Here is a 144,179-nt window from a genome sequence, read left to right as displayed (position 1 = left end):
TTGGATCATTTTTAAAAAACACAGCAAGCAAGGGTTACTCCAAGCGGAGTCTCCCTTTTTTTCCAAAAATTGTGCCCCACACACACCAACCCATTCAGTGGCAGCACTTGTGCCCTAGTTGTACACTTCACAGCTAGATTTGCATCAAGCACATTCAAAAATACGCCATACTTAACCGTCCCCAGGATGACACCGGGGTAGGTAGCAAACTCTTTCCTGATCCCAACTCTGTTCATCTTGGATCATTTTTAAAAAACACAGCAAGCAAGGGTTACTCCAAGCGGAGTCTCCCTTTTTTTCCAAAAATTGTGCCCCACACACACCAACCCATTCAGTGGCAGCACTTGTGCCCTAGTTGTACACTTCACAGCTAAATTTGCATCAAGCACATTCCAAATCCACAAGCATTTACTCTCCCCAGGATGACACAGGGGTAGTAAATTCCTGGTGGATCCATGACTTGTTCATTTTGATGAACGTTAGTCTGTCCACATTGTCACTGGACAGACGCGTGCGCTTATCTGTCAGCACACACCCAGCAGCACTGAAGACACGTTCAGAGACAACGCTGGCAACTGGACACGACAAAATCTCCAAGGCGTAACTGGAGAGCTCTGGCCATTTTTCTAGATTTGAAGCCCAAAATGAGCAAGGCTCCATTTGCAAAGTCATGGCATCGATGTTCATTTGGAGATACTCCTGTATCATCCTCTCCAGCCGTTGACTATGTGTCAGACTTGTTGTCTCTGGTGGCCTTGCAAAGGAGGGTCTAAAAAAATTATGAAAAGATTCCATAAAATTGCTGTTACCAGCACCAGATACAGTCCTACTGGTACGGGTAGACTGTTGAAGATGACGAGACCGTCCCATGTTTGTCAAGTTACAACTGGGAGATTCACTCCCTGCACCTGCACGGTTGTTTGGTGGAAAAGTCGAGCTAAGATCGAGTAACAGCTTCTGCTGATACTCCTGCATACGTGCGTCCCTTTCTATGGCTGGAATTATGTCACAAAATTTGGACTTGTACCGAGGATCTAATAGTGTGGCAAGCCAGTAGTCATCATCACTTCTAATTTTGACAATACGAGGGTCATGTTGGAGGTAGTGCAACAAGAAGGCACTCATGTGTCTTGCGCAGCCATGCGGACCAAGTCCACGCTGTGTTTGTGGCATAGAGGTGCTAACCGTTCTTTCTTCCTCTGACATCTCCCCCCAACCTCTTTCAACTGAAATTTGACCAAGGTCTCCCTCATCCGCTGAGTCTTCCATGTCCATGGACAGTTCGTCCTCCATTTCTTCATGTTCTCCTGCACCTTCCTCAACATTTCGCCTGCTACCATGCGCCCTTGTTGATCCCTGTCCCCCATGGTCCCATGCCTGCCGCGTTGGTGATGATGAACGTCTGGACCTTGGTGATGTTGTTGTGTCTTGCGCATATGAATCCTCCTGGAGTTCCTCCCCTTCCTGTTGTCCCACCCCCTGACTCCGAATAGTGTTTAGCGTGTGCTCCAGCATGTAAATGACTGGAATTGTCATGCTGATAATGGCATTGTCAGCGCTAAACATATTCGTCGCCATGTCGAAACTGTGCAGAAGGGTGCATAGGTCCTTGATCTGAGACCACTCCATCAGGGTGATCTGCCCCACCTCTGCATCTCGTTGGCCCAGGCTATACGTCATGATGTATTGCACCAGGGCTCGGCGGTGCTGCCACAGTCGCTGTAACATGTGGAGAGTCGAATTCCAGCGTGTCGCCACATCGCATTTCAGGCGATGAACCGGCAGGCCGAAAGACTTCTGGAGCGATGCAAGTCGCTCAGCTGTGGCGGTTGAACGGCGGAAGTGAGCAGACAGTTTTCGTGCCCTGGTCAGAAGGTCATCTAGGCCGGGATAGTGTGTTAAAAATTGCTGGACAACAAGGTTCAACACGTGAGCCATACAAGGCACGTGTGTCACCTTGCCCAGGCGAAGTGCCGCACCCAGGTTTGCAGCATTGTCGCACACGGCCTTACCAGGCTGCAGGTTGAGTGGAGACAACCATTTATTAAACTCGGACCGCAGAGCTGACCACAACTCCTCAGCTGTGTGACTCCTATTACCAAGACATGTCAAGCTAAAGACCGCCTGATGCCGTTGCGCTCTGCTGCCAGCATAGTAATGAGGGGTGCGTGATTCCTTCTGCGCAGTGCGAACGCTGGTGGCCTGACCAGGCAAGCTTGGGGCGGAGGTGGAGGACACAGATGAGGTGGAGGAGGCAGAAGCAGTGGCGGAACTTGGACAGACAGAGGATTGACACACAAGTCGTGGGGACGGCAAGACCCTTCACCATCTATCACCATAGTTACCCAGTGCCCAGTCAGCGACATGTAACATCCCTGTCCATGCTTACTGGTCCAAGTATCGGTGGTGAAATGCACCCGTTCACACACAGAGTTTCTCAAGGAAGCGGTGATGTTGTGTGCGACATGCTGGTGTAGCGCGGGCACACCTTTCTTAGAGAAGTAGTGGTGACTAGGCATCTGGTACTGGGGCACAGCGACAGACATAAGGTCTCTAAAATCCTGTGTGTCCACTAGGCGGAAAGGCAGCATTTCGGTATCCAAGAGCTTACAGAGGGATAGAGTCAACCTCTTAGCTTTGTCATGGGTCGCAGGAAATGGCCTTTTATTTGACCACATCTGAGGGACAGAGATCTGGCTGCTGTGTGTAGACGGTGTTGAGTAGGGTGTCCCTGGAAAAATGCAGGTTTGTGAGGAAAGTGCAGGCGGAGACATGATGTTGCCTTCATCCAACGTTGGTGCTATCGATGTCTGAGAGAGCTGTACACACGCACTTGTTTCCCCTTCCAAACCAACTGACGACCTACCAAGCAAACTGCCTGTTGCGGTTACAGTGGTGGAAGTTGTGCATGGAAAACCAGGCGTGACAGCTGTCCCCACAGTCCTAGAAGATGAAGAGCGCGCGGATGCACTTGAAGGGGTAGGCCGTGAATGGTTCGCTCCGCTAGGCCGCATTGCAGCACGGTGAACTTCCCACTGGGACCTATGATATTTATTCATGTGACGATTCATGGAAGAAGTTGTCAAACTGCTGAGGTTTTGACCTCTACTAACAGAATCACGACAAATTTTACACATCACATAATTTGGGCGATCTTTTTCTATGTCAAAAAAGGACCAGGCTAGGCAAGGCTTAGAGGGTGTTACGAACCGGCGCCGCCATAGCCGCAAGCAGCCTGCTGCGGTTCCTGTTGCGCCCAGGCGCCGGCTGCCGTTCTTGGCCGTGCCCCGGGTCGTCCAGTTGGCTGTTCCTTCCACCACGTCTAAGTGTGGAGAGGCGGCTAGTGCGCATGCGTGCGCCGATTTGCCCCAGCCGGAGTTTAAGCCCGGTGTTTTGCCTAGTGAGCATGCTCAGCCTGTTTGTGTTATGTCTGAGACTGGGTCCTTGGTTCAGGCTACTGAGCATGCTCCCACAATTAACCCTAACAGCCTCTTTGCACAGGTACTTGGACTTCGTGCTGTGTCTAGGTGCTGGGATGTGCCTACTGAGCATGCTCAAACTGATAGTCTGCTTTCTGAGCCTGTTGCTCAGGCTACTGGGCATGCTCAGGCACTTAGTGCATCAGAGGCTAGGTCCGGTGGGGACCTCACTGGGCATGTCCGTGAGGTGGCAGGCCCTGATGGGGCAGAGGGTGTCAGGTGTCCTGATGACGTGGACACTCCGGACTGGCTCGCGGAGGCCCGCCCCTATGATCTGGCACCTCAGTATTGGTCGTCAGACGATGACTGGTGAAGTGTTTGGGGCGTGGCTGCCATGAGGTCATCAATGACGTGGCGGTTCCAGATAGGTCGCATGTGACGTCACTGATGACATGGCACTCTGCTATTGGACCTTGGTGGTTCCACCCTGGGTTTGGGGCGGACCCAGGTTATAAAAGGGGCTGGAGACAACATGGAGGTGCGCAGTCTTCACTTTTGCTCAGTCAGAGCACACCTCCATGTTAGAGCCTCATTGCGGCATAAGCCTATGTTGGGAAGCGGTAGGTAGGGTTAGGCGAACGGTGCCTGTCACGCCAAGATTCGTGGCTCGGCACATCAGGGTCAGGCGCCGTGCTTCCCTTCTGCCGTTCCAGTCTTGCTATAGCAGCCCAGTGGCGTTAACTGGGCTGCGGCTGCTGTGCTTCCTGTCCGATTGTGCCCCCTACGCACACGGACAACGCACCTGCTGCGCCACCTGTTCGATTGTGCCTCCTACGCACACGGACAACGCACCTGCTGCGCCACCTGTCCGATTGTGCCCCCTACGCACACGGACAACGCACCTGCTGCGCCACCTGTCCGGTTGTGCCCCCTACGCGCACGGACAGCGTACCCCAGGACCCCTGTGGAGTTAACAGGGTGTTCCTTATCCTCCTCGGCTTCCTGGTCAACGCTACTGGTGTACCCATCTGGCCTGACGTGTCCTACACACACGTGGCCATTCGAGAGGGGGCCAGAAACGCTAATCGGAGGACCGCTCGGCCTGACGTGTCCTACACACGTGGCCGACAGGGCGCTTTCGTGGCGGTCTTCCGGTCAACGCTACCTGGTTACCACCCGGCCTGACGTGTTTCCTGCACACGTGGTTGGTGTAGCGCTAGGTGCACCAAAACGCTAATCGGGTTGTCGTCCGGTCTGACGTGTCCCAACACACGTGACCGGTTCCCAGAGTTCCTGGGTTATCTCAGAGCCATCCAGCTCTATAGTCTCCGCCTAACCCTCAGGTGCCAGCAGCTCCTTTGTCATCTGGAGCACGGTGGGCCCCGACTGGCGATTAGGATATATACCCCTTGGTCCTAATCTGCCGGTCCCCCCGTAACATAGGGCATGCGACCTGCTGAGCCCCCCCGACTAATGCTCAGAGGCAGAGTGGTGGCTGATGATGCAGTTGTAGACGTGCTACCAGTGCTCCGACTCTGTCCAGGAGGGCGCAAGGTAACTTCGTCGTCGGTTGCATCCTCCTCCACCGCCTCTGTTGACCTCCTCGAGTGCCTGACTGGGGGTTGACAGTAGGTGGGATCTAGAACTTCATCATCAATTGTTGTGTTTGCACTCCCCTCCCCCTCAGACCGAGCCTCTTCTTGCCCTGACCGAATATTTAAGTTGTCATCCCAATCTGGTATCTGCGTTTCATCGTCATCAGTATGTTCCTCATTGTCTATAACCACAGGTGTTACAGTTTGTGACAAAGGGTCAACATTATGCTCAGAAACTTGGTCCTCATGGCCTGAATCAGAGTCACAAAGGTTCTGGGCATCACTGCAGACCATTTCCTGGTCTGTACTCACTGAAGCTTGGGAGCAGACCTCTGATTCCCAGGCTATAGTGTGACTGAACAGCTCTGCAGACTCAGTCATCTCAGTTCCACCATTTTTTATATATATCACAGTATGAATTATTTACCTACACTGGTTAACCCGACCTAAGCCGAGGTCCTGGACCCCTGGTGCAGATTGGATTCACCGTGAGGTATGCCCTCTGGAGGGAATACGTGTTATGCAGTTTGTTACATGTCTCCCACTGTTAACACAAATACGATCTTTTGCATATAGGATTAGTCTTTCCATGACCTTTAGAAACTGACGCATTTGTCTCATCGGGAAGGTATGCCCCTCTGGGGAAGAGATAAGTCACAGGTCTCAACATATAATACTCCTAGTGAATACACATATTCTCTTCTCCTATCTAATCTTCCAGAACGACTGAGGTCTCTTCGTTCACATGAACTGATGCCTTGATCCCAACATTGGTCCTCTTAGGTATACCCTCGACACAACCCCCATTATCCCTCTTTTTTGTTATAGTTTTTCATGAGAATGACTGTTCATATTTCGCCTTTCAGTACCCTTTTGGACATCTATAATCGATTCACCAGACGTGTTATGGTGCTCATTCATGTACTCTAGTAGCATCTATCATAGGTATGTCTTGACTTTCAGTCCTCAGACTTTGCACGAATACATTATACTTGATCCCTGAAGGGAGGATTATCGCATTTGTATTTACTGTAATGTGCCCGTGGGTGATTCTTATGTACATTCTTTATGGAACGCTCATAACCTCTATATATATATATGTGTATATACGTGAATATATATATATATATATATGTATATGTACTTTTTCACAAGAATTTGCTTTTTTCTTTTTCTTTTTTGTCCTCTTTTTTCATGTATATGCAATATTTGCTGTTATTATGTAACAATTATGTACAATATGTTGTTTTGACATTGTACCCTTTTCTTTTCCTGTTATCATATATTAGTCCTTGAAGAAAACCCTGAATGGGTAGAAACGTTGGACAAAATACACATTTGTAATAAAGACGTTATTTTGAGCATCATATTGGACTCTTCTTCGCATTTTCCTTCTGTGTGCCGGAGTATATTTTCTGTATCTCAGTTCCACCATACTGTGCAGGGCTGATGGAGACTTCAGAGCTGGGAGAAAGCAAGTTTGATTGGGATGACAACTCAGAGGACTGGTGTTTTTTGGATGCGGTACTTGAGGTGGCTGAGAGGGCACTTGTTGGACCACTTGAGATCCATTCAAGCATTTTCCTTTTTTGGCCATCATCTACCTTTGTTCCTGTTGTTTGTGTCCGTAAAAAAGGGAGCACATCGGATTGTCCACGGTAAGTAGTAGACATCTTACTTTTGCTGGTAGATGGTCTATCTTCAGCAGATGATAATGGAGCTTTGCCACCTTCCCCACGGACAAACCCTTTCTTTCCTTTTCCACCACGCCTCTTCCCCTTTCCACCAGCACCTGTCATTTTGCCACTCATGTTGATTGCGACAAGATTGTGCACTGAAAATGTGGTAGTAAAAATTGAGAGGTGGTGTAGATTGCAGCGGTGGTCTAGCTTTATTAACAGCAGAATAATAAAGAATAAATATCCCTGACAATGCAACTACGGCCCTTAAACTGGCAGCATAAATTGCTAGTATAATGGCTTAGTAACAATGAGTAGGAGTGTGCAATGCAGGCAGACGTGCTGCAAATATCTTTGCACTACTGGGACTATACAGAAGTCCAATAGCCACGTTTAGGATGCCACTAAGTTCACTGAGTGTTTTCTAGTATAATGGCTTAGTTATAATGAGTTTGAGTGTGCAATGCAGCCAGACGTGCTGCAAATATCTTTGCACTACTGGGACTATACAGAAGTCCAATAGCCACGTTTAGGATGCCACTAAGTTCATTCAGTGTTTGCTAGTATAATGGCTTAGTTATAATGAGTTTGAGTGTGCAATGCAGGCAGACGTGCTGCAAATATCTTTGCACTAATGGGACTATACAGAAGTCCAATAGCCACGTTTAGGATGCCACTAAGTTCACTCAGTGTTTGCTAGTATAATGGCTTAGTTATAATGAGTTTGAGTGTGCAATGCAGCCAGACGTGCTGCAAATATCTTTGCACTACTGGGACTATACAGAAGTCCAATAGCCACGTTTAGGATGCCACTAAGTTCACTGAGTGTTTGCTAGTATAATGGCTTAGTTATAATAAGTTTGAGTGTGCAATGCAGCCAGACGTGCTGCAAATATCTTTGTCCTACTGGGACTATACAGAAGTCCAATAGCCACGTTTAGGATGCCACTAAGTTCACTGAGTGTTTGCTAGTATAATGGCTTAGTTATAATAAGTTTGAGTGTGCAATGCAGCCAGACGTGCTGCAAATATCTTTGCACTACTGGGACTATACAGAAGTCCAATAGCCACGTTTAGGATGCCACTAAGTTCACTCAGTGTTTGCTAGTATAATGGCTTAGTTATAATGAGTTTGAGTGTGCAATGCAGCCAGACGTGCTGCAAATATCTTTGCACTACTGGGACTATACAGAAGTCCAATAGCCACGTTTAGGATGCCACTAAGTTCACTCAGTGTTTGCTAGTATAATGGCTTAGTTATAATGAGTTTGAGTGTGCAATGCAGCCAGACGTGCTGCAAATATCTTTGCACTAGTGGGACTATACAGAAGTCCAATAGCCACGTTTAGGATGCCACTAAGTTCACTGAGTGTTTGCTAGTATAATGGCTTAGTTATAATGAGTTGGAGTGTACAAAGGGCAGGAGGGTACAGTGGCAGGGTTGTGGGTCTCTGGGTAGAGGAAAGGAAGCCTGCCTTTCTATCCCTCCTAATGGGGAAATGCAGCGAGGAAATCCCTGACCTTAGCTACACAGACGCTGTCATCTTGTGTAGCTGTTAAACTCTGTTTTCAGGACCTGTCACCTATGGCTCTGACCCTGCCGGTATGAGCCCTTAAAAGGACTGATAGAAAGTGCTATCCCTAAGCTGTCCAGCGCTGTGTATGGAGCGTATACAGCTGTATCGGCGATAGGAGCTGCGCCAGTGATGTCTGACACCAAGGACGCAGAAGAGATAATGGCGTCCGGACGGGCAGATACTCGTTTTTATAATGCAGGGACATTTGACATGGACATCCTATCACACATGCCGTTGCTTCTCTGGCTAAAAGTCCACTTAGCTGTGTGTGTGTCTGGGATTGGCTGACATGCTGGCCCTCCCCACTACACGCGCGCGCTTAGGGAAGGAAGACAAGGAAAAAAAAAAAAATGGCGATCGCCATTATCCAAACAGCAGTGATCTGAATGCGCTGTTCCCGCACACTAAACACTGAAATGTCATAATAGTGTGAGTCACAGAGTGACTTACACTATTACAGCGGAAAGCCAGCTAGGAATTAGCTGGGTTTTTTGCTGCTAGAACCGTTCTCGAACGTATCTAGAACTATCGAGCTTTTGCAAAAAAGCTTGAGTTCTAGTTCGATCTAGAACAGCCCCCAAAATCACTCGAGCCGCGAACTGGAGAACCACGAACCGCGCTCAACTCTAGTAAGCACCCACAAGATATGACGTACCAGTATGTCATATGTTGAAAAGAGTTGAATGTCACATATTAAAAGGCGGCATGGGGGCTCAGTGGTTAGCACTGCTGTTCTGCAATGCTGTGGTTCTGAGTTCAAATCCCATTAAGGACAACGTCTGCAAGGAGTTTATATGTTCACCCTGTGTTTGCGTGGGTTTCCTCCAGGTACTCTGGTTTCCTCCCACACTCCAAAAACATACTGATGGGAAATTTAGATTGTGAGCCCCAATGGAGACGGTGTTGCCAATGTATGTAAAGTGCTGTGGAATTAATAGTGCTATATAAATGAATAAATATTATTTTTATTATTATTTTTAATAATAAAAAGTTTGAAAGGAGGTGGATATAGTCTTAGGAGGCCACAGAGTGTTGTACATGTCTTTTCAGAGCAGTTGGAAGCTTTTTGTGGTAATCGATTTGCTACTAATCAAATTTGTGTCAAAAATGAATTAAACCTGTTGAATTTGAATTTCAAAAGATTCAATCATTTCCAATAATAAGCAATACATTTTGCATAAGAAAAAGAACAAGCATAATAACAATATTGAGTATTGGAAATTAATTCCACCTTTTCTCTTTGAAACATATAAAGAGAGTGCAAACTATGAATCCCATGAGTACATTATGCAAAAAAAGCCTTTTTGCACTTTAATGGAGTCAACAGTTTTACTATTACTAAGAGCCACCAAGACTGTAGAGGAGACTGTCCTACGTGTTATAAATTCCGTATTAATTTGTCTCATGAATATTGGTATTTCAGAAATGGCTGCATGCACTATACTTGATGTTAATTTATGTCTATTCAAGTTTTTATATTTTCCCCTAAAAATGAAAATATGACTACCCTGGGTGTAATCAATATGTGCTCCTAACGTGCATTGAAGCATACTTTCTTTTTACATTGTGCACTTTGAGATTTGCAATTCATATTTCATCTTCACCTTAAAATTCTTCCATTTTTATGGGATTTTCGCCTCCCAAGGACTCTTGCATATTAGATTTTATTAGAGCTCCTTGTCTGAAAATGTAACTCGTGCTTATGAATAAGTGCATTGCTGATTTTGGCATTTTGATGGCCTTTGGAGACAAGCGTTAAATAGTTTTGATATGACTTAAATATCTACATTTTCTGATTATTTTTCTCAAGAATTTTGTACATTTTGTTCACGCTAATTGTTCCCTGGAGTCCTCCTTGGAGGAAATTGCATGACCTTTACTGGAAAGTATCGTCTTTTTAAACCTTGGCTGCCGCAGTGTAACAGATTCTCTTTGTACAATGTCCAGGTCATTTAAAGAAATTAGATTAATATTATAAATTTGAATTGCTCTAAAGAGACAAAATATACACATGAAGCCCATTACAAGGAGTACTTTGAATAAAGCATAAAATGGTTCACAAATTCAGATTTTATGCAGTATAACACAAGCGAAGGATCAAACATTCTCAATTTAATACCACATAGAAACTATCTTCTGTTAAATTCCTGAGAAAGCAGCAAATTTTTAACTTTCTTAGCAAAATGATAGATCAGATTCTTGACATGTAAATAGGACTGTAATCCACTTACTCCAGGGCTTGGAGAGTGCAGCCAATGGAACACATCTGGCCCTCTGGTTGTTCCACTCTGGACTGCAGCAGTGACAGATTGAATACCTCCTGAATGTAGATGGCACAACCCATGTCCCTCCCTCCCAGGCCTCTTCATACGCCATTTTTGGCCAACACCTACTTCCTCTTTTAGCGGCCATTTCATCCTAGTCACTACATAGTTCCTCTTTTGACGCCATTTTAGTCTGGCCGACACCCAGTTCCCTTTTCCAGCCGCCATCTTAGGACCCCAAAGCCACTGCTCTGTTTATTGCTGATGCAGCAGAGGCTGCAGAGGAGGGACATAGGGACCTGAAATACACACTACGTTTTTGGTCATATGTGCAGTTGTACCCCATTGTGTTCTCACTAATTAACCTTAACAAAGGACATTGCTGATAGTCCTGTGGAAACCTTTACCCTTCACTTTTCCATATTTGTTTTTGCTGTACCTAATATACAATTTATTAGACCATATCAAGAGACTGCTCACTCACTATTAGTCCTGGTGGACAGTGAATATTTTTCTGCCTATGGCAGTTGATGCTTAGCCTAGTTTTGAGATATTCTCACTTGTATATTATCCTAATATAGAGGGTGAAGGATCGTGTGGTCCTAAGGGGATTGTGATCATCAGGAGTTGGCATATATTAGGGTTTTTGTTGGCAGCACCCAGTAATCCTTTGTGTCTTAGTTTGCAGGGTCTGACAGGAGATAGGGATACGCTGGAGGCTCGACCCTGACCACCATTAGGTCTACCGTCGAGATGAGGGAGAGTGCAGGGTCCCCAGTTACAGGGTCAGCACAGGAGAGGTAGAGTAGGCACGCTCCACTGCTATTTCTAGTTGTGTAGATGTAGTCAGGGGGTTGCTGCTTACTAGTTTCCAAACACTCTTGTGCTCTTCTTTTTTCTCAGGGTTTTAGGGGATCTTAGTTTTTAGAATTTCAGTGTTCTCCTGACCCCAATTTACACCCAATGCTCTTTCTTACAAACCTAGGTATAGTCCTTTGTATCAGGTCTCCGAGAGCCCATATGCAAACAACTACAGCTGGTAACTCCTGATTACAGAGTGAAGGACCAAGACACCCTCCTTCAAGTGGCAAGATGTCTGGAGATGAATCTAGCAGCTTACAAGATCACCCAACTTACAGATGAGCTGCATTCACAGTCACCGGAAGAGTATCATCACGTCATCTCCAGCCCAGAAGTCATTCTACCTGTTTGCCATGGAGGGAGATAGCAGCCCTTTGAATACTACTCAGCCAGATTGAACACCTACGTCTAAGCACCAGTTGAAGGTCAATGCCCGTATGACATCACTGCTCCCTGACAAAGTCCCCATCTCCCGGTGTGCGGTCCTTTATTCCTGCTAAACTTCTCCCTCTTCCAAGGAGGGAGTGTCCCACCTCTGACACCTTGGTGGAAGAGGTAGTCGACTCTGGCATAGCTGAGGCAGGAAACTCTGGATTCCATACAGTGACGGATACACCTTTGGACCCTGACTTAACTCCTTTGTGGATGGATCAAGATGTGCATCAAGAAGGCGGTTCCACACGGGTATGGTTGTGGTAGCAGAAGACGCTGTGCTGATAGAGCAGTCAGAACCCGCATCCCTGTCTGCAAAAGAAGCAGAGGTATGTGCTCTCACTGAAGCCTGCAAGATGGCAGCCAACATCTACTCTGTATGGAAGACAAGAGACTTCATCACCGCCAATGGAACTGTACGCCGCCATGAGGCCATAGAAGAACTGATGGAAGCTTTGCTATTGCCAGACAGAGTCATGGTGAGCAGGGTTGATGCCTACATTGGAGGAGTCAAGGGAAGCAGTAAGGAGTGCCCTCACTGACAGAACATCCAAAGAAGCCACAAGACCACTTACCACAGAAACAGTCAGTCAATCTGTGCCTTTTGAATGATCCCAATGTGAAGAAGCAAGGAAAGATGGACAATCTTGAGAAAACATTGTTCTGACCCTACAAGAGCAAGTCTCAGAAGAAGACGTGGACTGAGATAGGGTGCAGCTGTGGTCTCCCAGAGGCCATAGGAAGTGGCTAGTGACCTGCTTTTACTGCCAGCCAAATAGATATGACAGGCCTTAGACACAGAACTGACCCTACACACCCAATACCAGCCACAGAATAGAGGGAAGGTTGGGAGGATGGGGCAGTGTAGAAAGCAAGGGCATGAGAGTCTTCCCCTTGCATTGTTCAGTGTCAGACACACCCCAACAGGAGCCCACAAGTTGAGCACCTATGAGATCCTGTTTGGTAGCGCCCCCAGATTAGGGTTATATTTTCCTCTACTCTGACTAAACTTGTTGTTTGTTTTACTAAACATTTGCCTAATATACGTTCTTGAGTTTTCTCCTGCAGATTCCAACCAGATCCAACCATATCTATATCTCTTTCTTTCTCTCTCTCTCTTTCTTCCTTTCTTCTCAATCTTTCTCTCTCTTCCTCTCTTCTCACTCTCTCTGCTCAATCTTTCTCTCTCTCTCTTCCTCTCTTTTCTCTCTCTTTTTCTTTCCCTCTTTCTCTCTTCCTCTCTTCTCAATCTTTCTCTCTCTTCTTCTCTTCTCTTTCTCTTTCTCTCTTTCTTTGTCTCTTTCTCTATCTTTCACTTTCTGACAAAGATCCACGCATCCCACTACAAAAGATGTCGGACCTGAGACCAGGAAATGGCTGTCTTCCCTCTTCTACCCGATACTTTGTGCCAAGAAGATGATATCCAAGCCCGTGGACCACAAGATGACTGTACATCCCACCTTTGATGATGTCCCACCATTACCGCCTGAGGACTGAGGAGCATGAGACTCTGAGTGAAACCAACCCTGATAAATATGAGCTGACTAGAGGACTACCGCCACATTCCCCCTTCTTGAATAACGTGTGCCAGCGTTGAACATAGCCATGAGGACAGTCAAGAGAATACGGTCAGGATCTGGCTTACTATGCATAGTTTGTTGGTGAGGAGATTCATCCACAAGGGATGGGTTATCTCGTATGTAAGTGAGAGAGTAACCATCGGTATTAGGACAGATCAATAGACTCGGGAAAAGTAAGGAAAGACTTTTGGCTATCTCCAAAGGGGGGAATGTTATGGACAAGATTATGAACTATTATGAGTTATATGAAGATATCCAAAAACCAGGATTTAAGATGGTGTTTGAACTGCATTCAGACATCACAGGACTCAGACAGTCTGGACTTTCATGGCACAAGTGAATCATGCTGACATAGCTTAATATAAATGAGGAAAAGCATTATACATTACAGTTTACTGTATATTACAGAATAAGCTATTTTACTTTATCCAATAGGAGACGTATTACGTATTCTTGGCCCCTAGCCAATAATTCCTTTTAAATGATTGTCAACTTCCGTATTAAACCAGTCATGTATCTTCTATGCAGATCCGTGTCATTTCTCTGGCCTGTATGGGAGAGTAGTATGCATGCTACTAAAAAATGACTCATGATTTGGATGCAGACGGGGTTAAGGTAGATGCACCATTAGATTGCATCACTAAATTTATGACCTGCCTTAACAGCACAGAGGCCACCTTTGCCAGAGTGTCCGGAGTTAAGGCCCCATTACACGCAGCGGCATCGCTAAAGGGCTTGTTACACGCTATAATATATCATACGATATGTCGTCGGGGTCACGTCGTAAGTGACGCACATCTGGCATCGTTTGACATATCGTAGCGTGTGACAGCTACGATTGAGTGGGAATGAGCAACAATACTCACCTTATCGTTTCTCGTTGACACGTTGCTCATTTTAAAAAAAAATCGAATGTCCTTCTGCGTGTCGGTTGTTCATTGTTCCCGAGGCAGCACACATCGCTCCGTGTGACACCCCAGGAACGATGGACTGCATCTTACCTGCGTTCCGCCAGCAATGCGGAAGGAAGGAGGTGGGCGGGATGATTACGTCCTGCTCATCTCCGCCCCTCTGCTTCTATTGGCCGGCCGCTGTGTGACGTCGCTGTGAAGCCGAACGTCCCTCCCCTTAAGGAAGTGGATGTTCGCCGCCCACAGTGAGGTCATTTGGAAGGTAAGTACGTTTTGACGGGGGTTTCGACTTTGTGCAACACAGGCAACAAATTACCCGTGCCGCACAAACGATGGGGGCGCACATGCGATCGGATGGGGTCACGGAATTTGTGACGCACATCCGGCCTCGTTAGCGATGTCGCTGCATGTAAATCACCCTTTAGTGTTGGGGGAGCTTGTGTCATTGAAGGGTGAGATTTTTGGCCTACATTTTTACACGTGTTGGTAAAATAATCAACCAAACAGTTCTAATTACAATTCATATATATCATAAAAGGAGATCACTATGAATTACCCTTAAAATGGAGCTGACACGAGAAATTAAAATACATGTGTAGCGCCCCTGAGACACTCAGGGCACTACAAGGAACTGAATCCTCTTAGGGATGCAGGACCTACCTGAAGTACCAGTGTCGATACCAACAAAGTGTGCCGCCCCTGTGCCAGCAGCCGAGCTGCTCGGATCCGGATTCGCGGTGGCTCGAGGGGTCTCCGGACGCAGGGGTCGTGTGGCCACTCAAATGAAGGGGGTATTTACAGGGGATTGTAAACTTCATGACGCCACCCGTGGTATGTGGTAATTGGAGTACCACCGCTGCAGTTGGGAGTACCCAGGGATGATTGAACAGGGTAACCAGGTGTTGTGACCCTCCACGGGTAGGGGGAATACCCCGGGGACTCGGTGATGGTGTGGGGAGAATGCCGTCAGGTGCAAAGGGGTCACTTGTGTACTCATTCAGTCCATTAAGCTGACACCGACAACTGGATAAACCAAAGTTCTGGATACCGCTGCCGCTGAGGGGAGCTAGTTCAGGTCCCATCCCCAATGATGCTGCCTGGTGATCCGTGACCTTCCTCCTGGCACCAAGTTTACTTCTCTGTAGTATGGAACTTGCTGGGTCCCGCTAACCAATATGGCTAAGTGTGGGAGCTTGCTCTCAGGGTTCATGCATGGGATTTTCTGGACCGTTTTCAGTGGAAAGTCCTATCCCCCTCATTGTGCTAGAACCCCGATTTTGGAGCGGGTGGGGAGCGGTTCTTGAAGGCTCCGTTCTCGTCGGGTAAATTGTCAGGTTGCCTGAAGCTACTCCCTGACCTTGGGTCCACGTACCCTGTCGTGCCCTGGTCCCAGCCCGGTGATGGTGCAAGGCCGCCGGCTGTCCTCTTCGACAGTTCCGTGCCCCTTGCCATGATCCCCTGCGACCGCGGGTCCAGCTCCTCTAGGCCCAGACCACCGTCTGCCACCTAGATAGCTTCCTAGGAGCCCTGCTCCTGACCTCCTCTCTCCTTCACTTCCAAACTACAACTCTCTTTGCTGACACTCCTGATCTCCCCTCTCCAACCCCCCCAGGTGGACGACTCTATTCCATTCAAGCCGTCCACTGGTGTGTTTTGTGGGTGTGGTGCAGACTTTACCTAGGGTTTCGATTAGCTGATGTAGGTAACACCATATGGTTGGTGTCGCGGGCGGGGAGGAGGGTGTCAGCACTGCGCTCACCCCTCTGCTCGGGTCCGGCTGCTGCTGCTGCTCAGTGGTGGCTCGAGCGGTGGGCTGGATCCCGGGGGTTCTCGAGCGGCGCTCCTCGCCCGTGAGTGAAAGGGGAATGGGTTTTGGGATATAGTCTATTGTCCGTGACGCCACCCACGGTTATTTGTTGTTTGTTGGGGATCCCGGGAGTGATGGTGTGAAGCAGCAAGTTGTTGTGTTGCCCCTCCGTGGGTAGGGGTTGGTGATCCCGGGGCCCAGTGATGAGGTGGGAGATGCAGGGCTTGGTGGGCGCAGGGACGCGGGGGCAGTGCTGTGCCTTGCAGCACTGTGGTACTCACTCAGCCTGAGACGTTGACACAGTTCTCGGTAAAACACACGTCTGGAAAGACGGTTCCCACGGACGGCTGCACTTGCTTTCCCCAGTAAGTGACGGTGATGTCCCTTTTCCTGCACCTGATGTTGTTGATGGTCTCGATGGGTTCCCACCGGTAACCCGCTCCCCGGCTTCAAGCTGGACCGGAGGAGCTCTACTCTTTGCCCGCAGGCACTGGCCCTTAGAAACTGGTGCCCTGGCGGTGGCGGTGTCTCTACTTTAATGGTTGGACTGTTGCCTTCAATCGGGACTTGGTTGTTGGGAGACAGACGTCCCCTTCACTGACGGATTTGGCAAATTATGGCGACTCCTAGCCTTGCCGGGGTCCGAGAGGCCCCTGCCCTGGTGCTGACTGTTCTTTGCCCACTGCTCCAGACCGCCGGGTCACCACCCATTCGCGGTCCTTCCAGGAACTCCCGAGCAGTCACCCCTGCGGACAATCACCGCCGTCTGCTGACCTTGCTGTCTCAGTCCGGGGCACACACCCGGACCAGCTTCAGGCTTTCTTACTGTCACTTTTTCTCCTTTTCTCCTCTACCACTTCACTTCCTTCACTGCTCTACTTGTTTACTCCTCACTCAAGCCCTGCCTGGGCTAAACTTCCACTTCTTCCACTTCCTCCTCCAAACTCTATCTGCCTGGTTCTTCCCGCCTCCAGAGCTGTGAACTCCTCGGTGGGCGGAGCCAACCGCCTGGCCCACCCCCTGGTGTGAACATCAGCCTCTGGAGGAAGGCAACAAGGATTTTGGGTTAGCTTTGGTGTTCCTAACTGGGGTGTAGGGTGTGGTGGTGTGATGACCTGTGACCCCGGGCTTGCCCAGGACGTCACATTGGGGACCCATAACCAAGAAACTAAGAAGGAGGTGGATATTGCACAGGGGGGCTGATTGTGCAATACCCTGTGATGACCTGATAGTCCAGGGATGTCACATTGCCCCTTTGTTAAACGTAGCTCGTCCTCGAGCTACAGGACATCATAGGTTTTATTATTTTTTTTTTTCAAAACTGCAAAAGTAGAAAAAAAGAACATTTTAATTTACAAGAGTCATACCACATTAGGGAGGCAGGGTACTTAAACGTTACGTAACTCTTAGGTTCATTAATTCAACAGTAGAACGCTACCAGTTAGGTTAGTAGTGGAGGCTCAACCTGCTCCGTTGCAGCCTCTTCCTGCAACAGTCCAGTCCCAATGTTCCAGATCCCATTAACCTGCCACCCAAACAACTTGACCTGCTGGATACCTATTGTGGGTCTGTGACCAGGTTAAGGTCCCAGGTGTTGGAAAAGACGACTCTGGTGGGCACAGGAGGTGCAACTATTTACAATACACTATTTACAATAAATAAAACGAAGTCCATGCACCTGGCGCACACACATAGAATCTTCTTTCCAATCAGGTAACTTTCTCTGCTGATTTAAACCCTGTTGATTAAAACACTGTTGTTTCCTAACATTTCTATATGAAAAATAAACTGTGTAAAACAATAAAAGAAACACAGATACCTAACAATTTAGACTTTTCATGTTACAAGCACCATCAACATTCTTCTCTATACCTCCGTGGGGGCTGACCAAAGTTAACTCGGGTTGACCTTCTCAATTCTAGACCCTTATCCCCCTCTTGTGACATGGCAATGTTTTCTACAAGTTCCTCGCCCTCAGTGATAGGTGTAGCTGGCAGGACTCTACGTGTGCGTGGCAAGGGTACAGGTGCTATTCTAGATGTTGAAGTGGGTGCAGTGTCAGTAAGCCTTCCCTGTTCTTGTTCTTCCACGGGTTGTGGGAGTGTTAACACAGGGACTATTACTGCTCCATTCTGCATAGGCCAATCTTCTGGAAAGTCACCTAGAATGGTACGGATCATTCTCTTCTTTCCTTCCACCACTGGAGGTTGGTGCTGAGGTCCATCTGCTACTCTTAAGGGCTCTGGACATTTTTTTAAATGGTCTCGGGAGACAGTAGCCGTGGTCCTTCCCTGGTCCTTGCTGATTAGGCAAGTCTTCTGGTTCTCGAATTTGGATGGTTGTACTACATATGGCTCATTTTACCATTGATCATCCAATTTGTGCAGCTTTCTCTTCCTTTTCAGCACAACCTCACCTGGTGAGAAAGGGGTTGCTTTTGCCTGTTTGTTAAAGTTCCCCTCCTGCCACTCTCTATTTTGATTCAAACTCTCTTCAACACACTTTTGAATCTGTTTATACTGGATCTGTCGACGTGAGTCCCAATCCGCCCCGGGCAAGTAGGTTTCAGGCAACTCGACCTCCATCTCCAAGTCCACTGGGAGTCTTCCAGGTCTGGCTCTTATCAGGTAAGCTGGGGTGCATTTGGTGGATCCCACCAGAATGTTGTTATAGATGTCCAAAAGGTCCGGTAGCTTTTCAGGCCACTAGTTCTGCTCTTTCAAGGGAAGGGTCTTCATCAGATTGATCACTAGATGGTTCATCTTCTCACACATGCCATTCGTCTGTGCATGATAGGGTGTGGTGCATATCTTCTTGCACCTGTACAAGCTACAGAACTTGTGGAAGATTTCAGCCTCAAACGCCGGACCTTGGTCAGTAAGGACTCGATCGGGATAGCCATGCGGCCTTTAGAAGTGCGCTTGGAACGCCTTTGCCGCTGTGCTGGCAGTCAAATCTTTAACAGGTACCACAACCAGGAACTGAGAGTAGTGGTCTACCATCGTGAGCGCATACATATTCCCACTCCTGCTGAGGGTTAACTTGACATGATCCAGGGCCACAATCTCCAGGGGCTGTTTGGTGACTATCAGCTGGAGTGGTGCTTGCTGACTGGTGCCATCCTGCCTTCTCAAGGCACAGGGACCGCAATTCCTACACCAGACCTCTATGGAGTCTCTCATCCCTATCCAATAGAAGTGACTTCTCAGCAACATCTCCAACTTCTGCCATCCAAAGTGCCCGGTATCATGGTATGCTTCTAGCACCACCGGAACATACGCCCGAGGGATCACGATCTGGTGGATTCTCTCATGGGTCTTGGGGTTGGTCAAGCTTCTGCATAGTTTTCCCTGGTGGAGATAAAGCCGACTTCTGTCCTGCCACAGTTTTCTGGCTTCTTCTGGGGCACCCGGCTCAAGACGGGCACCAACTCTGGCCAACAATGCTTTAACTAATCTGATCACAGGGTCCCCATCCTGGGCCTCTTGCCAACTGTGATGGGGCAACGGATCACAGGTCATCTCTTGCTGATGGGCACATGGTCCTGGCCGTTATGTGTGAGCGGGCCGGTGGAACGTAGGCAATTCGATCTCCTCCAGGTCATCTTCATCCCTCTCATCATCAAACAGATGGGGCATCCTAGACAGTGCATCAGTGTTAGTGTTCTTGCGGCCTGCTCTGTATTTTATGATGAAATCATAGTTTGCCAACCTTGCAACCCAGCATTGTTCCAATGCTCCTAGCTTTGCCGTATCCAAGTGAGTCAATGGGTTATTATCCGTGTACACTGTAAACTTTGCGGCAGCAAGGTATTGCTTAAACCTTTCCGTCGCAGCCCATACAAGTGCCAGGAACTCCAGCTTGAAAGAGCTATAGTTCTCGGGGTTCCTTTCGTGGGCTTTAGTTTCTGGCTAGTGTAGGCCATCCCCTTCTCCTTGCCCTTCTGCACCTGTGACAGGACGGCTCCCAGCCCTACTTTACTTGTATCCGTATACAGTATAAACGGGAGACCGTAGTCGGAATACGCCAGGATTTCATCCCCCATCAGGACGGACGTCATCTGCTCAAAATAATCTTCTTGTTCCTTGCCCCATTGGAACGCAGGGCCAGAGGACTTGCAGTGCATGGGCTGTCCTACCAGAAGGTCTTGCAAGGGGGCCACCATCTGCGTTTACCCCTTGACAAACCTCCAATAGTATCCCATCAGGCCCAGGAACTGCCGCATCTCTCTGACGGTGTTGGGCCTCGGCCAGTTCTGGATAGCTGTGATTTTCTCTGGATTCGGTGCCACACCTTCAGCACTGACCACATGTCCCAGGTACTGTACCTTCAGCTTCAGCAGGTGGCACTTGGATGGCTTGAGCTTCATCTCATAGTTGGACAGTGCCTCAAATACGTCCGCTAGGTGTTCCAGGTGCGCTTCGTACGTCTTGGAGTATACAATGACGTCGTCCAGATACAGCAAGACCGTTTCAAAATTGCAGTGGCCCAGACAGCACTCCATGAGCCTCTGGAACGTCCCCGATGCGTTGCACAGCCCGAATGGCATGCTATTGAATTCACATAGTCCCATCGGGGTAGCAAACGCCGTTTTCTCATGGTCCTCTTCAGCAACAGCCACCTGCCAGTATCTGCTAGTGAGATCAAGGGTAGAGAAGTAAGTAGCAGATTTCAGGGCGGCCAAAGATTCCTCAATGCGGGGCAAGGGTTAAGTATCTTTGAGCGTGATCTTATTGATTTGTCGGTAGTCTACACACATTCTCATGGTACCATCTTTCTTCTTCACCAGTACTAGTGGGGCGGCCCAGGGGCTGCAACTGTCATGGATTACTCCTGCTTTCTTCATACTCCTGAGCATATCTTTGGCACACTGGTAATGGGCAGGGGTATGGGCCTATACCTCTCTTTGATAGGTGGGTGAGTGCCTCTGGGTATGTGATGTTGTAACCCCTTTATCCGCCCAAAATCCAGTGGATGTTTATTAAAGACCTGCTCATACTCCTGGACAACCCTGTAGACCCCTTGTTTATGATGTGCAGGTGTAGAGTCCGGTGCCCACGTGTAACTCCTGACACCACTTTTTTAACGGTCCTTGGGGACTGTCACTGGGGAGCTGACTGGACTGGTTTGGGGAACCTGTTGCGTGTATGGCATCTGCATTGACTACAAACAGCTTGGCAATAGTGGCATACCTGGATAGTGTGATCACTTCTTCCCCACAGTTCAACACTCGCACGGGCACTCTCCCCTTTCGGACATCAACTACCCCCCTAGCCGTAAACACAGTGGGCCAATGCTCTGAAGGCAGGAGTTCTACCACTGCCTGGTAATCCTGTCCATGGGAGCCTACAGCTGCCCTGCACTATATCATCATTTCAATTCACGGGGGCATGATAAGAGATAAGAGGGGCCACATCCATGAACCGCACACTACCTATCTCACCTCCAGAGAGATTTACCTGTTGTCGCTGCAGGAGGGCTCGAATCTCACGTTGCAGGACTCTCTGCCGCCCTGCCCCTGCAGCGCATCCGGTCGGCCATCACACTGCGGGAGCTAGGCGGCGCCAGGCACGTAGGGCAAGGTGATCGGCATGATGGGCGCAACCACCTCAGCCTCCGGTGCTGCTGCCCTTGCGACTGGATCAGTGCCCGCTGCGCCCGCGTTCCCCTGGTCTGGTGGGGGTAATGCTGCGACACTTCCATCATCCGGAGTGGACATCTTTTACCTTCCCCCTCGGTTTTCGCTCACCACTCTCTTTAGTGCTGTGGCCCTCTGGGAACTTACGGTTCCGGCTCACTCTCAGGATGAAGGGCAGGGCTTCTACTTCGCATGCTTTCATGGAGAAGACGGCGTTTTGGCACCAAAAGATGGCGGAAGATGGCGGAATTGGAGGGAAACGGGGATTTTAACTCGCGGTTTCGATTTCCAAGGCGCACGTCACCCAGGTAAGTGGATCCGCTCAAATCCTGTTCATGATGCCAGGAATTTGAGGTGTGCCAGCAGCCAAGCTGCTCAGATCCGGATCCGCAGTGGCTCAAGGGGTCTCCGGACCTGGGGGGTGCGGCCACTCAAATGAAGGGGGTATTTACAGGGGATTGTAAAGTTCGTGATGCCACCCATGGTATGTGGTAATTGGAGTACCACCGCTGCAGTTGGGAGTACCGAGGGATGATGGAACAGGGCAGCCAGGTGTTGTGACCCTCCACGGGTAGGGGGAATACCCCGGGGATTCGGTGATGGTGTAGGGAGAGTGCCGTCAGGTGCAAAGGGGTCACTTGCATACTCACTCAGTCCATTAAGCTGACACCAAGAACTGGATAAACCAAAGTTTTGGATACCGCTGCCGCTGAGGGGAGCTAGTTCAGGTCTCGTCCCCAATGGTGCTGCCTGGTGATCCGTGACCTTCCTCCTGGCACCAAGTTTACTTCTCTGTAGTATGAAACTTGGTGGGTCCCGCTAACCAATATGGCTAAGTGTGGGAGCTTGCTCTCAGGGTTCATGCTTGGGATTTTCTGGACCGTTTTCAGTGGAAAGTCCTATCCCCCTCGTTGCGCTAGTACTCCGATTTTGGAGTGGGTGGAGAGCGGTTCTTGAAGGCTCCGTTATCGTCTGGTAAATTGTCAGATTGCCTGAAGCTACTCACTGACCTTGGGTTCACGTACCCTGTCGTGTCCTGGTCCCAGCCCGGTGATGGTGCAAGCCCACCGGCTGTCCTCCTCGACAGTTCCGTGCCCCTTGCCACATTCCCCAATGACTGGGGTCCAGCTCCTCTAGGCCCAGACCACCGTCTGCCACCTAGATAGCTTCCTAGGAGCCCTGCTCCTGATCTCCTCTCTCCTTCACTTCCACACAACAACTCTCTTCTCCTGACACTCCTGATCTCCCCTCTCCAACCCCCCCAGGTGGGCGACTCTATTCCACTCAAGCCGTCCACTGGTGTGTTTGGTGGGTGTGGTGCAGAGTGTACCTAAGGTTTCGATTAGCTGATGAAGGCAACACCATATAGTTGGGGACCTATAACTAAGAAGGAGGTGTATATTGCACGGGAGGGCAGATTGTGCAATACCCTGTGACGACCTGATAGTCCAGGGGCGTCACAAAAGCACAACTAAAATCCTAGTTCTCCACTCCAAACCAGGCATAGAGGGTTAACTATGTAAGGGGATGGTCGCCATGGAAAGGAATGAGTCCCTGGGATTAGCCAGCCTAGTGAGAGGGGTCAGCAGTCAGTAGAGAGTCTAGAGAAGTGTGGCACACAGGAGAGGTATGCAGATGTGCCTGAGTTGGGTCCGTGCAATGGTGTGGTGCAGAGTGTACCTAGGGATTCGATTAGCTGATGTAGGTAACACCATATAGTTGGGGACCCATAACCAAGAAACCAAGAAGGAGGTGGATATTGCACAGGGGGGCAGATTGTGTAATACCCTGTGATGACCTGATAGTCCAGGGATGTCACATTGCCCCTTTGTTAAACGTAGCTCGTCCTCGAGCTACAAGACATCAGAGGTTTTATTACTTTTTTTTTTCAAAGCTGCAAAAGTAGAAAAAAAGAACATTTTAATTTACAAGAGTCATTCCACATTAGGGAGGCAGGGTACTTAAACGTTACGTAACTCTTAAGTTCATCAATTCAACAGTAGAACGCTACCGGTTAGGTTATTAGTGGAGGCTCAACCTGCTCCGTTGCAGCCTCTTCCTGCAACAGTCCAGTCCCAATGTCCCAGATCCCATTAACCCGCCACCCAAACAATTTGACCTGCTGGATACCTATTGTGGGTCTGTGACCAGGTTAAGGTCCCGAATGTGTTGCAAAGATGACTCTGGTGGGCACAGGAGGTGCAACTATTTACAATACACAAGTCTGTGTTGGTCACAACCAGTTCTATGACCATGGTCCATTTTTACTACTACAAAATATTGGTGCATAAATAAAACGTAGTCCATGTACCTGGTGCACACACTATAAAATCTTCTTTCCAATCAGGTAACTCTGTATTTTATGATGAAATCATAGTTTGCCAACCTTGCAACCCAGCGTTGTTCCAAAGCTCCTAGCTTTGCCGATCCAGGTGAGTCAACGGGTTATTATCCGTGTACACTGTAAACTTTGCGGCAGCAAGGTAGTGCTTAAACCTTTCCATCACAGCCCATACAAGTGCCAGGAACTCCAGCTTGAAAGAGCTATAGTTCTCGGGGTTCATTTTCGTGGGCCTTAGTTTCTGGCTAGTGTAGGCTATCACCTTCTCCTTGCCCTTCTGCACCTGTGACAGGACGGCTCCCAGGCCTACATTACTGGTATCCGTATACAGTATAAATGGGAGACCGTAGTCGGAATATGCCAGGATTTCATCCCCCATCAGGACGGACGTCATCTGCTCAAAAGAATCTTCTTGTTCCTTGCCCCATTGGAACGCAGGGTCAGATGACTTGCCGTGCATGGGCTGTCCTACCAGACGGTCTTGCAAGGGGGCCGCCATCTGCGTTTACCCCTTGACAAACCTCCAATAGTATCCCATCAGGCCCAGGAACTGCCGCACTTCTTTGACTGTGTTGGGCCTCGGCCAGTTCTGGATAGCTGTGATTTTCTCTGGATCTGGTGCCACACCTTCAGCACTGACCACATGTCCCAGGTACTGTACCTTCAGCTTCAGCAGGTGGCACTTGGATGGCTTGAGCTTCATCCCATACTTGGACAGTGCCTCAAATACGTCCGCTAGGTGTTCCAGGTGCGCTTCGTACGTCTTGGAGTATACAATGACGTCGTCCAGATACAGCAAGACCGTTTCAAAATTGCAGTGGTCCAGACAGCACTCCATGAGCCTCTGGAACGTCCCCGATGCGTTGCACAGCCCGAATGGCATGCTATTGAATTCACATAGTCCCATCGGGGTAGCAAATGCCGTTTTCTCACAGTCCTCTTCAGCAACAGCCACCTGCCAGTATCCGCTAGTGAGATCAAGGGTAGAGAAGTAAGTAGCAGATTTCAGGGCGGCCAACGATTCCTCAATGCGGGGCAAGGGTTAAGTATCTTTGTGCATGATCTTATTGATTTGTCGGTAGTCTACACACATTCTCATGGTACCAGCTTTCTTCTTCACCAGTACTAGTGGGGCGGCCCAGGGGCTGCAACTGTCACGGATTACTCCTGCTTCCTTCATACTCCTGAGCATATCTTTGGCACACTGGTAATGGGCATGGGTATGGGCAGGGCCAGATTATAGGCAGGGCAGGCAGGGCTTCAGCCCCGGGGCCCCCACCAAAAGAGCTTCCAAGGGGGCCCCCACCACCAGGGCCATACTTGCCACCCGTCAGCAATTTTTTTTTTTTCCGTCACACCCTCTCCCCCTCCGTAAAGACAGTCTAATAAATCAGCTGTGTTTTCGGGGGAGAGGGGGGCGCACCTACATTTATTTGTATCTGCGTCTCTAAGACGCAAAAACAAACTGCGGGCGCAGGACGCTGATTGACCCCGGAACTACTAGCGCCTGCACCTCCAGTGTCAGAGGTGTGCCTGCTGCCTACCTGCTGCCTGTGATGACCTGATAGTCCAGGGGCGTCACAAAAGCACAACTAAAATGCTAGATCTCCACTCCAAAACAGGCATAGAGGGTTAACTATGTAAGGGGATGGTCGCCATGGAAAGGAACGAGTCCCTGGGATTAGCCAGCCTAGTGGGAGGGGTCAGCAGTCTGTAGAGAGTCTAGAGAAGTGTGGCACACAGGAGAGGTATGCGGATGTGCCTGAGTTGGGTCCGTGCAACGGTGACCGGGGGGCACAGGAGAGAGGTCGCCAGGTCGGGTACCGGAGATACCAATGGGACCGGAGCACGAACGGGGCACAGGGTAGGCGCCAGTTCTACACGGCTTGATAAATACCTGCCCGGTGAGGAAACCTTCACGGACTTCACCGAACCAAATAATCCGGGGGCATCAGCAGTAAACTAGGATCAGGGTTCGGACACTTACCTCCCCACAGGGTCCACACTGCAAGCCGTACAGAGAAGGAAACTGTATCCCAAAAGGGACAGTCGGGCCCCAAACGCTCCACGCTACGGGGATCCAACCAACAGAGAGTGCCAGGGACAGAGCAACCTGTGTCACTTTATTGGCACTGATACTTCAAGGGGCCTGAACCAGCAACCCCTGGGTCCAAGTGAGTAGAGACTGTTAAAGACAACCCGGTGTGGTCTCCAGGTGTCACATGACATTAACTCTATTCACTCCTGTAAATATTCCCATTTTACATAAGAAGCCCCACGGTACAGGACCGTGCAACGGCCACCAGAGTGACATTCCCATTTGTTACCGCCCGGGACCGCGTACCTCCTTCCCTGGGCGCGATACATCTCTTTATTGATTACATATAAAATATCAAGTAAAAGTAATGAAAGAGGAAGGAACACAGTAAAAAGACTTGAGGGACCTGACCATATGCTAAAGTATACATATACTACTATACTATATAGGTACAGTAAATGTACAATTGTAATTACACAATCTCAGAAGCTCACTGTCTGTTGTGCCTATACGATGCCTATAGGATGATCCACCCTGACATATGTTTCACCGTGATTCATCAGGGGGCATCAGGGTAGAGGAGTCGTGATGTTTTAATATACTGCAGGATCCAATGTATGAATGAGGAAGAGATGGTGCGCCTATGCGGGGAGTGTGGCGCTTATGACGCTGCTTGATACCTCCTCTGAAATGAAAGGAGACTTCCGGCCCAGCGTCGGTGGAACGCAGAGTGAGTGTCACCCGCCAGGAAGTGAGAATACACACACTGCATGCCGTTGTGTGCTCAGTGTGACTCTGAGGCATGCCATTGCTGCACAAGCGCACTCTCGCATCAGTTACGGCAGTAACAAGGGCACCCAACATAAATTTCTATAAGATGGGATAGCGGTAATGGGTGACAAACAGGAAAAAATAGTTTATTTGAACATGGACTCCCCCACACAGTGGCAGACATATCATTGCTGAAACTTGTGTAGCCACAATTGGGCCCCAGAGGTCAGGGTGCCACTACCTGCTCCAAAGCAGATGGAATTGTGCATTTTGACAAGCTATTGGACTGCAAAGGGCCTGTATAATGTTCTTGAACAGAGGCCCTTTTCTTTCTGTGTCCACGAGTGCCCCCACATTATCTCTCGTTCACCAATTTATTAAACTCTTCACGACACATGACATACTGGGTACAACATGGTTCATGTGAGGTTAATTCCCGCTGCCTGCCATGGGCAGTCTGTGGCGATCGACGCACATATCCTCCTCTCTGTCTATCATCCCACCCGTTCTCTACGCTCTGCAAATGACTTTCGACTAACATCCACACTAATTCGAACCTCCCACTCCCGAATCCAAGACTTCTTCCGAGCTGCACCAAACCTCTAGAACGCTCTACCCCAAGAAGTTAGGACAAATCACAACTTACTCATCTTCAGACGCTCCCTAAAAACGCATCTTTTTAGGGCGGCCTATCACACTCCCTAGCCAAACTAATTTCACCTAATCCCTCTAGAACTTCTCAGAACATAACCCGACGTCAAACTCCATGGCACCCAAATGCATCTCAAGGCTCTGGCCAACTGGTCCAGGAAGCCATCATCTATCCCCCATGAGCTGGCTGGATTGTCATTTTAAATAAACACATGTACCTTGCCCCTCCCCCCATCTCATTGTAGATTGTAAGCTCTCACGAGCAGGGTTGCCATTTTTCCTTTTAAATATTGTATCCTCTATAACTGTTACTTGTTTGTATATGTTTATGTATATGATATGTATATGTTCCTCCTGAATTGTAAAGCGCTGCGGAATATGTTGGCGCTATAGAAATAAAGATTATTATTATTATTATTTATATTACATATCAGCTGATTTCAACAGCTGACGTGTGCCTGCCAGGCGCGAGTGGAATCACGTTCCACCCGCGCCTATTAACCCCTTACATCTCGCTGTCAAAATCTGACAGCGAGATGTATCAGCGTGCCAATGTAAGCATAACTTACCCAGCCCCATCGGAAGTCACAGGACTTGATCACGTGACTTCCGATGGTTGCCATGGTAGCACAGGGTCATGTGATGACTCCTTTAGCCATCAATCGTCAGTCAGTTGCGTATTATCCTGATGATTGAAGGCAGCGGGGAGCTTGCTCCTGACAACTTAGTGGCAGCGGTGGGATATCTGCATAATCTACCTGGATGTTTCCTGACAGACACATTTTACTCTTTCCCAATGAATTCACATGACTCCCATTTGCTTTTTAATTGAAAATATTTATTTTTGTGTGCTCAATATGTTATGTATTCACTTAGTAGTTTATTTGGAATTTAAAAATATGTTATTCATAGTTGCCAGATGTTATTGCCAGATGTTATGTATTGTTGCCAGATGTTATTGCAGATGTTATTCATAGTTGATAGATGGTATTCATAGTTGCCAGATATTACCAGATGTTATTTATAATTGCCAGGTGTTATGTATTGTTGCCAGATGGTATTCATAGTTGCCAGATGTTATTGCCAGATGGTATTCATAGTTGCCAGATGTTATTGCCAGATGTTATTTATAATTGCCAGGTGTTATGTATTGTTGCCAGATGTTATTCATAGTTGTCAGATGTTATTGCCAGATGGTATTCATAGTTGCCAGATGTTGTTGTGAGATCTTATTCATAGGTGCCAGATGTTATTGTTGATGTTATTCATTGTTGATAGATGGTATTCATAGTTGCCAGATATTGCCAGATGTTATTCATAGTTGCCAGATGTTATTGCCAGATGTTATGTATTGTTGCCAGATGTTATTCAAAGTGTCAGATGTTATTGCCAGATGTTATTCATAGTTGCCAGATGTTATTTATAGTTGCCAGATGGTATTCATAGTTTCCAGATGTTATTGCCAGATGTTATAGTTGCCAGATGTTATTCTTTATTGCCAGCTGTTATTGCCAGATGTTATTCATAGTCCTATGTAGAGCAAAAAGAGCAAACAATAATATTCAAGTTCAATCCATTCTCAAGAGATTGATGAGCTGTCCTCAGGATCTATCCCGAAAGACCATCTGCTATAAGCGTTTCTAGGACCTGATCTACATTTTCTGATGGTAACCACTATACATTGAATTCAGCTGCATATTGGATCACTACTTAATAGGTTTACATTTAGCTGGCACTCATAATGGGGGCCAGGTGTTTGATCCCCACTAAACTGATATGAATGACCTATACTAAGTATAGTTAATCAATATCTTGTGATGTGAAAGGACAGCCCTTTTAAGAAACAGACAAGCTAAATTTTTATGTCATAAATTATTTACTACATAAGTTGACAGAACTACAAGGATGGCTTTTAATGTTGAAACCATTCCTGCATACAATGGCTTAATGGTCAGTCAGAAATACTTCATAATATTATCATTCAAAATGAATCAATATTATCTAGATTAATCATTCTACCAGTATTATAGTCCGCTAAGCAAAAATACCTACAAGAAATTGTGCACCAATACTGATGATTGAAACAGAATTTTTATCATTATAAAAAAGTACCACACAGAAGTAAAAGTGCGCCCCCTGATGGTTCATTTTTCTGCTATTCTTGTCCAACTTTTTAATTCTGTGTGGTATTTTATATAATAATAAAAATTCTTTTTTAATCGTCAGGCAATTTCTTGTTGGTATAATGGCTTAATGGTGCACAATTTAAAGGAAATGCCTTTACAATTATGTGGTCATTGGGACTGCATACACTTTAAAAATATATAGATGTTTTAAAACTGTTCATTTAAAAGGTGTCCTTCCAATATCATAATATGGCCTTTTAATTTTGTACATACATATTTATTTGTTTAGGCCAATGCAGCTTATATTTAAATCTCACGCTTTTGACAAATCCCCCTTCATGGTGCCATCCCATGTCTCAAATGCTATCAGTTAAACATATGTAGTGTTGTCTCATTATTTCCCCATAAGCTATTTGGCCGAGCATGCACTGTGAGCTGGCCTGAAGCACCAAGGAGAAGCCATGTGCTTCAGGCAAATTAACTGTTAGAAGAATAGGATGTTATGTTCAGCGCTGTTAAGGTCTATACATAAAGCAGCTAAAGGAGAATAAAAGACACAAAAAATGCAAGAAAGAAATCTCATGTGGGGCTGGTCTGTACATTAACAATAATTATGCAGATTTGTTTGTAGCTTTGTCTAAAACATTGCCATTGGGGGAATAATGTTTTTATGCCCAAATGCAGACAAACAACAGCAGACATAGAAAGCTGTTTCAGAGTCCATATTGACCACCATGAATTATACTAGCATGTGATAAATTTATAAAAAAAATTATAAAAAAAAGAAATAAATAGTAAAAAAAAGCAAAACTCAAAGCTAAAAGCAGAATATTACGGAATGTAAGACCTGGGGATATAGATGTACAGAAAGAGTCTTTTATACTCACCGATTTAATTTTTGGTATAGCAACACATCAAGGACAAAAGGTATTGTAGCCGAAAAAATAGGTAACACGAGTGTTAAGAAAAACATCCTCCATTTCCAGAGATACCGTGACATTGAGTTCACTCACCTACTGTACAAATGTGTGCAGAAGGCACATGAAATATGGGGTCTGTTGCACTCTTAGTACAGTAGATAAGTAGCACGGGTTATAGTCTGTCCTGAGGTCACTGTCCATATGAATGGAAGTGCCTGGTACTGCAAATTTCACCATTCAAGTGAATAAAACTACCCCTTTCCGATATCCACCATTCATGTACAGCTGTGCCCACCCCATACCCGGCAGATAATGGTTGTGACACCGCCAGAACCTACCTCTTAACGACCCATGGCGTACCCAATACGTCATGGCGAAATCGCAGCCCGGATCCCCAGTGAGTGCGATCGGTTCACACAAACCTTAGATTCCGGAAGGGGGGGGACCTCTGCCTGACCTCAGGAGGGGTGGTGCCTACAGAGGCTGTGATTGGCTGACGAACACCGCTCAGCCAATCACAGCCACTGTAATGTTTCAGCCATTGAAAATGGCTGAAACATTGAAATCCAAACATGATCAGTGCAGCTATAGCACTGATCATTGGCTGGAGATGGGTGATCACTGCTTCACCCACCCCCATCTCTGATTGGAGAGACTAGCCTTGTGACCGATCTCGCCAATCACCGTGGATCTGGGGCCGGAGACCACCCCCCTCAGCTTCACTCCAATGTCTGTGGAAGCTGAAGAGAGCGATCCCTGCAAGTGCCCTGGTAAGCCCTTTCCCCCCCAATTGGCCGCCCCTGCCCCCGATCTGCTGCCACCGCCGCCGATCCATCGCCGATCTCCTCTATCTGCTGCAACCCCCTCCATCTGCCACCGCTCTCCACATCAGCCGCTGCCCCCCTCCGTGAGCTGCTGCCCGCTCTCTCCTTTCCTCATCTGCTGCCCCTCCACCATCTCTCACCCTCCCCGATCTGCTGCCCGCTCTCTCCCATCTCTCACCCTCCCTGATCTGCTGCCCGCTCTCTTCCATCTTTCACCCTCCCCGATCTGCTGCCCGCTCTCTCCCATCTCTCACCCTCCCCAATCTGCTGCCCCCTCCACCATCCCTCACCCTCCCCGATCTGCTGCCCGCTCTCTCACATCTCTCACCTTCCCCGATCTGCTGCCCGCTCTCTCCCATCTCTCACTCTCCCCAATCTGCTGCCCCCTCCACCATCCCTCACCCTCCCCGATCTGCTGCCCGCTTTCTCACATCTCTCACCTTCCCCGATCTGCTGCCCGCTCTCTCCCATCTCATCCTCCCCAATCTGCTGCCAGCTCTCTTCCATCTCTCACCCTCCCCAATCTGCTGCCCCCTCCACCATCTCTCACCCTCCCCGATCTGCTGCCCGCTTTTTCCCATCTCACCCTCCCCGATCTGCTGCCCACTCTCTCTCATCTCTCACCCTCCCCGATCTGCTGCCCCCTCCACCAGCTCTCACCCTCCCCGATCTGCTGCCCGCTCAATCCAATCTCGCACACTCCCCATATCTGCTGCCCCCTCTCTCTCATCTCTCACCCTCCCCGATCTGCTGCCCCCTCTCTCCCATTTTTCACCCTCCCGGATCTGCTGCCTGCTCTCCCTCATCAGTCACTGTCCCCCTCCCCGATCTGCTGCTCCCTCTCTCACCCTCCCCGATCTGCTGCCTGCTCTCTCCCATCCTCTTCATCTGCTGCCACCTACCCCACCTCTCACCCTCCCCGATCTGCTGCCCCCTCCACCCCCTCTCACCCTCCCCAATCTGCTGCCCCCTCACCCCCTCTCACCCTCCCAAATCTGCTGCCCCCTCCACCCCATCTCACCCTCCACGATCTGCAGCGCCCTCCACCCCCCCTGATGTGCTGCCCCCTCCACCCCCTCTCACCCTCCCTGATCTGCTGCCCACTCCATCCCCTCTCACCCTCCCTGATCTGCTCCCCCCTCCACCCCCTCTCACTCTCCCCGTTCTGCTGCCCCCTCCACCACCTCTCACCCAGATTTTCTACCCGCCCTCTCCCATCCTCCGCCGCGCCCTCTCCCATCCTCCGCCGCACCCTCTCTCATCCTCCGCCGCGCCCTCTCTCATCCTCCGCCGCACACTCTCCCATCCTCCATCCATCTTTTTTTCCATCCCACCTAGTCCCCCCCCCCTTTTTGCAGCACATCCGTGCATGTGTCCTGATTTTTTTTTCTGTAAACTAAGAAAGAAATACAAATAAACTTAGTTTAGGGCCAGTAAAATTATACTGTAGTAATCGTCAACCCAGTGCCACACATGGGAGCAATGCACGAGTCTCACATCGCATCATCCGGAACATTCGCTTTCTTCCAGACAGGAGTGTGCAGCTGTGCCAGATGATGCGATGCAAGATTCGTGCATTGCTCTCACGTGTGGTACTTGCCTTAGTGTCAGTTGCAGGCGCTCAAATTATTTTTTTTTTTATTTTTCCTGATGTCCGTATTTTTTATTTCGCGAAACTAATTTTTTTGTATAGGGGGGGTCTAGATTCCAAAATCACATAGGGGGGTCACATGTGGGGGAGCTCCATTGTTTAGGCACCTCAGGGGAGTCTCCAAACACATCATGGCGTCTGCTAATAATTCCAACCAATTTTGCTGTGAAATGGTGCTCCTTTTCTTCTGAGCCCCGCCGTGCGCCCAAACAATTGATTTCCACCACATATGAGGTATCTGTGTACTCAGGAGAAATTGCACAATACGTTTTATGATGCATTTTTCCTGATACCCATGTGAAAAAAAAAGCTACCGGTTGAAATACAATCGTGGTAAAAAAAATATATATTTTCACGTCTGAACATTATAAACTTTTGTGAAGCCTCCAGGGGTTCAAAGTGCTCACTAAACAGCTAGATAAATTCCATGAGGGGTCTAGTTTCCAAAATGGGGTCACTTGTGGGGGAGCTCCATTGTTTAGGCACCTCACGTGGTCTCCAAACGCAACATCGCATCCCCTAATGATTCCAGACAATATTGCTTTAAAAAAGTCAAATGATGCTCCTTCTCTTCCGAGTCCTGCGGTGCACCCAAACAATTGATTTCCACCACATATGAAATATTGGTGTACTCAGGAGAAATTGCACAATTAATTTTATGATGCATTTTTTCCTGATACCCTTGTGAAAATGCTAAATTTTATGGCTAAAGTAACATTTTTGTGTAAAAAAGTAAAATTTTCATTTTTTTCCTTCTACATTGCTTTGGTTGCTGTGAAGCTCTAAAGGGTTAATAAACTTCTTGGATGTGGTTTTGAGCAGAGTGAGAGGTGCAGATTTTAGAATGGGGTCACTTTTGGATATTTTCTGTCTCCTAGGTTTCTCAAATCACTCCAAATGTGATGTGGTACCTAAAAAATTTTTTTTTTGTAATTTTTGTTGGAAAAATTAGAAATTGCTGATGAACTTTGAACCCTTCTAACTTCCTAATGAAAAAATATTTTGTTTCGAAAATTGCGCTGGTGTAAAGCAGACACATGGAAAATGTTATATAGTAACTATTTTGTGTGACATATCTCTCAGATTTATGGGCATAAAATTTCAAATTTTGAAAATGTTCAAAATTTTCGCCAAATTTCCGAAATTTTTACAAATAAATGCAAAACATATCGGCCTAAATTTACCACTGACATGAAGTACAATATGTCACGAAAAAACAATGTCAGGATCGCCAGGATCCATTGAAGCGTTCCAGAGTTATAACCTCATGAAGTGACACTGGTCAAAATTGCAAAAAATGGCCGGGTCTTTAACATGAAAACAGGCTGGGGGCTGAATGGGTTAAAGCTGTTACTTAACCTGATAAGTACTACTGTCAAACTGACAGCGGCATTAACAGTGTGCTTGTATAGGGGTGCATCATTATCTGTGCCCATCGGTGCTCCATAGCATGAAGGCCTCTGTACCTATCATCAGTGGCCAGGCTTCAAAGGAGAGTGTGATTTTTACTATATGCAGCTACACTGTGGTATTGCTGTAAGGAGTGTGTGTAGGATTAATTATTTACGAATACTACGTTATGTACAGGTAGATGGAAAGTATGAAAATATATACAGTATAGGACATAGGTTATTAGTAGACTAACCACTAAGAAAGAGGGAAATACGCAGGAAAAACTAGTGATAAGTCATATATATGTACCGTATTTTTCAGATTATAAGACGCACTTTTCCTCCCAAAAATTTGGGATGAAAATGAGGGGTACGTCTTAAAATCCACATGCATCTGGAGGGCGGCCCTGCGAGGCTCTGTGCGGCCCTGCTTTGCAAGGCTCTGTGCGGCAGTGGGCAGCCTTGCTCTACAAGGCCCTGTGCGGTGGCGGGCAGCGTTTCTCTGCAAGGCTCTGTGGGGGGTTAGTGGGCGGCCCTGCTCTGTGAGGCTATGTGTGGCATCAGTGGGCAGCCCTGCTTTGCGAGGCTCTGTGCGGCAGTGGTGGGCGGCCCTGCTTTGTGAGGCAGTGGTGGGAGGCCCTGCTCTGCGAGGCTCTGTGCGGCAGCAGGTGGCCCTGTTCGGCGAGGCACAGGCCTTTCTGAAGATGTCGGCAGTAAGGGCTTTCAAATAATGGCGCCCAGAGTAGGCGCGTGCGCAGATGGAGCTCTCGGCTCAAGCACTGATCTGCTCATGTGCCGACTGCGGCTGCCATTTCTTTGAAGTCCTCACCGCTGACATCTTCAGAATGTTAGTACCTCACCACCCACAGCGAGCACCAGCATTGTGCAGTGCTGGCTGCCCCAGCATTGTGAAGCGAGTATCTGGGGCCCCTCTGCACCGCTCAATAGCATCGCTGTACTCTTATACTGCCCCTGCATCCTGTAACCCCCGTTGCCATCCCACCTCCTCAATAAGACACCGCTGGATTATAAAACAGATCCCATATTTTATTTTACCTTTTTTTAATCTCTAAATTAGGTGTGCATTTTATAATCCGGTGTGTTTTATGAAACTAAATATACAGTAAATACTTGATTATAGGCTACAATAGTGCACATGGTTGTGCTTCCAGCACAGAAAACAGGCATGTAATGCTGAGAGGTGATGGAGGACTCACAATTCATATGATTATAGTAAGTTTATGTCCGTCAGCATAATGCAAAAAGTATCAGACAGATGAAATAAGAAAGTGAATAATCAGTAAATAAGTAGAACAATGAAGCTAGAAAATACCACATGTGGTAGAGCAGTCAGATAAATAGTAGATGCCCTGCAGAGATTATAATATACAGATATGGAGCAACAGTGAAATAACTAGTAAAATAGAAGTGAGTATAGTGGGAAATTAAACTGATTATAAGAAGTATAAAGAATAAGCAGTGCATGGCAAAGGGACAGTGCATTAAGATGAAGATCATGAGCCCCATGGCAGAGTGCCAAAGGGTCCCTGGTAATAGCAAAGTGACAGTGCATTTAGATAGAGATCATGAGCCCCATGGTAATGTGCCGAAGGGTCCCTGGTAATAGTAAAGTGACAGTGCATTTAGATGGTGATCATGAGCCCCATGGTATTGTGCTGAAGGGTCCCTGGTAATAGTAAAGTGACAGTGCATTTAGATGGAGATCATGAGCCCCATGGCAGTGTGCTGAAGGGTCCCTGGTAATACTAAGTGACAGTGCATTTAGATGGTGATCATGAGCCCCATGGTATTGTGCTGAAGGGTCCCTGGTAATAGTAAAGTGACAGTGCATTTAGATGGAGATCATGAGCCCCATGGCAGTGTGCTGAAGGGTCCTTGGTAATACTAAAGTGACAGTGCATTTAGATGGGGATCATGAGCCGCGTGGTCGTTGAAGGGTCCCTGGTAATAGTAAATAGAAAAATAAAACAAAAGTGGGCTCCTTCTCGATATCGTGGTGCACAAATCCTAGAATGGACTTCACTATTTTTCAATAAAAGAAGAGCAGCACCCACAGGGATTGCATATTCATTTTTTCTTATTATTTATTTCATTTGCAAATAGATACAACAGTGACGCGTTTCAGTCTTACATCTCAGACCTTTCTCAACGTGTATAACAAAATAAAACAACCGTGTTTAAATAATTCAGGGATCAAAACCTTTTATAAAAATTCGGATGATTTGTCCAAAATATATTTATTTTAGAAGAATTCAGCTAGCAATTAGTGTCAAAATCAATTATAAAATTCCAATAATTTGTCCAAAAATAGATCTGTACAAAATCACTTTAGAGACTGAATCACCATTGACAATATGACAGTTGAAGACAGAACTCAATAGTTTCAACAATACATAAGATTATAGCCTCCTAGAAATACGACTTAACCTTAAAGCCTAGGTCACACGTAGCGATGCAGCAGCGATCACGACGACCTGACCTTATCAGGATCGCTGCTGCGTCGTTACATGGTCACTGGTGAGCTGTCAAACAGGCAGATCTCACCAGCGACCAGTGAACAGCCCCCAGCCAGCAGCGACGCGTGGAAGCGATGCTGCGCTTGGTAACTAAGGTAAATATTGGGTAACCAAGCAAAGTGCTTCGCTTGGTTACCCGATATTTCCCTTGGTTACCTGCGCACATCACTTAGCGCTGGCTCCCTGCACTCGTAGCCAGAGTACACATCGGGTTAATAAGCAAACCGCTTTATAGTTATAGTTACCCGATGTGTACCTTGGCTACGTGTGCAGGGAGCAGGCAGCCGGCTTCAAGAAGCTGCGGACGCTGGTTACGAAGGTAAATATTGGGTAACCAAGCCTTTGCTTGGTTACCTGATATTTACCTTGGTTACCAGCGTCCGCAGACGCCGGCTCCCTGCTCCCTGCACATTCAGTTCGTTGCTCTCTCGCTGTCACACACAGCGATGTGTGCTTCACAGCGGGAGAGCAATGACCAAAAAATGGTGCAGGACATTCAGCAACGACCGGCGACTTCACAGCAGGGGCCAGGTCGTTGCTGGATGTCACACACAGCGACATCGCTAGCAAGGTCGCTGCTACGTCACAGAAAATGGTGACTTAGCAGCAATGTCATCATCGCTGTCGTTGTGTGTGTGACATGACCATAAGTCAGAAAAAGGGGGGTGCATTAACATATAATAGCCTCCACAGTGTAGTGTCCCAATCTGAAGATTTTCTTCTCCATGTACTAATGGTATGGATGACTTGCTTCAACAAATCAAAGCGGATCCACTGGATTGTATAACAGCATCCGAGGTGTGATGTCCCAATCTAAAGATTCTGCTTTCTATGTAATAGCTCTATAAATGACCATCTCCAACACATCCAAGTGGATCCGTTTCGGAATTTTTCCACATATGACATATTCCCTCGATCCATGAATCAATGCAAGTCACACATCATTCGACCATGATCTCGTCCCCCGGATTGTTGGAACGCGAGATTCTACACAGATGTAACAGTCTGAAACATAGCAGCACCGCATCTACCTGCCCGGACTGAATATCTGCTGATGATAATGGAGCGTCATTCAGGTAACAGGTAAGTTACACTTTACATAATGTGAATAGAACTCAGCGGTCGCCATTTAAATGGTTATCATCCATTTCTAATCTGAAATAATAATAAAAAACTTAAACATCTCATAAGAACGTATACATAACATGAGGAATGTCAATTACTCCAACATAGTTCTGAAATTTGTAATAAGAATACGACAGATATAAACAGCATTAAAAATATGTATCTCCAAATCCCACTATCCTCTCAGGATACAAATTAGGATTACAATCAGATGTCACCCATACCATTATTACATTGAGAACAAAATCTTCACATTGGGACATCCCACCATGGAGGCTATTATCTGCGGATGCTATTACGGTATACGATTAATGGACCCCCCTTTTCTTGACTTAAGGTTAAGTCGCATTTCTAGGAGGTTGTAATCGTATGTATTGAAGAAAACATTGAGTTCTAATTGTCTTCAAATGTCATATTGTCCATGGTGATTAAAGCGGGCTTTACACGCTGCGACATCGCTAGCCGATGCTAGCTATGGCGAGCGTGATAGCACCCGCCCTTATCGTTATGGCGATATTTGGTGCGTCACACGCACTTACCTGGTCGGCGTCGTCACTGTGACTGCTGAACAATCCCTCCCTCAAGGGGGAGGGACGTTTGGCATCACAGCGACGTCACTAAGCGGCCGGCCAATCAAAGCGGAGGGGAGGAGATGAGCGGGACGAACATCCCGCCCACCTTCTTCCTTCCTCATTGCTGGCGTGTGGCAGGTAAGAAGAGGTTCCTCGTTCCTGCGGCGTCACATGTAGCGATGTGTGCTGCCGCAGGGACGAGGAACAACTTCGCTTATGCAACAGCAGCGATATTTGAGAATGGACCCTCATGTCAACGAGGAGCGATTTTGGACGTTTTTGCAACGATCCAAAATCGCTCCTAGGAGTCACACACAACGAGATCACTACAGCGGCCGGATGTGCGTCACAAAATCCGTGACCCCAACGAGATCGCTGTCGCGATCTCGTAGCGTGTAAAGCCCGCTTTAGTCTCTAAAGAGATTTTGTACAGATCTATTTTCTGTCAAATTATCGGAATTTTTATAAATGCTTTTGGCACTAATTGCTAGGTAAATTCTTCTAATATGTATGAATAAAAGATGGGGAGATAATAATAAGGGGTGAGTTTTCCCATGAGTAGAATATTACATTAAAATGTATTACCCGAAGTAAGATTTGACTGGATCACTATTGACACAAAACAGGGTTAATACAGTAGTAGGATATGTAGAGTTGGCAAATTAATGTGCAAAGTGATTAAGCAGTTCTCATTTGTGCACGGTCATTAAATTATTTAAATAGGGTTGCTTTATTTTGTTATACAGATTGTTTGAGAAAGCTCTTGTGACCGAAATATGTCACTGTTGTATATATTTGGAAATGAAATACATTAGAAGAAAATAACTAATTTGCAATCCATGTGTGTGCCAATCTTTTATTGAATCATTGTGATAATAGTAAGATGACAGTGCATTTAGATGGAGATCATGAGTCCCATGGTAGTGCGCTGAAGGGTCCCTGGTAAAAGTAAAGTGACAGTGCATTTGTGGCGCCCCTGACCTGGTCAGGCACCACTGGGTACTACACCCATGCTGGGTGAGTGCAAACAGGTAATCCCAAAGGCTGAGTAGGGTGTGTACGCACAGACACATTGTAACCAAGTCTCACACACACATTAGAGGGGACCCCTGGGCAGACCCAGGAGGGGGCGTGGCCTCCACATCTCAGCTAGTGGTGCGGTAGAGAAGCTGGAAACGAGTTGTTGCAGTGGCAGTCAAGGGAATAGGAGCTGGAGGTAGCCGATTCTGAAGTGCAGACGCAGGAGAGCGAACACACTAGTCAGACCCTGCATGTGTTGTGGCTGCTGGCGGGGGAGTACATTGCCACACAATCAGCCTGAAAGACTCCTGCAGAAGATAAAGGAAAGGCAGTTGAGTACGGGAACTCCTGGTAATGAAGCACACACAGGGAACAGGTCCCTAGAGCCAGACATCCATTTAGTGGTCTGCTAAATCCTGCAGGTGGTGGGACTAGAGGTTCCACACCAACCAACACAGAGTCCTAGCATCAACAGCAACGAGGGGGCCCATAAGGAGGATTGAGCCTGCAGCTATCCACCTTAGTCCACGCTGCCCGCAAATGGGCTAGAAAGGGGAGAAAAGGCAGATGCGACTTCCCTGGATGAATCCCACAGTACTCTAAGTCAGGGGTTGTCCGAAACAAGACGTGCTAGGAAGGTGAGTCAGCAGTCACCCCTACACCAGCCTGAAGGATACCTGGTTCTCTCTGGTCTAGCTCAGTATCGCCCGGGTTACCTCACAAAGCCAGCTGAACGTGAGTAAACAAGTTGAAACACATTTCTGGACTGAGACTGAGTTCTTTTGCGACCTGTTGTTTCACACACATACACCCGAGCCCCTGAGGCCAGCCTCACTCTCGGGAGGCCATACCATCAGACTGAAGACACCATCAGCCCCAGATGCTCGTTAAACTGCAGTGGCGGTCCCCCATCACCATGACCACAAAACCGAGAGTGGCGTCATGACTCAGAAGTGAACAACCTAACCTACCTGTTGCCAGAAGGGTCCCTAAGGAGAAGTCCCCGCAGCGTTCCGGAGGTGACAGCTGCAGCACTGTGGTGGGCGACTCACATTTACATGGGGATCATCAGCCACATGGTAGTGTGCTGAATGGTTCCTGGTTATAGTAAAGTGACAGTGCATTTAGATGGCGATCATGAGTCACATGGTAGTGTGCTGATGAGTCCCTAGTAATAGTAAAGTGACAGTGCATTTAGATGGAGATCATGAGCAGAGTTGAGCGCGGTTCGCGGTTTGAGGTTCTCCAGTTCGCGGCTCAAGTGATTTTGGGGGCTGTTCTAGATCGAACTAGAACTCGAGCTTTTTGCTAAAGCTCGATAGTTCTAGATACGTTCGAGAACGGTTCTAGCAGCAAAAAGACCAGCTAATTCCTAGCTGGCTTTCCGCTGTAATAGTGTAAGTCACTCTGTGACTCACACTATTATGACATTTCAGTGTATAGTGTGCGGGAACAGCGCATTCAGATCACTGCTGTATGGATAATGGCGATCTCCATTTTTTTTTTTTTCCCCTGTCTTCCTTCCCTAAGCGCGCGTGTGTAGTGGGGCGGGCCACCATGTCAGCCAATCCCAGACACACACACAGCTAAGTGGACTTTTAGCCAGAGAAGCAACGGCATGTGTCATAGGATGTCCATGTCACATGTCCCTGCAGTATAAAACCGGACATTTTCCTCCAGCACGCCATTATCTGCCTTCTGCGTCCTTGGTGTCAGACATCACTGGCGCAGCTCCTATCGCCGATACTGCTGTGTACGCTCCATACACAGCGCTGTACAGCATAGGGATAGCACTTTCTATCAGTCCTTTTAAGGGCTCATACCGGCAGGGTCAGAGCCATAGGTGACAGAGTTTAAAACAGAGTTTAACAGCTACACAAGATGACAGCGTCTATGTAGCTAAGGTCAGGGATTTCCTCGCTGCATTTCCCCATTAGGAGGGATAGAAAAGCAGGCTTCCTTTCCTCTACCCAGAGACCCACAACCCTGCCACTGTACCCTCCTGCCCTTTGCACACTCAAACTCATTGTTACTAAGCCATTATACTAGAAAACACTGAGTGAACTTAGTGGCATCCTAAACGTGGCTATTGGACTTCTGTGTAGTCCCACTAGTGCAAAGATATTTTGTCCTTTTTTACGGACACGAACAACAGGAACAAAGGTAGATGATGGCCAAAAAAGGAAAATGCTTGAATGGATCTCAAGTGGTCCAACAAGTGCCCTCTCAGCCACCTCAACTACCGCATCCAAAAAACACCAGTCCTCTGAGTTGTCATCCTAATCAAACTTGCTTTCTCCCAGCTCTGAAGTCTCCATCAGCCCTACACAGTATGGTGGAACTGAGATGGCTGAGTCTGCAGAGCTGTTCAGTCACACTATAGCCTGGGAATCAGAGGTCTGCTCCCAAGCTACAGTGAGTACAGACCAGGAAATGGTCTGCAGTGATGCCCAGAACCTTTGTGACTCTGATTCAGGCCGTGAGGACCAAGTTTCTGAGCAAAATGTTGACCCTTTTTCACAAACTGTAACACCTGTGGTTATAGACAATGAGGAACATACTGATGACGATGAGACGCAGATACCAGATTGTGATGACAACATAAATATTCGGTCAGGGCAAGAAGAGGCTCGGTCTGAGGGTGAGAGGAGTGCAAACACAACAATTGATGAGGAAGTTCTAGATCCCACCTACTGTCAACCCACAGTCAGGCACTCGAGGAGGTCAACAGAGGCGGTGGAGGAGGATGCAACCGACGACGAAGTTACCTTGCGCCCTCCTGGACAGAGTCGGAGCACTGGTAGCACGTCTACAACTGCATCATCAGCCACCACTCTGCCTCTGAGCACTAGTCGGGGGGGCTCAGCAGGTCGCATGCCCTCTAAGCCTTGCCTAGCCTGGTCCTTTTTTGACATAGAAAAAGATCGCCCAAATTATGTGATGTGTAAAATTTGTCGTGATTCTGTTAGTAGAGGTCAAAACCTCAGCAGTTTGACAACTTCTTCCATGAATCGTCACATGAATAAATATCATATGTCCCAGTGGGAAGCTCACCGTGCTGCAATGCGGCCTAGCGGAGCGAACCATCCACGGCCTGCCCCTTCCAGTGCATCCGCGCGCTCTTCATCTTCTAGGACTGTGGGGACAGCTGTCACACCTGGTTTTCCACGCACAACTTCCACTACTGTAACTGCAACAGGCACTTTGCTTGGTAGGTCGTCAGTTGGTTTGGAAGGGGAAACAAGTGCGTGTGTACAGCTCTCTCAGACATCGATAGCACCAACGTTGGATGGAGGCAACATCATGTCTCCGCCTGCACTTTCCTCACAAACCTGCATTTTTCCAGGGACACCCTACTCAACACCGTCTACACACAGCAGCCAAATCTCTGTCCCTCAGATGTGGACAAATAAAAGGCCATTTCCTGCGACCCATGACAAAGCTAAGAGGTTGACTTTATCCCTCTGTAAGCTCTTGGCTACCGAAATGCTGCCTTTCCGCCTGGTGGAAACACAGGATTTTAGAGACCTTATGTCTGTCGCTGTGCCCCAGTACCAGATGCCCAGTCGCCACTACTTCTCTAAGAAAGGTGTGCCCGCGCTACACCAGCATGTCGCACACAACATCACCGCTTCCTTGAGAAACTCTGTGTGTGAACGGGTGCATTTTACCACCGTTACTTGGACCAGTAAGCATGGACAGGGATGTTACATGTCGCTGACTGGGCACTGAGTAACTATGGTGATAGATGGTGAAGGGTCTGCTGCACAAGTCTTGCCGTCCCCACAACTTGTGTGTCAATCCTCTGTCTGTTCAAGTTCCGCCACTGCTTCTGCCTCCTCCACCTCATCTGTGTCCTCCACCTCCGCCCCAAGCCTGCCTGGTCAGGCCACCAGTGTTCTCACTGCGCAGAAGGAATCACGCACCCCTCATTACTATGCTGGCAGCAGAGCGCAACGTCATCAGGCGGTCTTTAGCTTGACATGTCTTGGGAATAAGAGTCACACAGCTGAGGAGTTGTGGTCAGCTCTGCGGTCTGAGTTTAATAAATGGTTGTCTCCACTCAACCTGCAGCCTGGTAAGGCCATGTGCGACAATGCTGCAAACCTGGGTGCCGCCCTTCGCCTGGGCAAGGTGACACACGTACCTTGTATGGCTCATGTGTTGAACCTTGTTGTCCAGCAATTTTTAACACACTATCCCGGCCTAGATGGCCTTCTGACCAGGGCACGAAAACTGTCTGCTCACTTCCGCCGTTCAAGCGCCGCAGCTGAGTGACTTGCATTGCTCCAGAAGTCTTTCGGCCTGCCGGTTCATCGCCTGAAATGCGATGTGGCGACACGCTGGAATTCGACTCTCCACATCTTACAGCGACTGTGGCAGCACCGCCGAGCCCTGGTGCAATACGTCATGACGTATAGCCTGGGCCAACGAGATGCAGAGGTGGGGCAGATCACCCTGATGGAGTGGTCTCAGATCAAGGACCTATGCACCCTTCTGCACAGTTTCGACATGGCGACGAATATGTTTAGCGCTGACAATGCCATTATCAGCATGACAATTCCAGTCATTTACATGCTGGAGCACACGCTAAACACTATTCGGAGTCAGGGGATGGGACAACAGGAAGGGGAGGAACTACAGGAGGATTCATATGCGCAAGACACAACAACATCTCCAAGGTCCAGACGTTCATCATCACCAACGCGGCAGGCATGGGACCATGGGGGACAGGGATCAACAAGGGCGCATGGTAGCAGGGGAAATGTTGAGGAAGGTGCAGGAGAACATGAAGAAATGGAGGACGAACTGTCCATGGACATGGAAGACTCAGCGGATGAGGGAGACCTTGGTCAAATTTCAGTTGAAAGAGGTTGGGGGGAGATGTCAGAGGAAGAAAGAACGGTTAGCACCTCTATGCCACAAACACAGCGTGGACTTGGTCCGCATGGCTGCGCAAGACACATGAGCGCTTTCTTGCTGCACTACCTCCAACATGACCCTCGTATTGTCAAAATTAGAAGTGATGATGACTACTGGCTTGCCACACTATTAGATCCCCGGTACAAGTCCAAATTTTGTTACATAATTCCAGCCATAGAAAGGGACGCACATATGCAGGAGTATCAGCAGAAGCTGTTACTCGATCTTAGCTCGGCTTTGCCACCAAACAACCGTGCAGGTGCAGGGAGTGAATCTCCCAGTTGTAACTTGACAAACATGGGACGGTCTCGTCATCTTCAACAGTCTACCCGTACCAGTAGGACTGTATCTGGTGCTGGTAACAGCAATTTTATGGAATCTTTTCATAATTTTTTTAGACCCTCCTTTGCAAGGCCAACAGAGACAACAAGTCTAACACATAGTCAACGGCTGGAGAGGATGATACAGGAGTATCTCCAAATGAACATCGATGCCATGACTTTGCAAATGGAGCCTTGCTCATTTTGGGCTAAAAAACTTGAAAAATGGCCAGAGCTCTCCACTTATGCCTTGGAGATTTTGTCGTGTCCAGCTGCCAGCATTGTCTCTGAACGTGTCTTCAGTGCTGCTGGGTGTGTGCTGACAGATAAGCGCACGCGTCTGTCCAGTGACAATGTGGACAGACTAACGTTCATCAAAATGAACAAGTCATGGATCCACAAGGAATTTACTACCCCTGTGTCATCCTGGGGAGAATAAATGCTTGTGGATTTGGAATGTGCTTGATGCAAATCAAAACATCCTGTTTGCAACTAGGGCACAAATGCTGCCACTGAAGGGGTGGGTGTGTGTGGGGCACAATTTTTGGAAAAAAAAGGGAGACTCCGCTTGGAGTAACCCTTGCTTACATTGTTTTTAAAAATGATCCAAGATGCACAGAGCTGGGATCAGGAAAGACTTTGCTACCTACCCCGGTGTCATCCTGGGAACGGTTAAGTATGGCGTATTTTTGAATGTGCTTGATGCAAATCTAGCTGTGAAGTGTACAACTAGGGCACAAGTGCTGCCACTGAATGGGTGGGTGTGTGTGGGGCCCAATTTTTGGAAAAAATGGAGACTCCACTTGGAGTAACCCTTGCTTACATTGTTTTTTAAAAGGAGCCAAGATGAACAAGTCATGGTTCAGCAAAGACTTAGCTACCTACCCCGGTGTCATGCTGGGTACGGTTAATTATGGCGTATTTTTGAATGTGCTTGATGCAAATCAAAACATCCTGTTTGCAACTAGGGCACAAGTGCTGCCACTGAAGGGGTGGGTGTCTGTGTGGCCCAATTTTTTGAAAAAAGGGAGACTCCGCTTGGAGTAACCCTTACTTACATTGTTTTTAAAAATGATCCAAGATGAACAGAGCTGGGATCAGGAAAGACTTAGCTACCTACCCCGGTGTCATGCTGGGGACGGTTAATTATGGCGTATTTTTGAATGTGCTTAATGCAAATCAAAACATCCTGTTTGCAACTAGGGCACAAGTGCTGCCACTGAAGGGGTGGGTGTGTGTGGGGCCCAATTTTTGGAAAAAAGGGAGACTCCGCTTGGAGTAACCCTTGCTTGCTGTGTTTTTTATAAGGAGCCAAGATGCACAGAGCTGGGATCAGGAAAGACTTTGCTACCTACCCCGGTGTCATCCTGGGAACTGTTAAGAATGGCGTATTTTTTAATGTGCTTGATGCAAATCTAGCCGTGAAGTGTACAACTAGGGCACAAGTGCTGCCACTGAATGGGTGGGTGTGTGTGGGGCACAATTTTTTAAAAAAAGGGAGACTCCGCTTGGAGTAACCCTTGCTTACATTGTTTTTAAAAATGATCCAAGATGCACAGAGCTGGGATCAGGAAAGACTTTGCTACCTACCCCGGTGTCATCCTGGGAACTGTTAAGAATGGCGTATTTTTTAATGTGCTTGATGCAAATCTAGCTGTGAAGTGTACAACTAGGGCACAAGTGCTGCCACTGAATGGGTGGGTGTGTGGGGCACAATTTTTGGAAAAAAGGGAGACTCCGCTTGGAGTCACCTTGCGGTGTTTTACATGATTTTAGAAGGGCGTGCCATGCCTATATCTGTGTCTCGTCCTCTTTTTCCTCGTTACGCTCTTTTGTTTTCACATGAGAATTTGTTTTTGTCACTTTCCCATGTGTTTGTGTTGTGTTGTGAGTTGTTTGTCACCTTTTGGACACCTTTGAGGGTGTTTTCTAGGTGTTTTTATGTGTTTGTGAATGCCTGCCATTGTTTCCTATGCAGTTCGAGTTCGGTTCGTCGAACGTTCGATGAACCGAACTCGAACGGGACCTCCGTTCGGCGAACCGAACTCGAGCCGAACCATGACCGGTTCGCTCATCTGTAATCATGAGTCACATGGTAGTGCGCTGAAAGTTCCCTGGTAATAGTAAAGTGAAGATTGTAAGCCACATAATAGTGTGGCAAAGTGTGTCTGGTGACAGTGAGATCCTGTAGTATGGGACGCCCAATGCGCATTTCGTCTAACTTTCTGGGTGTGCTGTTAGGGAGTTTAAAAAGACAGATGTGGTCAATGAAATGAGGGTGCAGCATGTGGTGACGCATGCTTGGGTGGCGACTTCTGGGGGATCATGGACTTCTGCATCACATGACAAAGTTAGCTATGCGGGGGGTCATGGGAAGACACAGAGAGCTGGGAACCAGCCGGACACAAGCCACGCATGCGCAATGCCAGGCACTCATAAAATTGAATGTGTGGACGTATAAGGGCAGTTGACATAAGAAGAAGCCACCAAGTGACAGCATATCATGGTAACTGACAGAACACTGAACAGTATATTGGGCATGCATTAGCAGAAACATCCACAAGACGACAATATGAGTGAGAATAGGCAAATGTCAATGCATGTCTTAAATGTAAAATGTAAAATTGTGGCATGGAGAAAAAAAAACAAAACGCAAAACAACAAATAAAAGATTAGAAAGAATATGAGAAATTGAGAAATATAATGTGTTGTGTGCATGATGGGTGTAACAGGTGAATGTGTGCACAATATAAAAGGATATCTGAATGATCTCACATGGGGGACAATATGAGTGACATAAAAAAATAACCCCTAAATTGCCACTCTGTATGGTCAGCTATACACAGTAATAAGAAATCATCTAGAGGATTTGCTCAGAAAAATCTCTGCTCTTACCTGGACATGCTGGCGTTCTCGTCCACTTCATTTTCAGTGGTTTCCTCCCTATAGTACATGAAACATATATCATCTCATGGAAATGTGTGGCGCCCCTGAGGCTTCAGTCGCCACAGGGATCTGCATCTCACTTAAAGTGCAGTACTCATCCCGGGTAAGGAAGAGGTTAATTGCTGGTGTTTAACACATTCACAAACTACACACAGTTAGGTGCTTTCCCACCGAGGTTGGACTAGGGTAGACAGGGGGGTGGTCATCACGAGGCATGGGACTTTCCCGGTCACTAGGACAACCACCTGGGGGGGGCGGGCACCACTTGGGGAAAAGGAAGGAGCATTTTCTCACTTGAGTAGTTACCCCCCGGTACAGCTTGGGGTGAGGAGCACAGTCAGGACCTCGGTCCAGGCATCACCTTACACTTCTGGGAGCACTTCAAGACCCGCGGCCTGGAGCAAGTAGATCATCCCCGGGCTCTACACAGCTACAGGGGATTCCAGGGTCTGCGGAGAGTGCAGGAAACACCAGCAGCCTGTTCCACATTCCATCCACGGGATTGGAGTGACCCCGACCAGAAAGGACACACAGTGGAAACACCGGTAATGACCTCCGAATTATCCGGGGTCGGCTGGGGCCCATCACGGCAGAGACCAGCACTCCAAGGGTGACAACCGGACTGTGATTAAAAGACCTTGAACCGCAACTACTGAATCAGCCCTTCATTGTCGGCGCCCCGCGCTCCGGCACCAACGACGACTACCGCCATCCTCCCCTGGGGCCTGGCTCTACCTGTGGGGAGCCGAACCATCCGAGCTGCGACACCATTCGCCCCAGAGGACAGCACCTGCAATGCATCACAAGACAACATCCTCAACCCCATCATCCTCATCATCCCACCATTCTTCATCCCTTCGTGGACACCTCGGGGTCATGAAACCGGGCAGGGCCACCCGTGACATCCCCTGACCCTCACCGGCCCGGTGATGAGTATTCCCCAGACCCCGTGAGGTGCTCCAAATGTACAAGTAACAAAGGAGGTTAGGATTTGACAGACTTAGGGGTACTTTGCACACTACGACATCGCAGGTGCGATGTCGGTGGGGTCAAATCGAAAGTGACGCACATCCGGCGTCGCTGTCGACATCGCAGTATGTGAGTCCTTTTACATACGATTATCGAGCGCAAAAGCGTCGTTATCGTATGGTCGGTGTAGGGTCCGACATTTCCATAATGTCGCAGCAGCGATGGTATGATGTTGTTCCTCGTTCCAGCAGGCAGCACACATCGCTGTGTGTGAAGCCGTAGGAGCGAGGAACATAACCTTACTTGCGTCCCGGCTGCAATGCGGAAGGAAGAAGGTGGGCGGGATGTTTACGTCCCATTCATCTCCGCCCCTCTACTCCTATTGGCCGCCTGCCGTGTGACGTCGCTTTGATGCCACACGACCCGCCCCCTTAGGAAGGAGGCGGTTTGCCGGCCAGAGCGACGTTGCAGGGCAGGTAAGTGCGTGTGAAGCTGCCGTAGCGATAATGTTCACTACGGCAGTATTCACAAGATATCGCTGCTGCGACGGGGGCGGGGACTATCGCGCTCGGCATCGCAGCATCAGCTTGCGATGTCGTAGTGTGCAAAGTACCCCATAGTATATTCCCGATTTTCTCAATCCAACCCAAATACTTTTGTGACAATCTTTGTACATTTCCTACATCATAGATAAAGGGGTTTTCCAAGATTTGACTATTGATGACCAATCGTTAGGATATGCCACCAACATTAGGGCAGCAGATGTCTGAATCCATGTGGAGACCCACTGATTAAATAACACTGACTTTTTCTTAGTAGCTGCCATGCAGGAGGTGGCAGAGTCCACAATTTATTAGAATACAGTAATGCCACATTAGATTGCAGACCCTTTAATAGTAACTCCTGAGATACCTTGTATGCTATTAAGCTGAACCACTAGAAATAGTCAGCCAGATGGATCGCATGTGGTGGTAAAACAACTACAAGATAACTAGGGAGTAACAAAAAGCACTGGACCTGTGGGTGTAAGCAATAAACACCTGGGTCACTACAAATGCAGCACTCCCCACTGGGTTCCTGCAAATTCCGCCCTCCGCCACTGGGTCACTACAAATGTCGTCCTCCGCCACTGGGTCACTACAAATGCCGCCCTCCGCCACTGGGTCACTACAAATGCCGCCCTCCGCCACTTGGTCACTACAAATGCTGCCTTCTGCCACTGGGTCACTACAAATGCAGCACTCCCCACTGGGTCACTACAAATGTCGTCTTCCGCCACTGGGTCACTACAAATGTCGTCCTCCGCCACTGGGTCACTACAAATGCTGATTTCTGCCACTGGGTCACTACAAATGCAGCACTCCCCACTGGGTCACTACAAATGCCACCTTCTGCCACTGGGTCACTACAAATGCAGCACTCCCCACTGGGTCACTACAAATGCCGCCCTCCGCCACTGGGTCACTACAAATGCAGCACTCCCCACTGGGTCACTACAAATGCCGCCTTCTGCCACTGGGTCACTACAAATGCCGCCTTCTGCCACTTGGTCACTACAAATGCCGCCTTCTGCCACTGAGTCACTACAAATGCTGCACTCCGCTACTGGTACATGCAAAACGTCCTATAGTATGTTATGGCCAGAAATAAATACGTACAGTCGCAGATAGTTGTTTGCCCTGAAACTTCTGGGTGTTGACTGGATTTTGCGGATCCATCTGTTGAAGAAGTGGAGAAAAGAAAAGCAATGACAAAGATTTCACAACAGTGAATGCATTACAGTGACCTCTGACCTACAATGACATATTAGAGAGATCGCACCATTCAGGGTGCAGTGTGACTGTAAAGGGCACAATCAGGGCTGGACTGGGGTGTCTAGGGCCCACAAAAGGCATGGACTCTAGGGACCCATTCTACAACTATATGCAAATACCGGTTAGTCATTATCCCATCTATAGTGGAGCGTCCACAGTAAAATACAGGCAGCTCCTGCACATCTACTGTGCGCACTCCACAAGAGTATCCACAAGATCAGTGTAAATGTATTAATCAGCAGTATCTGAAGTTACCTCCCAACTTTTCAAGAAAGGAAAGAGGGACAAAGTATGCAGCGCGCGCAGCGCGCCGCGTCAAATTTTGACCATGCCCCTAGCCACACCCCTAGCCACACCCATTTGGCAGTAAGGGTCATTCAGCAGATGCCCCGGACTGTTCATTCATATTTATAGCAGTCACTTTTTTTTATATTTCTGTGTCACTTTATGACATGTTGCTTATTTGTGCCTATAAATCCGTGTTCACACGTTGCATAAATTCTGTTTCTTTTGTTTCTGTCTGCACCAAACTACACAATAACAATCTTCTCTGTTTTTTCCATTTTTGCTGCATTTTTCTGCCTTTTCTCCATTATTTAATGCGTTTTTGGTTCAGATGTGAATCTGCGTTTTTAAGTGTTTTTATTGTACAGAGAAGCTTTTTCCTGCATTTTTTTAAGCTCCACATAGAAACCTCCAGAGAACTCCCCCCCCTCGAAAACCGCAGAATTCAGCGGCGTCTTTTTATGGAATCACATCCACTTTACTTGGACAATTAAACACAGCAGAATAAATGTGCAAAAAAACAGCAGAAAAAAATGCAGCATTTACACTACATGGGAATATGGACTAATTGTCCAAGCAAAGTGGATGAGATGTCATGAAATCTCTGCCCCTGGTGCGTGGAAAGACGCCGCTGAACTGTGCAGATTTGGTGTTTCTTTCTTTATAAGCTTCAGGATTCACATCTGCAACAAACATGTATCAAATAAGGGGGACAATGTATAAAAAATTCCGCAAACACGCAATTATCAGAGAACATTGTTATTGCACTCGTGGCGCGGACACCTGCAGAAAAAATGCAGCATTTACGCTATGTGTGAGCACGGCCTCAGTGATCCATTTTTATTACATTTTTTATGGGTTTTAATAAAGAAAAATAATAAATTGCGCCTTTTTTTTCCCGCCATTTACCGATCCCCATAAATAATCTGATCGCTGTGTTGTTCAGGTCATTACGATTACAGGGACACCAAATATGTCCATGTTATTTGCTGATTTGTGATGTTTATTATTTTATAAAAAAGTGTAATAAAATTACATTATTCTATTTTTTTTTATTATTTTTAGTAACTTTATTAGAAGAAAAAAAATAATCTTTTCCTCTCCCTCTAGAATACAGGACATAGAGATGCTGCTCTGTACAATGTAACTGTGTCCTGTGTAATCTGCTGTGTAAGAGGCTGCATTGTAGGTTCATTTATGTGAAATCCGCCCTCTGACATCATCAATCCTAGTGGCTCAACAGCTTGAGCAGCTAGGAAAGCCAGGAGGCTACTAGATACAAGTTTTGAACGTTGCTGGTTTGAATCCAAGATGGTGAAGATAAAAAAAAAAAATTGTATTTGTATTTTTTTCCTCATTTCTTTATAGTGGTTTTATGGGAATAAATGAATCTGACTTTTTCACCTACATTGAGATACAGTATTTATCTATCTATCTATCTATCTATCTATCTATCTATCTATCTATCTCTATCCCTCTATCTATCTATGATTCTATCTCTCTATCTATGATTCCATCTATGATTCTAGCTATGATTCTATGATTCTATCTCAATCTATCTATTATCTGTCGTGTATCTATATATCCCTCTATCATCCATCCCTCTATCATCCATCCATCCCTCCCTCTATCCCTCCCTCTATCTCTCCATTCATCCCTCCATCCCTCCCTCTATCCCTCCATTCATCCCTCCATTCATCCCTCTATCATCCATCCATCCATCCCTCCCTCCCTCTATCCCTCCATTCATCCCTCCATTCATCCCTCTATCATCCATCCATCCCTCCCTCTATCCCTCCATTCATCCCTCTATCATCCCTCCATTCATCCCTCCATTCATCCCTCTATCATCCATCCATCCCTCTATCCCTCCATTCATCCCTCAATTCATCCCTCTATCATCCATCCATCCCTGCCTCCATCCCTCCATTCATCCCTCCGTCTATCCCTCCATTCATCCCTCTATCATCCATCCATCCCTCCCTGTATCCCTCCATCCATCTTTGCAGCTGCATAACCTACTTCTGGTGTCTCACCTGCAGTATAGAGGTCAAGATCACAAAATCTTCCTATTGCTTTCGATAGAGGCAGTAGCTCAGTGGTAAAGCTGCTGCCTTTGAAACAATGAACTCACAGCTCCACGAGTTTGAGTCCCGGCCGCCCCGAAAATCCAGAGCCGATGATTATTTAATTTATTCACTCCACTGAGGGGAGGAGCCGGGACATCAGCTGTGAGCCGCGGGAGTGCGGGACAGCCCTGATAAGGCTACTTTCACACATCCGGTTTGAGCACTGCGGCTCAATCCGGCTGTGAAAACTATGCAACGGATGCGGCGAAAACACCGCATCCTTTGCATAAGCTTTTACATGCGGCCCGTCCGTTCTTTTCTGGTTGCGGCATGCTACTGAGCATGCGCAGTGGAAAAAACCGCATGCGGCGACCGGATGCGTTTTTTTCTGCATCGCGCCGCATCCGGCCTCCATAGGTATGTGTGTCGCCCTGGGCAAGCCAGGGGACACGGGTCACAACACCACCACACCCCACACTCCAGGTAGGCACATCACAGCTAACCAGAAATCCTTGTTGCCTTCCTCCAGGAGTTTGATGATGCACACCAGGGGGTGGGCCAGGCGGTTGGCTCCGCCCACCGAGGAGCTCACAACTCTGGAGGCGGGAAAACCAGGCAGATTAGCCCAGGTAGGGCTTGAGTGCAGTCTAGTCAGGGAGGAGGAAGAGGAAGGAGTGGAGGAGTAGTCTAGACAGGGCGAAAGTAAACAGAAAGTGAAAGTGAAAGTGGTAAAGGAGGAAAGCAAGTGAAGTGACAGAAGAGAAAGAAAGCCTGAAGGGTCCAGCTTTGTGAGGGCCAGATCAGCAAGGTCAGCGACGGCGGTGACTGTCTGGAGGGGGACCATTTGGAAGTTCCTGGAAGGACCCCGTTGGCTGTGTGCCCGGTGGTCTGGAGCAGTGTTCCGAAGGACAGTCAGCACCAGGGCAGGGGCCTCTCGGACCCCGGCAAGGCTAGGAGTCGCCAAATTTGCCGAATCCGTCAGTGACGGGGACGCAGATCCCCCAACAACCAAGTCCCGATTGAAGGCAACAGCCCAACCCGAAGCAGAGAGACACTGCCACCGCCACGGCACCAGTTTCTCAGGGCCAGCGCCTGCGGGCAAAGTGTAGAGCTCCTCCGGCCCAGATTGCAGTCGGGGAGCGGGTAACCGGAGGGAATCCACCGCTACCACAAGTCAAACATAGGTGCAAGGAAGAGGGACATCACCGTCACCTACCGGGAGTGCAGGTGCAGCCGTCTGTGGGACCGTCCTACCAGCCGTTTGGTTTACCGTACGAACTGTGTCCGTGTCTCAGGCTGAGTGAGTACCACAGTGCCGCAAGGCACAGCGCTGCCCCCGCGTCCCTGGGCCCACCAGGCCCCGCACCTACTTCACCATCACCGGGCCCCGGGATCACCAACCGCTACCCACGGAGGGGCAACACAACACCTGGCTGCTCCGCATCACCATCCCCGGGAGCCCCGTACAGAGCAGCGGTGGTGAAATCACCACAACCGTGGGTGGTGTCACGAACTATAACAACCCCCACACCCAACCACAAAACCCCCCTTTTCACTCACGGGCGAGGAGTGTCGCTCGAGAAACCCCGGGATCCGGCCCACAGCTCGAGCCACCACTGAGCAGCTGCCGGACCCGAGCAGAAGGGGTGAGCGCGGTGTGCTGACACCCTCCTCCCCGCCCGCGACATATGCATTGAAAAATGCGCCGCAGCGGCCGGATGTGGCGCGATGCGGTGTTTTTTGCCGGAGCAAAAAACGTTGCAGGGAACGTTCGATCCGGCCGCGGCATCGGCTAAATCTGCCGCATGCGGCAAAAACCGGACCGAACGCAAGCCCATGCGGCATAATACGGCACTAATGTAAGTCTATGCAAAAAAACCCGCAACCGGCGTTACAAAAGCCAGTTGCGGTTTTTCTGCAGAACGCCGTATTGTGCCGCAGAGCAAAAATCCGGATGTGTGAAAGTAGCCTAAATCGTGCAAGTCCCGCAGAATCCGGGACGGTTGGGAGGTATGTCTGAACTGTTATCCCAGACAGGGAACTTTTATCCCCATTATAAAATACAGACGGCTCGGACGCCTGGCCACTGCTCTATTAATCCTCTTTGGGTCTTCTAGAAAAAGCCAAATGCTGCGCTCACAGCCAGTGAGGGAATTCATGGACCAGTGGTAGAATTGAACATGAGCTTCAGTCTAAGGGCAGAGTTATTGGCGTATGACTCGCACAAGTGCAATGCGAGAAAATCTCATATTGCACTCGGCCCCATGTAAGACAATGTTGCAGCTCAGATCTGTGAGTACAGTATTTCCTCAGCCCTAAACAGACTGAGGAAAAAAATTGCAGCATGCTGCGATTGTCTGAGAGTCTCTGATCACTCACACTTATACAAGACTATGGGTGCGAGAGAAACATCAGACTGCACTCAGATGTCATCCGAGTGCAGTGCAATATATAACTACAAACACATACAGCTGCACTGTAACAATGAATAAGGGAACTCTAGTATTGCGTTACTGCTATAGGAATATTTGAAAAATAGAGATATTTAGCTTATGTATTGGCCAATGAATGTAAGCTCGTAACCAGGCTGTGTTCATTCCCCTTTATAGCTAAATTCTAGCTGCCCAGACATGTAGGTTTTTAACCCAGATAGAGGCATTTGAGTTAGGGTCCCAGTATATTGAGATATACCCTGTCACTGGTTACCAGGCTCACATGCATTGGCCAATAGCAAGCTCTACAGCCACCACTAGTTTTCCTCAGATGGTTAGAATAGAGTGAATCTGCCAACATCAGGAGATGGATTATGTGACTATTTAAAGAGGAGGGGAGTGGCTGCAGCTGAGACCAACTAACTAGGAGCTAGCAGCAAGGGAAAAAAGACATTAACCCTTTCTGTGCCAACAGAAAGCAAATACGTTTAATATGCAGAGCCTCACAGGTAATGTGAAGCTCAGATAACAGAATCATCACAAATCTCTCAACAGCAAGAGACACTCATGACACAGGCCCTGTATATACAATATGAGCCCATAAACAGGCCCCGATATACAGTATGAGTCCATACATATTCTCCTATAAACAACATGAGCTCCCACACAGCCCCATGTACACAGTATGAGACCACACACAGCCCTTTATAAGCTCCAAACAGTCCCTTATAGCATACCTCCCAACCGTCCCAGATTCTGCGGGACTGCCCCAATTTTAGAGGTGTGTCCCGCAGCCCCGCGGCTCACAACTGATGTCCCGGCTCCTCCCCTCGGTGCAGTGAATAAATTAAATTAAATTCTCATCAGGTCTGGATTATCGGGGCGGCCGGGACTCAAACCCATGAACCGTGAGCTCATTGCCTGTAATGAAAAGCATAGGAAGAGTTGGCAATCTTGACCTCTGTATTGCAGGTGAGAAACCAGAAGCAGATTATTCAGCTGCAAAGATGGATGGATGGATGGATGGATGGATGGATGGATGGATGGATGGATGGATGGATGGATGGATGGATGGATGGATGGATGGATGGATGGATGGATGGATGGATGGATGGATGGATGGATGGATGGATGGACGGATGGACGGATGGACGGACGGACGGACGGACGGACGGACGGACGGACGGACGGACGGACGGACGGACGGATGATATATAGATATATGACAGATAATAGATACATACATGATAGATAGACATATAGATAGAGAGATAGATAGATAGAAAGATAGATAGAATCATAGAGGCATAGATAGATAGATAGAATAATAGATAGATAGAGGGATAGATAGATAGATAGATAGAATCATAGATAGATAGATAGATAGATAGATAGATAGAGGGATAGATATAGATAGATAGATGAATAGATAGATAGATAGAGGGATAGATAGAGGGATAGATATAGACAGATAGATAGATGAATAGATAGATAGATAGAGGGATAGATAGAGGGATAGATATAGATAGATAGATAGATAGATAGATAGATGAATAGATAGATAGAAAAATACTGCATCTCTTTGTAGGTGAAGGAAAGAGTCTGATTCATTTGTTACCATAAAACTACTATAAAGAAATGAGGAAAAAAAAATACAAATACATTTTTTTTTATCTTCACCACCTTGGATTCAAACCAGCAGCCTCCTAGGCTTTCTACCTGATCTAAGCTGTTAAGCCACTAGGATTGATGATGTCAGAGGGAGGATTTAACATAAATGAAACTACAATGAAGCCCTGATTACACAGGACACAGCTCCATTGTACAGACCAGTGTCTCTATCTCCTGTATTCTAGAGGGAGAGGAAAAGAGGGTTTTTGTCTTCTAATAAAATGACTAAAACTAATAAAAAAAATAGAATAATGTAATTTTATTACACTTTTTTTATAAAATAATAAAAATCAGAAATCAGCAAAATAACATGGTCATATTTGGTGTCCCTGTAATCGTAACGACCCGAACAACACAGCGATCAGATTATTTATGGGGATCGCTAACTGGCTGAGGAAAAAATGGCGCAATTTATTATTTTTCTTTATTAAAACCCATAAAAAATGTAATAAAAATGTATCGCTGAGGCCGTGTTCACACATAGCATAAATGCTGCATTTTTTCTGCAGGTGTCCGCACCGCGAGCGCAATAGCAATCTCCTCTGATTATTGCATGTTTGCGGTAGTTTTTATGCATTGTCCTCCTTATTTGATACATGTTTGTTGCAGATGTGAATCCTGAAGCTTATAAAGGAAAAAAAACACCAAATCCGCACAGTTCAGCAGCGTCTTTACACGCACCAGGGGCGGAGATTTCATGACGTCTCATCCACTTTGCTTGGACATTTAGTCCGTTTTCACATGTAGTGTAAATGCTGCATTTTTTCTGCTCTTTTTTTGCACATTTATTCTGCTGTGTTTAATTATCCAAGCAAAGTGGATGTGATTCCATGAGAACACGCTGCTGGACTCTGCGGTTTAAGGGTTTTTTTCTCTAGGGGTTTCTATGTGGAGCTTAAAAAAACGCAGGAAAAAGCTTCTCTGTACAATAAAAACACTTAAAAACGTAGATTCACATCTGAACCAAAAACATTAAATAATGGAGAAAAGGCAGAAAAAATGCAGCAAAAATGGAAAAACCAGAGAAGATTGTTATTGTGTAGTTTGGTGCAGACAACGGCAGAAATAAAAAGAAACAGAATTTATGCAACGTGTGAACACGGCTTTATAGGCACAAATTAGCAACATGTCATATAGTGACACATAGAAATATAAAAAAAATTCTGACTGCTATGAATATGAATGAACAGTCCAGTGCATCTGCTGAATGACCCTTACTGCCAAATGGGTGTGGCTAGGGGTGTGGTCAAATTTGACGCGGCGCGCTACGCGCACCGCATACTTTCCTTTCTTGAAAAGTTGGTAGGTATGCATATAGTCAGTGATAGCTCCCACATAGCACCCTATAGACAGTATTAGACCCCACATTGCACACTATAGACAGTATTAGACCCCACATTGCACACTATAGACAGTATAAATAGTATTAGCCCTCCTATGTACAGCCTGAGTCTTCACATAGCCTCCTATAAACATCATGTGCTCCCCCCACATAGCCTCCTATAAACAGCATGAGCCATCACATAGCCTCCTATATGTGTCGCGGGTGTAGGAGGTGACGCTGCGCTCTACCACTGCTCGGGTCCGGTACGGCTACTGCTGCTGCGGCTCGGTGGTGGCTCGAGCGGTGGGCCGGATCCCGGGGACTCGAGCGGCGTTCCTCGCCCGTGAGTGAAAAGGGGTTGATTGTGGGGATTTGGATATTGTCCGTGACGCCACCCACGGTTGTGGGGATTTTTGGTGACACCACCGCTGCTCTGGACGGGGATCCCGGGAGCGGTGACGGGGAGCAGCTTTGATTGTAGTTCTTCCCTCCGTGGGTAGGGGGGTTGGTTGTCCCGGGGCCCGGTGATGGGGTAGGTAGGGATGGACGACAGGCGGGTTGCGGGGCCTGGTGAGGTGCAGGGTCGTGGGGGCAGCGCGGTGCCGCACGGCACGGTGGTACTCACTCAGCCTGAGACGATGACACAGTTCTCGGTAAAACACACGACTGGAAAGACGGGTCCCACGGACGGCTGCTGTTGCTTTTCCCCGGCAGGTTGACGGTGACTGTCTTCTCTCTGCACCTACGCTGTCTGTATGGTTCCTATGGGTTCCCACCGGTAACCCGCTCCCCGACTTGGATATAGGCCGGAGGAGCCCCTTTTGCCTGCAGGCGCTGGCCCTGAGAAACTGTTGCCTTGGCGGTGGCGGTGTCTCTCGCACTGGGTTGGACTGTTGCCTTCTGTCGGGACTTGATTGTTTGGAAACCCAGAAGGTCCCCTTCACTAACGGATTCGGCAAATTCACGGCGACTCCTAGCCTTGACGGGGTCCGAAAAGCCCCTGCCAATGGTGCTGGCTTCTCCTTGTGTACCGGTCCGGTACCGCCGGGCCACCGCCCGTCCACGGTCCTTACGGCAAACTCCGATAGGCCACTCCTGCAGATGGTCACCACCGTCTGCCAACCTTACTGCTCCGTCCGGGTCACACACCCGGACTCTCTCAGTCAGTTGCTCCACTACTACACTTTCCCTCCTTCCACTTTCACTGTCAAAGCTAAACTGCTCCTTTTCCCTCCTCCAGGACTGTGAACTCCTCGGTGGGTGGAGACCAACCGCCTGGCTCCACCCCCTGGTGTGGACATCAGCCCCTGGGGAAGGCAACAAGGGTTTTGTGTCTGGCTTAGATGTGCCTAACCGGGGTGTAGGGTGTGGTGGTGTAGTTACCTGTGGCCCCTGGCTTGTCCAGGGCGCCACATTTGCAGTATGAGAACCCTCATAGCCTTCTATATACAGCATGAACTCACACATAGCCCTGTCATATATAGCAAGATACCCCAGATAGCCTCTTATATATACCATGAGTCCCTCAACTAGCCTGTTATATGCAGCATGTGCCCAAACACATCCTCCTATATACAGTATGAGCCCCCACATATTCTTCTATATACTGTACAACATGAGCTTTCACCTTGCCTCCTATATACAACAGGAGCTTCCATATAATGTCCTATATACAGGATGAGCCCGCACATAGCCTCCTAAATACAGCATGAGCAGCATATAGATCCTATATACAGCATGGACCCCCACACATCATCCTTTATACAGCATGAGCCCCCACACATACTCCAATAAATAGCATGAGCCTCCACATAGCATGCTATATGCAAAAGAAGCCCTCAAATACCCTCTTATATACAGCATGATTCCTCACATAGCCGCCTATATAGAGTATGAGCCCCCACATAGCATACTATATACAGCCTGAGCCCCCAAAACATCCTCCTACATACAGCATGCTCCAATATTCAGTATGAGTCCCCACATAGCCTCCTATATACAACAGGAACCCACACATAGCCTCCTATATACAGCATGCGCCCCAACATAACCTCATATATACAGCATGAGCCAACACAACCTCTAATTACAATATGAGCCCCCACATAGACTCTAGCAATGAGCCCCCACATGGCCTCCTATATACAGCATGAGCCTTCCACATAGCCTCCTATATACAGCATGAGCCCCATATAGCCTTCTATACACAAAATGAGCCCCAAAATAGCCTCCTATATACAGCATGAGCATCTACATAGCCTTCTATATACAGTATGAGCCCCGTCATAGCCTTCTATATGCAACATGCACCCACACATAACCCTCTATTAATAGCATGGGTTCCCAGATAGCCTCCTATATATGGCATGAGCCCCCTACTTAGCATCTTACATAAGACATGTGCCCACACACATCCTCCTATATACAGCATGAGCCCCCACACATTCTTCTATATGTTGAATGAGCCTCCACATTGCCTTCTATATACAGCAGGAACCCCCACATAGCCTCTTATATACAGGATAAGCCCCATATAGCCTTTTATATAAAGCATGAGCCCCACATATCTCCTATATACAGCATGAGACCCACATAGCCTCTTATATACAGCATGAGACCCCCTACAAAGTCTCCTATATACAGCACGAGCCCCCACATAGCCCGTATATACAGTATGAGCCCCACATAGCCTCCTATATAGAGCATATGCCCCGACTCATCTAAGTATATATAGCATGAGTCCCTACACATCCTACTATATACAAAAAATGAGAAAGGTAAGCCAGCACGATCTGAGAGTGGCATGCATCCTATAAAAAGTGCACATTCACAAATTTATTCCAACTAGATAAATTAAAAGCAGAACCATCTTGGAGCACACATACCTGTAACCTACATATAACTGCTTCTGTGTCGCAAAAAGAGGCAACTGCGGATAAAAGTCACCGCAGGTCCCAGCATGTGCAGTAGACGCCACACACGCCAGGACAATGTCAGAACTAGAGTTGAGCGCGGTTCGCGGTTCGAGGTTCTCCAGTTCGCGGCTCGAGTGATTTTGGGGGCTGTTCTAGATCGAACTAGAACTCGAGCTTTTTGCTAAAGCTCGATAGTTCTAGATACGTTCGAGAACGGTTCTAGCAGCAAAAAGACCAGCTAATGCCTAGCTGGCTTTCCACTGTAATAGTGTGAGTCACTCTGTGACTCACACTATTATGACATTTCAGTGTATAGTGTGCGGGAACAGCGCATTCAGATCACTGCTGTATGGATAATGGCGATCGCCTTCCCTAAGCGCGCGCGTGTAGTGGGGCGGGCCAGCATGTCAGCCAATCCCAGACACACACACAGCTAAGTGGACTTTTAGCCAGAGAAGCAACGGCATGTGTCATAGGATGTCCATGTCACATGTCCCTGCAGTATAAAACCGGACATTTTCCTCCAGCACGCCATTATCTGCCTTCTGCGTCCTTGGTGTCAGACATCACTGGCGCAGCTCCTATCGCCGATACTGCTGTGTACGCTCCATTCACAGCGCTGTACAGCATAGGGATAGCACTTTCTATCAGTCCTTTTAAGGGCTCATACCGGCAGGGTCAGAGCCATAGGTGACAGGTCCGTGAAAACAGAGTTTAACAGCTACACAAGATGACAGTGTCTGTGTAGCTAAGGTCAGGGATTTCCTCGCTGCATTTCCCCATTAGGAGAGATAGAAAGGCAGGCTTCCATTCCTCTACCCAGAGACCCACAACCCTGCCACTGTACCCTCCTGCCCTTTGCACACTCAAACTCATTGTTACTAAGCCATTATACTAGCAAACACTGAGTGAACTTAGTGGCATCCTAAACGTGGCTATTGGACTTCTGTATAGTCCCACTAGTGCAAAGATATTTGCAGCACGTCTGCCTGCATTGCACACTCAAACTCATTGTTACTAAGCCATTATACTAGCAAACACTGAGTGAACTTAGTGGCATCCTAAACGTGGCTATTGGACTTCTGTATAGTCCCACTAGTGCAAAGATATTTGCAGCACGTCTGCCTGCACTGCACACTCAAACGCATTGTAATTAAGCCATTATACTAGCAAACACTGAGTGAACTTAGTGGCATCCTAAACGTGGCTATTGGACTTCTGTGTAGTCCCACTAGTGCAAAGATATTTGCAGCACGTCTGCCTGCATTGCACACTCAAACTCATTGTTACTAAGCCATTATACTAGCAAACACTGAGTGAACTTAGTGGCATCCTAAACGTGGCTATTGGACTTCTGTATAGTCCCACTAGTGCAAAGATATTTGCAGCACGTCTGCCTGCATTGCACACTCAAACTTATTGTTACTAAGCCATTATACTAGCAAACACTGAGTGAACTTAGTGGCATCCTAAACGTGGCTATTGGACTTCTGTATAGTCCCACTAGTGCAAAGATATTTGCAGCACGTCTGCCTGCATTGCACACTCAAACTCATTGTTACTAAGCCATTTTACTAGCAAACACTGAGTGAACTTAGTGGCATCCTAAACGTGGCTATTGGACTTCTGTATAGTCCCACTAGTGCAAAGATATTTGCAGCACGTCTGCCTGCATTGCACACTCAAACTCATTGTTACTAAGCCATTATACTAGCAAACACTGAGTGAACTTAGTGGCATCCTAAACGTGGCTATTGGACTTCTGTATAGACCCACTAGTGCAAAGATATTTGCAGCACGTCTGCCTGCATTGCACACTCAAACTCATTGTTACTAAGCCATTATACTAGCAATTTATGCTGCCAGTTTAAGGGCCGTAGTTGCATTGTCAGGGATAATTATTCTTGATTATTCTGCTGTTAATAAAGCTAGACCACCGCTGCAATCTACACCACCTCTCAATTTTTACTACCACATTTTAAGTGCACAATCTTGTCGCAATCAACATGAGTGGCAAAATGACAGATGCTGGTGGAAAAGGGAAGAGGCGTGTTGTAAAAGGAAAAAAAGGGTTTGTCCGTGGGGAAGGTGGCAAAGCTCCATTAACATCTGCTGAAGATAGACCATCTACCAGCAAAAGTAAGATGTCTACTAGTTACCGTGGACAATCCGATGTGCTCCCTTTTTTACGGACACGAACAACAGGAACAAAGGTAGATGATGGCCAAAAAAGGAAAATGCTTGAATGGATCTCAAGTGGTCCAACAAGTGCCCTCTCAGCCACCTCAACTACCGCATCCAAAAAACACCAGTCCTCTGAGTTGTCATCCCAATCAAACTTGCTTTCTCCCAGCTCTGAAGTCTCCATCAGCCCTGCACAGTATGGTGGAAGTGAGATGGCTGAGTCTGCAGAGCTGTTCAGTCACACTATATGTTTACTCACAAGGAAGTTATCAATACTCAAAAAGGCTTATTCATAGTGGTCTTTAGAGCGTCACTAAATATATATCCCTACAAACACTTCAAAAGACCATTTCATAGTACAAAATATTCCATCTTTATTAACATGATTAAAAAACATGTACACAAGGACACAAGGACATGATAAAAAATATATAAACAAAAAGGTGTAGAGAGAGGAATCTATCAAAAAGGCAGAATTTTTAACAATTTCATTTGTGTTACCATCAATATGTTGGAACCATCATCTATCATCCCCTACATGCTGGGGTGAGTTTATGCAAACATATAAAGGGTCCACATACAATTATCCTTGCATATAATCTCTAGATAATAGTAATGAAACCTTTTACTGAAAAAAGCAAGAGAGATGACCCTCATATGGTGAATGAAAAAATCTGCATGCAGTTATAATTGAAAATACTTTGGTTTATAAGCAAAATGCATTTGTCCCATTAGATATAGGTCTGTCATTTATATTTTGCACAAGGGCCCCATATAATGGACAACAATAATGAAGTATATTGCAAAAGGTTTCAGATCTCACACTGAAGGAGGTCTGATAGCGTTTCACAAGTCATTACAAAAGTCCAATTGGACTAAACATGCAGAAAGATGGTATAGTTACCTAATGGATAGAGCCTCCCTCACACCACTCCAACGATCGTTTCACGTATCTTCGTCAGGGAGTGATGTGAGGGAATGCTGGGCAACCTTAAATAACCCCCAAACAGCTGATCGCTATCAAGAATAAGCACTATGTTTACCGGACGCTGCTGGTGCGGACGCAAACACTCCCCCCCGGGCGGCAGTGTCCGGTAAACATAGTGCTTATTCTTGATAGCGATCAGCTGTTTGGGGGTTATTTAAGGTTGCCCAGCATTCCCTCACATCACTCCCTGACGAAGATACGTGAAACGATCGTTGGAGTGGTGTGAGGGAGGCTCTATCCATTAGGTAACTATACCATCTTTCTGCATGTTTAGTCCAATTGGACTTTTGTAATGACTTGTGAAACGCTATCAGACCTCCTTCAGTGTGAGATCTGAAACCTTTTGCAATATACTTCATTATTGTTGTCCATTATATGGGGCCCTTGTGCAAAATATAAATGACAGACCTATATCTAATGGGACAAATGCATTTTGCTTATAAACCAAAGTATTTTCAATTATAACTGCATGCAGATTTTTTCATTCACCATATGAGGGTCATCTCTCTTGCTTTTTTCAGTAAAAGGTTTCATTACTATTATCTAGAGATTATATGCAAGGATAATTGTATGTGGACCCTTTATATGTTTGCATAAACTCACCCCAGCATGTAGGGGATGATAGATGATGGTTCCAACATATTGATGGTAACACAAATGAAATTGTTAAAAATTCTGCCTTTTTGATAGATTCCTCTCTCTACACCTTTTTGTTTATATATTTTTTATCATGTCCTTGTGTCCTTGTGTACATGTTTTTTAATCATGTTAATAAAGATGGAATATTTTGTACTATGAAATGGTCTTTTGAAGTGTTTGTAGGGATATATATTTAGTGACGCTCTAAAGACCACTATGAATAAGCCTTTTTGAGTATTGATAACTTCCTTGTGAGTAAACATTTGTTGTTGTTGTTTTAGGAAGGATCACCAACATGGACTTTAAAAACCGAGATTCCACATGGTTAAATAAATTGTCAACCATATTTGGAGATGTGGGTGGTGATGTTGTGGACAATACTTCAGAGGATGTCACAGATGAGAAAGACGCATTGAAGGAATTATTGTACAGAAGGACTAAGACATGGTGGAACAAGGCTTCCTTGGAACATTATGACCAACGAAAACTTGTTCCACGTGGTCTGCGAGTACAGGTCATGCCATCATTCTCTTTGGAAGAGGAACAACTGGCAAAAAGATGGGAGGAAGCGTGTAATACATGCTCATCATCCTTCCTATCAATATTGATCGAGGCCGATAAAAAACATCTTGAAAAATTGGAGGGGCAAATTAAAATATCACAAGACAAAGTGAGACAGGCACTCTCTCCCGAACAAATGCAAAAATTTGACTCTGAATTGAATAATGCCTTTCAAAAGTGGGAGAAAGATATACAGACCTTGAAAACGAATAAATTTCAGCGGGACACCCGGGACTACCAGACTAACAAAGTCTATAGATGGAGATCAAGACCAAACCCCACGAGAACGACATCATTCTCATCGTCCATGAGCGATATCTCGACTATTTCCACTGATAACTCTCGGGGAGAGACCTCAACGGCCGGAGGTGGATACTACACACGCAATAAGGCGAAGAAATATAAACCATCTGGCTTTGAATCAGACCCAAAATCAACAAGTACCTTGAAGGTAATTAATTTATCTAACATTGTCTTGACAGTTGCACAAGAATCTGTCCTCTCCTTGGGTTTGGGTTTTAGCCCAACTGCCAATCTTGATCACTTCACGGCAATTAAGGATACTTTTCTTTTTGCCCGAAAGTTATTGTTGAAGAAATACCACTCTAATAAATCAAAATCTGATTCATTCTCCACAGAGGAAGAATTGGCGGCACTACAAGCCTTAGAAGACCTTTTACTGGAGCAGATGAATATACAACCTGGTAAGTTTCCAGAAATCCTTAAGAAAAAGAGTACATATTTTCCACCATTATCATTAAGCTCCTCAGTGGAGGTGTTTGTCAGGATGGTTGTTGAGGAAATATTTCGTATTCCCCAGCATCGACCGTATGATAACCTATGTAGGGAGCAGCGACAGGCCCTAGATGAATTAAGACACATGAAGGGTGTCATCTTTAAACCAGCAGATAAGGGGGGCAACGTGGTAGTGTGGCCTGTAGACCTCTATGAGAAAGAGGTCTTCAGACAACTCCACGACCCCCTCTGCTATCAACAACTCCCTAAGGATCCTACGGAATCCTTTCAAAATGAATTATACGACATACTTGATGAAGCCCTTGAAGTGGGAGTCTTACCCAAGAAAGTATGGGAAGGTTTAAAGATCAAATTTCCTTGTGTGCCAACGTTATATCTATTACCTAAGGTACACAAGGACTTAAAGAACCCCCCTGGGAGACCGATTGTGTCAGGGATGGGCAGTCTGGTAGAACCTGTATCTAAACTATTGGATCACTTCTTAAAGCCTATAGTTATGGAATTACCATCATATGTAAGGGACTCCACTGAAGTCTTACAAAGACTAGATGGGATACACATGGACGAGGACATGTTCCTCGTCACATGTGATGTGGAGTCCCTGTACACTAGTATCCTTCACTCCCTGGGACTCTCAGCACTGAGATTCTTTTTAACCAATAGGGACATGGAGAATGATCTTGTTGATTTTCTCCTTACTGTGATGAGATTTATCCTCTCCCACAATTATTTTGTTTTCAAGGATCGCTTTTTCCTACAGAAGAGAGGCGTGGCGATGGGGGTGGCGTGTGCCCCATCCTACGCTAATCTCTTCATGGGAATGTGGGAGAGGGAATTTGTGCAAAACAGTGAGGCAATGTTTTCTGGCTCAGTGGTGCTCTGGCTAAGATTCATAGACGACGTTCTATTCATTTGGCAGGGCTCCAGAACAGTGTTGGAAGAATTCCTGAACCATTTGAACGACAACTCGTGGAACGTCAAATTATCATATTCGATCAGCAAGACCAGAATCAGTTTTTTGGATTTGGATATCATGGTGGACAACCAGGGAGACCTGCATACCAACATACATCGTAAGGAGACAAGTGTTAATTCATTTTTACACGCCAGGTCAGCTCACCCTTCACATGTAATACGTGCCATTCCTACTGGCCAATTCATTAGAGCGCGACGCATCTGTGACAGAGTTGAGGACTTTGAACAACAAGCAGGAGATCTTCAGACAAGATTTCTCCAACGGGGATATAAGAGTAAATATATTAACCAAGCTTACCAGCGAGCGAAAAATGCGGAGAGATCAACACTTCTGATTCCTCATCGCAAGGGAATCTCTGACAACAAACTCCGGTTCATCACCACCTACCACTCCAGATGGGCGGAATTGACAGATGTCATTTCAAGACATTGGTCCATCCTAAAACAAGATCCTTATTTGTGTAAAATTGTCACTAACGAACCTTCCTTTGTAGCTAGGAGAAGCAAAACGATACGTGAGTTTCTGGTACATAGTCACCATGTGACTACGACATCTCAATTTATCTTTGATTCTAGGGGACCGAAATGGGGTTCTTGGAAATGCGGTAGCTGTTCGGCATGTAAATATGTCTTGAAAACTCAGAATTTCTCAGATGCATTAAATGGTAGAACATTTAAAATTCTCCAACACATCAATTGTAGAACCACACATGTCATTTACTTGGCACGTTGTCCGTGCAAAAAATTATATGTGGGCATGACTACACGCGAACTTCGGGTCCGCATTTTGGAACACATCAGAGACATTAAAAATGCTGAAACAGTTACCGCAGACCAAACCGAGAAACTCACTAAACTGAAACCCATTGCTAAACATTTTCGTGAATGCCACCCTGGCCAGGGACATAACCTTCAATTCTCGGGCATTGACAAATTGCATGTGGGAAATAGAAGGGGCGATACGGGGAAGAAATTGGGACAAATGGAATGCAAATGGATTACCTTATTGAGAACTATGAAGCCAATAGGCCTCAATGAACAATGGGGATTTTCTAACTTCCTATAGGATTATCCATTTGCCCCTCCTACCTGACACCCATTGAATGATCTAATATGAATGCCATTTTTCTGCCCGTGCCACCTTGGTATAACAGCATATCACATGCAATTGGAAATATGTCTCAGAGTTGAGGTGAAATTGTGTACCCTGGTTATTGAGTTGTGACACCACATATTATGAGTGTCATCATATATATCTACACATGATATAACAATGATTGAGAGCTTATGTTATCTTGTGTCACAATATTAGCTTGATAAAGATCAATACTTGCTTCTCTTTTTTCTATCTATGCCATGGGTGGCAGGTGGCGACACTGTCTGTCGCCTCTTTCCACCTCATTGTTATAGATGAGTCCGTTATGGACTTTCTTTGACACTTCTATGACTGGTGAGGATCTGAGAATGAAGGTTGTTAAGGATTTAAACCCGAATTTCCCCGCACCTTTGATGCTACATACGGTGGGTGGGTCAACAATTGATATCTTTCCACTATGAGTATCATTGTATATACTTATTTTTGAATGAACAATGATTGACAACATATACCACCTTTTGTGGGAATGTTAGTCTGATAAAAACTCATAATTGCTCTTTTTCTCTATCTATGCCATGGGTAGCAGGTGGTGATATATTCTATCACCTCTTTCTACCTCATTACCATAGATGAGTCCTATATGGACTTCCTCTGACACTTCTATGATTGGTGAGGACCTGGAAATAAAGATTGAGACTTGTATCTCCCTACCTTTTTGATATTATGCATAGTAGGTTACCAATATGCGACACCCTCTCTGGCACATCGTCGCTGATACCCTACCCTACACTTTTTTGTACAACCTCCACATTATAGTGGACATATCTAACACGATTTTCATTAAATGCGTGGATATATACTTTCTAATTACTAGGCCATACTTGGAGAGTGGTGACACCTTTGTGTCACCCCTCTCCGTATTGTCGCTTTAGTAGGGTCTTTTATGACCATAAAGTTCAAACTGCTAACTGTGATATTCTCTGAGTGTGTTTGTCCGCAACGCCATCATTTTAGATATGTGTTTTAATTATTCTAATCGAGGGAAAAATATGGACACCTTATATGCAGCAAATAAATAGATAATGGATGTAAGGAATATGGGATATTGCTGATTATTGCTTTACTTAAATACCCCTTGTTCGTTATAAATATATAGATATATGAATGGTACACCATGAAAATTAATGCAATTTCTATGAATTTAAGATCGAATACTAGAATTGTGCCCTTTGGAATCTATGAATAGAATATATGGGGTTTTTCGTTATTTATTTTTTGTCCTATATACTTATTATCCATGTGGAGAAAACCGATTTCTGGTATACAACAAAATGGAGCTGTTTCCCCCTGTGCACAGCATCATAAGCACTGACGCTGCGATGCGCATGCGCACTCCCATCCCTGCGGCCTCGTGGCGTGGTTGCGTCATCACATGCGACCTCGGTCGCGTCTGGTGACGTACCCGTGCCTCGTGGCCGCCCGGGGGGGAGTGTTTGCGTCCGCACCAGCAGCGTCCGGTAAACATAGTGCTTATTCTTGATAGCGATCAGCTGTTTGGGGGTTATTTAAGGTTGCCCAGCATTCCCTCACATCACTCCCTGACGAAGATACGTGAAACGATCGTTGGAGTGGTGTGAGGGAGGCTCTATCCATTAGGTAACTATACCATCTTTCTGCATGTTTAGTCCAATTGGACTTTTGTAATGACTTGTGAAACGCTATCAGACCTCCTTCAGTGTGAGATCTGAAACCTTTTGCAATATACTTCATTATTGTTGTCCATTATATGGGGCCCTTGTGCAAAATATAAATGACAGACCTATATCTAATGGGACAAATGCATTTTGCTTATAAACCAAAGTATTTTCAATTATAACTGCATGCAGATTTTTTCATTCACCATATGAGGGTCATCTCTCTTGCTTTTTTCAGTAAAAGGTTTCATTACTATTATCTAGAGATTATATGCAAGGATAATTGTATGTGGACCCTTTATATGTTTGCATAAACTCACCCCAGCATGTAGGGGATGATAGATGATGGTTCCAACATATTGATGGTAACACAAATGAAATTGTTAAAAATTCTGCCTTTTTGATAGATTCCTCTCTCTACACCTTTTTGTTTATATATTTTTTATCATGTCCTTGTGTCCTTGTGTACATGTTTTTTAATCATGTTAATAAAGATGGAATATTTTGTACTATGAAATGGTCTTTTGAAGTGTTTGTAGGGATATATCAGTCACACTATAGCCTGGGAATCAGAGGTCTGCTCCCAAGCTACAGTGAGTACAGACCAGGAAATGGTCTGCAGTGATGCCCAGAACCTTTGTGACTATGATTCAGCCCGTGAGGACCAAGTTTCTGAGCATAATGTTGACCCTTTGTCACAAACTGTAACACCTGTGGTTATAGACAATGAGGAACATACTGATGACGATGAGACGCAGATACCAGATTGTGATGACAACTTAAATATTCGGTCAGGGCAAGAAGAGGCTCGGTCTGAGGGTGAGGGGAGTGCAAACATAACAATTGATGAGGAAGTTCTAGATCCCACCTACTGTCAACCCACAGTCAGGCACTCGAGGAGGTCAACAGAGGCGGTGGAGGAGGATGCAACCGACGACGAAGTTACCTTGCGCCTTCCTGGACAGAGTCGGAGCACTGGTAGCACGTCTATAACTGCATCATCAGCCACCACTCTGCCTCTGAGCACTAGTCGGGGGGGCTCAGCAGGTCGCATGCCCTCTAAGCCTTGCCTAGCCTGGTCCTTTTTTGACATAGAAAAAGATCGCCCAAATTATGTGATGTGTAAAATTTGTCGTGATTCTGTTAGTAGAGGTCAAATCCTCAGCAGTTTGACAACTTCTTCCATGAATCGTCACATGAATAAATATCATATGTCCCAGTGGGAAGCGGACCGTGCTGCAATGCGGACTAGCGGAGCGAACCATCCACGGCCTGCCCCTTCCAGTGCATCCGCGCGCTCTTCATCTTCTAGGACTGTGGGGACAGCTGTCACACCTGGTTTTCCACGCACAACTTCCACCACTGTAACCGCAACAGGCAGTTTGCTTGGTAGGTCGTCAGTTGGTTTGGAAGGGGAAACAAGTGCGTGTGTACAGCTCTCTCAGACATCGATAGCACCAACGTTGGATGAAGGCAACATCATGTCTCCGCCTGCACTTTCCTCACAAACCTGCATTTTTCCAGGGACACCCTACTCAACACCGTCTACACACAGCAGCCAAATCTCTGTCCCTCAGATGTGGACAAATAAAAGGCCATTTCCTGCGACCCATGACAAAGCTAAGAGGTTGACTTTATCCCTCTGTAAGCTCTTGGCTACCGAAATGCTGCCTTTCCGCCTGGTGGACACACAGGATTTTAGAGACCTTATGTCTGTCGCTGTGCCCCAGTACCAGATGCCCAGTCGCCACTACTTCTCTAAGAAAGGTGTGCCCACGCTACACCAGCATGTCGCACACAACATCACCGCTTCCTTGAGAAACTCTGTGTGTGAACGGGTGCATTTTACCCCCGATACTTGGACCTGTAAGCATGGACAGGGACGTTACATGTCGCTGACTGGGCACTGGGTAACTATGGGGACAGATGGTGAAGGGTCTGCTGCACAAGTCTTGCCGTCCCCACGACTTGTGTGTCAATCCTCTGTCTGTCCAAGTTCCGCCACTGCTTCTGCCTCCTCCACCTCATCTGTGTCCTCCACCTCCGCCCCAAGCCTGCCTGGTCAGGCCACCAGCGTTCTCACTGCGCAGAAGGAATCACGCACCCCTCATTACTATGCTGGCAGCAGAGCGCAACGTCATCAGGCAGTCTTTAGCTTGACATGTCTTGGGAATAAGAGTCACACAGCTGAGGAGTTGTGGTCAGCTCTGCGGTCTGAGTTTAATAAATGGTTGTCTCCACTCAACCTGCAGCCTGGTAAGGCCATGTGCGACAATGCTGCAAACCTGGGTGCGGCCCTTTGCCTGGGCAAGGTGACACACGTACCTTGTATGGCTCACGTGTTGAACCTTGTTGTCCAGCAATTTTTAACACACTATCCCGGCCTAGATGGCCTTCTGACCAGGGCACGAAAACTGTCTGCTCACTTCCGCCGTTCAAGCGCCGCAGCTGAGCGACTTGCATCGCTCCAGAAGTCTTTCGGCCTGCCGGTTCATCGCCTGAAATGTGATGTGGCGACACGCTGGAATTCGACTCTCCACATGTTACAGCGACTGTGGCAGCACCGCCGAGCCCTGGTGCAATACGTCATGACATATAGCCTGGGCCAACGAGATGCAGAGGTGGGGCAGATCACCCTGATGGAGTGGTCTCAGATCAAAGACCTATGCACCCTTCTGCACAGTTTCGACATGGCGACGAATATGTTTAGCGCTGACAATGCCATTATCAGCATGACAATTCCAGTCATTTACATGCTGGAGCACACGCTAAACACTATTCGGAGTCAGGGGGTGGGACAACAGGAAGGGGAGGAACTACAGGAGGATTCATATGCGCAAGACACAACAACATCTCCAAGGTCCAGACGTTCATCATCACCAACGCGGCAGGCATGGGACCATGGGGGACAGGGATCAACAAGGGCGCATGGTAGCAGGCGAAATGTTGAGGAAGGTGCAGGAGAACATGAAGAAATGGAGGACAAACTGTCCATGGACATGGAAGACTCAGCGGATGAGGGAGACCTTGGTCAAATTTCAGTTGAAAGAGGTTGGGGGGAGATGTCAGAGGAAGAAAGAACGGTTAGCACCTCTATGCCACAAACACAGCGTGGACTTGGTCCGCATGGCTGCGCAAGACACATGAGCGCTTTCTTGCTACACTACCTCCAACATGACCCTCGTATTGTCAAAATTAGAAGTGATGATGACTACTGGCTTGCCACACTATTAGATCCCCGGTACAAGTCCAAATTTTGTGACATAATTCCAGCCATAGAAAGGGACGCACGTATGCAGGAGTATCAGCAGAAGCTGTTACTCGATCTTAGCTCGGCTTTTCCACCAAACAACCGTGCAGGTGCAGGGAGTGAATCTCCCAGTTGTAACTTGACAAACATGGGACGGTCTCGTCATCTTCAACAGTCTACCCGTACCAGTAGGACTGTATCTGGTGTTGGTAACAGCAATTTTATGGAATCTTTTCATAATTTTTTTAGACCCTCCTTTGCAAGGCCAACAGAGACAACAAGTCTAACACATAGTCAACGGCTGGAGAGGATGATACAGGAGTATCTCCAAATGAACATCGATGCTATGACTTTGCAAATGGAGCCTTGCTCATTTTGGGCTTCAAATCTTGAAAAATGGCCAGAGCTCTCCAGTTACGCCTTGGAGATTTTGTCGTGTCCAGCTGCCAGCGTTGTCTCTGAACGTGTCTTCAGTGCTGCTGGGTGTGTGCTGACAGATAAGCGCACGCGTCTGTCCAGTGACAATGTGGACAGACTAACGTTCATCAAAATGAACAAGTCATGGATCCACAAGGAATTTACTACCCCTGTGTCATCCTGGGGAGAGTAAATGCTTGTGGATTTGGAATGTGCTTGATGCAAATCAAAACATCCTGTTTGCAACTAGGGCACAAGTGCTGCCACTGAAGGGGTGGGTGTGTGTGGGGCACAATTTTTGGAAAAAAAGGGAGACTCCGCTTGGAGTAACCCTTACTTACATTGTTTTTAAAAATGATCCAAGATGAACAGAGCTGAGATCAGGAAAGACTTTGCTACCTACCCCGGTGTCATCCTGGGGACGGTTAAGAATGTCGGATTTTTGAATGTGCTTGATGCAAATCTAGCTGTGAAGTGTACAACTAGGGCACAAGTGCTGCCACTGTATGGGTGGGTGTGTGTGGGGCACAATTTTTGGAAAAAAGGGAGACTCCGCTTGGAGTAACCCTTACTTACATTGTTTTTAAAAATGATCCAAGATGAACAGAGCTGGGATCAGGAAAGACTTAGCTACCTACCCCGGTGTCATCCTGGGGACGGTTAATTATGGCGTATTTTTGAATGTGCTTGATGCAAATCAAAACATCCTGTTTGCAACTAGGGCACAAGTGCTGCCACTGATGGGGTGTCTGTGTGGCCCAATTTTTTGAAAAAAGGGAGACTCCGCTTGGAGTAACCCTTACTTACATTGTTTTTAAAAATGATCCAAGATGAACAGAGCTGAGATCAGGAAAAACTTTGCTACCTACCCCGGTGTCATCCTGGGGACGGTTAAGAATGGCGTATTTTTGAATGTGCTTGATGCAAATCTAGCTGTGAAGTGTACAACTAGGGCACAAGTGCTGCCACTGAATGGGTGGGTGTGTGTGGGGCACAATTTTTGGAAAAAAGGGAGACTCCGCTTGGAGTCACCTTGCGGTGTTTTACATGATTTTAGAAGGGCGTGCCATGCCTATATCTGTGTCTCGTCCTCTTTTTCCTCGTTACGCTCTTTTGTTTTCGCATGAGCATTTGTTCTTGTCACTTTCCCATGTGTTTGTGTTGTGTTGTGAGTTGTTTGTCACCTTTTGGACACCTTTGAGGGTGTTTTCTAGGTGTTTTTATGTGTTTGTGAATGCCTGCCGTTGTTTCCTATGCAGTTCGAGTTCGGTTCGTCGAACGTTCGACGAACCGAACTCGAACGGGACCTCCGTTCGGCGAACCGAACTCGAGCCGAACCACGACCGGTTCGCTCATCTCTAGTCAGAACTCACCTTCACAGTGCCAGACCAGAAACCATAAATAAAGGCGGACCAGACCCAAGTATGATGCCTAATTAGCAATGCCTGTGGAAAAGGGTCAGGCGGCTGAATAAATCTGTGAATTTGCACTTTTTATATGATGCATGCCACTTTCAGATCATGCTGGCTCCCCTCTCTCTGTTTGGTTGTAGTTATGTTACATTGGTTTGGTGGCTGACCCCCACCATGCGATGCACGCCTGACCTTGGTTTGCAATATATAACTCCTGTTGGTGGCTGTTCACATTCAACCGCCTCACACTTCCTACGCATGTCACTCATGCATCTCTTGATTTTTAAAATGAAAATCCCAGCCACCTCCTGTGTGTAAGTCAATGCAATCTGGCAGTGCTTAAATTAATACACATTAATGCAGTCACATAGCTGCAGAGTTGTGGACCACTATTCAGGCCCGGTGTGATTAATGGCTGTCAACAGTAAACCTGGAGCCAGGGAAGGCTGTATGCTACAACGGTGCAAATATGATGCCCTGGCGCCGCCATGTGGTCACAGAAGTGTACTACACCCCACATAACACCTTCCTACACCAGGTCCCATCAACCACAAAATCCTAGCCACCTCCTCAGGGTAAGAAGGACCCTACTTAGAAGACGGTTGCAAGCCCCTTCTCTAATTCACCAGGCCAGCAGCAAGGTTCCAGACATTGCTTCAGAAGTGTTAGCCCAGATAGTGCGAAACGGCAGCCCACCGCGGGGTATAGGGTATCCGCAAACACCCACTGAAATCCCAAGGGTCAGTTTTCGCAGGCGCATCTCCCAACCAGAACATACCGGGAGTGGACTTCCCCGTTCCATACGGAGTTGTCCAGAAGTGAGGAAAATTACAGAGTGCCGAAGGAAGGGATATCGGTACACCAGCCGGGTGTGGGACCCGAGTACACCCGAACGCGGCAGCTGGCCACTGACACCTTGGTTTACCAACAGACTTGTGTGCAATCATTCAACAGTGAGTACACCAACATCCCCCGATCCGGTCCGGCGTGCCACTTCCGGCCTGCATCACTCCCCGTGTCCTGGACACTGATTTCCGGGGCAGCCACCCCTATCAACGGAGGGGTTAACATCCAGCTGCTATTCCATCATCCCCGGGTGCTTCCCAGCAGCAGGGGTGTTACACCATATTACCACACACCGTGGGTGGCATCACGAAGTATTTACAGCAATCCCCGTACATATACGTTGAGTGTCTGCACGACCCCCGGGTCCGGAAATCCCTCGAGCCACTGCGGATCCCGATCCGAGCAGCCCAACTGCTGACGTGGGGGCGGCACACAAACCTGGTAGTGGCAGTACACCTGGGTTACATTACATGTGTACTGCATGGATCTACCTGGTTCTACAGAGATTTCTAGAGCACTATTTTGGCCTGGGTGTGCTCCTGCAGAAGGCATGGTCACTGTGTGCTCACTTTTTAAAATGAAAATGCCTGGTCACATCCTGTGTGTTACATGGACCATATGTCCCTGGTGTATAAACACACTATGGGGAAAAGGGGAGTGAAATTGTTGCAGCTGTTCTGCTGTCTGCCTGCAATGTATTTAAATATCAAGACTACAAGATGGGTCTCCAAGTTGTGTCTTGCCTGTACTGGCAGGATTATGGGAACACCAGTCCCACACCTGTTTATCATCCACCTCTATATTTCTTATGTCAATAGTCTAGGAAGCTAATGGCTATGCCAAAATAGTGGTGCTGCACTGTAAAATGCATTTTTGCTGTTTTGGTAGCTTTCCAACCGCCCCAAAGGTGTTTTCTCTGCCGTACATTAGGCCTCTCATTGAATTCAATGGGGGTTGAAAAGGTTCGGCGTTTGGTTCGGCAAACAGTTCCTCCGAATATAGTGTTTGTTTGGTTAAGCTCAGTGATCCGAACTTTGAAGTGTTCGCTCATCTCTAGCCACCACCAGTAAGCTCTTATATACACCATTCTAGTATACTGTATATCAGCTTTCCAACCGCTCCCGACACACGTTGGCACGCTCGGCCCCACCCCCGGCGGCCCCAGCATGGGGGATGGAGCATGATGGGGGGGTGCAGCATGGGGGATGGAGCACGATGGGGGGTGCACAGCATGGAGGATGGAGTACGATGGGGGGTGTGCAGCATGGAGGATGGAGCACAATGGAGGGTGCGCAGCATGGGGGATGGAGCACGATGGGGGGTGCGCAGCATGGGGGATGAAGCAAGATGGGGGGTGCGCAGCATGGGGGATGGAGCACGATGGGAGGTGCGCAGCATGGGGGATGGAGCACGATGAGGGTGCACAGCATGGGGGATGGAGCACGATGGGGGGTGCCCAGCATGGGGGATGGAGCATGATGGGGGGTGCCCAGCATGGGAGATGGAGCACAATGGGGGGTGTGCAGCATGGGAGATGGAGCACGATGGGGGGTGTGCAGCATGGGAGATGGAGCATGATGGGGGGTGCGCAGCATGGAGGATGGAGCACGGTGGGGGGTACGCAGCATGGAGGATGGAGCACGATGTGAGGTGCACAGCATGGGGGAAGGAGCACAATGGGGGGTGTGCAGCATGGGGGAAGGAGCACAATGGGGGGTGTGCAGCATGGAGGATGGAGCACGATGGGGGGTGGTATTGCCAAATGGTAAAGGCGGTGGTATTGCCAGATGGTAATGGCGGTGGTATTGCCAGATGGTAATGGCGGTGGTATTGCCAGATGGTAAAGGCGGTGGTATTGCCAGATGGTAAAGGCGGTGGTATTGCCAGATGGTAATGGCGATGGTATTGCCAGATGGTAAAGGCGGTGGTATTGCCAGATGGTAAAGGCGATGGTGTTGCCAGATGGTAAAGGCGGTGGTGTTGCCAGATGGTAAAGGCGGTGGTGTTGCCAGATGGTAAAGGCGGTGGTGTTGCCAGATGGTAAAGGCGGTGGTGTTGCAAGATGGTAAAGGCGGTGGTGTTGCTAGATGGTAAAGGCGGTGGTGTTGCCAGATGGTAAAGGCGGTGGTGTTGCCAGATGGTAAAGTCGGTGGTGTTGCCAGATGGTAAAGTCAGTGGTGTTGCCAGATGGTAAAGGCAGTGGTCTTGCTAGATGGTAAAGGTGGTGGTTTTGCCAGATGATAAAGGCGGTGTTGTTTCCAGATGGTAAAGGCGGTGGTGTTCCCAGATGGTAAAGGCGGTGGTATTGCCAGATGGTAAAGGCGGTGGTGTTGCCAGATGGTAAAGGCAGTGGTGTTGCCAGATGGTAAAGGCAGTGGTGTTGCCAGATGGTAAAGGCAGTGGTCTTGCTAGATGGTAAAGGTGGTGGTTTTGCCAGATGATAAAGGCGGTGTTGTTTCCAGATGGTAAAGGCGGTGGTGTTCCCAGATGGTAAAGGCGGTGGTATTGCCAGATGGTAAAGGCGGTGGTGTTGCCAGATGGTAAAGGCAGTGGTGTTGCCAGATGGTAAAGGCAGTGGTGTTGCCAGATGGTAAAGGCAGTGGTCTTGCTAGATGGTAAAGGTGGTGGTTTTGTCAGATGATAAAGGCGGTGTTGTTTCCAGATGGTAAAGGCGGTGGTGTTCCCAGATGGTAAAGGAAGTGGTCTTGCCAGATTGTAAAGGCGGTGGTGTTGCCAGATGGTAAAGGCGGTGGTGTTGCCAGATGGTAAAGGAAGTGGTCTTGCTAGATGGTAAAGGCGGTGGTATTGCCATATGGTAAAGGCAGAGGTATTGCTAGATGGTAAAGGCGGTGGTGTTGCCAGATGGAAAAGGCGGTGGTGTTGCCATATGGTAAAGGCGGTGGTATTGCGAGATGGTAAAGGCGGTGGTGTTTTTAGATGGTAAAGGCGGTGATGTTTCCAGATGGTAAAGGCGATGGTTTTGAAAGATGGTAAAGGCGGTGGTCTTGCCATGTGGAAAAGGTGGTAGTGTTGCCAGATGGTAAAGGCGGTGGTATTGCCAGATGGTAAAGGTGGTGGTATTGCCAGATGGTAAAGGTGGTAGTCTTGCCAGATGGTAAAGGCGGTGGTATTGCTAGATGGTAAAGGCGGTGGTATTGCCAGATGGTAAAGGTGGTGGTATTGCTAGATGGTATTGGCGGTGGTATTGCCAGATGGTAAAGGCGGTGGTTTTGCCAGATGGTAATGGCGGTGGTATTGCCAGATGGTAAAGGCGGTGGTATTGCCAGATGATAAAGGCGGTGGTCTTCAGATGGTAAAGGCGGTGGTGTTGCCAGATGGTAAAGGTGGTGGTTTCGCTAGATGGTAAAAGCGATGGTATTGCTAGATGGTAAAGGCTGTGGTATTGCCAGATGGTAAAGGCGGTGGTATTGCCAGATGGTAAAGGAGGTGGTATTGCCGGATGGTAAAGGCGGTGGTGTTGCCGGATGGTAAAGGCGGTGGTGTTGCCGGATGGTAAAGGCGGTGGTATTGCCAGATGGTAAAGGCGGTGGTATTGCCAGATGGTAAAGGCTGTGGTATTGCGAGATGGTAAAGGCGGTGGTGTTTTTAGATGGTAAAGGCGGTGATGTTTCCAGATGGTATAGGCGATGGTTTTGAAAGATGGTAAAGGCGGTGGTCTTGCCATGTGGAAAAGGTGGTAATCTTGCCAGATGGTAAAGGCGGTGGTATTGCCAGATGGTAAAGGCGGTGGAATTGCCAGATGGTAAAGGCGGTGGTATTGCCAGATGGTAAAGGCGGTGGTATTGCCAGATGGTAAAGGTGGTAGTCTTGCCAGATGGTAAAGGCGGTGGTATTGCCAGATGGTAAAGGTGGTGGTATTGCTAGATGGTATTGGCGGTGGTATTGCCAGATGGTAAAGGCGGTGGTATTGCCAGATGGTAATGGCGGTGGTATTTCCAGATGGTAAAGGCAGTGGTATTGCCAGATGGTAATGGCGGTGGTATTGCCAGATGGTAATGGCGGTGGTATTGCCAGATGGTAAAGGCGGTGGTCTTCAGATGGTAAAGGCGGTGGTGTTGCCAGATGGTAAAAGGTGGTGGTTTTGCTAGATGGTAAAGGCGGTGGTATTGCCAGATGGTAAAGGCGATGGTATTGCCAGATGGTAAAGGCGGTGGTATTGCCAGATGGTAAAGGCGGTGGTATTGCCAGATGGTAAAGGCGGCGGTGTTGCCGGATGGTAAAGGCGGTGGTGTTGCCGGATGGTAAAGGCGGTGGTATTGCCAGATGGTAAAGGCGGTGGTATTGCCAGATGGTAAAGGCGGTGGTATTGCTAGATGGTAAAGGTGGTGGTATTGCCGGATGGTAAAGGCGATGGTATTGCCAGATGGTAAAGGCGGAGGTATTGCTAGATGGTAAAGGCGGTGGTGTTGCCAGATGGAAAAGGCGGTGGTGTTGCCAGATAGTAATGGCAGTGGTGTTGCCAGATGGTAAAGGCGGTGATGTTTCCAGATGTTAAAGGCGGTGGTGTTGCCATATGGTAAAGGCGGTGGTGTTGCAAGATGATAAAGGCGATGGTGTTTTTAGATGGTAAAGGCGGTGATGTTTCCAGATGGTAAAGGCGATGGTTTTGAAAGATGGTAAAGGCGGTGGTCTTCCCATGTGGAAAAGGTGGTAGTCTTCCCAGATGGTAAAGGCGGTGGTATTGCCAGATGGTAAAGGCGGTGGAATTGCCAGATGGTAAAGGCGGTGGTATTGCCAGATGGTAAAGGCGGTGGTATTGCCAGATGGTAAAGGTGGTAATCTTGCCAGATGGTAAAGGCGGTGGTATTGCCAGATGGTAAAGGCGGTGGTATTGCCAGATGGTAAAGGTGGTGGTATTGCTAGATGGTATTGGCGGTGGTATTGCCAGATGGTATTGGCGGTGGTATTGCCAGATGGTAAAGGCGGTGGTATTGCCAGATGGTAAAGGCGGTGGTCTTCAGATGGTAAAGGCGGTGGTGTTGCCAAATGGTAAAGGTGGTGGTTTTGCTAGATGGTAAAGGCGGTGGTATTGCCAGATGGTAAAGGCGATGGTATTGCCAGATGGTAAAGGCGGTGGTATTGCCAGATGGTAAAGGCGGTGGTATTGCCAGATGGTAAAGGCGGTGGTGTTGCCGGATGGTAAAGGCGGTGGTGTTGCCGGATGGTAAAGGCGGTGGTATTGCCAGATGGTAAAGGCGGTGGTATTGCCAGATGGTAAAAGCGATGGTTTTGACAGATGGTAAAGGCGGTGGTATTGCCAGATGGTAAAGGCGGTGGTATTGCCAGATGGTAAAGGAGGTGGTATTGCCAGATGGTAAAGGTGGTGGTATTGCTAGATGGTATTGGCGGTGGTATTGCCAGATGGTAATGGCGGTGGTATTGCCAGATGGTAAAGGCGGTGGTATTGCCAGATGGTAAAGGCGGTGGTCTTAAGATGGTAAAGGCGGTGGTGTTGCCAGATGGTAAAGGTGGTGGTTTTGCTAGACGGTAAAGGCGGTGTTATTACCAGATGGTAAAGGCGATGGTATTGCCAGATGGTAAAGGCGGTGGTATTGCCAGATGGTAAAGGCGGTGGTATTGCCAGATGGTAAAGGCGGTGGTGTTGCCGGATGGTAAAGGCGGTGGTGTTGCCGGATGGTAAAGGCGGTGGTATTGCCAGATGGTAAAGGCGGTGGTATTGCCAGATGGTAAAGGCGGTGGTTTTGACAGATTGTAAAGGCGGTGGTATTGCCAGATGGTAAAGGCGGTGGTATTGCTGAATGGTAAAGGCGTTGCCTGTTGAATAGTCTGGGTAGCCACAGTGCTGGTGGAAGTGGTTTGGGGCTGCAGCTGCTTGGATTCTAACAATGTGAACACATCCAGTGCACTATTTGGGGGCAGTGTTGAATCAATTATCAGCATGATTGTGGCTTTGGTCCGCACCTGTAGCTTTTTAGACACCTCCCTTAAATGCCGTACCAGACTGCAGCAATAAGCCTAATCCCCATCGTCGTTAACCGTCCGAGCTAGATCGCTGTGATGGTGTGATATGGGGTGGTTGTGTATCATTTTGTGTTTGCTCAATTTTAGGAGGGTTGTGCCATTAATTCTGTGTATTCCTTGTCTTGTCTGCAATTTAATTAACTTACCATAGTTACCATTTGCTTGACTTTTGTTAAACCCTCATTTCCTAAAAATTTCCTGACTGTCCATTCTTTACTCCCCAGCTCTCCAAATACTGGGAATCACCCCCTGTAGTGCCTCTGTCTCTTGGTCTGGGGGTGGGGGCTTGAAGGCTGAGAAGGACAAGAGAGAAGGAGGAAGATTTATCCTCTGGAAGAGAAGCTGATGGTTGGCACCCCAGAGAGACTTGGAGAAAACCTGATTCCCCTGGAAAAGGACTGTTGGATGTTATGATCCGGTAACCGTGGAATAGTACAAAAAACTCTCATTGGTGAAAAAACAGCAAGAAAAAGGAGTAGTTGGAACCTGGGCTGACCGCAATCCCCTGTGTTATGATTCAGGGACTGGGGAGGATCAAATAATGCGGAATCCCAAAAAGGTAACAAAGTGGCTGGAAACTTAACAGACTGCAGACCTAATCCTGACACACAACTAACAGTAGCCGTGAGGCGTGCCTACGATGACCTGGACGCCTCTACAAAGCCGGAGAACTAAATAATCTCACAGATAGAAATATAAGAAAGCTAATCTGCCTTGGAGTAGTCCCCAAAGATAGATAGATATCCCTCCACATGTAAAGGGTACGGTGATATAGAAAAACACAATAAAAAGCCAGAAAGGACAGATTTCAGCAAAGGTGAGGCCCAAACTATCTTTATAGAAAAGGATAGGAAAGAGCAACTGTCTGCAGCCGTAAAAACCCTAATAAATACCAGCACTACTGATATGGAAAAATCCTGAGGTTACTGAACCTCTCCCCCACTGTACCAGCACTCAGATGTTACTGGGATCTAAAAAACAATAATACAGATGAGGGACTGAATAATACCAAGCATGACAAAACACAAATCTTGCAGAATCATGGAGCTAAGTATTCAGACACTCCCAGCAGGGAATGATCCCATTCCACCACAAACTCCACACAAACAAATTAGGAATCATGCATAGTATTATTATTATTATTATTATTATTTATTTATAGAGCACCATTGATTCCATGGTGCTGTACATGAGAAGGGGGTTACATACAAAATACATGTACAAGTTACAGTAGACAGACTAGTACAGAGGGAAGAGGGCCCTGCCCTTGCGGGCTTACATTCTATAGGATTATGGGGAGGAGACAGTAGGTGGGGTGTAGGTGGGGCGGCAGCTCCGCACGGTGGTGGGGCGGCAGCTCCGCACGGTGGTGGGGCGGCAGCTCCGCACGGTGGTGGGGCGGCAGCTCCGCACGGTGGTGGGGCGGCAGCTCCGCACGGTGGTGGGGCGGCAGCTCCGCACGGTGGTGGGGCGGCAGCTCCGCACGGTGGTGGGGCGGCAGCTCCGCACGGTGGTGGGGCAGTGAGGTCATTCAAGGTTATAGGCATTTCTGAACAGATGAGTCTTTAGGTTCCGTTTGAAGTTTGCAAGTGTAGTAGATAATCTGACGTGTTGAGGCAGTGAGTTCCAGAAGACTGGGGATGTTCGGGAGAAGTCTTGGAGACGGTTGCATGAGGAGCGAATGAGAGAGGAGGATAGAAGGAGATCTTGGGAGGACCGGAGATTACGTTTTGGAGTGTAGCGAGAGATTAGTTCAGAGATATATGGAGGAGACAATTTGTGGATGGCTTTGTAAGTCAGTATTAGTAGTTTGAATTGGATACGATGGAAGATTGGGAGCCAGTGAAGGGACATGCAGAGAGGAGAAGCGGGGTGGTAGTGAGGCGAGAGGTGGATCAGTCGGGCAGCAGCATTAAGGGTGGACTGGAGAGGGGCGAGCGTGTTAGCAGGGAGACCACATAGGAGGATGTTGCAGTAGTCGAGGCGGGAGATTATGAGAGCATGCACTAGCATTTTTGTGGATTGAGAATTGATGAAGGGACGGATTCTGGAAATATTTTTGAGTTGAAGACGACAGGAGGTGGTGAGGGATTGAATGTGTGGTATGAAGGACAAGGCAGAGTCAAAGGTCACTCCGAGGCACCGAACTTTGGATGCTGGGGAGAGCGTGATGTTATTTATTGTAATGGATAGATCAGGTAGAGAGTGTAGGGGAGATGGAGGAAAGATGATCAGCTCAGTTTTGGCCACATTGAGCTTTAGGAAGCGAGAGGAGAAGAAGGAAGATATAGCAGATAGGCACTCTGGGATTCTGGACAGCAGAGAAGTGACATCTGGACCAGAGAGGTAGATCTGAGTGTCGTCGGCATATAGGTGGTACTGGAAGCCATGGGACTTTATGAGTTGTCCCAGGCCAAATGTATAGATAGAAAAAAGTAATGGTCCCAGGACAGAGCCTTGAGGGACGCCAACAGAGAGAGGACGGGATGAAGAGGTTGTGTGGGAGTGGGAGACAGTAAAAGTGCGGTTGGAGAGGTATGAAGAGATCCAAGAGAGGGCGAGGTCTCTGACACCAAGGGAAGAGAGGATCTGTAGTAGGAGGGAGTGGTCAACAGTGTCAAAAGCTGAGGATAGGTCTAGAAGTAGGAGTATAGAGAAGTGGTTGTTAGCTTTGGCAGTAAGTAAGTCATTTGTGATTTTTGTCAGGGCAGTTTCAGTGGAATGATGTGGACGGAAGCCGGACTGTAGGTTGTCAAAGTGAGAGTTAGAGGAGAGGTGGGAGTATCAAAGCTGAACAACAACAAAAGGTGGTAAACAAATAGCAGACCACTTATCTGAGGGAAGTTCTGGAAGTGAGCAGAGCTGGTTGCAGAATGTCCTGGTCTTGGACACACAGGAGTAATTGACCACCGTCAAATAACAAGAGAAAGCTACTAAGTTAAATTGCCCAATCTGACCCTGATTGCCAGTCCTCTGCAGGTGTGTTGCTTCCATTACACACATAATAATATAATAATAAGTTTTATTTCTATAGCGCCAACATATTCCGCAGCACTTTATAATTAAGAGGGGACATGAACAGCCAATATGAGACAATACAAAATAACAAAATTAAGATACCAGGAGGAGTGAGGGCCCTGCTCATAAGCTTACATTCTATGAGGAAGTAGGGGAGACACAAAAGGTGAATGGGGGGGAGAAAAGCTTGTCATATATGGTCCAGCCACACATCAACTGCACTGCCAGCACTGACCACAAGAGGGAGCTCCGAACTGGAAAACGTATTCACAACACCCCTGACTGTCAGACTACACTAGAAGTAGCCGTGGAGCGTTTCGAAAAACCTAGATGCCACATCACAGCCTGAGAAACTAGCTATGCCTCACAGAATGAATGAGGAAATCTATCTTGCCTCAGAATAGTCCCAAAAAGAGTAGGTAGCCCTTCACATACAAAGATTACGGTAATATAGGAAAACACAATACTCAGATAGGAAAAATAGAACTAGCAAAGGCGAGGTCCAACTAGCTTGATACAAAGAAAAGGAAAGGAACTGATTGTGGTCAGTACAAAATCCCTGTAGAAAAATAACAAACTCCTGACAGTAAAAAGGCCCTGGAGGTCATACGACCTCACCTCCACTATATCAAGTACTCCTGTACATAATGGAAGAACAAAATACCAAAAAAGAACACAAAAATACAGAAGAGCAAATAATCAAACCAGGCAGGGATAAAATGTATTTTCCTGCAGGAGAACTAACACAGGGGACACCCCCATGCTCACAACACAATTGAAACAAAACTTCACCTGCAAGAAAACAGACACAAAGCAAAACAAGGAAAAACATCACCCAAAGGTGTAAACCAGGTAGCAAGGCAAAAACTGAAATCTTATCTGCAGAAGTCTTGCTCACGGATACAGGGAAGGACAAATCCCCAGGCCAGGAACAGAGACCAAGGAATATACAATTATAACCGGCATCAGCCGGGCAAAAAGTGCTCTCCTATATAGACCAGACTTGTCTGCAATAGGACTTCCCTAATTCCCAATTAACACCGACACCTGTCTGAGTCACAGGCTCAGATTCAGCTCCACTACAATTCCTGGCCACCAGAGGGAGCTTCAAAACAGCACCCACACAGACGACGTTCACAATAGCTGGAGGAATGTGACTAACCCCCTGGGACATTTATCCCATTACTGGACTATTTATTCTATGCATGGTGGATTATTTTATGGAAATTCTGATTTGCATGGAATAAAGGATCTTCCGATTGTTCACTCATCTCCCACTTTGTTAATAGTGTGATATCGGAGAAGGACCCAGTGACACACGCGAATATGATAACGGCTCATCCTAAGGATAAGACATGAAATCATGAAGGTTGGTTTACCGCTTTAAAGATAAGTCACAATAAAAAATGTATAAATGACCGTAAACAAATAGCAGTAACAGACTGGTAAAGAGGGGAGAGGGCCTGCCCTTGCGAGCTTATATTCTACAGGATAATAGGGAGGGAAACAGTAGGAAGGTGTGATGACACTGGTGTTGGGTGCTTTTATATGTATCATATTTTTGGAGGGCTATAGGTACACCAGGCACAGTATTAAGTATCTTACTACATTGTTCTTGCAGTGTCAAGCTCTGTATTAATAAGTGGAATAGTATTGAAGGGGCAGTCTGATAAACAATATTTTTCATCTACCTACAGATACAGTTGCTGAGACCCATGATAAATATACCATCACTGGGGGTCTGGCTGCAGATATCTGCCCTCTTATGTCAAAAATTTGGATACAAAAGCACCTTTGAACTCACTGACTGGGACTGTACCCAATGTCCCCCAATGGTCTCCTCTTGTCCTCATCTGGTTTTAATTTCAAATGATCAAAGCCTCATCTGAATAGAATGGAATAGAATGGCAGAAAACCGCACTGAAATGGCGTCAAAACCATTTTTGTACATTTTTTGCCAAGAGATGCAGATTTGGTGCTAAAATTTATATACCATATTCCGTCAGCAAATCTACATCTGCTGGCATCACAACCACATATAATGCATGCATCTTTAATGTTATTTTTTTTTTTTTGCCAGAAGCTGGAGATTAGGTGTAGGATTCTGGTATATAAATTTCAGCACCAAATCTTCATCTTTTGCAAAAAAAACTCATGGTTTTCTGCCAAGAGATGCAGGTCTGTGAACTCAGTGTCCTCACTTGAGGTAAGGTCATTGAGTTTATTGAGGTCACCTAAGGTCAGGTTACCTGTGGTCACAGGTGGAGAACCATGGGAACCTCCAACTGTGACTGCAAATAAACTGAGTGACGTCACAGCTCATCCTTGCGGCTCAGTCAATATCTGAAGGCCACAGCATGTTGTTTTGCTAATATTTTTAACACCAAGGTTCAGATATGGCTTTAAAGAAGGCAAATAAGTAATTTTCTTATAAAGGTTAATATGAAATACAAACTTAAAGGAAAAGTATGATATTGCGTACACTTTTGTATATTGAACGTACAAAGGTTAAGTACAGTTAAATGCTTACAATCACCAATGAGCTTTGAACATCATCTGCCTGGAACATTAAGAATCAGAAGCACACCAAGGACAGAGAACTCCTGGAAATCCCAACACTGACCGGACGTCTCGGTACAGGTTCATGAGCTTCTTTTCTTGATATACTTATCTGATCTTAAATAGAGGTTTGTACAATAATTACAAACCTTAAAGTTAATCTGTTGTAGTCTTATTGATCCATGCCCTTTGATGGCCAATCATTGGGCATAGATGAACCAGAGATACACCACACATCAGACAATGGGGTAATAAACCCACAGACATTCAAATCTCCCAAGAATACACATCAGGTATTTGAGCTAGGTAAATGGATATATTGTCTGTCTGTGTATATAGCAAACACATAAAACATCAGATTGTTGAACTAAAGAAATCAGAGTTTCTATTTCAATGGATAGCAAACACACAAAACCATCAGAAATTTGATGTAAGTAAATCATAAGGTTTCTGTTACAATGGTATATTGTCTGTCTGTATATTCAAGACAAACACACAGAAATCCTTAAGTATATACAAGATTTTGTAACCATGTACACTTTGTCTGTCTGATTAATCAATATGTTATAGTATAACATAATGTATAAACTCAAAAATAGCCATTTTTATATTTGCAATACACATGTGTGGACATGTTCTGTGCCCATGCATTGTGCCTTCAATATGTATGTAGCAGAGCAGGAATCGTCATTTGACCTCGTGTGGATTTGGTCGGAACTGGGTGTTTTTGAGGTTAATAAAGGAGAGAAAGAAGGTGTACTTTTGTGTTTTATTTCAAATACAGGATTTTTTTTTCTGGGTTTGGTATTTTATTTTACTTACAGATTAGTAATGGGGGGGTCTCATAGAACTGAATTGTTATATTGGAGGCTCCTACTACAGAACCTCAATCCAGCTCAGAGCTGGTAGAAAGAACCAATTCTCAAAAAGGAGACACTGCATAAATAGAAATGGAGTATATCCACAAAGCAATGGGTTTGCAAATGCCTCTGTACAAGTCACTAGTACAGACATACCATTTAAAAAAAATTAGGGTAACTAGGACAAGTTATCACACCTGGGCTCACTCAGCTTGTAAAAACAAAGGCCTAAAAGGTGATCCCACTACAAAGTGCAAATGCATGACATTTGTAAACTTAAACTGCAATAGTACCAAGGGGACATCCTCTCAATCTAGAGGAAAGAAGGTTTCTTCTAATCACTGAGACTAAAGCCTGCTTTACACGTTACAATTAAACATGGGATCTCGTATGCGATCACACACGCCCCCATCGTATGTGCGGCACATTTAATTTGTTGCCCGTGTCGCACAAACAATTAAATCCCGTCACACGTACTTACCTTCCATATGACCTCGCTGTGGGCGGCAAACATCCTCTTCCTGTAGTGGGAGGGACGTTCGGCGTCACAGCGACGTCACACGGCAGCCGGCCAATAGAAGCGGAGGAGCGCAGATGAGCGGGACGTAACATCCCGCCCACCTCCTTCCTTCCGCATTGCAGGCGGGATGCAGGTAAGATGTGTTCATCGTTCCCGGGGTGTCACACAGCGATGTGTGCTGCCTTGGGAACATTAAACAACCGGACGTTCAATTTTTAGAATTTGAACGACGTGTATGCGATCAACGTGTTTTCGTAGAATCACAATCGCACGTAGGTTTCACACGCTACAACAATACTAACGATGCCGAATGTGCGTCACTTACGACGTGACCCCGCCGACAGATCGTTAGATTTATTGTAGCGTGTAAAGCCCGCTTAATTCCTGACTTGGAGAGCAGTGAGACCATGGATTCTCTAAAGTGAGAGCAGTGAGGCTATGAGTGAAACTATAGAACTCTGCCATAAGATGTTGCAGAGTTTGATTCAGAATAAAAATACAATAATACCACAGGTTATTACCAATAACTTCTCTTAACAGGACGTTGAGCCAGTGAAGTAGACTGATCGCTGTATATGTGGAGTATTAATAAGTAATAGTAATAAGGGACTATTAGAATTATCTGCTTCAGTTTTTATTTTATCTTTTCTTCTTTCCCTGGATTAATAGTATGTCATGATATAGGATGAAATCAATAATATTAATAATAATGTTTATTTTTATAACGCCAACATATTCCGCAGCACTTTACAATCAGGTGGGGGCTTGTACAGACAAAAACAAAAGAAAATAGCACATAGTTCAGCAGCTACAATTATATATTTCAGTTTTTCTTGTTTAATAAATTTGCAAAAATTTCTACATTTCTGTTTTTTTCTGTCAAGTTGGGATGCAGAGTGTGCATTAATAAGAAAAAACTGAACTTTTTTGAATTTACCAAATGTCTGCACTGAAACAGAGTGAAAACTTTAAAGGGGTCTGAATACTTTCCGTACCCACTGTATATTAAAAAAAATATTATGAAGCCACAGAATAGCACTGAAACCGCAGATAAATATTGTTTTGTTTTTTTGTTCCTGACAGGTTCTCTTTAAATATGATGTATGCTATATTCTTGTAACACGCCGCGTCCCTACCATGTTGGTGTCTTCTGTTGTAGATATGCCTTTAGCCCCCTCTAGCATTAAGGTCTAGTGAGACCGCTACGTATATAGCTATTGCTATGTGTGTCTTTCTTTTTTTGTTATTATGATATGCTCCTTACATGATGTTCCAAAGTTATTTATATTAAAAGTAACAATCAGACTAAAAGATAGAGAATGGTATTTATTTATTAGAATTATTCTGATAATGGATGGAATATGTAGCAACATCCGGTCTGGAGCTGAAGTTCTCATATCACTGCATATGGTGGATCGCGGTCCTTATTAAACAGATGCGGTACCTGTGAATCATCCTGGAAATCTCCTGTAAAGATGAAGAATAAGTTTATTATACCACATCTATGGATACATGTTAAAAAGTAGATACAAATACACTGGAAACTGAAAGAAAGCAAATTTCAATACATTCTTACATAAACTGTTGGTCGTCCTGATCCCATTCCTCAATGTTTTAATGGAATTTCAGACGGTCTCTTCTATTGTCTGCCCCAGTTATGGGGTCAACAGGTCAGGTGAAGTCTTGAACCTATTGGTTCATTTTGATGACTTATTAGATGCAATTTTGATGACAGGGGGCAACTAGGGCTCGAGTGCAGCCAAGTTAAGATACAACACTGGTGGAATCTGTGTTTGCATGGGAGGACTGCAATCTTCTCCCCCATCTTGTACTGGGTTATACAAATTACACAAGACTCAGCCTCCTCCTGCGCTGGTGTAAACTTTGCAGGGAAAGTTTCAATTTGTAGTGTTCTGCTGGCCTGGGAATGCAATCTTTCCTCCATAGGCGGATTTTGTGGCGCTGGTGCGGGTGGCTGCTCCTGTGTCATCATCACTCCCATTCACTGCAGCTGAATGAGGTTGTTCCATAGACTGTTTTCAGGATGAGGATATGCAGGGAATCTATCAGCTGCAATCTCCCTGAATCTGTGGCTAGCTGGGAATGGATCTGTGGTCGGAATGTAAATTCTGTGTTGGTGGCTACAGATCCACTTCATTGATAGCCATCATCACTATCATCACCACTATTTTGAACTAGAAACCGCATGGGTCTGTGGCTGGGTAAGATGAAATTTGGTGTTCAAAATAGAAAAACAGTAGTACCTGCACATCCACTTGATTGATAGTCATCATCCCTACTGGTTTCTCCTGTTGTTATGCTGGGAGATGACACCCCCATGGTTCTGTAGCTCTGTGGGGTGGGATTTGGGGGCTGGAATGAAAATTCAGGAATGGCTGCTGTAGATCCACTTGCAAGATGGCCATCATCCCTGCTGCTGTCTTCCGCTGTTCTGGAGGGTTCGATAGGAACAAGCCTTAGTGGAGATCTGCTTCTCTCATTGCCTTCTTGTCCCATACGCCAACTAGGAGCTCTGGCCCGTCTCTCTCTCCTAGCAGTAACAGCATTGGTAGAGGAAGGTTAACTCTGAGCAATTATTGTCTGGACTGTAAAGACATAATTTAGTTAAAAATAGTTTTAGGACAGTGGGGTGAACCATGCTGCTAATATGAGCTTTACAGATTCAGATACAGAAGCAAAGATTGTGTCAATTTTGTCCTGAGTAAAACTGTTCAGTATATCACTTTTCTTTGGACATCACAAGACAGACTTGGAACCATGCAGATGGTAAAACTGCCCCTAGCCTTTCTCGTCCCCAATGCTGCAGAGCGGCTTTGGCCCATGTCCCTCTTTTAGCAAAGATAGCATTAGACATCAAGGAGATAGCAATGCTAGAAAAAGGTCTTCCCTGATCTTTTCATGAAAACCGCAGTTTATGGATAATTTTTGCCTGAGTTATAAACAAAATTCAAAACAATCTTTTTTTCTCCTTGCGCCACCCATGGGGGGGCCCTGAACATCAAGGGCCACCCACGCTATCCGCGCCACTCACAGGGGGCCCCATGTGTCAAGGGCCACCCCCACTCACCGCACCACCCACTGGGGACCCTGTGCGTTAAAACCCACTCCCGCTCCACCCACGGGGGATCCCATGTGTCAAGGGCCACCCCCCGCTCACCGTACATCAAGGGAGGGCCCCATGCATCAAGAGCCACCCCCGCTCCCTCTACGAAAGAACCTTGTGTGTCAAACACCACCCCTGCTCCTCGCGCCACCCACGAGGGGTCCCATGCATCAAGGTCCAACCCCGCTCCCCGCGGCACCCATGGGGGCACCGTACATCAAGAGCCACACCCTCTCTTTGCGCCACCCACGGGAGGTCCCCGTGCATCAAAGGCCACCCCCACACTCCCCACGGGGGAGACCCCATGCGTCAAGGGCCGCCCCCGCTCACCGTACATCAAGGGAGGGCCCCATGCATCAAGAGCCACCCCCGTTCCCCCTACGGAGGAACCTCGTGCGTCAAACGCCACCCACGAGGGGGCCCCATGCATCAAGGGCCACGCCCACTCCCCGCGGCACCCAGGCGGGCACCGTACATCAAGAGCCACACCCTCTCTTCGCGCCACCACCGCACTCCCCGCACTCCCCACGGGGAAGACCCCATGCGTCAAGAGTCACCCCTGCTCCTCGCGCCACCCACAGGGGGCCCCATGTGTTAAGGGCCACCACTGTTTCCTGCGTCACCGATTGGGGGCCCAAGTGCATCAAGGGCCACCCCCGCTCCTCGCGCCACCCACGGGGAGGACCCGTACGTGAAGGGCCGCCCCTGCTCTTTGTACCACTCATGGGGGGACCCTGCGTCAAGTGCCACTCCCGCACCCTCCAAGGGGGAACCTTGTGCGTCAAGGGCCAGCCCCGCTCCGCACGCCACCCATGGGGAGCCCCGTGCTTCAAGGGCCATCCCTGCTCCTGCGCCCGCACCACCCACAGGGGGCCCCCAAGCGTCAAGAGCCACTTCCGTTCCCCTACAGGGGGCCTCTTGCATCAAGGGCCACCCCCGCTCCCCGCACCACCCACGGGGAATCCACATATGTCAAGGGTGTTACAGGGGCTGTCGGATAATAAGGGAATGGAAGGCTATCCGACAGTCAGGGTCCACCGTGCAGAGCTCTGCTGTAGAGTAGGGAAGAGGATAGGGGAAACCTTTACCACCAAAACGGTACTGACACTGTTACGTCACAGTGTCACCAAGGCCAATAGCGGCGTATACTGTTTAAGTCACAGCGACTACCTATTAGCATAATGCCGCGGGCGGGGAGAGCGCTGCGCACACCATGCTCGGGTCCGGCGCTGCTGTTGCTGCTGCTACTCGGTGGCTCGAGCGGTGGGCCGGATCCGGGGACTCGAGCGGCGCTCCTCGCCCGTGAGTGAAAGGGGTAGTTTGGTTTGGGTATTTGGTCCGTGACGCCACCCACGGGTTGTGGTGAGGTTGGGCACCACCGCTGCTATTGACGGGGATCCCGGGAGCGATGGCGGGGAACAGCTGGGATGTTTCTCTCCCCTCCGTGGGTAGGGGGTTGGTGGTCCTGGGCCCGGTGAGGTGACGGGGAGGCAGGGCCGGCGAGGTGCAGGGTCACGGGGGCAGCGAGGTGCCAGATGGCACGGTGGTACTCACTCAGCCAAGAATGGATGCAGAGTCTCTGGTGAAACAAACAGCTGGATGGACGGGTCCCGCAGACGGCTGCTGTGGTTTCTCCCGGACGGTTGGTGGTGGCTGCCTTTCCCTGCACCTTTTGTGTATCTTCTGTCCCGATGGCTTCCCACCAGTAACCCACTCCCCAGCCTGGTCGGGGTCCGCAGGCCCTGCCGGTTTGTGCTGGCTTCACTTCGTACGTACCCGGACACGGTCAGTTCGCTCCTCTACTACCACTTCACTCCTCTCCTTTCACTCTCCCTAAGGCTACTTTCACACATCCGGTTTGAGCAGTGCGGCTGAATCCGGCTGTGAAACCTATGCAACGGATGCGGCGAAAACACCGCATCCTTTGCATAAGTTTTTACATGCGGCCTGTCCAGTTTTTTCCGGTTGCGGCAGGCTACTGAGCATGCGCAGTGGAAGAAACCGCATGCGGCGGCCGGATGCGTTTTTTTCTGCATCGCGCCGCATCCGGCGTCCATAGGCATGCTTTGATGCCGCGGCATCGGCTAAATCTACCGCATGCGGCAAAAACCGGACCGAACGCAAGGCCATGCGGCACAATACGGCACTAATGTAAGTCTATGCAAAAAAACCCGCAACCGGCGGCAAAAAAAAACGATTTTTCTGCAGAGCGCCGTATTGTGCCGCAGAGCAAAAACCGGATGTGTGAAAGTAGCCTAACTGATCTGACTTCCTTTTCCCACCTCCAGGACTGTGAACTCCTCAGTGGGTGGGGCCAACCACCTGGCTCCACCCCACCTGGTGTGGACATCAGCCCCTGGAGGGAGGCAACAAGGATTTGGTGTCTGAATGATGTGCCTATCTCGGGGTGTGGGGTGTGTTGTTGTAGTACCTGTGACGACCTGGCTATTCCAGGGCGCCATAATAACATAGGAGTGGAAATGCAAAAGAGTGAGGAATACAACATAAAAGTGCAAAGAAGTCTCACAATCTGTGAGCGTGAAAGCACCTGTCTCAGTTAACAGTCACAGAGACTAGGTGTAGTGTATGCAATATGGCACCTACCTATGTCCGCTCCACTTGTGGTGCAAGGATACGGACAGCAGCAATGCTGCTAGCTTGAAACTCCTGCCTATGACCGCTCCCCTAGTGTGCGAGGATACGGACTGCTGCAGGAGGCAGCGTAGTGGAGCGTTACCCTAGAAGGCAACGACCACCTGACCTACCTATGTCCGCTCCACTAAGATGCGAGGACACGGACAACAGTACGGCTGAAAGGTACAGGAGTGCTACCCTACCGATAGCGCTCACCTCAGAGTAGAACCACAAGGCCCAGTCAGACCATGTGCAGCAAGCACCTGCCTATGTCCGCTCCACTAAGGTGCGAGAATACGGACCACAGCATAAGCTGCAAGGTACAAGGGCGTTACCCTACCGATAACGCTCACCTAGATAGACAATAGGTGCCGCAAGGGACATGCACAGAGCGTCTACTCCTATGCAGGAACCAAGAGGACTGAGCGCCGAGCAGCGTGCATCAGGGACTTATATAGACTCCGTGCCTCATCCAAGATGGAGGACACCAGCCAATCCGCTGCGAGAACGTCAGCACTGATGTCACGCTGGCCTATCACAGAGCAAAGCGTCATAAGCACATGACCAGCGGCCAATCGGCTTAGAATGTGTCAGAGACATGTGACCTCGTGTCAGCGATGATGTCACCCGCACATGTGCAGTGGCTCCAAGATAGGACTTAGTCTCCAGCGCTCGCACTTGCTCAGTATCATGGAATCAGAACATAGTCTCCAGCGCCACACAGACCTGGGACCAAGAAATAACATAGCCAGTCCACAGCAATGGATAAGGAGACACGCAAATCCCCAGAAACGGGAACTGTAACAGTACCTCCCCCTCAAGGGCCCCCCCTCTGGCAGCGCAGGTAATCGGCAATGAAGTCAGGAGCATTGACAGCCTCCTCAGGCTCCCAGGAGCAATGCTCCGGACCGTAGCCCTCCCAATCGATCAAAAAGAACCTGCGACCACGAACCATCTTAGAACCAACGATGGCCCGTACCTCATAGCTGGACTGAGAGGAATCGGAGGAAGGAGATGGCTCTGCACGGGCATGGGATAGAATAGCCGGCTTCAAGAGCAAAACGTGGAATTTGTCATGTATCCTCAGATGGGCAGGTACCTTTAGTTGGTATACCACAGGATTAACCTGGCGAAGTACCTCCTAAGGACCCAGGAATCAAGGAGCAAACTTGGCAGATTCCACTCTAAGTTTCACGTTTTTAGCAGAGAGCCATACAAAATTCCCTGGGGAAAAGACAGGAGAGGGACGGCAAAAACGATTGGCTACCGTCTTCATACGATCCTTTGCTATTTGGATCGCACTCTGAGTCTGATCCCAGACCTCCCTAGCATTGGTTGCCCAATCCGCCACAAGAGGTGGTGGTACGGAGGCGGGAAACGGAACAGGCACCCTGAGATGTTGCCCATTATTGAGAATGAACCTGCGACCACGAACCATCTTAGAACCAACGATGGCCCGTACCTCATAGCTGGACTGAGAGGAATCGGAGGAAGGAGATGGCTCTGCACGGGCATGGGATAGAATAGCCGGCTTCAAGAGCGAAACGTGGAATTTGTCATGTATCCTCAGATGGGCAGGTACCTTTAGTTGGTATACCACAGGATTAACCTGGCGAAGTACCTCCTAAGGACCCAGGAATCTCAGGACTATTCTAGTTGTATACAGGCAGGCAGGGTATAGCCAGGTCGGAGTACAGTAGCAGAGTCCTTCTCAGGACTATTGTTGCTGTATACAGGCAGGGTATAGCCAGGTTGGAATACAGGCTAGTGACCAAAAGAGTCCTTGTCAGGACTATTGTAGCAGTATACAGGCAGGCAGGCAGGCAGGGTATATAGCCATTCCTAGTGGTGACCGTATACCAGCCTTCATCATATCTGGGGCTGGTGTACACAGTCTAAAACAGTCCTGATAGTGTCAGACTTCTCGACAATTGTCGCTCCTAAAACCTGTGTTAGGTTCTTAGTGCGTCCGTGCTTGCATTTAAAAAACGCACGTGTGTGCCTGTCGGTGGCAGCGTACAGGTGCACTTGTGTGCGTTTTTACAAAAATATTATATAACGCACAAGTGTAGTGTATAATACACGTCAGTCAGCAGTGGCTGATAGTGTCAGAGTTCTTAATTTTTGCTCCTAAAACCCGTGTTAGGTTCTTAGTGCGTCCGTGCTTGCATTTAAAAACCGCACGTGTGCCTGTCGGTGGCAGCGTACAGGTGCACTTGTGTGCGTTTTTACCAAACTATTATATAACGCACAAGTGTAGTGTATAATACACGTCAGTCAGCAGTGGCTGATAGTGTCAGAGTTCTTAATTTTTGCTCCTAAAACCTGTGTTAGGTTCTTAGTGCGTCCGTGCTTGCATTTAAAAACCGCACGTGTGCGCCTGTCGGTGGCAGCGTACAGGTGCACTTGTGTGCGTTTTTACAAAAATATTATATAACGCACAAGTGTAGTGTATAATACACGTCAGTCAGCAGTGGCTGATAGTGTCAGAGTTCTTAATTTTTGCTCCTAAAACCTGTGTTAGGTTCTTAGTGCGTCCATGCTTGCATTTAAAAACCGCACGTGTGTGCCTGTCGGTGGCAGCGTACAGGTGCACTTGTGTGCGTTTTTACACAAATATTATATAACGCACAAGTGTAGTGTATAATACACGTCAGTCAGCAGTGGCTGATAGTGTCAGAGTTCTTAATTTTTGCTCCTAAAACCTGTGTTAGGTTCTTAGTGCGTCCGTGCTTGCATTTAAAAACCGCACGTGTGTGCCTGTCGGTGGCAGCGTACAGGTGCACGATTTGCACAAACTTTGATATAACGCCCAAGTCTAGTGAATACACGTCAGCACAGCATTGCAAAATGCGCAAGGGCGTTGGCAAGGGACAAGGAAGTGGACGTGATGGTGGTGCAGGCAGAGGCCGAGGTCGTGGGCAAGCTCTAATTTTGCCACAACAAAGGGCCACATCTAGTCGCTCGCACGTCCTGTCCCAAATTCTTGGGGACCGCAGCAGTACATCGCTCTTGAACCAAGACCAGTGTCAACAGGTTGTTAGTTGGATAGCGGATAATGCTTCCAGTCAGATTGGCACCACCACAAACACTCTATCTTCCACACGGTCAAGTGTCAGTAGCCGTGATACTGCACCGCACATTTCAGAACCTGATCCTCCTTCCTACCACAAGGCTGAGTACACGTCCTCGGACATTAATGATCCCACACTTGGACACTCGGAAGAGCTGTTCACGTTTCCATTCGCACATTCTGGCCTCTCGCCAGCTCATGTTGAAGTGGGTCATGAGGAGATCGTATGTACAGATGGCCAAATATTTGAGCAGCCACGTTCTCACGAAGTTGGCAACGTGTCTCAACAAGGGGTGGACGATGATGAGACACAATTGTCAGGAAGTCAGGAGGAGGAGCAGGGTGCGGAAGAGGAAGACGACGTGGTGGATGATCCAGTAACTGACCCAACCTGGCAGGAGGATATGCAGAGCGAGGACAGCAGTGCACAGGGAAAGGGAGGCGTAGCATCCCAACAGGCAGTAAGAAGCAGGGTGGTGGCTCCAGGCAGAAGTCAGGCAACCGTTCCCCGGAACAACAACACGACACAAGGTGCCTGTACAAATGTTAGGTCTTCCCGAGTCTGGCAGTTTTTTAAGTTGGATCCAGATGATTCTAAAAAGGCCATTTGCAACACCTGCCGTGCCAGCATCAGCAGGGGTACCAAAACTAGCAGCCTGACCACCACCAGCATGATCAGGCACATGTCAGCAAAGCACCCGACTTTGTGGGAAGTACAACAAAGTCGAGGAGCAGTGCTTGCTAATGTCACTGCTACGTCTTCGCTGGTTGTGCATGCGAGCCAATCCCCTGTCCATGCTGCCTGCGAATAAGCCTCCTCCGGTCCTGCACCTGCAGTTGCCTACGCAGAAATAACACCATCATCAAGCACGTCCTTGTCCCAGCGCAGCGTTCAGTTATCCATTCAGCAAACCTTTGAACGCAGGCGCAAATACACTGCCAAAACCCCACATGCCACAGTTCTAAATGCTAACATTTCGCGACTGCTTGCGCTGGAAATGTTGCCTTTTAGGCTGGTGGAGACAGAAGCATTCCGCGACCTGATGGCGGCAGCTGTCCCACGTTACTCGGTCCCCAGCCGCCACTATTTCTCCCGGTGTGCCGTCCCCGCGTTGCATAACCACGTGTCACAAAACATCACACGTGCCCTGAACAACGCTGTTTCACCCAAAGTCCACCTAACCACAGACACGTGGACAAGTGCTTGTGGGCAAGGCCGCTACATCTCGTTGACGGCACACTGGGTTAATATTGTGGAAGCTGGGACCCAGTCTGAGCGAGGGACGGAACACGTCCTTCCCACACCAAGGTTTGCAGGCCCTACCTCAGTCAGTGTTTCACCCACACTCTACAGCTCCGGAATGTCATGCTCTTCAGCCTCCTCCTCCTGCGCATCCTCATCCACTGTACCCTCCACACCAGTCCCAAGCTGGAAGCACTGCAGCACTGCCTCGGCGAAGCGGCAACAGGCTGTGCTGAAGCTAATCTGCATAGGTGACAAACCACACAATGCAGAAGAGCTGTGGACAGCTCTGAAACAGCAGGCAGATCACTGGCTCACACCTCTGAACCTAAAGCCAGGAAAGGTCGTGTGTGACAATGGCCGGAACCTGGTGGCGGCTTTGAGGCGAGGCCAGCTGACACATGTTCCATGCGTGGCCCATGTGCTCAACCTCGTGGTTCAGCGGTTTCTAAAGTCATACCCAGAGCTGTCTGATCTGCTGGTAAAAGTTCGCCGCCTGTCTGCACATTTTCGAAAGTCACCTACTGCTTCAGCCGGCCTTGCCGGCTTTCAGCGCAGTTTGCATCTTCCGGCTCACAGACTGGTGTGTGATGTCCCCACGCGTTGGAATTCAACTCTGCACATGTTGGTCAGGATATGTGAGCAGAAGAGGGCAGTTGTTGAGTACCTGCATCACCTAAGCCGTCGGGAAATGGGTCAAACTCCACACATAACACCTGAGGAGTGGAGATGGATGTCCGACCTATGTACCATCCTCCAAAACTTTGAGGACTCCACCAAGATGGTGAGTGGTGATGACGCCATTATTAGCGTCACCATACCGCTACTCTGCCTTCTAAAACGGTCTCTGCTCAAAACCAAACATGATGCATTGCAGGCGGAGCGCGATGAGTTGCAGCAAGAAACAGTAGTGGGTGTGGGTGATAACAAACACACAGCCCAGCCTCGTCTCATCACAACGTGCAGTGGAGGACTATGACGAGGAGGAGGATGAAGACATGGAGCAAATCTCCGGCCAAATTGAGGATATGACATGCACACCAGTCATATCCTCGGTTCAGCGTGGCTGGCCAGAGGACAGGGTAGATGAGGAGGAGGAGGAGGAGGAGGAGGACAGCATGTTCAGTCAACGTGTTGGTCAGGCTACTGAAGTCCTGGCTGTTAAGAGTCTGGCGCACATGGCTGACTTTATGGTAAGCTGCCTGTCTCGTGACCCTCGCGTTAAGAACATCTTGGCCGACAATCATTACTGGTTGGTAACACTGTTAGACCCACGCTACAAGGAGAACTTTATGTCTCTTATTCCCGAGGCGGAGAGGTCAACCAAAATGCAGCAGTTCCGGAAGGCCATAGTCACGGAAGTAGGCAAAGCATTCCCCTCACAAAACGCTAGCGGCATAGGTCAGGAATCAGTGGACAACCAAGGCGTACAGCCGAGAGAGGCACAAGTCCAATCCGCCAGAGGTAGGGGAACAGTCTTTAAGATGTGGGACAGTTTTCTCAGCCCCTCACGTACCACAGGCCCTGAGGTGCGGGGTAGTGCCACAAGAAATCCTAAGTTTGCCCAGATGCTCAAGGAGTACCTTGCAGATCGAACAACTGTACTCCGACATTCCTCTGTGCCTTACAATTATTGGGTATCCAAGGTGGACACGTGGCATGAATTGGCTCTCTACGCCTTGGAAGTCCTGGCCTGCCCTGCCGCTAGCGTTTTGTCAGAGCGTGTTTTTAGTGCCGCAGGTGGAATCATTACAGATAAACGCACCCGCCTGTCAACTGAAAATGCTGACAGGCTGACTCTGATCAAGATGAACAAGGGTTGGATTGGGCCAGACTTCACCACACCACCAGCAAATGAGAGCGGAATTTAAAGTTTGTAACGGGAATTTGCCATGTACCTCCAGTCACCCATGGGTACACACTTCTGGACTTTGGATAATCGCTGGACTGCTCCTCCTTCTCCTCATGCGCCACCATGATGACCGTTACAAGAGTTAGGCCTTTGTTTCAGGTATACCCCCAGTGGTAAATTTTTTCGCCCATTCTTTGCAGAATGGACATTAAAACGACAGGAGACCCGCTCCTTTGCAATGGGAACAATGTTTTGAGGCCCTCATGCACGTCTCTATGCAGGGACAACGTGGAGCCTCCCAATTTTTGGCTGCCCTGCCTAAGCGCTATACTACAAAAGACCCACTTCCTTCCAATGGGCACTTCAGGTTTACAGGCCCTCATGCACGTCTCTATCCAGGGACAACGTGGAGCCTCCCAATTTTTGGCTGCCCTGCCTAAGGGCTATACTACAAAAGACCCACTTCCTTCCAATGGGCACTTCAGGTTTACAGGCCCTCATGCACGTCTCTATCCAGGGACAACGTGGAGCCTCCCAATTTTTGGCTGCCCTGCCTAAGGGCTATACTACAAAAGACCCACTTCCTTCCAATGGGCACTTCAGGTTTACAGGCCCTCATGCACGTCTCTATCCAGGGACAACGTGGAGCCTCCCAATTTTTGGCTGCCCTGCCTAAGGGCTATACTACAAAAGACCCACTTCCTTCCAATGGGCACTTCAGGTTTACAGGCCCTCATGCACGTCTCTATCCAGGGACAACGTGGAGCCTGCCAATTTTTGGCTGCCCTGCCTAAGGGCTATACTACAAAAGACCCACTTCCTTCCAATGGGCACTTCAGGTTTACAGGCCCTCATGCACGTCTCTATCCAGGGACAATGTGGAGCCTCCCAATTTTTGGCTGCCCTGCCTAAGGGATATACTACAAAAGACCCACTTCCTTCCAATGGGCACTTCAGGTTTACAGGCCCTCATGCACGTCTCTATCCAGGGACAACGTGGAGCCTGCCAATTTTTGGCTGCCCTGCCTAAGGGCTATACTACAAAAGACCCACTTCCTTCCAATGGGCACTTCAGGTTTACAGGCCCTCATGCACGTCTCTATCCAGGGACAATGTGGAGCCTCCCAATTTTTGGCTGCCCTGCCTAAGGGCTATACTACAAAAGACCCACTTCCTTCCAATGGGCACTTCAGGTTTACAGGCCCTCATGCACGTCTCTATCCAGGGACAACGTGGAGCCTCCCAATTTTTGGCTGCCCTGCCTAAGGGCTATACTACAAAAGACCCACTTCCTTCCAATGGGCACTTCAGGTTTACAGGCCCTCATGCACGTCTCTATCCAGGGACAACGTGGAGCCTCCCAATTTTTGGCTGCCCTGCCTAAGGGCTATACTACAAAAGACCCACTTCCTTCCAATGGGCACTTCAGGTTTACAGGCCCTCATGCACGTCTGTATGCAGGGTCATTGGTGAACCTCAAAATTTTGGACTGCCCTGGCAAAGGAAAATACTACAAAGACTCAGTTCCTCAAAATGGGCACATTAGACTCAGAGGCCTTTATGTACATCTCTTCTCAGGGACATCGGAGTGCCACACAATGTTTTATGTAAAATCTTTCATGTATTGATCTCAAAAAGTAACATACATTAGCTCTATCTCACTATTGGGTATGTGCCCTTAACATTTCCGCCATGAAAATTCATTTTGGTGTCATTTTGGAAGGTTTTCTGGTGAGTCCGTAAAAATGGCGTAAAACACGGACAAAATTGTTCACAGCTGTGACTTTTGAGTGATAAATGCTTCAAGGGGTCTTCCCCATGCTGTTGCCATGTCATTTGAGCACTCTTCGGAGACTTTTGTGCCATTTTTAGGGTTTCTACATGCTGCCGGTGGTCATTTCACAAAAATACTCGGGTCTCCCATAGGATAACATTGGGCTCGTTGCTCGGGCCGAGTACACGAGTATCTTGGGAGGCTCGGCCCGAGCTTCGAGCACCCGAGCTTTTTAGTACTCGCTCATCACTAGTAGAGAGGCTTGCTCAAATATACATTTCTCAAGCTTGGCAAGCAGGGAGTGCTCCCTTAGACGAGACAGAACCCTGATCACATCCAACCAATGTGTCTCCAGGTCGGGAGAAAAAATTAGTATATCATTCAGATATACCACCACGGATGATAACAGTAAATCCCTAAACACTAAAGAAACAAAGTAGGAGGGCACCACCCACGGGTTTCCAATACACCCATTAATTTAGAAAGGGGATCTCCTCAGCACATTGAATACACATAAGGAGGGAGAGAGCAGAAATGTGCAACAGAGAGGGATACACCCATATTAAATATAAAAGGTCTTTATTACAAATAGGACATTTTAGAACACACAATTAAAAACACTTAAAAGGCAATAGCCACTATAAACATGATTCAGTCCTTAATATGGGACAGAAAAAACCTCTACTTCCCAAAACAATTGTAATAGGGATAGTACACAGTTACCAAAGAACAGGTAAATACCATAAATGATCATATAGGAAGGTTTACAAAGTGCAAACAGATATACAGTTAGGTCCAGAAATATTTGGACAGTGACACAAGTTTTGTTATTTTAGCTGTTTCCAAAAACATGTTCAGAAATACAATTATATATATAATATGGGCTGAAAGTGCACACTCCCAGCTGCAATATGAGAGTTTTCACATCCAAATCGGAGAAAGGGTTTAGGAATCATAGCTCTGTAATGCATAGCCTCCTCTTTTTCAAGGGACCAAAAGTAATTGGACAAGGGACTCTAAGGGCTGCAATTAACTCTGAAGTCATCTCCCTTGTTAACCTGTAATCAATGAAGTAGTTAAAAGGTCTGGGGTTGATTACAGGTGTGTGGTTTTGCATTTGGAAGCTGTTGCTGTGACCAGACAACATGCGGTCTAAGGAACTCTCAATTGAGGTGAAGCAGAACATCCTGAGGCTGAAAAAAAAAGAAAAAATCCATCAGAGAGATAGCAGACACGCTTGGAGTAGCAAAATCAACAGTCGGGTACATTCTGAGAAAAAAGGAATTGACTGGTGAGCTTGGGAACTCAAAAAGGCCTGGGCGTCCACGGATGACAACAGTGGTGGATGATCGCCGCATACTTTCTTTGGTGAAGAAGAACCCGTTCACAACATCAACTGAAGTCCAGAACACTCTCAGTGAAGTAAGTGTATCTGTCTCTAAGTCAACAGTAAAGAGAAGACTCCATGAAAGTAAATACAAAGGGTTCACATCTAGATGCAAACCATTCATCAATTCCAAAAATAAACAGGCCAGAGTTAAATTTGCTGAAAAACACCTCATGAAGCCAGCTCAGTTCTGGAAAAGTATTCTATGGACAGATGAGACCAAGATCAACCTGTACCAGAATGATGGGAAGAAAAAAGTTTGGAGAAGAAAGGGAACGGCACATGATCCAAGGCACACCACATCCTCTGTAAAACATGGTGGAGGCAACGTGATGGCATGGGCATGCATGGCTTTCAATGGCACTGGGTCACTTGTGTTTATTGATGACATAACAGCAGACAAGAGTAGCCGGATGAATTCTGAAGTGTACCGGGATATACTTTCAGCCCAGATTCAGCCAAATGCCGCAAAGTTGATCGGACGGCGCTTCATAGTACAGATGGACAATGACCCCAAGCATACAGCCAAAGCTACCCAGGAGTTCATGAGTGCAAAAAAGTGGAACATTCTGCAATGGCTAAGTCAATCACCAGATCTTAACCCAATTGAGCATGCATTTCACTTGCTCAAATCCAGACTTAAGACGGAAAGACCCACAAACAAGCAAGACCTGAAGGCTGCGGCTGTAAAGGCCTGGAAAAGTATTAAGAAGGAGGAAACCCAGCATTTGGTGATGTCCATGGGTTCCAGACTTAAGGCAGTGATTGCCTCCAAAAGATTCGCAACAAAATATTGAAAATATAAATTTTTTTTTGGGTTTGGTTTATTTGTCCAATTACTTTTCACCTCCTAAAATGTGGAGTGTTTGTAAAGAAATGTGTACAATTCCTACAATTTCTATCAGATATTTTTGTTCAAACCTTCAAATTAAACGGTACAATCTGCACTTGAATTCTGTTGTAGAGGTTTCATTTCAAATCCAATGTGGTGGCATGCAGAGCCTAACTCGCGAAAATTGTGTCACTGTCCAAATATTTCTGGACCTAACTGTACATACAGAGTCATGCAGCAAAAAAACACTTACCATATAGATCAATAGATTGCCAATGGCTACTGCAAACTCTAATACTTAACAAGGATCATCTGTAAAATCCTGCAAGGTATAAACATAAGTATCCCAGATGAGGTAACCTAAGTCTACCAATAATTTCCCCTAAGGGAGATAACCATCACCAGCATATGCTGGATTTACCCAGAAGATGCCATAAATATGGAAAGTAGAGGAGCAGCAATCCCCACGCGTATTGTTGCCTACTGGGGCAACTTCATCAGGGGTGGGTTCCCTATGTCCTAAGAGGACAGGTCTTAAATACCTGTTATACGTATCATCAGCTGTGAAGTGATTTCAAAATCGCGCTCCACATGTCCCCGGGGTCCCGGAAGTGCATGCGCATAATAAAAAGGAGGAAATGGTATATAACAGAGTACCGCGCATGCGCAGGACTCCGAAAATATGGCGGCCGCCATGCAAGGGGACAGGTATCCATAACAGAGGTTATTGTAAGGGGTAAGCGTCAGGGAGGCAATCACCTGCATACATAGAACAATACAGGAGGAGAGTAGCAATGAGTAATGCAGTTACTAGGACAAATGAATGTCAGGGAGGTAATTATCTACATACAAGATAAGATAAGTGAACAATGCGGTTGCTAGAACAAATAGTACTTCATTAACAATTCAAAAACTCTCCACAAGGAGAGGAAACAATGGAGAAAGGGACATAATACATATATCTCACCAGATACCCAAGCAAGTTCACCCAATATAAACCAGAGTGGTCAATTAGATATTATATTAGATCAATAAAGATCAAGCAACCCCATTATGCAAAACCAATCAATATGGAACCCCCCAAACATTACATTAAATCCACAAGGAACAAGCAACCCCATTATACTGTACAAAGCCAATCAATATAGAATTCCCCAAATACCCCCCAACAGAACTAAATGGAGGAGAATTAAAGATCCCTAAACACGTCATTTACGAAGTCCGGGAACACTGCGGGGGCATTACATAGACCGAAAGGTATGACGAGGTATTCATAGTGACCGTCTCTGGTGTTAAAAGCGGTCTTCCATTCGTCACCCTCTCGAATTCGCACTAAGTTATAAGCACCTCGCAGATCCAACTTCGTAAATACCTTAGCTCCACGTAGTCTGTCAAACAGTTCAGAAATTAGGGGCAAGGGGTATCTGTTCTTTACAGTGATGGCGTTAAGACCCCTGTAGTCTATGCAGGGACGCAGATCACCCTCTTTTTTCCGCACAAAGAAAAACCCAGCCCCTGCAGGTGAGACAGACTTGCGGATGAAGCCCCTCTCCAGACTATCCTTTATATAGGCCGACATAGCCTCGGATTCTAGGATAGACAAGTGATAGACCCTGCCCTTTGGTGGAACAGAACCCGGCAAGAGGTCTATAGCACAGTCATAAGGCCTATGAGATGGAAGAGTCTCAGCACCCTGTTTGGAAAACACATCAGCGAAATCCAAATAGGGTGTAGGTAAGGGAGAGAGATCAGTTGATGCAACCGCAACGACCTTAGGTGGTAAGGGAAGACATCAGGACTGACATTTCGAACCCCAACTAATAATGCTGTCGGACTCCCGGTCAATTAGAGGAGCATGAGACCCAGAAGTACGTCGTCTATACCCTCAGGCAAAACAAGAAAAGAAATCTCCTCTATGTGACCCTGAGACAGGGAAAGGCGCAAGGGAACTGTCCTCAATGTAATGGAGTCAGACAACATAGTCCCATTAACAACACGGACAGGAATAGGCGCCTCTAACATGATAGAGGGAATATTGTGTCTCTTTACAAATCCTGAGGACACAAAAATCCACAAAAGCCATAATAGGCTATGTATTCTCAGAGAAGGAGAGCTGACCTGGGACACTACACTTAGAGGGTGCAGAAGACATCTCTAGTAACCTCCCTCTAATGGTTACTAGGCCTGGGAGTTTCCCTGATGGCTAGGACACGTGTTGGCATAGTGCCCAGCCTGATGACATATGTAACAGATAGGAGGACCCGCCTTATGAGGTCGGGAAGTAGTATAGCCCAACTCCATAGGAGTAGGAGATGTCTCGGATACTGAGGAAGATGGAGAAGGAACTACAGCATCTGAGTCAACTCGACGCTTGGGACGTGACAAGGTAACCTCAAGTCTACGTTCCTTATGGCGTACATCGATCCTAGTTGCTACCGTAATTAAGTCCTCCAGAGAAGGAGGAGCTTCCCGAATAGCAAGAGCATCTTTGACATAGCCTGCAAGACCTCTCCAGAAGATAGGTATTAACATCTTCTTAGGCCAGTCTAACTCTGCTACCAAGGTACGAAAAGCAATGGCATAAGAGCTGGTAGATAGCGAACCTTGAGACAGATCTAGCAGTCTCAAAGCCGCATCATGGGTAACCTGTGGTCCCATGAACACCGCTTTAAGAGCATCAAGGAAGTCTTGATGTCTCTGAGTAACCAAATCAGAGCGCTCCCATAAGGGAGTAGCCCACTCTAAGGCGGGCTTTGCACGTTGCGACATCGCAAGCCGATGCTGCGATGTCGCACGCGATAGTCCCCACCCCCGTCGCAGGTACGATATCTTGTGATAGCTGGCGTAGCGAAAATTATCGCTACCCCAGCTTCACATGTACTCACCTGCCCTGCGACCGTCGCTCTGGTCGGCGACCCGCCTCCTTCCTAAGGGAGCGGGTCGTGCGGCATCATAGTGACGTCACACGGCAGGCGGCCAATAGCGGCGGAGGGGCGGAGATGAGCAGGATGTAAACATCCCGCCCACCTCCTTCCTTCCGCATAGCCGCCGGCGGCAGGTAAGCTGATGTTCCTCGCTCCTGCGGCGTTATACACAGCGATGTGTGCAGCCGCAGGAGTGAGGAACTACATCGTACCTGTCGCTGCAGCATAATTATGAAAAAGTTGGAGCCTGCAACGATGATACGATAATGACGCTTTTGCGCTCGTTAATCGTATCATCTAGCATTTACACACTACGATCTCGAAAGTGACGCCGGAAGTGCGTCACTTTCGATTTGACCCCACCGACATCGCATGTGCGATGTTGCAACGTGCAAAGCCGCCCTAAGGCTTTATCCTGAAGCAGGGATATAATAAAGCCTACTTTGGACCTCTGCATAGAGAAGCGAGAGGCATTAACCTCAAGGTGAATCTGACACTGGCTTATAAACCCACGACAAGACCTGGCATCGCCAGAGTATCTGTTGGGTAGAGCAAGTCTTGGGTCATGTGGCGAAGACACCAAAGTTTGAGGTTTATCCTCTACAGTCTTGAGCCTTGCTTAAAGAAGCTGTATATACCGATGTAATTGTTGATACTCTGCCATCTCTGCCAGACCCTTGGCTCAGTCCTAATGTTACGGGGGCTGTTGGATAATAAGGGAATGGAAGCCTATCCGACAGTCAGGGTCCACCGTGCAGAGCTCTGCTGCAGAGTAGGGCAGAGGATAGAGGAAACCTGTAACACCAAAGCGGTACTGACACTGTACTGACAAGTCACAGCGACTACCTCTTAGCATAACATAGGAGTGGAAATGCAAAAGAGTGAGGAATACAACATAAAAGTGCAAAGAAGTCTCACAATCTGTGAGCGTGAAAGCACCTGTCTCAGTTAACAGTCACAGAGACTAGGTGTAGTGTGTGCAATATGGCACCTACCTATGTCCGCTCCACTTGTGGTGCAAGGATACGGACAGCAGCAATGCTGCTAGCTTGAAACTCCTGCCTATGACCGCTCCCCTAGTGTGCTAGGATACAGACTGCTGCAGGAGGCAGCGTAGTGGAGTGTTACCCTAGAAGGCAACGTCCACCTGACCTACCTATGTCCGCTCCACTAAGGTGCGAGGACACGAACAGCAGTACAGCTGAAAAGTACAGGAGTGCCACCCTACCGATAGCGCTCCCCTCAGAGTAGAACCACAAGGCCCAGTCAGACCATGTGCAGCAAGCACCTGCCTATGTCCGCTCCACTAAGGTGCGAGGATACGGACCACAGCATAAGCTGCAAGGTACAAGGGCGTTATCCTACCGATAACGCTCACCTAGATAGACAATAGGTGCCGCAAGGGACATGCACAGAGCGTCTACTCCTGTGCAGGAACCAAGAGGACTGAGCGCCGAGCAGCGTGCGTCAGGGTCTTATATAGACTCTGTGCCTCATCCAAGATGGAGGACACCAGCCAATCTGCTGCGAGAACGTCAGTAATGACGTCACGCTGGCGTATCACAGAGCAAAGCGTCATAAGCACATGACCAGCGGCCAATCGGCTTAGAATGTGACAGAGACATGTGACCTCGTGTCAGCGATGATGTCACCTGCACATGTGCAGTGGCTCCAAGATAGGACTTAGGGCGGCTTTGCACGTTGCGACATTGCACGTGCGATGTCGATGGGGTCAAATCGAAAGTGACGCACAGCCAACGTCGCAGTCGATATCGCAACGTGTAAAACCTTTTTGATACGATGAACGAGCGCAAAAGCGTCATTATCGTATCATCGCTGCAGCCTCCGACATTTTCATAATGCTGATGGTGCGACAGGTACGATGTTGTTCCTCGTTCCTGCGGCAGCACACATCGCTGTGTGTAAAGCCGCAGGAGCGAGGAACTTCACCTTACCTGCCGCCGGCTGCAATGAGAAGGACGGAGGTGGGCGGGATGTTTACATCCTGCTCATCTCCGCCCCTCCGCTTCAATTGGCCGCCTGCCGTGTGACGTCACTGTGACGCCGCACGACCCGCCCCCTAAGGAGGCGGGTCGTCGGCCAGAGGGACGTCGCACGGCAGGTATGTGCGTGTAAAGCTGCCGTAGCGATAATAATCGCTACGGCAGCTTTCACTAGATATCGCACGTGCGACGGGGGCGGGACTATCGCTGCAGCATCGGTAACACATTGTTACCGATATCGCAACGTGCAAAGCCCGCCTTAGTCTCCAGCACTCGCACTTGCTCAGTAGCATGGAATCAGAACATAGCGCCACAGCGCCACACAGAGCTGGGACCAAGAAATAACATAGCCAGACCACAGCAAAGGATAAGGAGACACGCAGATCCCCAGAAACAGGAACCGTAACAAAGGGCCAGCCCTGCTCGCACAACCCACAGGGGCCCCCATGCATCAAGGGCTAACCCCACTCCTCGCGACAACCACAGGGGGACCCATGCGTCAATGGCCACCCCCGCTTCCAGTGCCTCCCACGGGGGGCCCCATGAGTCAAGGACCACCCCCACACCCTGCGCCACCGAGGGGGTCCCTGTGTGTCAAGGGCCACCCCCGCTCTTCCTACGCGAGAGGCCCATGCATCAAGTGCCACCTTCACACCCCCCATGGGAGGTCCCCGTGCGTCAAGGCCACCTCCTCTCCCCACGCCACCCACAGGGGGCCCCGTGCGTCAAGGGCCATGCCTGTGCCATTCATGGGGGGCCTCGTGCATCAAGGGCCATCTCCGCTCCCCGTGCCACCCACAGGGGGCCCCATGCATCAAGGGCCACCCCTGCGCCACCCACGAGGGGCCCCGTGCGTCATCGGTCACCCCACTCCCCGCACCATCCACGGGAGATCCCCATGCGTCAAGGGCCATCCGCACTCGCTCAACCCACGGGGGGCCCGGTGTGTCGGAGGCCACCCCGCACACAAGCTCTGACACTCGGGGCCCCCATGGGTTATTACGCCTTACGGAGCACTTACCATATCAGAGTCCAGGTCATATTTGTCGTTGTTGCATTCTCTTCCATCCCAGCACATTAGCACCTTGTCTTTGTGTTTGTCGTTCATCTTGGAGTTCATGGCAATGGCCGAATCCGTGAACTTATCTGCAACGGACAACAAAGGGAAGAAAGTCAATTTCTTTTTTTTTTAAACATTACATTTTTATTAGAATATAAAATCATATTACAACATATATGTTTGAACAGGATGCGGATGACTAAAACGAGCACCACCATGCTTTAAAGAGCATCGTGCAAACAATTCACTACTTGTGGCTTCTCAAACAATCTAATCCTAGGTAGGAGGCTCTTTGTTCAGAGGCCTTTAGTAGTCTGTGACCGCTGGGCCTGAGCCAAGCACAGACACGCCTCTTCTCCCGCGCCGATAGTCAATCATTTGCAGTCTTTCCGTTACCGGCATTGGTGTCTCTTACCTGCCACCTCGTTGCCTCTCTTGGCTCCGGCTGCCGGCCGGGTGGAGGTTACTTTGGGGCTCCTGGCAAAACTGCTTCCTTGTGTGGAAACAGCTATGACCGTTGCTGTGGTGGCAGGTTTGCAGGTGGCCTGAGACGGTGCCTGCTGCTTCAGCATTGTAGGAAGAATATAATACGAGCTCCATCAGTGACCAGGAGAAAATTAGAGGAGGAGAGCCTGCCAGGAGAACGGAGGCTCGCCTCACACATGCTCCAACCACTGCCTTCACCGAATAGTGCATGGACTCACTGTCTCCTGGCAACAAATAGCAACAGCCCGACTGTGGGATGAAAGTGCCCCTGATGAAACTGCATTCTAGCTGCGATAGCTGTGAGATTTCTCTTGTGGCCCTTCTTTTATTCCCCAAACTGACTCCTGGTGATTCTGCTGCTAGATATTGTGAATATACTGTATGTACAATCTTATCTCTATTGTGATTTACTTTTATTCCTTCACCAAATCTGCATCTGCTGGCATCACAACCACATATAACGCATGTGTCTTTTATGTGATTTTTTTTTTTTTTTTGCCAGAAGATGCAGATTAGGTGTAGGAATATGGTATATATATTTCAGGACCAAATCTGCATCTTTTGCCAAAAAAATGTGGTTTTCTGCCAGGAGATGCAGGTCTGTGAACTCAGTGACCTCACCTGAGGTGAGGTCATTGAGTTTATTGAGGTCCCCTAAGGTCAGGTTACCTGCGGTCACAGGTGGAGAACCATGGGAATCTCCAGCTGTAACTGCAAATAAACTGAGTGACGTCACAGCTTATCCTTGCGGCTCAGTCTCTGTCTGAATGCCACAGCATGTGGACATGTTCTGTGCCCACGCACTGTGCCTTCAGTATGTATGTAGCAGATCAGGAATCGTCGTGGGACCTCGTGTGGATTTGGTAGGAAATGGGTGTTTTTGAAGTTAATAAAGGGGAGAAAGAAGGTGTATTTTTGTGTTTTACTTCAAATAAAGGATTTTTTTCTGCGTTTTGTGTTTTATTTCTTTTTACTTACAGATTAGTAATGGGGGGATCTCATAGCTGTGTGACGTCACCTCCTTGCATCTGCTTGGCCGGCAGCAGCCATTGGTATAGTGCAATAAAAATATAACTCTGGCACACTGGATATGAATATAAGATGTCCAGAATAGTGATGGGCAATCCCCCCGATGGTCGGAATCGGGAGCCTCGCCCGATCGTTTTGTAAAGATTGGCATAGAGATACCGCGAACTTGTGTCCGATGACCGATCTTGGACTTTACAGTTATGGGATGGGGCGGGGGAGCTGTAAAATAATGAATATAGTTAATAATAAACACTGTTATTATACTTACAGGTCCCGCTACGCGTCCTGCAGACTCCCGGCTGGTTCTGCTTCCGCGTCTGATCATTGCTGTGCCACCCAATAACCAGAACTGACTTACAGGACCTTCAATGACGTCATAGCCATGTGACCAGTCTGGTGTGAATGTTGTTCAGACATTGGCTTACAGATTGGTCACATGACTATGACGTTCTCGAAGGTCCTGGAATCAGGAAGGTGGAATCATATCCTCACTCTCAGCCTGCTTCTTGCTCTGTACAGAGCAATGTAGCAGAGCTGACAATGCTTACTCTGCTTCTCTCTCTGTAGAGCTGCTTGTCTTTACAAAGTGATGAAGTAGAGTTGACAATGTTCTCCCTGTGGACTACGTCAGACTAAGGAGGTTTTTTTATAATAAAGATGGAATCTCCAAATGTTTTTTTGTTTCAATTCTAATAAAAAAAATGTTCTCTGTGTTGTGTTTTTTTTTACTGTTTCCTAGAAATTCATGGTGGCCATGTCTAATTTGGCGTGACACCATGAATTTCGGGCTTAGTACCATCTGAAAATACAAAGCTGGTATTAACCCCTTTATTACTCAGCGTGCCACTGCCTCCAGGGCCACTGGATGAGCCGGGTAAAACGCCTGTAAATGGCACTAAAAGCAATGCGCCATTTACAGAGGCGGCTGCAGGCTGCGGAGAATCCCTGCTGCCTGGTTTTACCTGACTGGCAATAAAAATAATGCGGGAGTCCACTCATTTTTGTTTTTTAATTATTTTTTAAATAATTACAAAAAAATGTCATGGGCTTCATGTATTTTGATTGGAAGCCAAGGTAAAGCCAGGCAGACGGGGGTGGCGGCCCGTAGCCGTCCACTTTATCTGCACTGAAAATAAAAAAATACAGCGGAGCGCTACGTCATTTTTTTAATGATTTATTTTATAATACTAGTGTAGGTATAACACTGCACACTCTTTTTAAGAACAAATTAGCAAGAAGGCAAGTCAATTTGATGTAAAACAAACGTGGATTTTAATATAATAGCGACAATTGAGCAATTGACGTTTCGGTCCTCCTGGACCTTGGTCACAATAAATCGCTAATTTGCATATGCATATGGAAAGCAGGGTTACAGGTTAGATTCCTGTTTGTCCTATAGATGTGAGGTCAGCAGGATAGGACCTGGGTATTGTATTCAGTGTCCTATATAAGGTGATCTATGGGAAACAGCCAGATATAGCAGGAGCCTGGGATTATATGCATTGCAAGTATATCATCACATGTGAGGTTCTTTATTGTTACTGCCAAGCGAACTTCCAATTGGAGCATAAGTTAACAAACAGTGTAATGTCACTATTGCATGCAGAGGTCGACCAATTTGCGGTCCTACTGTGTGCATCTGCCGGTTCACCTGGAAGATGCACACAGGCATTATATATACTGTATGTATATATATATACGGTATATATATATACTTTATAGATATTGTATATTTTTGAGTAAACTGTAAATTGTTCTTTTATTCTATAAACTACTGACAACACGTCTCCGAATTTCCAAGCAAAAAATGTTGTATTTATTTTCTGAAAATAGTAGTTCATAGAATAAAACAACAATTTACAGTTTACTCAAAAATTTACCTACAAAGAGAAGAACAAGAAAAACTGAAAATTTTGAAGTGGTCTCTTTATTTTTCGCAGAGCTGTACATATACAGTATTGACCGCAGCGTGAGACACTTATCCAAGCACCATCTGCAGGTAACTTTACATTTGGGTTTTTCTCCCATAGGATAGCGCGGTAGTCCCTAAATTCTTTTTTACTTCCCCTGGCTTTCCTTTGGCAGGTGCTCCCGCGGACCCTGTCCTCTGCCTGCAGCATCCTTATAATTCAAGTTTCCAAGTTAATTGAATACATTTATTAGAATTTATTTATCCACAGCCACCTTTCTGTCCCTTTTTTGAGCGCCAGTGTGTCACCTATATGGATTAATAGAGTCATAGAATGCCAATTCCTCCCATCTTGCTATAATTATACTAGCCATGGATGGGGTGAACTTGGCCCCGATACTAAATCCAGTTTTTTTGTAGAAAAAAATCTGCTGTTAAATGAAAAATAATTATGATTCAGTCAAAATTGAACTGATTCAACTGGAATAATTTTAATGACTGGATCATAATTACGATGTGTTTCTAGATACAAAATTAAACTTTCTATAGCCACTGGTGAAGGATCTTCGGGAGAGAGGTTAGGGGAGTGGGTGTTCCACTACCTACAGCTGCTGGTAGAGAAAATACCAAGCTATGTTAGAGACACAAAAGCCATAGTTAGTATGATGGATAAGTTTATCTGGCAGGACGAATTTTTTTGGTCAACATGTGACGTTACTGGTGTATATCTGTCAATTCCACATATAGGAGATATAGAAAGTTTGGTGCAGGGGCCCCGACCTCAGCATCTGTTTCAGCTTTATGTGCGTCTGGGGGCGTGCATTCACCTGAATGAGCCAATTAAGGCTATGAATATTCACTGCTCCCCACACCCATAATCCAGTTGACAACACTGTAAGTGGGTGTGAATGACAGTCAGTTACCAGTGTCGGAGTAGGACACCGGGGGATCAGAGGGAAGTTTGTTGGGTTTTTTAAGTGTGTGCAGAACACTGGGGGATCATAGTTTCCAAGTTGCAGGCATGGTTGGGACATACAACAGGATGGGGACATGATGAGAACATATACCAGTATGCGGCCAGGATGGGGACATATAGCAGGATGGGGCTATATACCAGGATGTGGCAAGGATGGAGGCACGTACCAAGATGGGACTATATACCAGGATGGGGACATGATTGGGAAATATACACCAGCATATAGCCATGATGGGGGTCATACAAGAGGATGGGGGACATATTTACCAGAAAGTAGCCCAGATGGGGAAACATGAGGGCAACCTGTATGTCTTTATAGGATTTTGAATGCTACAATGGCCCAGATGGGGGTACAAGGGGGGCACGGATCAAACTTTGCACCGGGGCCCATCAGACTCTAGTTATGGTGCTGCGCAGGAGTACTACCTACATTCATCTCCCTGTATATAATATACGTTCACTATGAAAGCACACAATAATCATTCTAGTAGCAAAAGCAGCAGTAGCCTCGTCCATCAATTGTCAGTCAGTTGCGTATTATCCTGATGATTAGAGGGAGCGGAGAGCTTGTTACTGACAATTTGGTGGTAGTGGTGAGATATCTGCATAATCTCCCCAGATGTTTCCTGACAGCCACATTTTGCTCTTTCCCAATAAATTCACATGACCCCCTCATTGCTTTTGAAATGAAAAGATGTTTTTTGTGTGCGCACAATATGTTAAGTATTCGCTTAGTTGGAAAATTTTATTTCGAATTTAAAAAGATGTTGTTTATAGCTGCCAGATGTTGTTGATAGTTGCCAGATGTTGATGTTGTTGCTAGTTGCCAGATGGTGTTGATAGTTGCCAGATGTTGATAGTTGCCAGATGTTGATGTTCATAGTTGCCAGATATTGTCGATAGTTGCTAGATGTTGTTGTGTTGTGGTTGATAGCTGCCAGATGTTGATATTTTTGATAGTTGCCAGATGTTGTTCATAGTTGCCAGATGTTGTTAATAGTTGTCAGATGTTGTTTTTTTTATAGTTTACAGATGTTGTTCTTAATAGTTACTAGATGTTGTTGATAGTTGCCAGATGTTGATGTTGTAAATAGTTGCCAGATGCTGTTGATGATAGTTGCCAGATGTTGTTGATGATAGTTGCCAGTTTATAGTTGCCAGATGTTGATGATAGTTGCCAGACGTTGATAACACTTCCCAGATGTTGATGATAGTTGCCAGACGTTGATAACACTTCCCAGATGTTGATGATAGTTGCCAGACGTTGTTGATGATAGTTGCCAGATGTTGTTGATGATAGTTGCCAGTTGATAGTTGCCAGATTTTGATGATAGTTGCCAGATGTTGATGACACTTGCCAGACGTTGATAACACTTCCCAGATTTTGATGATAGTTGCCAGATGTTGATAGTTGCCAGATGTTGATGTTATTGATAGTTGCCAAATGCTGTTGATAGTTGACAGATGTTGATGATAGTTGCCAGATGTTGTTGATGATAGCTGCTAGATGATGTTGATAGTTGGGAGATGTTGATGGTAATTGACAGATGTTGATGATAGTTTCCAAATGTTGTTGATGATAGTTGCTAGATATTGATGATAGTTGCCAGATGTTGATGTTAATATTTGCCAGATATTGATGTTAATAGTTGCCAGATGTTGATGTTGATTGTTGTCAGATGTTGGCAATTGCCAGATGTTGATTTTTTTTTTATAGTTGCCAGATGTTGTTATTGATAGTTTCCAGATGTTGTTGCTTATAGTTGCAAGATGTTGTTGCTGATAGTTGCCAAATGGTGATGATATTTGCCAGATGTTGATAGTTGCCAGATGTTGTTGTCAGGTGTTGATAGTTGCCAGATGTTGATGTTGATAGTTACGAGATATTCATGTTGTTGATAGTTGCCAGATGTTGATGATAGTTGCCAGATGTTGATGTTGATAGTTGCCAGATGTTGATAGTTGCCAGATGTTGTTGATAGTTGTCAGGTGTTGTTGATGATAGTTGCCAGATGTTGATGATAGTTGCCAGATGTTGTTGATGATAGTTGCCAAATGTTGATGTTGTTGATAGTTGCCAGATGTTGATGATAATAGCCAGATGTTGATGATAGTTGCCAGATGTTGATGATAGTTGTCAGATGTTAATTGCCAGATGTTGTTGATAGTTGCCAGATGATGTTGCTGATAGTTGCCAAATAGTGATGATATTTGCCAGATGTTGATAGTTGCCAGATGTTGTTGTTGTCAGGTGTTGATAGTTGCCAGATGTTGATGTTGATAGTTACGAGATGTTCATGTTGTTGATAGTTGCCAGATGTTGATGATAGTTGCCAGATGTTGATGTTGATAGTTGCCAGATGTTGATAGTTGCCAGATGTTGTTGATAGTTGTCAGGTGTTGTTGATGATAGTTGCCAGATGTTGATGATAGTTGCCAGATGTTGTTGATGATAGTTGCCAAATGTTGATGTTGTTGATAGTTGCCAGATGTTGATGATAATAGCCAGATGTTGATGATAGTTGCCAAATGTTGATGATAGTTGTCAGATGTTAATTGCCAGATGTTGTTGATAGTTGCCAGATGATGTTGATGATAGTTGCCAGATGTTAATTGTCAGATGTTATTGATAGTTGTTGTTGATGGTCCTATATAGAGTGGAGAACATAAACAATAATGTTCAAGGGCAGTTCATTCACAAGATATTGGTGAGCTGTCCTCAGGATCTGTCGTGAAAGACCATATGCTACAAGCGTTTCCATGCATTGAATTTAGCTGCATATTGGATCACTACTCAATAGGTTTACATTTAGCTGGGGCTTATAATGGGTATTTAACCCCTATTAATCTGATATAGATTACCTATACAAGTTTAGTTAATCAATATCTGGTGATGTGAAAGGACAGCCCTTTTAAGAAACAGACAAGTTATATTTTTATGTTTTAAATTATTTACTACATAATTTGTTAGAATTGCAAGGATGGCTTTTAATGTTGAAACCATTCCTGCATGCAATGGCGTAATGGTAATGGTAAGTCAGAAATACTTCATAAGATCATTCAGAATTAATCAATATTATCTAGATTAATCATACTACCAGTATTATAGTACGCGCTAAGCAATGATACCTACACGAAATTGCCCACCAAGACTGACGATTAAAACAGAATTTTTATTATCATTATCAAAAAATACCGCACAGAATTAAAAAGGTGGACAAGAATAACAGAGAACTGAACAATCAGGGGATGCACTACACTGGGCAGATAGTCAAGGTTTTTTATCCACCAGCCGCACAATCTTGCGTTGAAGTCTCTCGTCAATTTTTCTTTTCCTTCCACATCTAGGGAGGTTAGCCACAGTGCCATGGGCTTTAAACTTCTTGATGACACTGCGTACCATAGACACAGGAACTTTCAGGTGTTTGCAGATGGACTTTTAGCCTTGAGATTGCTCATGCTTCCTCACAATTTGGATTCTCAAGTTCTCAGACAGTTCTTTGGTCTTCTTTCTTTTGTCCATGCTCAATGGGGTACACACAAGGACACAGGACAGAGGTTGAGTCAACTTTAATCCATGTCAACTGGCTGCAAGTGTGATTTAGTTATTGCCAACACCTGTTAGGTGCCACAGGTAAGTTACAGGTGCTGTTAATTACACAAATTAGAGAAGCATCACATGATTTTTCAAACAGTGCCAATACTTTTGTCCACCCCCTTTTTTATGTTTGGTGTCTAATTATATCCAATTTGGCTTTATGACAATTTTTTTAATTTTTTTTCATTGAAGACAAATTAAATAAAGATAATAATACCAAAGAATTTGTGATTTCAATCATTGTCAAGAATAAACTGAGTATTATCTGACAGAATTGCAGGGGTGCCAATACTTTTGGCCAGCACTGTAGCCATAATCCTTCCCCATTCAGCCCCACCAGCACGGAGCCCCCCACATATAATATAATCCCCTTCCCTATACAGCCCCATGCATATAACATTACTCCCTTCACCACACAGCCCCCCAGCAAGCAGCATCACCCTCTTCTCTATGCACCCCCCTAGCTTGCAGACCCAAGAAAGTAAATCTAACCCTAATCCTTCCCCACTCGGTCCGTTAGCATGAAGCCCCAGAGCAAGCAGCCCCCTAACAACTGTAACATCACCCCCTCCTTCCCCAAGAGTGTAACATCACCCCCTTTCCTTCACAGCATCCCAGTATGCAGCCCCACACATGCAAGATCACCCCTTCTCCCATCCGGCCCCATATATATATATATATATATAAATATATATATATACATACTGTGTGTATATGTATATATATATATATATATATATATATAATCACCCGTTCCCTGCACAATTCCCAATATGCAGCACTTTCACTGTACAATCCCCCATATTGTGAACTGCCAAGATTTTACAGACTCTAGTGGTACTAAGAACTTTAAGATTAAAAAGCGCATCAACTGTAGCACTAGAGCTGTAAAATATTATGCCACATGCCCATGCCCCAAAATATACATTGGCCTTAGGGGCACTTTGCACACTACGACATCGCAGCTGCGATGTCGGTGGGGTCAAATCGAAAGTGACGCACATCCTGCGTCGCAGTCAATATCGTAGTGTGTAAATCCTGTTTGATACGATTAAGGAGCGCAAAAATGTCCAAATCGTATCATCGGTGTAGCGTCGGTCATTTCCATAATTTCGGAAAGACCGATGTTACAATGTTGTTCCTTGTTCCTGCGGCAGCACACATCGCTGTGTGTGAAGCTACAGGAGCGAGGAACATCTCTTACCTGCGTCCTGCGGCTCACGCCGGCTATCCGGAAGGACGGAGGTGGGCGGGATATTTACGTCCCGCTCAGCTCCGCCCCTTCGCTTCTATTGGCCGCCTGCCGTGTGACGTCGCTATGACGCCGCATGACCCGCCGCCTTAATAAGGAGGCGGTTCGCCGGCCAGAGCGATGTCGCAGGGCAGGTGAGTGCATGTGAAGCTGACATAGCGATAATGTTTGCTACGGCAGCTATCAACATGATATCGCAGCTGCGACGGGGGCGGGGACTATCGCGCTCGGCATCGCAAGCATCAGCTTGCGATGTCGTAGTGTGCAAAGTGCCCCTTACAACGAGGCAACTAAGAGTCAGGGTTAAGCAGGCTTTACACACTGCGACATCGCCCGAGCGATCTCGTTGGGGTCACGGAATTTGTGACGCACATCCGGTTGCTTTAGCGATGTCTTTGCGTGTGACACCTATGAGCGATTTTGAATCGTCGCAAAAACATTCAAAATCGCTCATCGGTGACATGGGGGTCCATTCTCAAATATCGCTGCTGATCGGTGTACGAAGTGGTTCGTCACTCCTGTGGCAGCACACATCGCTATGTGTGACACCGCAGGAACGAGGAACCTCACCTTACCTGCGGCCGCCGACAATGAGGAAGGAAGGAGGTGGGAGGGATGTTATGTCCCGCTCATCTCTGCCCCTCCGCTTCTATTGGGCGGCGGTTCAGTGACGCTGCTGTGATGTCGCTGTGACGCTGAACGAACCGCCCCCTTAGAAAGGAGGCGGTTCGCCGGTCACAGCGACGTCGGTAGGCAGGTAAGTAGTGTGATGGTTCCGCGCGATGTTGTGCGCCACGGGCAGCGATTTACCCGTGTCGCACAACCGATGGGGGTGGGTACGCACGCTAGCGATATCGGTCACGATATCACAGCGTGTAAAGCGGCCTATAGGGAACATGTTCTTGGCATCCTGGCAGCTCCAGAAGAGAATGATAAATCCAAATTGAAGACAATCCCCTGGCATTTTCTACAATTTCATAACGCCGATGGGACTCTGTTAAAAGTTAGGGGGATTGATGTAATTGATTTGGGGATCAGAGGTGGTAATTTGAGCAAACGTCTTGCCCAACTTGAGACCAGATGGATATGAACATTGTCCACTATATATCCATCTGGTCTCAATGAAAATATTAGTTTTGTTCCATATCTTTAGAGCATAGATAATTTCTTTCCTTGTTTTGGTGGTACAAATTTTAATTTTAATTGTTTTTATTCTTTATAGGGTGGTAATATAATCATAACATCTAATTATGACCTGATTGGTGCAGTCTGTGCGGGATCATATCCAGGAGATGGATGAACATGACAAGATTATCAATATATCGTTAATCTTAATATGTGATAAATTACTGTATATTTAGGGAACAGTAATTATTCTTAATATGTGATATCTATTATTATAATGTATTAAATCCATTATTTAATTTATATGAGTACATAGATTCTCTATATATATATGTGTATAATTATTTATTATGTCTTTATATATATTTTCTTCCTCTGCTGCATTGAGTAATGAGATGCATTGAGATTGTATCGTAAAATATTATAAACTATTAGGCATTGTATCTTATAGTCACTATATTGTGATTGATCCTTAAGCGGGCTTTACACTCTACGATATATCTGACGAGATGTCGGCGGGGTCACGTCGTAAGTGATGCACATCCGGCATCGTTAGTGATATCGTAGTGTGTGACAGCTATGAACGAGCAGAAATGCTCACCTTCTCGTTCATCGTTGACACGTCGCTTATTTTCAAAAAATCGAACGTCCGATTGTTCATTGTTCCCGAGGCAGCACACATCATCACTCATCACTCCGTTTGACACCCCGGGAACGATGAACACAGCTTACCTGCGTCCCGCCGGCAATGCGGAAGGAAGAAGGTGGGAGGGATGTTTACGTCCCGCTCATCTCCGCCCCTCTGCTTCTATTGGCCGGCCGTTGTGTAACGTCGCTGTGACGCCGAACGTCCCTCCCCCTTCAGGAACAGGATGTTCGCCGGCCACAGCGAGGTTGTTTGGAAGGTAAGTACGTGTGACGGGGGGTTACTGCATTGTGCGACACGGGCAACAAATTGCCCGTGCCGCACAAATAATGGGGGCGGGTGCGATCGCAAATGCGATCGCACAATTAATTGAAGCATGTAAAGCAGCCTTTACACTTCCCACGCGTCTTGCAATCTGTGTGTTTGTGACTTGTATGCATGCGCGCTACTGTTCCTCCGTCGCCCTCCGGCTTCCATATCATTATGGATGGGGAGGACCTGATCATGTGATATGGTCATCCTGACCTAACCATGACGCGGCGGCCGGTTGTTGATGGGGTTACTGTGGCGACGCATGTGTCGTCAATTAGGTCATCACACACCGATTGGTGTGTGCATATTGAAATACCGACACTTACCACCTGTATACCGCCCCTGGACGATGGTGTGTGCCAAAACACGTGTAGGGCGTCCTGTGTACCCGGCTGCATCCTGACCTACCACGTATCTTAAAATCATTATATCAGGTAAAAAAGCTTTATCCTGGCTCTATTAGGTATAGCGTTAATCAAGTGTGGTGTGCCGATACTACGGTTTAGTCTATTTAATTAACTCATTATTGCCTGCATATAGACTTCAGGAGAACTATATAGCACTACATTGATATACTATATACCTTGGCCTGTTGACATCTATGTCATTGTATTTGCGCATCTACTATATAAGCAGCCTTGTTGAGCTTACAATACAGTCTAGTCTATTTAATTTATCTCCTATTATCTGCATAGACTTTGGGCGAATTGTATAGCATTATATTGTTATATTATATTTCGTTTTTTTGACACTCGTACCATTGTAATTCTGAATGTGCTATATATTTAGTTCATCTGATAAATTTCTATATATCATCAACCTTGTATAATGATGGCATAATTATTTGTTTTTAAGGTATTTATGCAATTTTTTGGTGTATTAACCCCTCACTTGACCAATAAAATTATTTGCACATATTTGGACAGTTTGATCGCATTTTTCCTTCTGTTTTCCCTTGAATAAAAGGAATAGCCCGTACTGCTGCCCCAAAGGAGTTGGAATCGGCGTCCGCCGACTTGTTGCGACGGGACGGGGTCCATTTAAATTCGGTTGGAAATGATATATGGGTCATAGGTCTTATGGCGGGGGTCGAGAAGGCGCTGGTGTTGTGGGAGGACTCGCGCGCACAAGGGGTCATGCGCACTCGCGGTGGCGGAAAGGAGGGGGGTGTCTGAAGGTGGGGGTTGCACAGAGGAGAGGACTTAACCCAGTGCTGGAGCGGGTTACCTCTAACGGTGCAAATTTTTGGTAAAATGGGTCCTTGCTGGGTTGAGTGTCAGCGGGACATGGTGTGGGCAACATCTGGCCAGGGCTCTCGAGTCGGTGTGTTGCTCCTGAGGGTCAGGAGGTGGGCCGATGTTGCAAGGAACAGTTTTGGTCAACCTTCAGGTACCCCCCCCCTCCTTTGGGTTTACTTCAATGAAGATTTGTATTGAAGATTTGTATTGTTATGTTGCTTAATTCTGTTATTAATAAATGGGGCTGCTGTGGCCTTTATATCCAATGTCACCAGTGTCTGAGTTTGTTTTAGATAAGAACCACAGTGGGTATGGGATGTTGGGTAAATGGAAAAGGCCTTTAGTCAGACATTCCGGAGTCAAGGAATAGCCCGTACTGCTGCCCCAAAGGGGCTCAAGGGAGGGCAGCATGACTAGGAGGGATGCCAGGCCATAGGGTCAGTGAGGGGTTAATGTGTAAAGGTAGTTTGAGCGGGAAATCTGGGGGTGGAACTAAGGGGCAGTTAGGACTAGGGGTCAGTTTGATTGGTCATGGGGTGGTACTGGGAGGGGGGTCATATATAGGTCAGGTCAGGGGAGAGGGTGGGCATTCCTACCTGGACAGTGACTGGAATCGTTGGCTGGATCCTGAAGATGGAGAGCTTCTTAGCACCTTTGCAGAAGATGGCGGAGCAGCGTGGCCAGCGGTGGATGACGGAGCAGCTTCAGCGGTGGTCCAGCGAAGGAGACGGTGCGGAAAATGGGACCCCCTTGCCTCCGAAGCGGCAGCGAAGATCGCGGCCTCCGGAGCGCCTCAGCCCAGAGATGACCCCGAGAAGCCGGCAGCGGAGACGGAGCCCCAGTGGAGGACTCACGGCGGCGGCGGTGGATCCGGAGGTCGGGACATCGCGGGGTCTGGGCCGGAAGTCGGGCCGCAGGCAGCAAGGCAGCGGGGCGGTGAGTGACGTGGCCGCCCCCCCTCCTGTTTCTGGATCTCGGCGCGCTTTGGCGACACGCGCGTGACTCGGCGTGCTCACCTGACCCGGCGCGGTCACCAGGCCCGGCGTGCTCACGTGGTCCGGCGCGTTCACGTGACACTGCACGCTCACCGGATCCAGAATCCCTGCAGACCCGTCCTGCTCCCTTGCCCCGTCCTGCTCCACTGACCCGGTGCGGTCACGTGGGGCGGCACCGCGGTCACGTGGGGTGGCGTCGCGGTCACGTGGGGCAGTGCTGCGGTCACGTGGGGCGGCGGCCCTGTCACATGACCGCGACTTACCGGCAGAGGACCTTGCAGCACATCACGGAGCACGGAGAGAGGGACGGGACTCTCCGGTGCACCTGGGGGTGGAGCCTATGCCGGAGCATAGGGCTCCAGTGGCAGCAAGGGGGCCACGTCGACGGCCCAGATCGGGTTCGGGACGGCGCAGAGACGGGACAGATGACTGCAGGCAGACAACGGCGGGATCAACGACTTCACGCGGGGCTGTCGTCGGGCAGGCCTCCAGCAAGATTATCGTGGGAGGATCGGCTGACGGACCGCAGCACAACACCGCACAGCATGCAGAGGTTTCTCGGGGCGGACCGGGCTACAGGTCGAGCCTGCCGGACGGCGGGCTCCCTGGTCCAGGGTCCAGTGCGGAAGACGACATCGTGGAGGACGACGTCACAGAGGATGACATCACTGGCGACGACGAACTGGCCCGAGTGCGTCGCGGAGGACACGTGACGGCTGTTTCGGGGACCTCTCGGAGTCAGCCTGGTAAGACCATGGTTTTCCCTATTTCTAGCATGTCTGGTTTGGCAGTTGGTGGTGCGTCTGGTGGTATGAGTGGCGTGCAGGGTTTGAATGTCGGTGCTGGTGATATGGGCGTTGTGCCTGGTGGCCCTAGTGGGGGGCCGGGTGTGAATGTGGCAGTGTGGCATCCGAGTTGCTGCGTTTGGTTAGGAATTTATTTGCCCCCGCGGGGGCCCCCGCATGGTGTGGCAGGGAGCGGCTGGCGCGCCGGTTCAGGAGGCCGTGGCCACCGCAACCAGTGCGGTGACCAGCGGAAATGTTATTAGTGAGCCGGTGGTGTTGGCTCCCGCTGCCCCAGCCGCTGCTGCGGTAGATGTAGTGCGTTTAGATGACAAGGCGAGAGGGGAGGTGTATGTTTGCTTTGATGGGCCGTTGGGGGCTCATTTAAAGCAAGAGGTTAGGGAGAAAATATGGAAGGATGAATATGTTGAGATATTCTCTTTGCTCCCTTTGGAGAAGTTTAACCTTGATCGGGTTAAACCGGATGAGAGCAAAAAGGACGAGGAAGAGCGGCGACGTTATCGCCTTATTCCTCACACTTTTCAGAACTGGTTACAGGAGTTTGTGATACTGGCCAGTGTTGTGGGGGAAAAGGCCCCGGACAACTGCTCGGCACTTTTTTGTTATCTGGATTCTATATGCGAAGCATACAGGACTTATGGGGGGACTGCTTGGCTGCAATATGACGAGCAGTTTCGCCGGAGGAAAGCAGTCAGACCTAGTTTACGGTGGGACCACAAGAAAATCAGCCTCTGGATGCGGCTGATGGCTGCGCCGAGGTCGACATCGCAGTCCTTTCCAGGGGGCTTCGGCGGGGGATCATTTGGGGCCTCGCTGGGGCCCAAAAAGGGTGTTTGCTGGCAGTTCAATAAGAAGGACTGCTGTTTTGGGTCCTCCTGCAGATTTAAGCACGAATGTTCGGGATGTGGCGGCACCCACAGTTATCTCAAGTGCTTCAGGAAGGGAAAAGGGAAGGCCACAGAGTCTTCGTCAAAAAGGGAGGACCCCAGTGAGGGTAGATCAGATGGCGCCGTTTCTAAATAGATACCCGGATCGGGTGACGGTGGAATTGTTGAGCGAAGGTTTTAGTTTTGGTTTCAAGATACCGTCAGTTGTTAAGACGGGAGAGATTCGTTTGAAAAATTTACAGTCGACTCGCCTGCATGGTGAGATTGTTGCAGATAAGTTACAGAAGGAGGTGGAATTAGGATGGATGGCGGGGCCTTTTGATGCTCCTCCATTGCCCGATCTGGTGGTGTCCCCGTTGGGGTTGGTCCCAAAAAAGGAACCTAACAAGTTTCGGCTGATTCACCATTTGTCATGTCCTACTGGCAGGTCGGTGAATGACGGTATTGATCCGGAACTGGTTTCGGTATCGTATGTTCGTTTTGATAAGGCGGTGGAATGGCTGAGGAAGCTGGGTCGTGGCTCGCTTTTGGCAAAAACGGATGTGGAGGCCGCCTTCCGTCTGTTACCGGTGCACCCGGACAGTTTTCACCTCTTGGGGTGTTGGTGGGCGGACAAGTTTTATGTGGATTGTTGTTTGCCTATGGGCTGCTCAATTTCATGTTCCTATTTTGAAAAGTTTAGTTGTTTTTTGGAATGGGTGATTAAGGAGGAGGCGGGCCTGGATTCAGTGTTGCACTATTTGGACGACTTTTTGTGTATGGGGCCTCCTGGATCTCCACAGTGTTCCCTGTTGCTTCGGACAGTGGAGCAGGTTGATCACCATTTTGGCGTTCCATTGGCACCTGAGAAGACGGAGGGTCCGGTTACGGTTTTGAAATTTCTTGGAATTGAGTTAGATACCATTGCCATGGAGTGCCGCTTGCTGGAGGACAAGCTGATGGATTTGAGGTGTTGTGTACATAGCGCCCTGGAAGCCAAGAAAATCCGTTTACGGGAATTGCAGTCCCTCTTGGGCAAGTTGAATTTTGCTTGTCGGATTTTGCCGATGGGAAGAGTTTTTTCCCGTCGTTTGGCTCAAGCCACCGCCGGTGTGTCGCACCCTTTGCATTTTGTACGTTTAAAGGTGGAACACAAGGCGGACCTGAGAGTGTGGTCCCGCTTTTTACAATTGTATAATGGACGGTCATTGTGGCTTCGTGAGGTGGTGTCCAATGATGAGTTGGTCCTTTATACGGATGCGGCGGGGTCCAGTGGCTTCGGGGCATATTTTGGGGGGAGATGGTGTGTCGGCAGGTGGCCTGAGTCTTGGCGGGTGTCCGGTTTAACCAGGAATTTGGCCTTGTTGGAACTTTTTCCTATTGTTGTGGCCATAGAGGTTTGGGGGCAGGATCTGAGAGACAGAAAGGTGCGTTTTATGTGTGATAACCTGGGGGTTGTTCAATGTGTTAACAAGTTGACGGCAGATTCCCCTCCAGTTGTGGATCTCTTGCGGCATTTGGTGTTGAAATGTCTGGAGCTTAATTTGTGGATTTGTGCTGTGCATGTGCCGAGGGGTTTGAATTCTGTGGCTGATGCTTTATCTCGCTTCCAGTGGGACCGTTTTTGAATGCTGGCGCCGGACGCGGAGCAGCAGGAGACCGTGTGGCCCGTCTGGTTGTGGGGCCTGGTTTGCAGCCGGCCTGGGAATTGATCAAACAATCGGTGGCACCCAGTACGTGGCGCAGCTATACTGCGGCGTGGGATCGTTGTCTCGAGTTGGTTGCCGAGGTCGGAGGTGATGTACCTGAAGGTGACAGGGTTTATTTAGTTTTATTCATGATGGGTAGAGCGAAGGAGGAAGGCCTGTCATGGTCGGCGGTTGCTGGCAGGCTGGCTGGCATAGGTTTCTTTTTTAGGTTACTGGGCTGGAAGGACGTCACTAAGGATTTCATGGTGCGCCAGGCATTGAAGGGCTACCGAAGGGTCGGGGCGAGCCGTGACCTTAGGCGCCCGGTGTCTTTTGAATTGCTGGGTAATTTGTTGTCGGTTTTGCCCCGTGTGTGTTTTTCGAAGTATAAATGCCGTTTGTTTGGGACCGTTTTTGTTTTGGCCTTCTTTGGTGCGTTCAGAATTAGTGAACTGGTGAGTAGGAACACAAGGTGTCACGGAGGTTTGTTGTTGGAGGATGTGGCTTGTGGTGTGGATGCGGTACGGTGTTGCTTGAGACGGTCAAAGACGGATCAGCTAGGTAGAGGTCGTGTGGTGGAATTGTGGGGTGTACCTGGCCTAGCGGAGTGTCCTGTTAAACAGGTGTCGGCTTTTTTGGAAGTGAGGGGAACCCGTTCGGGCTTTTTTTTGTTGCATCAAGACGGGTCTGCCTTGTCCGGATACCAGTTTGTCTGCATCTTTCGGAGGTGCCTGTAGTGTTGCGGTCTCAACGAGGCTGAGTTCACGTCTCATTCCTTTCGGATTGGGGCGGCGACTCAGGCGGCTCGTTGGGGCCTGGGCGCGCAGGCCATCCGTAAGATTGGACGCTGGGACTCAGCTAGGTATAGATCATATGTGCGACCATCCTTGTTGTAATATGACGGAGTGGGTTAGGTCGGGGCGTTATGTTGCTTGGTTTTCATTACCCGTTCTTCCCTGTGTGCCCCTTCTCTTTTCTGTTGCCCCTCTCTCGCCCCCCCCTCCACCCCCTATTTTACCACCTTTTGTTTTGTAGGTTCACCATTGTTGGTGTGGGTGCTCGGCCATTCGTACGTGTACTGGGGTGCTTTTCGCGCGGGAGTAAGACCTAATGGCCGCCAGTTGGGTGTTCTCAGGGAGAAGGCGATAGTACGATGGATCGGCGTCAGGGGTATGATGTAGAGTGAAGTGTTGCCTACCTGGCGCCACCATGCAGAGTTGGATAGGCCACCGGAGGTGGTAGTGCTACACGCGGGTGGGAATGACTTGAGTCTTCGGGCGTCTAGGGATCTGATTCAGGACATTAAATGCGACCTCCTGCGACTCCTGTCATCCCATCCGGGTCTAGTCATCGTGTGGTCTGACATTGTTGCGCGACGGGCTTGGCGGCGGGCCAGGTCGGTGGAGCTGTTAATAGAGCGCGATGTAAGGTGAATCGTGAGATTGGGCGTTTTGTTTCTCGGCTTGGGGGGTCTCGGTTCGGCACCCGGAAATGGAATCGGCATCCGCCGACTTGTTGCGACGGGACGGGGTCCATTTAAATTCGGTTGGAAATGATATATGGGCCTTAGGGCTAATGGCGGGGGTCGAGAAGGCGCTGGTGTTGTGGGAGGACTCGGCGCGCACAAGGGGTCATGCGTACTCGTGGTGGCGGAAAGGAGGGGGGTGTCTGAAGGTGGGGGTTGCACAGAGGAGAGGACGGAACCCAGTGCCGGAGTGGGTTACCTCTAACGGTGCAAATTTTTGGTAAAACGGGTCCTTGCTGGGTTGAGTCTCAGCGGGACATGGTGTGGGCAACATCTGGCCAGGGCTCTCGAGTCGGTGTGTTGCTCCTGAGGGTCAGGAGGTGGGCCGATGTTGCAAGGAACAGTTTTGGTCAACCTTCAGGTACCCCCCCCTCCTTTGGGTTTTCTTCAATGAAGATTTGTATTGAAGATTTGTATTGTTATGTTGCTTAATTCTGTTATTAATAAATGGGGCTGCTATGGCCTTTATATCCAATGTCACCAGTGTCTGAGTTTGTTTTAGATAAGAACCACAGTGGGTATGGGATGTTGGGTAAATGGAAAAGGCCTTTAGTCAGACATTCCGGAGTCAAGGAATAGCCCGTACTGCTGCCCCAAAGGGGCTTAAGGGAGGGCAGCATGACTAGGAGGTATGCCAGGCCATAGGGTCAGTGAAGGGTTAATGTGTAAAGTTAGTTTGAGCGGGAAATCTGGGGGTGGAACTAAGGGGCAGTTAGGACTAGGGGTCAGTTTGATTGGTCAGGGGGTGGTACTGGGAGGGGGTCATATATAGGTCAGGTCAGGGGAGTGGGTGGGCATTCCTACCTGGACGGTGACTGGAATCGTTCCCGGCCGCCCGCCCTGAAGATTGATTCAACACCGATGAAGAAGAGGAGGAAGATCGTGATCTGTCGCAGCGGCGGAAGGGAGGGGGGTGTCTGAAGGTGGGGGTTGCACAGAGGAGAGGACGGAACCCAGTGCCGGAGCGGGTTACCTCTAACGGTGCAAATTTTTGGTAAAACGGGTCCTTGCTGGGTTGAGTCTCAGCGGGACATGGTGTGGGCAACATCTGGCCAGGGCTCTCGAGTCGGTGTGTTGCGGCTGAAGGTCAGGAGGTGGGCCGATGTTGCAAGGAACAGTTTTGGTCAACCTTCAGGTATCCCCCACCTCCTTTGGGTTTTCTTCAATGAAGATTTGTATTGAAGATTTGTATTGTTATGTTGCTTAATTCTGTTATTAATAAATGGGGCTGCTGTGGCCTTTATATCCAATGTCACGCAGTGTCTGAGTTTGTTTTAGATAAGAACCACAGTGGGTATGGGATGTTGGGTAAATGGAAAAGGCCTTTAGTCAGACATTCCGGAGTCATGTATGCGATTGTCCTATATAGTCCAGATGTCCCGCATGTGATAAATTCAACTTTAATCGAATATGGAAATAATTGTGAGAATATATGGTTAACCATGCGAGTATTCCGAATGTCTCCAATGTACAGTTAGGTCCAGAAATATTTGGACAGTGACACAAGTTTTGTTATTTTAGCTGTTTACAAAAACATGTTCAGAAATACAAATATATATATAATATGGGCTGAAAGTGCACACTCCCAGCTGCAATATGAGAGTTTTCACATCCAAATCGGAGAAAGGGTTTAGGAATCATAGCTCTGTAATGCATAGCCTCCTCTTTTTCAAGGGACCAAAAGTAATTGGACAAGGGACTCTAAGGGCTGCAATTAACTCTGAAGGCGTCTCCCTCGTTAACCTGTAATCAATGAAGTAGTTAAAAGGTCTGGGGTTGATTACAGGTGTGTGGTTTTGCATTTGGAAGCTGTTGCTGTGACCAGACAACATGCGGTCTAAGGAACTCTCAATTGAGGTGAAGCAGAACATCCTGAGGCTGAAAAAAAAGAAAAAATCCATCAGAGAGATAGCAGACATGCTTGGAGTAGCAAAATCAACAGTCGGGTACATTCTGAGAAAAAAGGAATTGACTGGTGAGCTTGGGAACGCAAAAAGGCCTGGGCGTCCACGGATGACAACAGTGGTGGATGATCGCCGCATACTTTCTTTGGTGAAGTCCAGAACACTCTCAGTGAAGTAGGTGTATCTGTCTCTAAGTCAACAGTAAAGAGAAGACTCCATGAAAGTAAATACAAAGGGTTCACATCTAGATGCAAACCATTCATCAATTCCAAAAATAGACAGGCCAGAGTTAAATTGCTGAAAAACACCTCATGAAGCCAGCTAAGTTCTGGAAAAGTATTCTATGGACAGATGAGACAAAGATCAACCTGTACCAGAATGATGGGAAGAAAAAAGTTTGGAGAAGAAAGGGAACGGCACATGATCCAAGGCACACCACATCCTCTGTAAAACATGGTGGAGGCAACGTCATGGCATGGGCATGCATGGCTTTCAATGGCACTGGGTCACTTGTGTTTATTGATGACATAACAGCAGACAAGAGTAGCCGGATGAATTCTGAAGTGTACCGGGATATACTTTCAGCCCAGATGCAGCCAAATGCCGCAAAGTTGATCAGACGGCGCTTCAAAGTACAGATGGACAATGACCCCAAGCATACAGCCAAAGCTACCCAGGAGTTCATGAGTGCAAAAAAGTGGAACATTCTGCAATGGCCAAGTCAATCACCAGATCTTAACCCAATTGAGCATGCATTTCACTTGCTCAAATCCAGACTTAAGACGGAAAGACCCACAAACAAGCAAGACCTGAAGGCTGCGGCTGTAAAGGCCTGGCAAAGCATTAAGAAGGAGGAAACCCAGCGTTTGGTGATGTCCATGGGTTCCAGACTTAAGGCAGTGATTGCCTCCAAAGGATTCACAACAAAATATTGAAAATAAAAATATTTTGTTTGGGTTTGATTTATTTGTCCAATTACTTTTGACCTCCTAAAATGTGGAGTGTTTGTAAAGAAATGTGTACAATTCCTACAATTTCTATCAGATATTTTTGTTCAACCCTTCAAATTAAACGTTACAATCTGCACTTGAATTCTGTTGTAGAGATTTCATTTCAAATCCAATGTGGTGGCATGCAGAGCCCAACTCGCGAAAATTGTGTCACTGTCCAAATATTTCTGGACCTAACTGTATTTGTATACACTCCCCCATTATACAGACCCACACTGTACAATCCTTAATATGCAGGCTCATACTGTACAATCCTTAATATGCCAGCCCATACTGTGCAATCCCTCAATATGCAGGCTCATATTGTAAAATTCCCAATATGCAGGCTCATACTGTACAATTCTTAATATGCAGGCTCATACTGTACAATCCCCCATTATGCAGGCCCATACTGTACAATCTTTAAAGGGAATCTGTCAGGTCAAAAAAGCATTATAACCTACAAGCAGGAGCCTGTGTGAGCTATTAACCCCTTTCTACCCATCCCTTTCTTGCAATATTGTATAATATGAAAGTAATAAAATGTTTTATTTCTTACATATTCCCTATGTAAATAGCAGAGGTCTCTAGCCCCATGGGCGTTGCATCATCCTCTGGGTGTCTACATGCTTTCCATGGTATCACACCCCTGTGGGCGTGATACCATGGATTTAAATGAGCGACGTCACGTCTACTCCTTCAGAGTCTCGCATGCGAGCTTACCATTCTCGCCACCGCCTCTTCCTGGTGTTTGCTGGTCGGTTTCTGACGCACACTGCTCATGACAAGAACCACAGGAGTCTTCTGAGCATGTGCAGTGCGCGTCAGAATGTGACACCCTGGACTAGCCAGGTAGTCACATACATACCAACATCCACACCCCCCACTAGGGTGACCGGATCTCATAGGGGGGGGAAATGTCGGAATCTTGTTCGTCTGGACCCCAGAAAATGATTCCTCTTTCCAGATATTGAGATAGCCAAAATTTGAGCTCGATCAAACGACGTTAACCCGTGCCACTCGTTGCTCAAAGTTTGAAAAAAATCCAAATTTTTGGCCAAAAAGCTGACATATGGAGCCATAACTCCAGAATGGTAAATAATAAAAACACGCTTAATATCTCAAAAGAAAGCTAATGTTGTTCTTCAAAATGTATATGTTACACACAGGGTGCATGTAATTTCTATTTTAGGGATGGTGATTTTACTTCAGCGTACAACCGACCTTTTATTTATATAGTTTAGTTTCTAAAGTGCCTTTGAGCTGGTTATATCGAACAATTATCCAGTGAAGATATTTTAACGTATTTTTTTAAATTTTCCAAGTGTGTGTGTTATTATTTTTATAGCTATTATAGTATTATTTTAAAAGATATTTGAAAATATTTTATTGAAATTAAAGTTTGTAATATATTTTGTTTCGTTTTTCTAGTTAACTGTTATTTACCTATTGGACTCTGAAATGGCATTCACATCAGGTGTACAAAGCCGGAACAAGGATAAAATATTTCTTGTGGGCTATCCCATTCACCAGATCACCGGTTGTAAACTACCCTCAAATCGTCAAGTCTTATGTGCTTTATTTTATAATTTACGTACTGTGAAATTAACTGTAAGAGAATCAGCAAAACTGACCATACGAGAAGTGCTCATTTTTTGGGGGAAAGCTTGAATCCCGACTAAACATGAGCAAGATGCAATTACTAAGCTGGAAAAACTTCACGCCGAGTGGAGAAGTCTTCAAAAAGACCGGAAGAAAACATCGGAAACGGCCAAGAACAAATTTAAACAGTTTGTTGAAAAGTTGAATGATCTCTTTGATATTGCTCAACAAGATGCCTTGGCTCTGGTGAAATCGGAAGAAGATAAGGCATTTCTCGTGAAACAGAGGCAGAAGGGCCGCCCAGGTTCCATGGCTGGAGAGGATCTCAAGTTGTCTCGAGCTGAAGAAATCAAGGCGCAAAAGGAACTTGCAAAAATGAACCGACAAATCCAAGAAGAAACTTTTGATATTGCTGAGTTTATTTTATTATTATTATTCTAAAAAGTAGATAAACAAATAAGTAAATAGTTTCATTATAATTGAAAGAAAATTGTACATGAGAGCATCATTTGGCATCTTTATGATTGAGTTTATATTCTTAAAATAATACCTATTGATAATTAGAACTGAAGTAGGTAATTTAGTACCTATGTATTATTACTATTCTGCTAAAATGACAAGTTTTTATAGTCTTTTTTTTTCTCTTTCTTTTGTTGCTTCTTAGAGACGGATGATGAAGACAAGCTCGAAGAAGGAAAAGAAGAAGAAGATACTGAAGAGGACAGCATCTACCAGGAACTTGAGAGCTTGGAGGAAATGGACATCCCTGAAGAAGCTGCAGAAGATCCAGGACCATCTGAGAGCAAGAGGATGAAAGTTTCATTTGCAAGGGGTGTTAAAGAGATTTTAAACATGAAATTATCCATTGTGTTAGATCGATGTAAGGTATCCGACAGAAATGCCACGAGAATTTTTATAGCTACTTTAGAAGCACTAAACCTTGACCCTCTTCTTGAGTACAAAGTCTCAAAAACTTTATTACATTCTAGAAGGCAAATGTTCAGAGAACAATATACTAAAAATTTTTTAGATAAAGTAAACATTCCTGAAAAAGAGCCCGTGGATGTCCATTTGGACGGTAAACTTTTTCCGGGTGTTTTAAAACATGAACAATGTGAGCGAATAGCTATTGCTATTTCATATGGCGAAAAGGAACAGCTGCTGGGAGTTCCTGTAACAGCAAGCAGCTCTGGAGAGGAGCAAGCCGTAGCCGTATATGAATGCCTACAGGAATGGGGTCTTCCCAACACCGTCAAGGCGATGTGCTTCGACACTGCAGCAGCGAACACGGGAAGACTCAAAGGAGCATGCGTCCTATTGGAGCAAATGTTAGGAAGAGAATTGCTACACCTAGCTTGCTGTCACCATATCTTGGAAATTGTGTTAAGAGGCGTATTCGACACAGAAATGGGATCAACCACTGGACCTCATCCAGACATTTTCAAAAGATTCCTCACTGCGTGGCCCAAGATAGACAAAGGAAAATACGACACAGGTATCAGTGACAATCTAATACAAAAGCAGCTAACTCCAGAAGTAATTGCAAATGTTACTGCTGAATTTGAGACCAAATTAACTGAGAGCCACCCCAGAGATGACTACAAGGAGCTGTTGCAGTTGGTTCTCGTATTTGTTGGATCACTAGACAGCAATGTTGTGGGTTTTAGAACTCCAGGAGCCATTCATCACGCTAGGTGGATGGCAAAGGCTATTTATTGCTTAAAAATGTTCATTTTTCGTCGTCAATTTAAGATGTCTAAAGAAGAAGAAAGTTCTGTGCGTGCCATTTCTATTTTCCTAGTTAAAATTGATTGTAAAGCGTGGTTCAATGCTCCAAAAGCTCATCTTGCGCCAAAGCAAGATTTAGGTATTTTGCATAGTCTGTTAGACTATAAAGAATGTGACAACGACATTGCAGAAATAGCCCTCACCAAATTTTCGAACCATTTGTGGTATTTGAATGCAGAGTTGGTGGGATTATCATTTTTTGATCCCACCATTACAGACGATAAAAAGTTGTTAATGGCTAATAAATTGCTCAGTAGCACAGATGAACCATCAGAGCACGCTAGTGTTGTAAATCCAAAAGTTAGGAAAGAAAAATTAAAAGAGGTAGTTGATGGAGGATTGGTAAATTTACTTACCAAAGACACATTTACATTCTTTGACCGATTTAATATAAAAACAGATTTCCTAAGACAAAATCCAAACACCTGGCCTCAAAATAATGACTTCCAAGAAGGATTGAAAATTGTAAAAATATTAAAAGTAGTTAATGATATGGCTGAGCGTGGTGTTAAATTAATAACCGACTTTAACGACCTTCTGACAAAAGATGAAGAACAAATGCAATATGTCCTGCAAGTTGTAAGCAAATGCCGAGCATTATATTCTGACATTTCAAAAACTACTTTAACAAAAGCTCTAGAATAGATTAGATAACTATGTAAAATTATCAACTCATGTAGGTTCTACGTCTGTATCTTTTCTGTGTCTGTTTTGTATGTATTATATACCTCATATTTATATTTTAAAATAAAAAATATCATTAGACTTATCAGTATTACTTGTCTTTTTGTTATATTTCTAGTTTAAACTGAAAAATATACCAAAAAAACCCCAAAATTTATCACTTAATAACAAAATATACGAAGTATGCTCCTAGTGGTACCAGGTCACGTCCTTGGGGCTAAAAGCTGTTGTAACTCAGTTTGACTTAAAATGACAACAATTATGTTTAAAATATAAATTTTGAAGAACAACATTAGCTTTCTTTTGAGATATTAAGTGTGTTTTTATTATTTGCTGTTCTGGAGTTATGGCTCCATATGTCAGCTTTTTGGCCAAAAATTTAGATTTTTTCAAACTTTGAGCGACAAGCGGCATGGGTTAACGTCGTTTGATCGAGCTCAAATTTTGGCTCAAAATCTCAATATCTGGAAGGGGGAATCGTTTTGTGGGGTCCAGACGGACAAAATTCCGACATCGATTTTTTGCGGTCACCCTACCCCCCACCCTAGACAGTTACACCAGCCAACCAAAAACCCTTGTTGCCTCCCTCCAGGGCCTGATGTCCACACCAGGTGGGGCGGAGCCAGGAGGTTGGCCCCACCCACCAAGGAGTTCACAGGCTTGGAGGCGGGAAAAGTGTCAGTTCAGTTTTGGAGGTGAAAGTGAGAGGAGTAAACACTTGAGGTGTCTGGGTAGGAGCCCAGGCACTGACAGCAAGGTTGGCAGACAGTGGTGGCCATCTGCAGGAGTTGGTGGAACTCCGCAGAGCCGTAAGGACCGGGGTTGGGCGTCGGCCCGCCGGTTCCTGGACCGGGGAACGGAGTTAAGCTAAGCACACAGGCAGGGCCATCAGACCCCGACAAGGCTTGGAGCCGCCGTCAATAGTCAAATCTGAATGTGACCGGAACCCCAGGGGTTTCCTAACAACCAAGTCCCGTTTGAAGGCAACCGTCCACCCATAGAGGATATACAGCCACTGCCACAGGCTAGAGATACAAGGTCCAGCACCTGCGGGCAAAACGGGCTCCTACGGCACCTATAAGCCAGGGAGTGGACTACCTGTGGGCAACCACAGGAGTCAGAACATTTCTAAAAGGTCCAGGGAAAGACAGCCACCATCAGCCGTCCGGGGAGAACACAACAACAACACTGCAGCCGGCTGCGGGACCCGTCTATCCGGACATTTTGATTTACCAGCGACTCTGTCAGTGATTGTCTGAGTGAGTACACCAGTGCCGTCCGGCACCACGCCGCGCAGTCTCTGCACCCCAGCCATCCGGCCTCCCCATTACATCACCGGGCCCTGGGATCACCAACCCCCTACCCACGGAGGGGACAACATCTTAGCTGCACCCTACCATCTCTCCCGGGATCCCCGTTACCAGCAGCGGGGGTGCCATCATCACCACGTCCCGTGGGTGGCGTCACGAACAATCTCCCTAACCAAACCATCCCTTTTCACTCACGGGCAAGGAGCGCTGCTCGAGTCCCCGAGTCCGGTCCACCGCTCGGGCCACCAAGCAGCAGCAGCAGAAGCCCAGACCCGAGCGTGGCGAGCGTGTCCCCTCCGCCCGCGACAAGAAGCTGACCAGCAAACACCAGCATAAGGCGGTGAGAATGGTAAGCGCGCACGCGAGATTCTGAAGGAGCAGACGTGACGTCGCTCATGTAAATCCATGATATCACGCTCACATGGGTGTGATGCCATGGAAAGCATGCAAACGCCCACAGGACAATGTGACACCCATGGGGCCACAGACCCTGCTCATTTACATAGGGAATGTGAAAGTAATAAAACGTTATTTTATTACTTTTATATTACACAATATAACAACACAGGGATGGGTAGGAAGGAAGGGATTACTAGCTCACACAGGCTCCTGCTTGTAGGTCAGAACGCTTTTTTGACCTGAGAGGTTCCCTTTAATATGCAGGCCCATGTTGGAAAATCCAGTTATACTGCGACCCCCCCAACAAACAAACACCTTCTCACATTACTCACTCTTACTCCTGTGTATGAAGCCCTTCACTCCACGGTGCAGCCCCTCAGCCTCTCCAGCAGCCACAGTACACACGGAACAGTGATCATAGCTCCCACACTGGAGGAGGAAGCCCCACCCCTTCCGATGACATCATCACCTCACAGGAGTAAATACATTCTATCCACAGGGAGATTCCTGTGGCTCCGATGCTTATACTCTGCAGCAGGATTGCTCCCGGCCCGGCGCACCGCTGATAATAGATGAGGGCAATCTGAGCATGGGCCCCCCAGAGCCTTAGGCTCCAAACAACTCTCCAGATTGCCTTTATTACTAACTGCCCTGAATGGGCCCCCTGGAGCCTCGGGCCCCGGGCGGTAGCCCAGATTGCCCTCATTATAATCCGTCTATGGAAACACCATAATGCTCCCTCCTCCAAACTTCACTGTTGATATGGTGTTTTTGAAGTGGAAATCTTTGGCATCCAAAGAGATCCATTTTGGTTTCATCTGACCAGACTCTATTCTCCCACTATTTCATACGCTTGTCTAAATGTTGTTGAGCAAACTTTAGTTGCACTTGAACATGCTTTTTGTTCAACAATGGAGTCTTGGGTGGTGAGCATGCATACAGGCCATGGAGGTTGAGTGCATTAATTACTGTTTTCTTTGAAACAATTATGCCTGCTTATTCCAGGTCTTTCAGTAGATTTCCACTGGTGGTTCTTGTACTTGTACCACTGAATTGATAAGTCTTTTCACTCCTATGTTTGATATTGTGCAGGGAGCACCTGTTCAGAGATGGTAAAATGATGTTCTTTCCACTTCTGAATTATGGCACCAACAGTAGTCACTGGAACTATCAGTAATTTAGAAATTCTTTTGTACCCAATGCCATCAGCAGTGCTTTTTTTGCGGCGGTACGTGCTGTTACGGCGTACCGGAAAATCTGAAGAGCACCTCTGGCTCTGTTCACATGGCTAATTTGTAAACTATACATATTAGCCATGTGTTGAGCGAGGCACAAGCCAGAGGCGTATCTAGGGGGGAGCTGGCGGGGCGCTGTCGAGCTGCCTGATGCGGCTGTGTGGAAGTCTGATGGGGTGGGACCCGCTATTCTCTGAGTGTCACGCTGACAGCCGCACTCATAGAAAGTGCAGCGCGCGGCTCCCACTGCTCAATTGTCCTTGTATCTGTCAGACGCAAGGACAATTGAAGCGATCCCTGGCGCTGACTTCCGGGTCAGCGCGACGGCTTTCATGTGAACAGGTCAGCTGATCAGACTGCTGACCTGGAAGCCAGCGCCGCAGTGCGGAGGCGGCAGAGAAACGCTGATAAGTGCTCCACTGTGGAGCTGAAGACATGGAGGAGGAACATTATGGGGTGAGAGGGGAGTATTTCTGAAACAGTATGGGGGAGAGAGGAGAGAGGAAAGAATCCGGCACACTTCTTCTAAGTGCGGCTCCAGTCATTGCGGCCTTTGCAGGTTTATGCGCAATACTAAATCTTTATTAGATAACAATGGGGCAAATTTTGATATTCGTTCATTCATTAACTGTGCTTCCACGCATGTGGTTTATGTGGCAACGTGCACACTATGCTGTAAGAGCTATGTGGGCTGTACCTCCCGAGCATTTAGAGACAGGATTTCAGAACATGTCCGGATACCCCCAGCGGCTCATGATAAAACCTCTCTAAATTATGTTGCATTGGTTAAAAAATGTTCTTTATCTGGTTTGACCAGGCATTACATTGAATGTCACTCAGCGGATTTTTCATCTTTAATAATTACAGGTGTAGAGTCTGTCCCCAAGCCTCCCCGTGGAGGAGATTGGGTTCAGGCTCTCCTTTTATCGGAAGCTAAATGGATATCAAGATATCAAGATATCCTGGCGGTTTTAATTACCGCTCTGACTTACGTTATATTTTTTGAAAAAAAGATAATTTCTGAACAAATTACGAATGGGGAAATTTTTCTCATTTATTTGTGGGTGACATTCGGTGTGATGCCTGATCTCCCATACATTGTTCTGGCTGATTCTCTGATAGAGGTTAGTTTTGATCATAAAGACGCCGTAATTTGAATAAGTCGCAGGAGCGGTATATATGTTTGGACATTTTATATTATTGCTCGCATAATGTGTGTTCACATGGTTATACTTTTTCATGTATTTTTTGGATATGTCTGGTATTCCTTCCCCTTGTTGGGAGAGCTACTTTATATATTCTATAGGTGGACCTTAGGTCTTGCACATTTGCAGTCTATATTTAATTTGTAATTTATTTTTGTCGGATCTATTTATTAATTGGGAATTTTTTTTCTTTTTTTTTCTTTTCCTATGAACCAATTCACATGGGATTTTGATGTCCATCTCTGGCGCTAATCCATGATAATTCACTTACATATATTTCTATATACATATATGGAGACAGATATACATATATGTGCATATATACATGCATTTACATACCTAATTTTTTTTTTTCCCATTATTATTATTTGTTCGGTTAGCTCTTCCAATGAAGGGTTTGAATATTTACACAGGTTTTCCTATGACATATTATTTGGAATTGTTATCCATTGTCAATATTGTCTAGTTACATTGCTTTTGAATGCTGGTATGTGATGTAATACTCACCTGTTGGTGTACGTAATCATGACAAGCTTGCCCCTCCCTTTCGTCCATCTAACAGGTCAGTCTATTTCAGTAGCTTTGTGGTATACATGGGACACTTATGATTAAGGACTCTTTCTTGTTTTTATGCTGAAGTCCGAAACGCGTAAAGCTCCCATGGATTAACTACGTTTTTTGGTCTTCACAGATGATGTTTTTTAATATTTCTAAATAAAGACTGTAATGATTTTATCCTAAGAAGAAGTTGTGCCAGATCCTTTCCTCTCTCCTTTCTATGTTCCTGACCGGTTGGGACCCACTGGTGGATTCCAGGCACCCGCAAGGATCAGCAGTCCGGGCAACAGGTGAGCTGAAGATTACTCCTTCTTCCTCACATTTGGCTTTCTTGTCCCTACCTTCGTGCTCCCTGCAGCCCTTAGAGTGACTGCGTGTGCATATTTATAGTTAATCACTCCTTGATTGCGGAACTGTATCACAGCACTTCTTTAACACTAGAACTACTGAGGTAGTCATTTTGACTACTTTGCACCATGTATTTCTATATAGGTGTCACAAGTCCAGTAGTTCTAGTGTTAATATTGCTCATCCGTGAGGACTTTTAGAGATATATATATTTTTTTCACCTCTTACCACAAGCTACGTGGCTCTCATTACTTATGGACATGGATTCCTTAGGTTTCCTGGATAATGAGGAACGTAAGAAGATATTGAATGACGTTTTTTCTGGACAAACCGCCTCAGGCTATACACAGGAGGACAATTCACAGAGTAAGGAAATGCATACCTTTTGGGATTTAGAGAAGTTATCGATCCAACGTCTCAAAACCTGGTGGGACTCAATGACTTTGAACAAATATGTTGAAATGAAAATGACTCCCAGAGGTCTGAGGAATGGATTAAAAAATCCCCTACCTATATGTTTTCAGACCAGTTCATGGAAGATTGGAACTCTGTACTTTCAACCTGCTCACTGCAGTTAATGGACCTCATTATCAAGGAGGAACAGAAACGTATCCAGGAGTTGGACATCCAAATTAAAAAAGTACACGCTTATTTGGTTGAAAAACATAATCCTACAGACTTTGACAAACTTAATGCTAGACTTAGGAGTACTATTGATAGAGTGGAGTCAGATATCACGGATCTCAAACAGAATAAGTATCGTAGAGATACCAGAGATTATGAATCCAAACAGGTATATTCCTGGCATACTGCTACTAGAACTAAATCTATTTTAAAAAAACGTAATCAGCAATCGCAGGGTATGAAAACGGTATATTTTTCCTCCACAGACAATTATTCTGTGGATGGTAGTACCAGCTCATATGAGCTCAAAAAACTTATCAGCAAGAGGCATAGATCATGAAGAGGCGGCAGAAAACACAAGCGGGGGAGAAAGGAGATATTTTCTTCGCTCCAGGAAACGCAGGTACTGGAGAAATTGACACATCAAAGCTCTTTAGAAATCCCAGTACTTAATTTATCTGCATGCATTCTAAGTCCAGCTCAGATTAACATCTTACAAAAAGGCCTTAATTTTGCCCCTAATAACAGAGCTGACCTTTTCCAGACCCTTAAAGATGTCAACAAGTTTGTCAGGAATCTCACTATTAAGAGACATTTTTCGAATGTTGATGATAATGATATGTCGCGGGCAGGGAGGAGGGTGTCAGCACACCGCGCTCACCCCTTCTGCTCGGGTCCGGCAGCTGCTCAGTGGTGGCTCGAGCTGTGGGCCGGATCCCGGGGTTTCTCGAGCGACACTCCTCGCCCGTGAGTGAAAAGGGGATTTTGGTTGGGAGATTGTTTATTGTCCGTGACGCCACCCACGGTTGTGGTGATTTCACCACCGCTGCTCAATATGGGGATCCCGGGGATGGTGATGCGGAGCAGCCAGTTGTTGGGTTGCCCCTCCGTGGGTAAGGGTTGGTGATCCCGGGGCCCAGTGGGGTGCAGGGGCGCAGGGGCAGCGCTGTGCCTTGCGGCACTGAGGTAGTCACTCAGCCAGTAAACACGACACAGTTCTCGATAAACAAACGGCTGGTTGGACGGGTCCCTCGGATGGTTCACGGTGCTGCGGTTCCCTACAGTTAGCGGTGACGGTCTCTTCCCTGCACCTTTTAAATGTCTGTTTGGTAGCGGTGGATTCCCACCGGTTACCCGCTCCCCGACTACAATCTGTGCCGGAGGAGCTCCACACTTTGCCCGCAGGCGCCGGCCCTGGGAAACTGGTGCCTTGGCGGTGGCGGTGTTTCCCCGTTGTGGTTGGACCTTTGCCGTCAATCAGGACTTGCTTGTTGGGAGATCTGCGTCCCCTTCACTAACGGATTTAGCAATTTGCAGCGACTCCAAGCCTTGCCGGGATCCGAAAAGCCCCTGCCTTGGTGCTGACTGCCCTTCGTATACTGCTCCAGACCCCCGGATACACACAGCCTCCGTGGTCCTTCCAGCAACCTCCAGACAGTCCCACTGCAGACCTTCACCACTGTCTGCTGACCTTGCTGACTCCGTCTGGGCACACAGCCACAGACCAGCTTCAGGCTTTCTGTCACTTTCACTGCTGTTTCACTTCACTCTAGCTCCCTCCTGAGCTACACTCTGTTCACCTCCTACTCCTTAACTCTACTTCACTCGAGCCCTGCCTGGGCTAATCTGCTTGGAACTTCCTGCCTCCAGAGCTGTGAACTCCTAGGTGGGCGGACACCAACCACCTGGCTCCATCCCCTGGTGTGCATCATCAGCCTCTGGAGGAAGGCAACAAGGATTTGTGGGTTAGCTGGTGTACCTGCAGGGAATGTGGGGTGCGTGTGTGTTGTTACCTGTGTCCCCTGGCTTGCCCAGGGCGACACATTCCCCCTTAGCAAAACGCAGACCGTCCTCGGGCTGCCCGTCCAACACCGGTTTTATTTTCCTTTTGTTTTCTGTAAATGTAAAAGGTATAACATCATAAACGGAAACATTTTTAATTCAACATCATCCCAAGACGGGAGGCACATTTCTTTTAACGTTGCAAACGGTTTACGGTTACG

General features: G+C 47.2%; 1 long non-coding RNA gene across 1 annotated transcript; it reads right to left on the bottom strand.

The window, feature by feature from the left end:
* Positions 1-28,390: 28,390 nt before the first annotated feature.
* On the bottom strand, positions 28,391-138,624 carry LOC142293049 (uncharacterized). Its single transcript, XR_012751065.1, has 5 exons — positions 138,539-138,624; positions 111,044-111,168; positions 50,547-50,606; positions 47,869-47,916; positions 28,391-29,094 (listed from the first exon to the last, which is right to left on the bottom strand). It is a non-coding gene; the product is annotated as an uncharacterized LOC142293049 (long non-coding RNA).
* Between the last annotated feature and the right edge of the window lie 5,555 nt (positions 138,625-144,179).

Source organism: Anomaloglossus baeobatrachus, chromosome 1, assembly GCF_048569485.1.
Source record: "Anomaloglossus baeobatrachus isolate aAnoBae1 chromosome 1, aAnoBae1.hap1, whole genome shotgun sequence".
NCBI classification, from domain to species: domain Eukaryota; kingdom Metazoa; phylum Chordata; class Amphibia; order Anura; family Aromobatidae; genus Anomaloglossus; species Anomaloglossus baeobatrachus.
This window is presented reverse-complemented; position numbering and strand designations above follow the sequence as displayed.